The sequence below is a fragment of the Watersipora subatra genome, chromosome 11, assembly GCF_963576615.1.
Source record: "Watersipora subatra chromosome 11, tzWatSuba1.1, whole genome shotgun sequence".
In the NCBI taxonomy this organism is placed as follows: domain Eukaryota; kingdom Metazoa; phylum Bryozoa; class Gymnolaemata; order Cheilostomatida; family Watersiporidae; genus Watersipora; species Watersipora subatra.
Genome location: NC_088718.1, coordinates 7,081,270 through 7,225,448, shown reverse-complemented (window position 1 = coordinate 7,225,448; position 144,179 = coordinate 7,081,270). Strand labels below are relative to the sequence as shown.

General features: G+C 36.7%; 7 protein-coding genes and 1 long non-coding RNA gene across 10 annotated transcripts; 4 read left to right on the top strand and 4 right to left on the bottom strand.

Moving 5' to 3' along the window:
- Positions 1-15,848: 15,848 nt before the first annotated feature.
- Positions 15,849-26,405, bottom strand: LOC137408857 (uncharacterized). The gene is made up of 2 exons (XR_010980153.1): positions 26,303-26,405; positions 15,849-15,971 (listed from the first exon to the last, which is right to left on the bottom strand). It is a non-coding gene; the product is annotated as an uncharacterized lncRNA (long non-coding RNA).
- A 564-nt stretch (positions 26,406-26,969) lies between these two features.
- On the top strand, positions 26,970-28,217 carry LOC137408656 (general transcription factor II-I repeat domain-containing protein 2B-like). The gene is made up of 2 exons (XM_068095238.1): positions 26,970-27,080; positions 27,221-28,217. Exons 1-2 carry the CDS (start codon positions 26,983-26,985, stop codon positions 28,053-28,055), a joined length of 933 nt encoding a protein of 310 aa, XP_067951339.1. The 5' UTR covers positions 26,970-26,982; the 3' UTR covers positions 28,056-28,217.
- Positions 28,218-29,268: 1,051 nt separating this feature from the next.
- On the bottom strand, positions 29,269-36,674 carry LOC137408421 (uncharacterized). The gene is made up of 16 exons (XM_068094948.1): positions 36,480-36,674; positions 35,659-35,856; positions 35,226-35,371; positions 34,756-34,989; positions 34,448-34,630; positions 34,113-34,219; positions 33,848-33,943; positions 33,344-33,575; positions 32,876-32,994; positions 32,290-32,507; positions 31,873-32,083; positions 31,627-31,747; positions 31,270-31,332; positions 30,645-30,833; positions 30,124-30,333; positions 29,269-29,733 (listed from the first exon to the last, which is right to left on the bottom strand). The coding sequence occupies exons 1-15, from the start codon at positions 36,564-36,566 to the stop codon at positions 30,129-30,131; spliced, it is 2,409 nt and encodes an 802-aa protein (XP_067951049.1). The 5' UTR covers positions 36,567-36,674; the 3' UTR covers positions 29,269-29,733; positions 30,124-30,128.
- Positions 36,675-39,880: 3,206 nt separating this feature from the next.
- On the top strand, positions 39,881-41,372 carry LOC137407765 (uncharacterized). Its single transcript, XM_068094147.1, has 5 exons — positions 39,881-40,009; positions 40,334-40,466; positions 40,612-40,729; positions 41,014-41,189; positions 41,288-41,372. Exons 1-5 carry the CDS (start codon positions 39,982-39,984, stop codon positions 41,370-41,372), a joined length of 540 nt encoding a protein of 179 aa, XP_067950248.1. The 5' UTR covers positions 39,881-39,981.
- Positions 41,373-75,328: 33,956 nt separating this feature from the next.
- Positions 75,329-93,016, top strand: LOC137408387 (solute carrier family 22 member 18-like). Its single transcript, XM_068094900.1, has 12 exons — positions 75,329-75,367; positions 75,708-75,794; positions 76,529-76,668; positions 76,966-77,063; positions 77,353-77,498; positions 79,975-80,107; positions 81,316-81,416; positions 84,561-84,656; positions 85,810-85,922; positions 88,380-88,481; positions 89,116-89,236; positions 92,513-93,016. The coding sequence occupies exons 1-12, from the start codon at positions 75,346-75,348 to the stop codon at positions 92,668-92,670; spliced, it is 1,317 nt and encodes a 438-aa protein (XP_067951001.1). The 5' UTR covers positions 75,329-75,345; the 3' UTR covers positions 92,671-93,016.
- A 686-nt stretch (positions 93,017-93,702) lies between these two features.
- Positions 93,703-100,571, bottom strand: LOC137407734 (gamma-glutamyl hydrolase-like). The gene is made up of 4 exons (XM_068094115.1): positions 99,982-100,571; positions 99,372-99,509; positions 95,731-95,923; positions 93,703-94,705 (listed from the first exon to the last, which is right to left on the bottom strand). Exons 2-4 carry the CDS (start codon positions 99,484-99,486, stop codon positions 94,066-94,068), a joined length of 948 nt encoding a protein of 315 aa, XP_067950216.1. The 5' UTR covers positions 99,487-99,509; positions 99,982-100,571; the 3' UTR covers positions 93,703-94,065.
- Positions 100,393-106,590, top strand: LOC137407735 (ciliary microtubule associated protein 1A-like). 2 transcript variants are annotated; one of them, XM_068094117.1, is made up of 6 exons: positions 100,393-100,416; positions 101,038-101,214; positions 101,995-102,127; positions 103,549-103,694; positions 104,037-104,278; positions 105,872-106,590. In XM_068094117.1, the coding sequence occupies exons 2-6, from the start codon at positions 101,070-101,072 to the stop codon at positions 105,962-105,964; spliced, it is 759 nt and encodes a 252-aa protein (XP_067950218.1). In that variant the 5' UTR covers positions 100,393-100,416; positions 101,038-101,069; the 3' UTR covers positions 105,965-106,590. The 2 variants fall into 2 exon arrangements, with proteins under 2 accessions (XP_067950218.1, XP_067950217.1); XM_068094116.1 differs by lacking the exon at positions 100,393-100,416 and having other exon boundaries at positions 100,952-101,214.
- Positions 106,591-107,713: 1,123 nt separating this feature from the next.
- On the bottom strand, positions 107,714-143,954 carry LOC137408335 (U3 small nucleolar RNA-associated protein 14 homolog A-like). Of its 2 annotated transcripts, none has more exons than XM_068094828.1 (17): positions 143,612-143,954; positions 142,557-142,665; positions 141,154-141,287; positions 140,355-140,485; positions 138,869-139,009; positions 137,938-138,051; positions 136,358-136,481; positions 134,996-135,106; positions 133,675-133,831; positions 131,349-131,521; positions 129,759-129,807; positions 128,709-128,866; positions 125,685-125,829; positions 115,818-115,932; positions 112,826-112,970; positions 110,403-110,564; positions 107,714-108,352 (listed from the first exon to the last, which is right to left on the bottom strand). In XM_068094828.1, the coding sequence occupies exons 1-17, from the start codon at positions 143,858-143,860 to the stop codon at positions 108,212-108,214; spliced, it is 2,358 nt and encodes a 785-aa protein (XP_067950929.1). In that variant the 5' UTR covers positions 143,861-143,954; the 3' UTR covers positions 107,714-108,211. The 2 variants fall into 2 exon arrangements, with proteins under 2 accessions (XP_067950929.1, XP_067950930.1); XM_068094829.1 differs by having other exon boundaries at positions 136,358-136,451.
- Between the last annotated feature and the right edge of the window lie 225 nt (positions 143,955-144,179).

Here is a 144,179-nt window from a genome sequence, read left to right as displayed (position 1 = left end):
AAAATATTTTCAGCCTCTTTGCAACCAGGGGCAGCCAAAAGACTAAGTCAGACGTTTGCCTTGAAAGCAGCAGGGCCACTCTACTAATGGCTAGGTCATTATCTGGAGAAGTCTGAAAAGGTTTCGCTTGGGCAAAATGATCGGAAGTCGACATTAAAAGTGGTAGGACCAACCTCCAACCAAGCTAGGGGAGCCGGACAGCAGACATTCCAGGCACTAATGAAGCCAGGTGTTCCCTAGCTGAATAATTTGGCTTGATTACAACCTGAGGAGATGCTCAATCTTCTCGAGAACAGTGAGACAAACCCAGCCATAGTGCAGGCCAAAAGTCAACTTCATCCAAAATGTTACTTCCTTCCTGAAAGACTGGAAAGCTGGCCCATCCAGTTCATGTCATACACCATTTGCACAATGAACTTGATGAGCAAACAAGTATTCGACTAGTTGCCAGAGACTGCGACTGCGAGACTGGCTCAAGGCTGTAGGCAGATGAGACAATGTTATTCTTCAACAAGTTATACAGTTCAACCGGATCCAGTTACCCATCCGGCTATGAGGCACAAAGACAGAGAAAGTCTTAATGGTAAGGCAGATTCGTGAAAATGCCATTTTGAGAATGCTTCTCCCAGTCACCCACCAGTCCCCCTTGAAGTTTGAGTCGCCCATGGTCCAAGCCGATGGAAAGCCACTAACTTGTACAGAGAGACACGGCTGCCTGCTGCAACGCAAAGTCCAGAGGTGCAAGCACTAGCGATCTTGATCTGAATGAAGATGGCTATTCGCCGTCGAGTGACTATACGAAACTATTGCCTTTTGGGGTGATAGAGGGTTACCCGGTTACCCACTAACACACCATTTTTTTGTATCTAGATGACATTAGTTTAATTGTCCCAGATTTCAAGACACATCTTCACCATCTTGGAAAGGTCTTCTAGAGACTGCAGGAGACAGGGTTGAAGCCGTCCAAGTGTTAATCACTTCAACCAAAAGTTCGGTACCTGGGCTACATCGACAGCGAGGGTAGTATCAACTACCTTGGCCAAAGTGGAAGTGGTAAAGGAAGGGCAATAAGAAAACTACAAAAATCCTTGAGTAGCATTGGTTACTACCAACAGTAAATGCCCAAATTTTCCATGGTAGCTCAACCTTTACACCAACTGACAGCCAAAGAGCAGCCCTGAAGATGGTCTAAGGAAGAGCAGGTAGCCTTGGAAAATCTCAGAGGCAGCACTACTACTACGCCTGGAGTAGCCCAGTCTTGATGCACGGTGGACATAAGAAGTGTGGAGAGTAAGAACGGTGCTGCCTCAGATGCAATATGGGAAAGAGAGGGTGACGGCGTACTTAAGCGGATGCCTCTGAAGTAGAACTATCGCATTACATGGAGAGAACTGCTGGCAGTAACTAAAGTTGCAAAGCACTTCAGGTCATACTGATATGGCCAGAAGTTTCCCTTATGGATGGATCATGCCTCTCCTCAATGGTTATGCAGAAAAGAATCTTTCAACCATGCAATTCGATGGCAGGAGATGCTGGTCAAGTTTCGGTATACCCTGAAGCACCAAGCCTACTAAAAGCATGGAAACGCAGATGGTCTGAACAGGAGGAATGCCTGTAATGCGAGCTCATCATTTTAAAAGGCAGAGGGGGCCCACACAGGAGTCTGAGCCAGTCTATGAGGCAGAAGAAAACTAAGCAAGACTTATTAACACAGACGCGGCCACATGAGCAACGAGGAGCTGCCTGGTAGTGCCTTCCACCTTAAAAGCAGTGGGATGGACCCCAGGCACTACAGGAAGCCCCGTTTGGCCAACCAGATCTAACTAGAGACAGTTTTCAGTCGAGTGCTTACAAGTCTCTTTTTAACATAAAAGGAGCGGGATCAACCAAGGGCACCCTCAAAGAGACCACCAAGCCAGATCCGCAATGGTTTCTCTAAAACTTCAACAGACAGCCCAGGTGCCAGCCAAAACGGTGAGCTGGCAAAGTTACAGGCCACAAATCTGTGGCAACCATGTAAGGAGCCCTAGCCAACAGGAAAGAGATGCCCTCAAAATAACTGGAGCTGGGAACAAAAAGCCAGAGATTCTGTACAACATGTGAGGTTCTTTGAGGTTTCAGCCAGATGTAGTACTAGAAGCCTTGATGGCCCACCAAAGTCATCCGAGGTAGTGTACGATATGTCCTAGAGACATATAAAATCCATTACATAGTAGACACACGCTTACCTACTTTAAAGTAGAAAGTAGAGATGCCCCGATTCTAATTTCACTAGCCGATTCAAATATCGATTCGATATACAGATTCTTATTAAAAAATAACCCGATTCCATGTACCGATTTTTATTGAAAAATAATCTGATTCAGATCTTTTGTGTCGCATAAATAATTGTTAATTTTATTATGCAAATCTATATATATATTTCTCAAAGTCTGTCGTGTGTTGGAAATCCAGCTATAGATCTTAAAATCTTGAAAAAATATTCCATACCGAAGAGGATTTGATCTCGGACCAAGCCGTTCACAAGTCTTACGCCTAGCCCACTGGACTATGGAAGTCGAATTGCTAGCCTACCAACATAAGGCATTATATTAGAGCAATACCTAACTGCTTTACGTATGACGCGGGTCATAGCATAACGTCACGAGAAGCTGTTCGCTCACATTATTAAACTGCCTAATAGCAAAACTCTCACTACTTGTCAAAAAACATTTTTCATGATATGTAGTTTGAATGTTAGAATGGCAAATGTTGTAATATGTTAAATACAAATCAATTTTCTGTTCAAATACTCTTCTATTACACGGGCAACGCTGGGTGGCACAGCTAGTATAAATATAATGCAAATAAAATATAAATATTGATGTATATATTTGTTTGTATTTATGGAAAAAAGATATGCATGTATATATATTCACATATTGACATACCGTGCATCTAGTAACAAAACCGTCCATGTTTCTTGAAATCTGTTGTTAATACTGGTAATAACTGTTATTGGAACAGCTTTTTCTGTGATAATGAAGTCTCTCTTCTACTGCTGAACGAACTGCTGTGCCTGTACAAGTTTAGAGCAAATAAATGTTCCTTTTTAATTACCGTTAGTGCTTCAATTCTCTCAGAGAGATGTCTTTATCTTCTACCACTATCGATGTAGCCAGTCATACTGAAGAAAGACTCACTTACCACAGATGATGGAGGACAGGCTCAATATCATTAAACCACTGAGGTTATTTTATGCGATACAAACAGTACATCATATCGTCAGGATCAAGAGAGAGATAGATAACTTTAAGCATACACTGCTCAAATTACTTTCGTAATGCTAGTAAATAGGAACATTACATAGCATTTTTGTTTCTCATCATTGTTCTCTTGTTCGTGATTGGCTACAATAAATCATATCGCTGTAATGGGGAAATACCGCACTTTGTGATTACGTCCTGACTAAAGCCAAAAGATTCCTCAGCTGTGTGGATGTTTATTAGGCTATAGACATGATTGTGTGACAGGCCAGAAATTCATTAGGTAAAAGTAAGGAACTTGCAGCTGATGATTTTTATTAGTGTAGTAGGCTAAAATACGGTTTTCTGCTAAATAGTTGATCTGTAAAAAGTATCTGAAGTTTCCGATTTTTTAAGAAAAGAACGGCCGATACCGATTAAGATACTTAACACCCATATCGGCACCGATACCGATTCCGATATTAAAATTGGGGCAACTCTAGTAAAAAGGACTAACTCGGTATTGGACCGGCCTCACAGCAGCTTTCAGGAGGCTAGTCAAAAGTTGTAAAATATGAAGCGGAAAGCAAAGACTGTACTCTGGTTCATCTTGGCAACAAATATCTGCCGATTGTATGATCCACTTCGTCGGCCATAAGGTGGTGGACTTAGTCAGTCCCCAACCATGAAGGGCAACAAATGGGTGTTGGTGCTCATGGAATTCTCCATCAGGTAGAAAAATGCCCCTTGTCCTGCCAGATGCCGCAGAACCAGTGGTGGCCAATGTGCTTGATAAAAAGGTATTTTGCTACTTGGGACTGCCTGACAAACTGTGCACAGATCAAGGGGTACAGCTTGAAAACTGATGGCGGAACTTTGCCAGCTCTGACAAGTGGACAAATGCGCACTACTCCTTATCATATTTCAGCCAGCTAGATGATAGAACAAAACAACTGGAGGCTAAAATAGTCACTCAGGGCCCTGCTGCTGTCAAACAGCCAAGATGAGTGAGATCTGCTCCTCCACCAGTTGATGAGGGTTTCTACCAAAAACAGTGAACATGCCTGTGCTGAGCAGAGAGCTAAGGCTGTCGAACCAGTTAGAGTGCTACCAATCACCTACAGAGTTTTTTGACTCTCGAGTATGCCATATGGTTCCAAGAGTGTCTAAGGGCCATCCGCGATACACTATGACAACCACAGAAAAAGCAGCTGCTAAAAGAGCCACTTGTTATGCCCCTGACGACTGGGGATGACTTTCCAACAAACACCGAAAAAGAGAATACAACCTGAAGCTGCAGGCCAAGCTCATAGGTGCATATCAGGTCATAAAGACTTAGGCCAACCACACATTGGGTAGAATAGCAAAAGCAGTCCTTCAACCAGAGCAAAAGCTGGCTGAAACCCTACCATGCCTGCCCAGAGAAGTTAGGCCGGGCACCGGTCATCCTGGAGTCCAGAAGAAGATGCAACATAAAGGACAGCCATCCCAGCTTGAGAAGGCTAGAATAGCTGTTGCTCTAGTTTTTTTGGCAGCTGGAGAAGGCTGCAGAAAAAAAAACAGAAAAGACATAGCCCATCCCTAGTCAAAGACTTACACGAAGCTGGCTGAGGAAATCAAAGACTCAGGAAAAGAAACCAAGAGATCAACAGAGACAAAAATATGGCGGAGTAACACAATAAAGGCTAATGCGGAGGAAGAAATGTGTAACCAGTCTCTTTCGGCGGCTGCCATGAACTTCCTTTAAAAACCTGTGATTATGGCAGAATCAATTACTATTCACATTTTAAATTATGAAATTATGAATGACAACTTAGCTTCATCTTTGCAGGAGCTGTTCAGCCAGTTGGATATGCTCACCGACAAACATGAAGTCAGATCTACCCTAGCCAAGGAAAATAGCACCACTGAGACAGGAAGCCCCGAGCCGGTTGAAGCTGCTTGAACCAGTCTTAAACTGCTCAACCATACCTCAGATGCCCAACAATGTGCGTCACAGGAATGGCATTTTTAAAGAGAGGTAACAAATGAGCTCGACATTTCAGACGAGACAGCTACCCGTGAACGTCATGACTAACTCGACTGGTTTGAGAAAGCTATGGCAGAGACACCTGCCTTCTGTCTTAAAAATGGCAAGCAACTGTGCAACTGAATGAAGAGAAGCCTGCCAAGTATCTATAATAAAAACAGAACTGGTGAGAAAGAGAGTTGTGCCTCCTTCACACCCTCTGGCAACAACTAGTCGGGACTGACCAAAGAAAGAGATTGTGAGAACGATACACTATTCACCGGTGCGAATGTAGGAAAAGGTGGCAGTCGCGCTGGAAACTAGACAGAACCAGTGCGGCATTTGTCACTTCATTACAAGCAATCGAGGAAGCAAAAACCATGTTATGCAACACTTTGCCATGTTTGTATTCTCTTGTGGCTGGCAGCATGTCTCTCAAGACCATGTGCTGCAGGACCAGAAAAAAACACCATACCCAGAGTAGACCAGCCGGAGTAGAATAGGCTATAACTGTGCAGGATTGAGACCCCTAGATGAACATGAGTCTATGTCCACCAACCCTAATAACAAAGAACCAGCACTAGCAGAATCAAAAGAGCGGCAATAAACCGGCCCTCTCAAAACAAAAAAGCTACACGGCTCAAAAAACAGCCGGCTAAATAAAGTAACTGACTGAGTGGACCCGAGAACCGACCAGCTTGACGGAGGACACAAGAAACAGCCAAGAGTGACACCACCCTACCTGGGCAATCAAAGTCAACCGCAGAAACTGGTCGGCGTTTTGCTAGTCAGTCCTTGGAGAAGCAACCATGATTGAGAGCCAGAAAACTATTCCAAGACGCCAACGACTTGGAAGAGGTGGCCCAAGTTGTGCACAAGACAGCTACTTGAGGCTCTCTTGACATCACTCCGAAAAGAGGCTAATACAAAAAGAAGTCTGTCGCCTTGAGTATGGTGTCTCGGAGGACGACTTAGGAGCTTATGCGGCAAAACCTAAACACAGTGACCATATATAAGGAGGCCGAAATGGAAGACAAGACAGCACTTTTCCACCTTGTTTATAAGTGTGATTCTCATATATTATTATATTAACTATACTACCCAACATTTCCAAGGTAATAAAAAACTCTTTGAACAGAAAATTGATTTGTAATTAACATATAACAATATTTGTCATTCTAACTTTCAAACTACATAACATGAGAAAAACGTTTTGTGTAGTTGAAATAAATTAGGAGAAAAAATAAAAACAACTGTAAAGGTTTTCAGACTTTGTCAAACAAATGTAATTTTCAAAATTCATATCACAAGGAAAATATTTTGTGCAGGTCAAATAAATCAAAAAAAATAAAACAGCTATAAAACGGTTTAAATGTAAATGTGAAATAATTAGCAAGTAATAGCTATTACTTGCTATTGTTTTGCTGCAATTACAACTTGTTTTGCTATGATTACAATAAAAAGATGATTCGGTAATGATAAAATTAGTACGAATGAGAAAACAAAATAAAAATCCTGAATATGTTGAATTAATAAAAACGATTCTTGTATAGAAGTGTGTGTGTATAAAAAAGGTTACTGTTCTACCAGAAGCTATCCATCAAAACTTTGAATAAAACAATACAGGTACCTCTCGATATCGGTACAAATGTAAAAATGATATATTGTACTGTCTTTGTTTGACCGAAAGAAGAGAGGATGTTGAGGCTCTTCCTATGGAGATAATACAATTCTCCGTGTGAAAAAAATTGGCCTTGGCGATATAGCAATTGAACCTCACGAAAAACCAAAAATAGAAGTTCAAAAAAGTTACCATAATGGATAACGCTAAACTCGACATGGCGAGCAACATATATATTTTAATAACGTATATAATCAGTACACAAATCGCCATATTTTAAGTTTGAGATAAATTATTGTTGATATCGTGAGGCGGAACAAAGTAGCCCTAAGGAAAAAAGACGAAGAAGCATCGTGTTGCATATACTTAGGTTCAAAATAGTTACTAACAGGGTCATCGTAACGCGTGGGTCAGGGTTGGCTCGGTTTAAACCAGCCAAAAAAAAACGGTTTTTATGGCTTTTTTGTGAAGTGCATAATATTTTAAGCTCCTAGTGGTTCCTGTGTGGCAGAAATGCAATTATATGTAATTATCAGCTGAGGGAGTTCATTTAGGACACAGTAGTAAAGTGTATTGTTTATGTAGGTTTTATAGAAATCATAATACCATGCACACAGTTTGAAGTTGTTTATAGTTTATACACAGTTTATATGTCGATGACCTAATTATTATGTCAGATACTGAATGTGAGATGAGCAAGATTAAACAAACGTTAGCCTCAGAGTATCAGATGAAAGATCTCAGAAGTTTGCACTACTGCCTAAGAATTTCCATCCGCCATGATGAAACCGCCATCAGGCTATGTCAAAAACATTATATCGAGCAAGTTCTATGCAAATATGGAATGGAAAATGCTAACTCTGTTTCTACCCCGATGGCTACCGATGTGAAGTTTATAAAGGACGATGGTAGTAAGCTAGCAAATACATGTGTGTAGCAATCGATGGTAGGTAGTCTTTTGTATGCGGCATCTGCTACTCGTCCTGATATATCTCATGCGGTGGGAGTGTTATCTAGGTACAACTCATCACTAACCGAAACGCACATGACAGCTGTAAAGTGAGTACTCCGATATCTCAACGGCAGTATAGACATCTGTCTTCACATTGAAAAACATAATGGTGAACTGTTCGGGTCTACAGATGCTAGTTGGGCGGACAATTGTGATAACCGACACTCAACCTCCGGATTAGTATTCATGCACGGCCTTACACCTGTTAGCCAGTTCAGTAAATCGCAGAGTACTGTTGCCGTATCTACCACCAAAGCAGAATATGTAGCGCTGTATGATGCTGCAAGGAAGGCCACATGGTTTCGTCAGCAATATGACACAGTCACCAACTGCCCGATTCCAGCAATTAATGTCTATGTTGACAACCAGTCAACTATCACAATAGCAAACTCAGGTTCAAGCACGAAATGAACTAAGCACATTGACAGTAAGTATCACTACTGTAGAGAAGCTATCACAAACGGTGTCATAGTAACTTCTTATTGCCCGACTGAGAAAAACATAGCTGACATTTTCACAAAAAGGCTCGCTTGCCCCTGATTTGAAGAGCTCCATAAACTACTCGTTCATTGACAATAATAATTCACTCATTGGTTACGTGTATCAATTGTTTCCTCTGCTAATTGTAAAAACTATGTAGGAGTATTGTTTATGCAGTTTTTATGGAAACTGTAATAACATGCACACAGTTTGAAGTTGTTTTCTCATGTTGATCAAAGGAGGAGCAACTCCCTATAATACTCTTGTTTTTATCTGCGCAAACCTTTCTTTTACTTTACTGTTTCCTGTTCTTTCTGTATTTAACTGTTTGAACGAATACAAGACTATGAGAGCCTAATCTCTACAATTTTCTACAAAGTGATGGCAGAGCTCAAGCTGAAACTACTTGAAATCCTAGCACAACAATGAATTAGTGAATTTAATTTTCAAGTGCTTGTATCAAGTGATATGATGATCCCTTTACTGACAAAAAATAAAAACCATGTGACATATACTAATCCCATCATCGTCTCTAATAATAAATGAAAACTTTTTCAAGTTTGGCCAGTGAGAAAGGATTGCTTATAACTAGAGATTCAAACATTAAAATCTTTTTGGGCGAAAGCTTTAGGTTTGCAAACTACTATTTCATTTATTGGGCACAAGCCAAAGTAGTTGGATTGTTAGAATTCAGTTTATCAAGTTTTTTGTGTTCTAAAAAGTTAAAGTTGTGCCTAGAATTTCGAACATGCCTGGCAAACAAGATCCCGTTTGGCGGTTTTTCACTCGAACTGCAAAAGGCAGTGGTTTTAAGGCAAAATGAAATAGGTGTGCTGTCGTAACGCAAGTTCAGGCAGATAGGCTTGAAGCTCACGCAACAGAATTTCAAGATGACAAAACCAATTTAGACAGTAATGCTAGTATTCAGGTGATAGAAGTGGAGTCATCTGCCACTGCTCCAAACACTAGCAATGCATCTGCATTATGCTTTGCTCTACACTACCACACAACTAATTACAGGGATTAAAGTTCCTACTTATACACCGAGCTGCACATAAAATATTTGCTTTATGTGATAATATTTCTGCTTTGTATTTCTTCAATCATGTTTGAATAATGATTCATTCCGAAATTTCCATATTTTCTCTCTTTTTTCCCATAGCAACTCTCACAATACCATCTTTAACAGATGATTTCACATATGTATGTTCAATACTCAATCATGCAGCTATAATAAGTGATGCTAATTATACTTAAAATTATAAAAACCTTGGTCAAATTATAAAAAAAACGGTTTGAACCGTAAAAACCGGTTTAAACTAAAAAACCTGGTTTTTTCATAAAAACTGTGGTTTTTCTTTAACCCTGGCGTGGGCGCAATGCTACAATAATTAGCATCTGCATACGCTATATGGTATATGATAACATTTTAGATCAATACGCTTTATATGGCTCAGTGGTAGAGCGCCTAGATTTTAAACTTGCGGTTGCATTCTCCGCAAGTTCAAATCTAATAGAACACAAAATTTTAATTTTATGATTTTAACAGCTATAGCTGGACATACACAGGGATGAATACACAGATAAACTTTGAGAAATATATAAATGTACATATACATATATCCATCTTGAACACAACCTTGCGGTTGATCAAGGTGTAGTGCATAGTAAAAGAGTCTTTACAATGACATAAATCTAATAACTTGTTTATAGTTAGAGGGACAAAGTTCATGAATAAGATCTTTATTCCGCCATTGTGTAAACTTCACCAACGTATCCAGCTGTTCCGGTATCCCATAAACCTTAACAAATCATATTTTAGATTTTTTTTGCAAATCATCAAAAAAAGCTAAAATAAAGTGTATTTATGAAAAGAAACACAAGTCGACGCAAAAATTGATGTCTAGTTTTACTAGGCAGCTCTCAGGGTTGTCTAGATTAAAGTATAAAAAATTACTAATGAATGCCCGGCACTGCCCTGATAATAAATAAAATATATGCAGAAAATTTATTTTTATTTAACATGTACAACATTAACCATTCTAACTTTTTGAAACATCATATCATGATAAAGGTGTTTTTATGCAGTTCAAAAAAATTTCTTTGTCTGATACTTTGTCTGATACTTTGTCTGACCGAACGGAGAGAAAATGTAGAGCCAATTCTTACTCCATATAATACAATTTTCCATGTGAAAATCATTTAGCTTTTACAGATTTACTAAAAATAAGAGTGTAACGGCACATTTGAAATTGAAACGCCGCATTTGAAATTGAAACGCCGCATTTGAAATTGAAATGGCACATCTGAAATTGCAAAGTAAAAAAATGGTAACGGTAAAGAAACTGGCTTAGAAAAATTCCCCAAAATAAAAAACAAAAAAGTTAAGACTAAATAATAATACAAAGTGCACATTTGGTGTGTGAAATTGCTAAAAGGATATAAAGTATATATGCAGTGGAAAAGATAATGGGTTTGTCTTGTGGTTACGCACGCTTGTTTTTGGACTTGCGATTTGAAGGTCGAGAGTTCAAATTCAGTTGGAAGGTGATTTTTCAAAACTTCATTGCTATAACTGGACAGTCGAACGGCGAACAAACACTGAGACTTATATAAATGAGCAGTAACAAGTGGAGACAATTTCTCCATTTTATTTGAACTTCTAATCCCGGTTGAAAGGCACTTGTACCATTGTTTGGTTCATGATTTCTTTTGAGAAAGATGTCAGCAAAACTATACTGACAGTTTAGCAAGTTACATATACATATATATATAATTCTTACCTTAAAAATAAGTCTTTTTGATTCTAGCAGCAATTAATAAACTTAATTATTTCTATGTAAAGGCAACATAAGTTTCATTATCACCATCTCCAGGCCATTAACAAAAACTATTTCTTTACATTTTTACCTGAAGGTAATTTCTCCATTTACCAGAGACTTCAGCTTTCTCTTTGTATGACTTCGCCAACTGGTCGACATACTCTAGATCAGCCATGTTGGTATTTGTCTAGTTAAGTAGGACTTTTAGTTACTTCTTTTCCTGTGAAAAGAAACAAACATGTTTTTTTTAAAAACACATGCGTGTGTTTTAAAAAATTTGAAAACAAACCACCTGAAAAAAAAACAGCTGGAAGCACACAACCTGAACAAGTATGCAGAGGAAAGAGAGAGGTCCTTCGATCCGCCATACAAACATTAATTTAAATTGAAGTAAGCCCAATCTTAAATGTGTACAGTAAAGCATTATTTGCAGTCAGAAGAATAATTTCGCCTATTTTGTTACGCTAGGGTTTAACATTCTTTACCAATTATCAATGTAGGATATGTAGATGTTTTTAAACATTATAAGGAAGATTGCTACAAGAGGTATAGAACTAATGCACAATAATCGCATGTCTTGCACTGCTGCTAATTCCAAGTGTAATCAGGTGTTATCATGGAGATAGAGAGCAGGTCAATGATTATAATGCGTAATGATGTTTGAGGAAAGTTCTTTAGCATTCCTATTATAATAGTGCCTGCCTACTATGATATTTACATACCAAATAATATGAAGCAACACCCTCCCATCAGAATTTTGTATTTATATTTACTGCTTGAAAAAAAAACATATATTATATAAACATTTAGAATATTGTTTATATGCTTTGGTCCTTGTATTAGCTGATTAAACTATAAAAGAATTGTACCAGATAATTGTCTTTCATTATTTAATGTCTGAGACTCTTAACTAAAAAATAAACCAGAATACAGAAACCAAAACATCAGCTATGGTTTAGAACTTGTATTCCAAATTGTTTTGTTTATAATCTTTACTTGAACCAATAAAAGAAAGAGAACTAACTTATGAACCAATAAAAGAGAGAGAACCAACTGATGAACCAATAAAAGAGAGAGAACCAACTGATGAACCAATAAAAGAGAGAGAACCAACTGATGAACCAATTAAAGAGAGAGCATCAACTGATGAACCAATAAAGGAAAGAGAACTAACTGATGAACCAATAAAAGAAAGAGAACCAACTGATGAACCAATAAAAGAGAGAGAACCAACTGATGGACCAATTAAAGAGAGAGAACCAACTGATGAACCAATAAAAGAGAGAGAACCAACTGATGGACCAATTAAAGAGAGAGAACCAACTGATGGACCAATAAAAGAAAGAGAACTAACTGATGAACCAATAAAAGAGAAAAACCAACTGTGGACCAATTAAAGAGAGAGAACCAACTGATGGACCAATAAAAGAGAGAGAACCAACTGATGGACCAATTAAAGAGAGAGAACCAACTGATGAACCAATAAAAGAGAGAGAACCAACTGATGAACCAATAAAAGAGAGAGAACCAACTGATGGACCAATTAAAGAGAGAGAACCAACTGATGGACCAATAAAAGAAAGAGAACCAACTGATGAACCAATAAAAGAGAAAAAACCAACTGTGGACCAATTAAAGAGAGAGAACCAACTGATGGACCAATAAAAGAGAGAGAACCAACTGATAAACCAATAAAAGAGAGAGAACCAACTGACATAAATGAAAAGTAAACCAGAAGTATTTTATCTCTAATCATTTAAAGGCAATGCAAAGAGAAAGTGACATGAAAGGAGGAATCTGCACATAATTTAAATAAAATAGATGCAGAAATCAACAAAATACTGGGAGCTACCAGACAGAATGAAGCAACAAATTAGATCTCAATTTACCTGCTGCAGTTCCTACCACAGCTCTATACTGAATTCACTAATTTTGTTGGCCCTGTGAGTATAAGTAGTTTCCTTATGACGTTTTGCTGATTTTCGTGTTTGCAAACAGTTGTAGAAAGTAGATCTATATTTTGTTATGATTGAGTGCACTTCAACTTAAACTGACTGCAGCATGAACTAAGCTGCCAAAAGTAGAAAGAGGAAAACTCTGAATAAATAATTTTATCTCTGTTAACTGTTATGCTCTTTCACGAGTTAAACTAGTCAACTAATACTTAGCAGCATTGGACCAATACATATGCAAAGTCATGTTAAAATGAATACCAAATTTTGACATTGAGTGCTTTTACCAAAAGCTATGTCTGTAAAACATGCAGTCAGTCTGTTTTCTGCTTTTTCAAGCAAAATTCTGAAAAAAACCATCATACTCGCTTTTGTCATGCACAAAATAATATGCTCAAATGAGTGTAAATTTTTCTAAACATTAATAGCCACGATAAGCAATTGGCCGCTAACTGTTACAACACAATTCCTTGACAAGGCTGCATTACAATGGTTTTAGCTAGCTGAAACAGGATAATATGTATGAGATTCTGCTACGATTGATATGTGCAAAATAAGTATGCCTGACTAGCACATAAAAACAAAGAACTACAAATTATACATAGTAGGCTATTATAGCTAACGCAATTGCCCTTCCGAAACAAAAGCCATGATTCATGACTGGCATATCTTATGAACTAAGCATTACCATCTAATTATACATACAGTGCACCCTCGAGATACGATGTTAATCCATTCCAAGGCTGGCATCGTATGGCAAAAACATCGTATGTCTGGGTATAGAAACCATTGTAATTATACAATGAAAAAAAAGAAGGTAAAAATCGTCCAAAACCTTTTAAAAATGCTGTACATATTGAAAATTAGTAACAAAATAGTATGTTAACTTTAGTAACTATAGTTACCTACAGTAGCTGCACTGTATTAAGTGCACCTAGTGATTATAATCTGCAATACTGTAAAATTGTAATCTGTGTACCAAATGCAGATCTTCCTACAGAAGTTCTTACCTTCAAAAAGTATGTATAACACAAACGTTGAATTCACTTCAAATAAGTTTTGCTTGCCAAACTCACCCTTAACACCAAGCTTTAGTATGCATTTTGAACTATTTTAATGAATTTCAACTGTTATCATGAAATTTTATCTTTCATAAGTTTCTGTCTTCACTTTCATTATAAAATTTAGCGTGTCTAGTTGAAACCTTTTTCAACCCAAATTCAATAAGAAAGGCCGAGCGATGCAGTTATCGAAAGCGGCCTCTCACACACCTGACCATTTAATGGCTACCGAAAAGAAAAATGAAATTTTATTTACTATACAGGACGTACATACCTTTGGAGTAACGTGACTTTAGCTGGTATATTGTAGCGAATAAAGCAGAGAAGAGGCAAACACGTATCAATGCTAATTATGCTGCTGTACACTTGAAGATTAATTTAATAGATAATAAAATGGAATTTTTAGCAGGCTAAAGAAGGTTGTCTAGTCCTGTCCAATTTTTCTTCTGGTTTAAAAGAAAAAAACGCTGGTGCAATGCAGAAAACTGCTAGCTAGCTAGAGATTGTAGAAAGATCCAGAGAAGGTGCTACAGTAGTTTTTCTTGTATGAAATGTGCACAAGAATCAATGTAACCATACGTACAAAGTTTGTACATATTTATACCCTAGAGGAAAGGGCTTTAACAAGTTTCAGAAAGTAATGTAAATGCGTCAACTATCTTGAGTAGCTAGTTATATGAGTTACCTACATACGATGAATTGTATTCACGTAGAAGATAACAAGCCCACCTGCAAAGACATGGTTAAACAAGAAAATAAAACGTAATATCAAAAGGAAACAAATAAAATGAATAAAATATGAAAAACATGCCAAACAAGAGATAAATAATATATATTATACATGCATTGTTTTAATGTGCCAGTCCACATCAGTAAATTAAACATGTGAAATATTTCTGCCAATGTGGGGTTTTCTGTATCTTCTATTTCCTCGCCTTTACTAAATGGTTGCTCCTTTTGAATGCTGATCGCGTGCATGTCGGAAGCTCTTGCTTGTGCTTGTTTTAATGGAGTTCTTGTTTTATAATAATTGCAAATGCTGATTGATTGCGATCATATTCCTTGACAATGTTAATAATACGGGTGCCTTCTTATTTACGACATCCAACTTTGTTACCATAGAAATCATTTTTCCTTCATTTTGTAACATTTGTATCGGTCTCAGATTCCATAGCTAACGAATTAAATGTATATACTTGTGGTTATATACGTATGCTGACTTAAAAGTTTATAGTAAGATATATAATAACGCTACAAATGAATATTTGCTCTCGCTTGTGTATTTTACACGAAATTTTACACGCGGAATGCTGACATGAGAGAAGTCGATCATCGTGTCTCTTCTAAACGTTCTGAAAATGTTTTTGGCAAACTATATTTCGGTGTCTTTTTTATTGCAACGTGCGTTATGAGCACATCGACCGCCAAATTTTAACTCGGGCGAAACTTTTTTCAAAATCGTATAGTGAAATAAAATTGGTATAGCGAGGTGAAGATATCACAATGTTTGACTTCGTAAGGTGAAAAATTCGTATTACAGGGTAATCGTATCACGAGGGTGTACTGTACTTCAACGGAACCAAAGCTGATGTAAGAATGAATAATTTAACTTTGAAAAACACACAGCATTGCATCCCTTATGGCTCAAATAAGGGTAAAGACAGCCTACCAGTTTCTAGATACTGCCTCTGAGTGGTTGATTTTAGAATAAGAAATCTGCAGCTCCCAATCTCGGTGAGCTCCAGAGACTTGAAGTTGGACCACACTCAGAGGTAGACGTACCGACGAGCCCTGCAACAAGTCACAAGCCTAATTACTTTGGTGAGTTAATGTGCTCTCTAGTTGCCTATGATTTATAGCCTGTAAACACTTATCATAACTAATTAATGGGATAATTAGATAGAGCATTTTGGTTGAGGTGCTGGTAACATTCCTGTGCACCAGCAGCCAAGCTTGTGTAAAAACATTTTTGCGCATACAATATATTTGAGATCTCTGGTGGAATAGCCCCATCCAACCAAAAGATTAATTGCTCTTGTAGTCAGTTGCCTTGTTGATGTTGTCGCGTGTAGTACCGCTCAAATAGGGCAGGGAGCACGCTTGATAACACTTCTAGGCAAACAGAAATCCTAGGCCTGGGAAATCTTTTTTTAACAATTTAAAAGATTGTTGAATCAGACCGCAATTGAGTAATTCTGACCAGCTAATATACGCCTGACAGGGAACCGGCAACCTGACTGCGCTGTGTCATTAGCAATTATCTAATCAATAAATTTTTGATAGATAACTAAAGGGTAGATTAAAAATACATTTAATCCCCACACTAAGCTCTGAAAGGACTTGATAAATTGTCAAGAGAGCGAAGCGAATTTGTCTGTTTGAGCAATGACCATTGGCTTGAGTGCAGTTTATATTATTTAAACAATTTCCATTTATCTTAGTGAACCCGCATTTGCCAAGAGTGTATTTACATAGCAAGTGGGAGTTAATATATTCAACCAAAAGTAAAATAATCAATTAATTCAATTTTCACAGCTGACTGTCTTGCAATTTGCCCACAGAATATAACCATCAAATGTTTTCATCTGGCTGGTACAAAAACTTGGTAGGTGGTAGAACTCGTGGTGGAGCCACATATAAAGCTGTATCAACTGAATCAGTAACAGTGATGGCGTCAGAAGCCGCTAGTACCAATTCAACCCCTCTCATTACCATTGCCTCTACAGTCTCATACACTCTTAATCCTGTATCTACACCTCTTCACTCATCCACACCTTACCGAAGGCCAAGGGACTTGCTGAATGAAATACGTGAGAGCCAAGCCCAGCAAGCACCTTCAGCCAGACCCCCTTCTACAATCCAACATGTCTGTACATGACATGAAGCTTACCAATCTGACTACCTCCACTATCGCCCAGCCACCATCACTGCAACCAAATCAGCAAATACAAATGGCAGCATCTTTTGATACATCTCCCATACCGTCAATATATATGGCTTCTGGAGGTATGTGTAATGCAAGATTGTCTAATCAAAATTTCCAGCAGTCAGTGATAGATAGCCAACCAGTAAATGGAGCAACCCCACCGACTAGCTCAACACAAGCTAACACAAACATTTCCAGAGAACATCAAGCATTAGCAGTATAGAATTCTATACCTAATGACTTGAAGGCCTATATATTAACAATGAATAGAGTTCCTGTGCATAGCCCACCACTCGTCCCTCCAGCACCACCGCCTCGGCCGAACTTCACGGGTGCTTACCCTTGTCCGAACAACCTAGGCATGGCTATGGCCACCCAGGCACACCCTTTGGCGCACCAAGAATGCCTCCTCCACGCTTTTCTCGACCTCCATTCAAAAACCAGTAAAAATGGATGGCTCAAAGACCAAGAGCTCAATGCCAGCTTAAGGAAATAAACCGAGCGCCAAGCGACGAGTTGCCCCTAACCGCATCAGTCAATAACAACGACCAAAAGGCAGGCGGTACCATCATTCTACCCAATTTTGATGTGAAGGAGACATTCGCCGATGAACCAACAGAGAGCTGAGAAGGATTCATCGAGCGTTGGGAGATAGGAATGATGACCTTTGGCATGGATGAACTGCAGCTAGCGATGTGCTTACCAAAGTCATTAAAAGGGTCAGCGTATCAAACTTACATTGCTTTGGTAAAGGCCGGAAGCCCCCATTCGTGATTATGCAAAGCTCAAAAGTGAACTAAGCAGCGCCTTTTTGAGGCATAAGCCGATGAAAGGACGAAGTCTATTTATTCTATCACAAGGGAAAAAGAGCTTGGGCACATTCTATGATGAGGTGGTGACTGCAGGCAAATCAGCTTATGTTGATATGCCAGCTGACTACAAAAATCACATTATACGAGATGCATTCATCAATGGTCTCAAAGACAAGTATCAGGACAAGATTTTGGCCATTGGAGATGTGTCTCTTGAAAAGGCTTTGGACATAGCGAAAAGAGTGGAGTATACCGATACAATCGGTAAAGGTCAGAAGCTAGTGGCTGCATTCCAAGGACATGTGAATTGTGTTCAGGATAACCTTGACCAACTACAAGCCCTTACTCAGCAATTGAGTGCTTTAACTGAGTTGGTAAAAGCCCAAACTGCAAGGCCACCCAAAACCCATGAATCGTTCAAGCATAGTTTTCCTTCAAATAGTTTGAGGAAAGGCAGCAACTCGAAAAGGGTTCCGAAAGCTCAGAATCAGCCAAAATTTCAGTATAAGAATACAACATCAGCGAATAACCCTCGTGAAACTCGAAACTTTGCTAATAGCCAGCAAAAGTCTAGACCCTTTTGTACACATCGTCGTATACCTGGTCATGATATCGCTAAATGCTACAAGGAGGCGTGAACGCGGTGGACCTTGACACAAACCCTGAGTTTGCAGCTGAAATGAGTGATCATCAGTTTGCAGAGATGTTGTGCCAACCGGCAGAAAAAAAGGAACATGTAAATGTAGTGATGGACGAAAAACCAAAACGACGTCGTAATCGGAGAGAGAAAGGTAGTGGCATAACTCCGACCACTTATGCGTCGTTAGCATTGATGACACTGCTCTGTCAGTTTGTAGGCGGAGAAGCTGTACATCCTAGAGGCCCATTAATATGTGGATCAAGGAAAGAGGACAGTCCTCACATTTTTCGAGTTAACACAAACTATCACTGCGATAGTAGGGTGCAGAATGCCACACTGAAACCTGCCCCCTACGCATGATGGTCTACCAAAGAAATTTGGTGAAATGGAACAGCCTTGCCTATCAATGCAGCAAATTTTGACAAACTATTATCACAGAAGTTTCTTTCTTCACTGATATAAAAACTAAAACAACAAGCTCTGAACAAAAGAAGAATGTTTGACCATGGTCAGCAACCAAGAATGCAAAGACGGAACTCTCTATGGAGGACAAGGCTTTTACCTAACCAAGAACCCCATTGATGCAGAATACAAATACTGTTGCAAGAAACACGATTTCAGTGCTGATCAATGCAGCACAATCAAAACAACTGTTTATAAAAGGTATGGCGCTCAGTACTTTGAGTCACCTGCAGGAGATGTATCTCACTGCAAGTATGACCATGGTAGTTGCCTACTGGCTGATGGCACCATGCTCGTTTGGGAAAATAACGAAAATTTCACCTGTGAATTCGAGCCAGATTTTTTAGTCAATGGCACATACTTTGATGGACATTTTGTGAGTGATGATTTCGATCTCGCCTTTACTTTCACTAAACATGGACTGCATCATCTTGAGGACTGTCAAGGAAAAGTTGCATCCATGACGGACCAAGGACTCCTTGTGCAGTTCTTGACACCTTTACCAAATATCACCCTAGATGATCATGTTGTAAGTGAGTATACAGCATGAAAGATGATACGGCGTTACTCAACGCAATGGTACAGGACGTAGCAACTAATCTTGCAACATCACAACAGAAACAATTTTGGGACAACTACGCATACACTTGCCAGAATATTGTAGCTACTCTGAAAATAGTAAGCCTGCTAATGTCTCAACATCCCACAATTAGCGCCCGATACATGCTGAAAAATCCAAACATAACCGCCAAAGCCGGCCCAAATTTTGTGCAAGTCTATCCTTGCACCCAGCTGTCTGCAGGTATGTACAACTTTGTGGCAATGCCCAAGGATAACTGCACCGAGTACCTTCCAATGAATGTTACAATTGGTGACAAGACACATAGAGGATTCTTGGACCCAGTAATGAATGTCATTCATTCCAAAAGCATGAGAGTAAAATGCGAGTTACAAGAAGAGGCATTAGTACAGGTAAATGACACAATATATAAGTACAAACTAGATGGAACCCTGGAAGTAGCAAAAGTAACTCACAACCTTACTCTGCCAAATATCCATTTAGGTGCCCATCCAGTAGAGATTCATGAAATTATTTTCAGCCTTGCCCATCGACTCAATTGGCAAGAATTCAGTGACCATAGTGCTCTGAATGATATGCTGGCCACATTCAGCCGACAGCTTCAAGTTCTACACGCTATGGGAGTGGCCACCTCTCCCCACAGATTATTTGAGAAAAATGTAGTTGAGTCCAAGGAAGAGGTCCTAGGCAAGTCTTTCATGGCTTTCTTATTTGGAGGACATGTCACCTCAGGCTTTAAACTCTGGACCTTAGCAGTCAACATGATTGTTAGTGTTATTTCTAGAGCGCTCCTAGGATATGGCTGCCTCCTTAAATGTTGTATTCCATGGTTTGGACCCAGTAGAGAGTCAGTAAATGCTATTAGAGCGCAGAACAATGATGAGAAAGAACTAGAAGTAACTGTTGACCAGACTCCAGCTTTCCATGATGCAAAAGATCTAGTTCTGGTCCCAAATGAGCAGGAAACCATGTTACTCCCGTGTAGCGCCACAACCCCCTGAGAACTACGATCTGCTCCAACAGATTCAGAAGTGTATGCCCAGGAACCTTTGACTATGATACCGGAAGTAACACTTCCAACTTATTTTACAGAAGAATTTTGACTAGAGGCCGACCCATCCAACATCCCACAAGTTTTCGGAGTCAATAGCGGTAGATGATGCAAGAATGCATTGGTGAAAGTGAGCATAACCAATCGCAATTATATGGCTTTAGCAGACACCGGTGCCATTATTACCTTAATGCGATTGAACATTGCTCAAGAACTAGATCTACCACTGCATAAACATAAACTTTGTGCAACTGGAGTAACCAATGACGCATTAGCTATTGTTGGTCGTACCACAGCACTTTTGAAACTTGGAAGACATGAGTATCAGCAATGTTTCTATGTCGCTGATAAAATTTCCCACGAAATAATCTTGGGTACCGACTTCTTGGCCAAGTTGGGTGAGGTTGCCTATAACTTTGACAAATGCATGATACGAGTCAATGGAGAGACGCTACCTATGGGCAACAAAGCTGTCAAGGCTTGCACAGTGTCGAGGACAGATCATATGGTCTGTGCAATAAAAGCTGTACACTACACCGAACTGCCTCCATTTTCTGAGACACTAGTAGAAGTCCAGGTTAAATCATCAAACATTGGTGGACGTGACTGCATATTCGACAGAGATTCAAAAGCTGGATCTCGACATGTAATTATGGGAAAGTCAATGTGTAAAGTTGATAGAGAAAAAATCTGCATTACAGTGATGAACGCCGGACCATCATCCTATACACTGCAAGAAGGTAGGTTCGTAGGCAATGTAGAGCAACTTTAGAGCAAGACTTGCCTATACTCAATCTGAAATCAGTTCCTGCGAAAACCAAGGAGTCTACTAACCCAGGAGACACCCTGAAGCAAAAGAACACAGATCTGACAGATAGTGAAATGGGTCGACTAAGAACACTGATAAACAATTTCAGTGACATAATTGGAGAAAATGTCTCAGAGTTCGGAATAACTACCATTGTCGAGCATGTTATTGAAACTGTACCAGGACCAACACCTATACGGAGCAAACCCTACAACATACCAGTACATCTAAAAGCCGAAGTGAAATCGCAGATTGATAAAATGCTAGAGCATGGCCTGATAAGGATGAGCACAGGTAATTGGAGCTCTCCAATAGTATTAGTTAAGAAAAAGGAAGGTAGTTGGAAATTTTGTGTCGATTACCGCAAATTGAATGCTGTCACTGTCAAGCACTCTATGGCCTTGTCTAACATAGAAAATGCCATGGAAATGATGCATGAGAATAAGTATTTCAGCAGCATTGACTTAAGCTCCGGATTCTATCAGGTAGCCCTTCACAAGGATTCTCAAGAGAAGGGTAGCTTTATAACACCATGGCGATCCTACGCATGGACAGTCATGCCTGTAGGTGCCTCCGGAAGCCCTAGCACATTAACACGGTTAACGTTAGCCATAACTGCTGATCTGATTAGTGCTGGAAACTCTCGCGTTTATATAGATGATTGGCTACTCACTTCATAAGATTTTGATCACCACATCAAACTACTGACCACAGTATTCACATGTTTGCGATATGCAGGCATAAAATATCGCTTCAGCAAGAGTTACTTTTGCCAAAATGAGATAACGTATCTCGGTCATGTGATTTCACAAAGTGGTATCACTGTGTTACCACATAATACTGAAAATACGGAAATTTCCCACACCGAAAGATAAAACAGGAGTTCAGAGACTCTTAGGATTGTTCGGATTCTACCGTTCCTACATCCAGAACTTCAGCAAACTAGCGGCACCATTGATAGCCCTCACCAAGGAGTGCAGTCCCTTCATTTGGACGGAAGATTGTGAGCAAGCTGCCAATACGCTCAAGGACAGAATATGTTCAGCACCAGTTCTAGCATTCCCAAATTTTAAACAAGCATTTGTACTGACTACGGATGCATCAGCAACTGCGGTGGGAGCAGTGCTTTCACAGAAGGGAGAGGATGGGAAAATGCACCCAATCTCCTTCTACTCAAAAGGCCTCTCAGCTGCAGAACAAAAATGGGATGCTTGCGAACAAGAGCTCTACGCCATTTTATGTGCAACAAAGCACTACAAGGCATTTCTCATGAACGCTCATTTCAAGGTGCTAACAGACAATATAGCCTGCACATTCATCGTAAAGAAAGGCGACTTATTACCAAGACTAGCTAGGTGGGCAGTGCAGCTAGCTGACTACTCATTTGACATCAGCCACAAGCCTGGAAAAGAGAATGTGGTTGCAGATGCTCTATCCAGAGCAGAAGTTGCTTTAGTCGAATCGGATGACGAGATTACTGAAAATGATAGGGCAACATCAGCTGCCCAAGCAAATGATTACTATCTCTCACCAATCCTCTTGTATCTCCAGAAAAGAAAATTCCCAATAGATGCAGGAAAATGAGATATTAACGTCATTAAGGAGAAAAGCAAGCACTTCAAAGTAGTGAAAACAATGTTATACCGTGTTAAAGATGACAAGCTGTTACTGGCCATACTATCCTCTCAAAGGAAGGAGTTGCTACATGCGGCACACGAGTCCATGATGTCCATGCATCCTGGACTGACAAAAACAATATTAACCTTGGCTGATCGTTATTGGTTTCCGAAAATGCGAAAAGAAGTTAGCTGTCACATTGCCCAATGTGGATCATGCCAACAGAAGAAAAACCCAAAAGTATTAATGAGAGTACCACTGAAAAATCAGATGGCACAACACCCTTTTCATGTACTTTCAGTTGTTTTTCAAGGACCATATGTTGAAAGCGAGTCAGGTAACAAATACATTCTGGTATGGGTAGACTATTTCACTAAATGGTGTGAAATGGAAGCCACCAAGGACCAATCCGCCGCAACGGTAGCTCGATCGTACATAAACAGAAATTTCTGTCGATTTGGAGCTAGAAAGATTCTAATCAGCGATCGAGCAAAGAACTTTTTGAGTGATGTAATCTTAAATATCAACGAGTTGTTAAAAGTCGATCATCGATTGACAACCCCTTATCACCCACAAACAGATGGTCAAGTTGAAGTTTACAATCGGAGTATCGGAAACATGCTATCACATGTCGTAGCTGAGACTCACAAAAACTGGGATGAGTTCATTTCATTTTGTCAACTGGCTCACAAATCTTCACGACATACAATTATAAACGCCTCTCCAAGCCTACTCCTGATGCGTTGAGAAACGCGATTACCATACGACCTAACTAAACCTGAACTACTTGAGAGAATTGAACCAGGAGCATTTGCTGCTCAACTACATGAGAAAATGTCCCAGGTTTGGCCACGAGCTAAGGAAGCTATAGGGAAAGGAAAGCTCATGCAGAAGCATCAGTATGATAAGAAGGCGAAGCCTTCAAGCTTGCAAGTGGGTGATGCAGTTCTATATTACACACCCAGAGGATACAGAAATCGTCCCTTTAAGCTAATTAAGCGATGGACAGGAATATACATAATCAAGAGTATATCCGACACTAATGCCGACATCCAGCAATTTGATGACCCGGATGAGCCACTCTTCCGTGTACATTCAAACACGCTCAAGCTATATCTTGGACTACTAGTACGAGGAAGAAGTCATGAGATGAGTCTAGATCTTGGTTACTCACCTGATAGCGACACCGATGGAGATTCGGAAAGAAAAGTTAGCAGTGGCTCCGAGTCGGATGATGATACTAGCGCATCAACAATAGACATTTGCTGAAGTGATGAGCTAAGCGATAGCGCTACGGCAAGTAGCAAACCTACAATTAAAAAGAAAGAGTTAGTAGCTCAACAATCAAACAACAAACAACCTGCAAACACAAGAAGTCAACTGCAACATTCGAAAAAACTCTCAAACAAATTGGCGACAGATAAAGAGTATGTAGCAAAGTCTGAAACAGGCAGTAACCCTATCACCACTAACGAGCAAAGAGCAAACAGATATGGTCTGCGGAGGAAGCCAAAGCAAAAACGAGATAAAGGTTTTCTCTACTCTAGCCAATAGACTAACCTTGGCAACAGTCATTTTGTAATCGCATATAACCACATTATCTTTAGACAAAGACGTTATTAAAAACCAAATAGACTGGTTGTGTAAACGCGATTACTTTTATTGAAATTTTTATATATACAGTTGGGCATCAACTTGTGCTAATTCAATTTGGATGGTTGCACGCTGGCATCTTCTATGTAAGTATCAAATAAATATTGTACCCACAAGTAGGACCATGGCACCGACTGCCACTATCGGCCCAACCACTGACCAGTCTACAATGATAACAAGTACAATAGAGAATACCATATATATATATACATATATATATATATATATATATATATATATATCAAGCTACTCTTGTGTGTTGATGTAAATTGATCCGAAATTCTTTTACACATGACATGACTAGCAGAACTGAAAGAGGTAAATAAATAAATTTGTAAATCATAAATTGCTTAGCACAATTACCGATAGCTAAAGTCAATTCAGCAGTAGATGTAAACACACACGGAGCTGTAGTAAGACGCTTCAGTGTTGTGGCCCACTCTGTGACACCCTTCCATCTTTTACAAGTGTTTCTAATCTGATAAGTAGAAAGGAAATAATCACGTGCCACTCACTTCTATGTATTGCAATGGATAGTATATCTGTTCCCTGCTTTCTATGCATACAAACATACATTGTTATTAGGCTATTTTTATTCTAACTAGAAACGTAGCCACGCTTACGCTGCTTACATTGATAACAAATTTCTGGGAAAGTGGTGAGGCGATGCTATTACCTTCCTGGTAGTTAAGGACCATTTGTACACTCTTGCACTCATGGATGGCGAGTACACTATTCATCCAGTTATATGTAATGTAAAAGGCATTTATGTGAGCACAGGTATACCTTGAGTAATCTAAAGCTCATATAATCTGGTAAGTGTAATTTTTGAAGAAAATTCCGAGAAAAAAATTAATGTTCTCGGTCGCAAAGCCATATTTTTGGCCAGACGCAAAAAAGTACATTACGGCTTTTGAAAAGATGCAATGACGGCCTGGTCAAGAAATGTGATGTTTCTTCAAATTTATGTTTTTAGTTTAATACTTACAAAAGGTGTGGAGGTAGCAGTAGCATAATTGATTATGAATGTAACTAGAAGAAACTGGTTTTGTAGTGACATGGTGGTGTTTTGGATAGCAGTGCGTAGTGTACTTGAGATGCTGAGTACAAACATGCGTATGTTGTTTACGCATGCGTAAATAGCCTAAGTGAACCATTTAAATACGATTACTGTTTGTTTGAAATCTTCGCAGTTTCGGTTTCCACCTTCTGATTTGATGAGACATTATTTTATAATTCTATTACTTTATTATGATCATAGCCTTTTTGTTTTTCATATTAAGGACTAACATGTTTTAAACTGTGGGTCTATGATATGTGCAAAATTAGTATACCTGACTAGCACATAGAAACAAAAAACTACAAATTATACATAGTAGGCTATAGCTAACGCAATTGCCCTTCCGAAACAAAAGCCATGATTCATGACTGGCATATCCTATGAACTAAGCATTACCATCTAATTATACCTACTTCAACGGAACCAAAGCTGATGCAAGAATGAATGATTTAACCTTGAAAAACACACAGCATTGGATCCCTTATGGCTCAAATAAGGGTAAAGACAGCCTACCAGTTTCTAGATACTGCCTCTGAGTGGTTGATTTTAGAATAAGAAATCTGCAGCTCCCAATCTCAGTGAGCTCCAGAGACTTGAAGTTGGACAACACTTAGAGGTAGACGTACCGACGAGCCCTGCAACAAGTGGCAAGCCTAAGTACTTTGGTGAGTTAATGTGCTCTCTAGTTGCCTATGATTTATAGCCTGTAAACACTTATCATAACTAACTAACGAGATAATTAGATAGATCACGATAAAACACTACACTGTTAATTGCAATCACATGTTACCGGTTTGCTTTAGCAACTAAACAATAATTTGTCAAATAGATAGATACAGTTGTCGCACCATTCCATGACGCAATGCCTTGTCGAAACGATTTCAAAACTCGATAAGATACATGTGTGCATGAAACGCTGCTGAACAATGCGAACAAAAACACAATATTTCATGTTTAATCAAAGCTGTTTCGTTTGTATTTCCACAGTAAAGTTAACAAACCTAGTAAACTGGCCAACTTGATTGAATACTATTATAATTTATTACGAATATCGGAATTATGGGAGAAAATGCCTCACGAGCTGATGGCTGTAATGGATTGCAGGCAACTACCTGTACCCGGTCGCGAGAGGAAATTAGCACCCCAAAAACTCTCGTGAGAGAAGTCAAGAAAGCGCGATTGTGCCGCGATATATGACATTATCACAACCAGAGCCGTATACTATGCGGCTAAAATTTCTCCAGGAGTCTGATTCTCAGTATGATGATTTGTTAGTACACAACAACGTCAGGTTAGTACCATACTGCTATTTTTGAATTATATTTGACATACTTATTTTCATTACATTATGAAAAGGTAAAAAAGGACAGCAAAGTTGTGAATGTTGTGAATTATTTTTAATATACAATGTACTTTAATGTATATTTGCAGATGGCTGAGTAAGGGTATAGCTTTGCAAAGGGTATGGACTGTAAGACAGCATATTGAGCAGGTTTTTAGTGAGATTGGAGGAGATGCAGCAGAACGATTTTTAGAGATTCTCAGATCGGAGCATTCACTGAGAGACATGGCTTTTCTGACAGACATTTTGGCCTATCTGAATGACCTAAATTTGAAATTGCAGGGTGAAGGTCGTAATGTGGTAGAACTCTGGCAGGCAGTAACATCTTTTAAAGACAAACTCCACTGTTTTTACGAGGACATAAACAGTGATATGAACCACTTTCCAATCATCAGAGAATTTGAGAATGGTCGTGATGATGTCGTGGACCTTACAGCAGCATGCGCTTTTCTCATTGATGTTTCTTCAGAGATGGAGCGTCGCTTTGCTGCCTTTGATAGTATCAATGGCATTATTGAGCTGGTTGCGTGCCCATTTCAGGCACATCAGCTTTGGAAAACCCAAGTTGATAACTTTCCTCATGTTCCGAGAGGTGTGGCAGAATTAGAGCTGTGTGATTTAAAGGCAGATATACTGGCTAAAGCTCAATTTGCTGAGCAAACTATTGTAGGGTTCCGAACACAACCTGCTGTCCAGGAGAAGTATCCTATGCTATGCAAAATGGCAGTGCACTTACCTACTTTCTTTGGTACAACCTACTTGTGTGAATCAATGTTTTCAAAGCTGACATTTATAAAAAGTAGGTATCGGAGTGTACTGACAGAGGAACACACTCAAAAGCTCTTATCTGTAGCAGTAACCAAAGATAAACCAGATATTGCAGCAATAGCTGCAAAGCAAACTTGCTTCCATGTGTCTCATTAACATTACATATACTTCTTCTGCACAGTAGATTTTGTTGAGAATAAACCTACATATGTTATTATGTTACACCTTGTTACTTTCATGTTTATGTTCATGTATACTTACACATTACTTAAAATACACATACAATTCATGTATATGTTCATGTTTACTTACACATTACTTAAAATGCACATACATTTCATGTTTATGTTCATGTTTACTTACACATTACTTAAAATGCACATACATTTACATATATACAGCTGTATTCATGCCTGGCCCTCCTGATAAGGCCTGGTTACCTGTTTGGCCCTCCAGCAAAAGTATTTGGGCACCCCTGCCGTATAGCTTCTGAGTCCAGCATCAAGAACCGGAAACAAAAATGCTGTTTCCAAACAAACCCGATCGACATACTGATCTCTAATGGAATATTCTTACCTCGCTCTCAACATCTCACTTTTTTGCATAGATTTTATTTTTTTACAAAAAAGGTAGTTTCTTCTAGAAAATGTTGTCCTCTTTCAAATGGTGTATGATACAACAATCAACTTTAAAGCAACTGCCAATGAGAGTAATATGTGTTGGTTAATGTTGCGGCCTCTCCATTATAACTTTTATAAAAAATAGAGCTCCCATATATGCTTCCGCTGGCCATGGAACTCTGAAACTATACGGCTCTGATCAAAACGAGGAAGTAGCTTTGTTGATATTTGGTACGCTGTCTTCCAAACTTCAGTTCATGATTGAGCAGTTGTTTATAGAAAAATGCAATGTCGCTGCAGATTATGTAAATTTTGGGAACTGATCATCTTTTCCTCAACGCCGAGAACAAAAGTTAATTCAGTTTTTGTGTGTGTACCATTGAATGGAGTGAACTTATACTCTCAGTGAGAGTCTCTCACTTTGGGTGGTAAGCTATAAAAACGCCTTTGGCTTGGCTGATCTAATAAGGAATTATTTACAGTGATGAATAGCACTGCTGCTATACAACTGGTGCAGAATTTTTACATGCCACAACTCACTTACACATCCGCATTTCATCATGTGACTTTTGAAACAGATCAGTTGTAATAGTATGTAACAATATCAAACCAATAATTCTTGATCAAATCAAGTCAGCTGTGATCTACATGTACATAGACAATTCTTGGCACAAATGCAGGCATCAAATCATCAAGAGGCTCAGTTTGATCAAGCTGTCTCAATAAATATAAGTAGGACAATTGGCCAGGCTGTGTCTTTATATCTTTTTACAAATCCCAAAAGCGTTTTAATCCTCACTATTGCTACAGCATAAATTAGAGTTTGACTAACAATGTCTGGTGTTAGCCATTAAAAAGACTCATGTTTGAGCCTCATCCAGGAATCACGTCTGCTTTATGATGTGGTGGATTAGGGGATAAAATGTGAGATAAAGTTTGAAAACACTTACAATGTATATCCAGAATGTTCATTGTATTCTTTCAATAAGTTTTAATATATAAAAACCTTATTTGGAAATACTCAGTAAGATGCTATTCAGACTGTACGAGGATGAAGTCTTACGCCTAACACACCTAAAATAATAAAACAAAATAATGCAAAGGGGTGAGCTTCCATGTCATATATGGGAGATGCTGGAACATTTTCTGATGTAGTAATGGTATCTTCTTGAGCCACTGGCAACTGATCATCATTCAGTGTGTCATAAGATTTACTACAATAATAACAAAAGAAAGTGTTACTAACAGAAAGTATACAAAAGTGTTAACTAACAAATGAGACTTGAGATGTACTCACATGCATCTTATCAACAATAATGAAAAGTAATTCCTAAAACTGATCAATAAAATTGATTAAATGATAAAAGATTTAAGGAGATGGTTTTTTAGATTTATAATATTTTACACCTATGTTCCATTCAAACATGTGGATCGGACAGCTGCGAATAAAAATGCATGGCCTGCTGATATTCTCACAGAGCTTTGGACGTGTAAAGAAGAAACCATTATCATTCATAAGACATCATCATTTATAAATTCTGGTGAGTACAGTTAATTAAAAGCGCAAGTCACAGCCATAGACTATTCTATACCTATAAACATACCGGTATCATTTCTTGGAGTGAGTTTTGCCTAAAGAAATGGTTCTTTCCACACAGAATAATAAACTGTGTGGGGCAGGTTGGTTCTTCTTGGTTTCCTTCCCATAGGCATGTTCAGCAGCCTTCCTACGAGAACCTCCATGTTGGCTCGTTGTTGTGCCGAGTGGCCTTTTTCTTCTGGCCACTGCTGAAGGCTGCACTCCAATTTTAGTCCTGTAATTATTATGATATTTGTTCTTTTTCATGTGAAATATGTTTTTCGTTATGTCTTACATGGTACAAATCTGATGATACTGTGATTAATCACAAAACTTTATCCAGAATATCTGATGAGGAGTGTCTGACACCAGCCAAACTATTAGTCCCAAAACCGCTGGGGGGTGGGCCTAATAGTTAGGCATGTATCAAACGGCTATCAACATTTAATACCATGTGAGGCATGCTTGTACATTAATGTATAACTGACTGACTTGTTATCTAAACTATGGCAATACTACACCCTGCCAATTCACCCTAAAATTCACCTCTTTTGCGTAAAACTGTATCCTTCTCCTAAAGACAATGGTGTGTTCAGGAGAGTGATTTTCTGACTCGCTGTACGGGCCTTCCACCGTTCGATGAAGGTCTCAAAGGCCGGACCATACATAGCCGCCTCATAGTAGTTTTCGAGTTTATCCGACATGTCCTTGTGGAATGCATCAATAGCTGCTTGCCTTTAAAAAACTCAATAATATGTACATGATGTGCATATTATAAACAGTAATATCTCCCAGTGTTATGTAATCTTGTCTTTCAACTATTGAATCATCATTGTTCACACAGAGTATGTACTTCGGCATGAATCATAAAATGTACAATCATTTGAGAAGCAAAAATCATTACTGAATAAACTGAGCAGGAGAGTAAACACACCACTGGAGTAATGAAGCAAGAAGCAGAAGGTGGTAAGTTTGTTGAACAGAGAACATAGGACAAGGGGCTTCTGACATGATTTTATCAAATCAATCACCACAGTGGCAAATAATATACATCAGGTATGTTATGCGATGATGATTGCTGACATGTCATAACAGGCATGTGTGACAAAATAGCTTATAAATGAAAAACATGTATAAATATGATGATCATGTGCCTTGTCTCGTGGCCTACCATTTCTGGCGCTGTAGTTCAGAAACCTTTGGTATCACATCCACTTCTGAATAACTGTTCTCGCTAAAATGATAAAAACAAATGAATTGTTCACAAAATGTAACATATCCAGCTACCTAATGAATTTTAGTGTTTGAGTAATCATGCCCACATATGACCAAACTTTATATTGTATAACACAAGTAGGTTCTAGTTGAAAAAGATTATTTATACTTTCGTACTGCAAGTGGTTCGAATGAATTCTTCGTCTCAAAAAATTCCAATCTTTAGTAATAGTAAGCTTTATGGCTGACTTTTGTTAGTCATACATGACCACTCCATTTTACGAAGCGAAGATGGTTAATACTAGGCCAGTACCTTTTAACAATCTCTTCGTATTCAAGATGTTCTTCTACTTCTCTTTCTGTACTAATCGTTTTATTATTTATACAAGTATTGTGGTGGAGCGGCTCCAACCAGCCTTTCTGTGCTTTCTGACCTGTACAATAGTTTAGAATGTTTTATGAGAGTTCACTGTGAATAGTCAAACTTTACATCTAACAAGGCTAAGCAAACTAGTTGACTTATTATCATTTTAAACAGTAATTAGTCCTATGGTATTACCTGTTGAAAGCCAAAACAAAACCTCCCTTTGGTGCTGGAGTGGCTTATAGTGGTGTGCATTTGTTCCACATTCAAATGCACTCTCCATCACAGCCCACAGGTGCTTACACAGGTTTCCTGTGTTTCCATAAGTGCAGCTACACAAACCTAGATCAGCTTGGACGAGTCTCTTGGTCTTCCCTATGACCACCTCATACTGGTCACCAACCTTCTGCAAAGACCAAGTAAGTTATATATACATAAAAAACCGTAAGGTCATTATTGCAGCAGAACTTACTATACTTGAGGAACGCTTAATGGGAATATCAAGAAATCCGACACAAGACATCTCCCCTGTAACTCAACTTACCCTACTCTAAAATTACGTCCAATAACATAAATTGAACTAATCCACCTCATGTACCACATGCTACTCACATGCTTTATTGTTGCTGATGAAGTTGCAGGTCGTTTCCTTCTGTGTCTAAGCTCTGTCCTGCCATGGGCAATATCAAGAAGTCTGTTACAAATTGAATTCTCAAATTTTGTGATCAGATACTCCGTCAAATGGACACAGTTGAACGCCCTAGCTCGATGAAGAACTGTGTCCTTGAGGAGTCTGAACGCTGCCTCCACAAAATTGTTGGTGTTGTTACCTTAAAGATCGAACATAGATGTTAAGTATAAAATAAATAATTTGGTAGCACAGGCCCACATAAAATCATACAAGAGGCAATATATAATAAAGCTAAAAGGCCATACAATTGGTGCTTAAATGAGTATAAACTAGACAAATGAAAGGACAATAACATTCCATGCGATTTCTTCTCATACATAATATCAATTGCAGACTCATGCCAAGCATTGAACTTTGTGGTATACACTATATGTATGACATGCAATGCAACACCACATTCAATTGACCATAGCCCATGGATACACCTAAAAAGCTAAGAAGGTGAAGAGCAGAAGCAAGGAACAGTGAACAGTGGATTGCATGCAACAAGCTTCTTTTAATAGCCACCTCTTGTGAGACTGCTCTGGCGGAAGCACAAAGCCCAAAGACTTCGCCTGCCATGTAACACGCCAAGATAATTGGCATAATTTGGATATTTTGCCAGACACGAATGGTCACTCTCATAGCTATAAATCATTAAGGAAGTTGTTAATAGCTGCGTTTCAAATCATCAAATATACATTTAAAGTATGCCAGATAAATTACAAAGAATTACACCTAGCCTAACTATTAGTCATCAACCCTCCTGGGGTTTGGGGAATAATAGTTAGGCTAAAATTACACCAAATAAACACTAACATATACATAACAACACCAAGGATTGGTGCTGATATTCTGCTTTTATTATTTTCATTATCCATAACACAGGGTAATCATTGCTGCTCCATTTCTCGCTCCAAAATATCAGTAGGTATTTGAAAATTGCTTTCTGAATAATACAAATATCAAATACATAGCATTATAAATTATACTTACATTTCCATGTATTCAGATTCACTATCGCTGTAGAGAAGCCTACGAAACAGTTCCATGCATGTGTTACGATCTCTCAAGTGGATCCTGTTGTGGCTGTTCCACAGCCATCTCCACACCGCTTGCTGTATGTGGAATGTGCAAAGCAGCACTCGACTTTCTGGAAACACAGTGTTAATGGCCGCATGTTCTGCCTTTGAGTCATCAACCATAAACAACGTTGGTCCAACTAGGCCTAAAATTGTTGAACGATGGGTGTTGATCATACCAAACACGAAGAAGGGCAGAGATGGGTTCCTTGTCATCAAAACACTGATTGCCAAGAGAAGTTTTTATGTGATTTGTGAAATGCATTGTTCTGGGTACTACCAAGTTCACTCATTAACCACTAAACAGAGTGGGGATTTTTTTCACGTGTCTCTCAGCCTACATTGTTTTTTCGAGTACCAACATTCAATGAATTATAGTTTCAGATGAATTATCTTCAAAAAAATAATAATGAAAAACCTCTGTTATAGAAGCCAGAACTGTCAGCAAGCTGTTTGATCTGGTCTAATCCCATGGTGATGGCATCTTCACTTTCACTTGTGGTCAGAAATGCACCTGCAATAAAATCACAATATGTTTAGTTTGGGTTTTTCGATGTTCTAGCATTTCAAAACCTTCATGGCTTTTTGCAACTATAGCATGCATTGTCTTGAACAACAAAAACATCAAATCAGGTTGTTATTAGTGAATGAAGAATTACATTGTATTTAAATTTTATTCATACCTAAAGGGACACCTCCTCCATGGCAATGGGTTAGAAGTAGAAAGAGGCGGGTCTGGTGACCGTCCATTCCACCACTGGCATCTAAAAACACTATCTCTGCAGACTCTCTGCAACAGATTATGTGCCATGTATGTTATTTTCACTGCCAGTTTGAACATAAAGGCGCATTTAAATGATAAATAACAATAAATGACACTGAATGACAATTAATAGAGGAATATAATCAGTGGTTGGGGTCAGTGGTTGGGGTCACTAAATCCTATATCCTATCTAGTAAGTGCATGCTGTACATAGACTATACCTATGTAGAGTCACAGTAATGTTTAGAAGCTGACCTTAAATTGTGTGAGCGCTCCATCAGTGGAGTTATCAGAGAAACAACCATTTGGCCGCTCTCTGTTAGACCTGTCGAAAACTTGACATCCTCATTCTCCAATTTTATTTGTAGAGCCTCTCTCATCTCTGCGGTTGTCTTTTGAAATTCACCATATTTGATTTTTTTCAGTTTGTTATAAAGTCTAAAAAGCAAAATATGAGAATTGCTAGCAATTTGAATGGTTATCAAATAATTTGTAGGTCAGACAATGTACGCGGAGCGTATAAACAATGTTCAACTGGCCTTTCCTTCACACAAATTATATACCTTGAGCAGAACTTGGATGATGGGATGATTGACCTGTCCGCAAGTTTGACAACATCCTCTTCCACAGTCATTTTCAAATGACTTAAAGCTGAGATCGGAGAATGTCCATCAACAAAAAGCTGTTCTAGTGCTCTAGTGGTTTCTTCAGAGACACGATTCTTTCCATATGAAGCAGCAGAAGCTGTTTGGTGGTTGTGGGCCAAATTGAGCTTAACCACTGCTTCACTAGATCCCCTTGAAACAGAAAATATTTATTTCTATTAACTAATCTGATGAATTCAGTCCAACAGTCGCTTAACAAGTTACAAAATCCTTTTAGAGGCATAGAATCAGGGGTAACAATGTTTTATTTAATTGTTATGTTACCGATTGATTTTGATAACCGATTTTGGTTTGAAATACAGGCATTACCTCAAAATGTATAAATCCTAAAGCAATTGATAAGAGAGACTCGCTATATTCTAACTTACATGTTTCCCTTTGACTTTAAATTTATTGTGAGCGTGGCTGGACATCCAGTGTTTTTTATGTTGGAATATTTTCGCTTCCTCTTCTGCTTATTTTTGCAGCTATGCTTGTTTTGATACTGTGTTTGATGCTGACAAACAGCTCTAAGCTGAAAAAGGTACGTAATATATTAGATCCACAGAGTACAAACATGACAGTGTATACTATACTTGCACCAATCCAATGCCCTTGAGGTTCTTCTTTCACAACTGTATAGTGTGTCGGACTCGGGTCTTGTGCCCGACTTGTGTCTTTCGAGTGTGGTGAGGTTAGAAAACGATTGAATCTGTTTTTGAGTCACAACCAGCGATTCTGGTTATACATTGCAGGCTGGTGATAAACCTGGTTTAACAACACTAGAGTATTTTCATTCCTATTATACTTGTGATAACTTACACGAAACAGGAGTCTTTCTGTAGGCTTCCTGATTTCCTTTGTGCGCCATCTGTTGTTTGCCTGAAACGAGGCCTTCCAAGCCAAGATATCGGATTTTGATTTTAGTTCCTTCACAGAGAAGACAAAGGTCGTCTTGGAGGTTATTCGGACCATCTCGTGCTTTAGAAGGTGGTAGGCAAAACCTTCAGGTAGGATATTCTAAGAACAAAAAGTATCATCAAATACCTTCATTGGTGAACACATCACAATCATACTCAGACCATGATTGATAGCAAAGATAAACTGTATAGTTGCTTCGTCATTAGTAGTTTGACCAATGTAGTGAGTAGCTGGCGGCAAATGCCCACCAACCTCCCCCAAAATAATGTAATGGGGCAAATGAAATGCATGAATTTTGGGAGATTTTGACAACCAGGTGTCATATTAAAGCGAAGTACTTCTAAAAGATGAGCTCATTTATGAAGCGCCTCATATAATTTGAACAGAGTAGGCTTGACTTAAAAGACTGATTCATAATATATGCTTGGCAGGCATGATATTTATTCTGTGAAGCAATTGTATGAGAAAAGGTTTTCTTTGGCTTGTCTTTGGTATGAGCAAGCAAAATCGAGTTCAGTATTCAGTTAGATAACACAAAGTGCAAGTAGAGCAAGTAGTTCGTGATTGATTTTGTTACAATGTAGTTATATACAAAATTAAAAATCAAATTATTTTATCTCTGCTCTACTCTTCCCCTAACTTAACTGAAGATAAAAGAACTGACAGACAGACCACACAGGACAGTCTCTTGAGTCTTGTTTTCAGTTCATGTCATGCCTTACTTTACAAATGCTGTCCCATTCTGATACTTCCACTTCTTGGTGACTGGCTGCTGGTTTTTCACAATGATATGTGTGGTCAGTGCTCATGGTATGATAGGTGTCTGATTCAAGCTTGCTGAAAGAATCTTTTCTCCAAGATAGGGAAGATGCAAGTTTAGTGTACGAGTTTAGAACGTGTAGTTTAGAACGCGATAACGAGCGAGAGGAAATTAGCTACGAAATTAGAATAAGTACGCTCGGCGTACTTGGCGCTCGCGGGTAAACCCAACAACCCATTATTCCTACCTCCCGCGCGCGTTCTCATTTGGGGTGCTAATTTCCTCTCGCTACCCGGTCCGTTACTACCTGTTGTTATTGACTATGTTGTGTTGCGTAGTCCGGACAACAGACCTGTCATATCCGTATGGTACATATCCGTACTACAGTTTTTATGTCCTTAAAATACCGGGTCGTATCAAATCACCCCCGGATAATAATCCATTTTAATAAATATAACTGGTTCCGGGTAAAATACTTGTATTTTATCGTATCGTGTCTAAACACCAACTGCCCGCCAAAAAGTTGAGCCTCGTTTATATATAACGATTGAGTGTAAAACCTGGGTAAACTTGCCCGGACACGGAGAGAACTAACTAAAGGCCGTGTCGGCCATAGTCCGTATTCCGGGTTAACAATTATAACATCGCTAGTTCATTATAAAAATATATACAGTAATTCACCTAATTTTCTGAGTCCAATTATAATATAATTTACACAATATTATTAATACACAAACAAAACGTAAATGAAACAATAAGAATAAAAGTGTTATTGTGTTCTTTTAGCTGCAATATTTATTTGTAGATCGGCGGCTGTTGGGTTATACAGTTCATTACAAGGTGTTGTAAACGTAAAAATAAAGCGAGATATTCTAAAGAACAAACTCTATGAAAGGAGTGGTGGCCATGAAAAAGACTGTGGGGGGAATAACTCCGAAGAGTTGTCTTATTTGGATGCTATCGGTCCCATGGACGTCAGGCTCATCAAGGCGCTCCGGACACCCGTCGCAGAAAAACATGGTGAACTGATCAAAGGGAAACGGTGACGTAGCCAATATATATATATATATATATATATATATATATATATATATATATATATATATATATATATAGAGAAGAGACTTCTGGGATAGTGGTTGACCTAGAAAAGATAACAGACGCCATTTATTAAGGCTTTTACGCAGTGAACAATCTTCTATAATTTATTTCTTACCGTTCACTCATAGGAAGACATTTTTTATGTTCATGGTTACATGTCAAAATATTCTAAGTTTCTGTTATAATTAATTGTTAGAGGTTTAAGATTACTTAAACAATATTGTTTCCGTTTTTGTTCTACATTTTCTCGAGATAAGATTTTGTAATTAGCCCTTTTTGTTATCGAAATATGTCTTATTGTTTTTTACAATTACTGTTCGCTACCCAGTATATGTAGAATTTTCTGGGCTTTTTGTTAGTGTTTAGATTTTTACGGTACAATGGCTCATTGTCTAACAATAATTTTTTATTGTTCTGTATGTGAAAATTCTTAGAAACTCGGCAGTCAGCAAGACTATATGATTGGTCGGTTTGAACGATAACCGTCAATCTCTAGGCCAATCGCTTATGTAATATAAATACTGCCACCAATTTTTAGGCAGTTCAGCTTGGGTGTGACTCTTGAATTGGATGCATGATTAGTATTACTATAATAAAGTCGTTATTGTTAGAGAAATATCGTTTATAATCGTCACTAACAGCAAGCTCACACAAAATGACTACAAATAAATAGGATAATTAAATAATTATTCTTACAAGAGTTGTGTTCTCTCCTGTTGGTTTCAGCAGGTTACAGCGTTGGTTTCAGCGCACTCTGTTGGTTTCAGCAGACCGGAAGTGAGTTGGGTTCAGCTCCCTCCTGTTGGTTTCAGCAGGTTGTACAGTCAGCAGCGTTGGGTTCAGCGCACTCTGTTGGGTTCAGCAGAGCACAAGTGAGTTGGTTTCAGCTCCCTCCTGTTGGGTTCGGCAGGTTGTACAGTTGGCAGCGTTGGTTTCAGCGTACTCTGTTGGTTTCAGCAGAACGGAAGTGCGTTGGGTTCAGCTCCCTCCTGTTGGTTTCAGCAGGTTGTACAGTCAGCAGCGTTGGGTTCAGCGCACTCTGTTGGGTTCAGCAGAGCATAAATGAGTTGGTTTCAGCTCCCTCCTGTTGGGTTCAGCAGGTTGTAGCGTTGGTTAAAGCGCAGAGAACTAGAGCTAGGGGTTGTCCCCACCCCACTCTTGCGAGTTTTCTTCAAAGGGCAGGTGCTAAAAGATTTTAGCCATCATTCTTTTTCTTCAATGACTGAAAAATATATAATAGAAACTTGGATTTCCAGCAATATAGTAGCTATTGATTGACACACTCCTTTCTCATCTCCACGCTACGAGTACTCAGTTGAGAAAATAATAAAAAACGATTGTTTATTGAGAATTCATAGTGCATCATTTTCATTAATAGGTTAATTTTTTATCTGAGATGAGGCTACCTGTGCTAGAATATCATAAAACAAGTTCAACGATGCCCTTCCTGACAGATATAATAGAAGACATTGGCCTACAGATCGTGACATTGCCAATCACAAGCTCTTCCATGATGTTAGTATTGAATTTAAGTAGTATTCATTTCACAGCTAAGATTATCATTGGATGTTTGCATGGAGCCTTCTTGACAATGCCTAAAAGTCACATGATCGATATTTCCTTTCTGAATGTTCTCATGACCAAATTAATTTGTGCTGATAATAACTAGGCCTAATATATGTAGGTTGTATGTAGATTTTTACTAGTTACCATCGTCCTTGTAGGGGTAGCGGCAGTGACCAAAATAACTGTGCCACTTTGGTAGAAGGCTGGTTAAAGAGACATTGAAGATCAATTTCACTTCAGAGTTTGTAAGAGGCTCACAGCGCTGTCTGTTTGTGCACCACACCAGACCAACGTCATCTACTGAAGTGCTATGGTGATGAGCTATGTTGTTTGGATGCAACATATAAGACAACTGTAATAGTTTGCTATATATCTCTTCTTCGTTGTGGTGGAAACCAATGCTGGCTACTAGGTAATACGGTCATATAAGTCAGTCTTCTAACTAGTAAATATTAAAGTGGGTTGAACATGTGGGTAACTGATCGTATTAAAGTCTTCTTTCTTCTGGTGGTTCACATTGTCTGAAGCCAAATTTGCACTTTTACTGCAACATCTCAATGACGCCACTCCATTTTGTGATTAAAATGTACTTGTGCCAAAATTGATCTCTCACTACACGCACGCTAGTTGTACATCTTCAACAATGAAGAAAGTGTTCTAATTTTACACAGGTTGCTGCTACGTTTGTAACAATGGATGGGACTCGAAGAGATATTCAGGAAGCTTTGAGTATCATGAAGAAATGAAATCCAGTATGGTCGCCAAGATCCTGGATCATAGATTACGCTCAGGCAGTGATGTCTGCACTTAAACACCTCGTTCCAGGTATTAAGCTTTTTTTAATGCATCTCTAAACTATAATGACTCAACTAAAAGGAAAAGGTTTAGTGATATGTGTATGGTATGCAAATTGTCAAGATATGCATGTACTGTATATGTACTTTTAGAAGAATGTCTAGTAGCGCTGATATTTAGAAAAATGGTACGTCAGGCTGTCAGTGTTGTGGCATATACTATTGTAGGTCTGAAACTCACTAATGTGGCATCACACTTCATAAACCAGTATCAAAAAATGATCAAGTAAATAATAAAATGACCTAAATGAATACATTTCACGCTTTCAATATATGCTCTTGAACTTTTTTTTAGAAAGCAATGCTCTACTGTGTGCATTCCATCGTGAGCAGGCATGGGACAGACAGTTGAAAAGAAGCGAAAATCAAATCGGAGAAGAAGAATGGCAGATCATACTCGCATCACCAAGGAAAATTGCAGAGTCTAGGTTTGTCTCCTCATGTCCTACGTACACAATAAATCTATATCTAAGAAAATCATAGCAGTGTATTAAGTTCAGGCTCATGTACTTCTTGTGTAAAAGTATACAAGAGTTGATTCCAGTGCATCTAGTTGTTTTTTTCATATTTCAGAACGGAGTATGTGTCATCAAAGTTAGCATTAGAGGGGTCTGAATGGTGGGAAAATCCCAAATCCCTCAAGATACAAGAGTACTTCCTAAACCAGTGGATGATTGAGGATATGCCCAAGGTTGAATTATAGAAAAAATTAACAATTCACATCAGCTTTTTGTATCAGTAATTGACAGTATAATTAATGTTTCTGTATTTTAATTAACAGTATCATTTAAATGTTTCAAAAGGTTTTGAGCATGCACCGCTTTTTATTGAATTTTTTTGTCCACATACAATATAACATAATCCGTTGAGATTCTATGGGTCTAAGACAATGTTGAGGAATAGCTTCCATACAGAAAAGCTCAATGAATTATTTTGATCTGAAGTTTATATCAGTTCATTTATGTATTATTGTAGAAGTGGGTGGAGTGTTATAGGCGTAATAGATTCCTGTTTAGTGTGCGCACCAACAACAGCATCGAACGCATCAACAGACGTTTCAAGCAGAACTTTTCACACTACAGGACCAACAACGGTCTCACCAGGCTGCTCCACATAATCGTGACCCACTTCACACCCTTTCTCTTCAACAGGTACTATGCACAAATTGAATTTGATTGGTGTTACATTAAAATTTCTATCATTGGCTATTCTATCATTCTGTTAGCAAGCCAACTTATGTTCATTTTAGATATTCTGCACATGTCGAAGGCCTCATGACAACATCGATTTTGGCTTGCCTGCGGAGAGATGATATTGTGTGGCAGTTGCAATGAGTGGTTTCACCGTTGGTGCATAATTATGAAACGCACAGATTTTGACCGTTTCACTGGTGCTGTGGATCATGAATGGCGATGTAAAAGGTTTGATCCTGTAGGTTAAGTTTTTTATTCACATGCATGATTTACGTTATTGCATATGTATAAAGATGTATCAACTTGTTTTATATGCAGTAGTCATGATGAAGTTTTAAATCTGCTTGTGTCAACAGGTAATGTTTCTGTTTATATTTTGTAACATCCCATTTGTGTGATAAGGGAGGTGCTTTTTTTTCCATCATGACTGATAAGCACCAGAGGCCATCAGCGTGGTATGTTTAACACTTTTTATGTTTTCTAGTGTACATATGCTGAGAGATATACCAATACCTGTTTATAGATTTATTCATATTTTAATTTATTTCAAGCTTTTCTATGAATGAGGTAGTGAATGAGCCCTTCCTCTTCATATCTAAGACATTGTAAATATAACACAGATCATGTGTCAGTTATACTGGCCTAACATGCATATTCTATTTCAAAGTAATTGATTTCGCATATATGCAAACAAAAAACATTTGTAGATACTTTCCAGTAAGAAAATGTAGTTGATGATAACGATATCATAGGTCCCTGGTGCTCGCTCAACCTCTTGTTCAGCACATGAGCCACAATATCTCATCTGCAACACAGTTAAAAATAAATATTCCATATGACACAACGAAGCATGAATTTACTGAGTGAAGCAGATGCCAAGATTACGCGGAAAAAACAAAAAGTAGGATTTCATTTCCTATATTAACAAAATACATAATTTTAGCAAGAATAACAAACCAGTCAGATACATGTAGAAAACTAGCATTGCTATTGACATCTATTGTGAGTGCAATCTGTCATCCCTATATACATGGAGATACAGCAATGTCACTCACTTGAACTTTGTATGGCTATTTCTTCCCTATGTTGAGATCTTGGCCATGTTTGCATAACATTATCTTCAAACCAACAATCGTACGTAGGATCTTTCCAATGGAACGTCTTGACCTCTTTGCAAAACTCTGCACTACAAAGGTTGATTAAACAAAAAATTAGAGCACCGCAAACAAGCAAAGTTTGTTTATATATAAACCTTATATATATATATATATATATATATAAGGTTTGTAGAGGTGTATAGAGGTCAAGGCGTTCCTAGTGACACTTCTAACACACACACACATATATATATATATATACACTATAATTATATATATATACACTATAAATATATATACACTTTGCGTCATCTTTCAAGGGTCCAATGATTCATATGCGATTAGTATCTAAGCTGAAAAACTAGTGTAATATGACTAAATAAAAGCAGAAAGCTGATCAATCGCACTTGCTATACTTACAATAAAATATGTTACTCAAGACTCAATGCTAGCCTGCGTAGGCCTGATTGACCATTATATATAAATACATGTATGTGTATATACATTTCAACTTGTAAGTAACCGGTCTCAGAGCGTACCGGCGTGAGTAGGACAGTAAAGCTCCTGTCTGGCTGTTTCACCACATATTTCACCGTGTGTCTCAGCTCATATTCATTTACGTATTTTTGGAGAATGCTGAATGCACATACATCATACATCGCAATGGAGTAGCCGCCATATTTAAGCTGTAAATAAACAGCATGAGTACTGTAACAGAATTTTAGGAAGTAATACCGGTAATTGGTTCTGACTGCTACTAAGAAACATTTAGGCCTACTGCATAGCTACTGACCCATGCCATCTTGTTTTAAAGGGTGATGCTGACAAGAAGAATGGCACAAAGTACAGTTGCAGTTGTTTGTTTCCTTCCAATTCCTTACTTTTGGCTAGGCCTGTGATAATTATCGATTGGCCGAGGTTTAAGCTAACCTTCCATCTTAATAAATCTAAGCAGTCACAATCAACAGTTTTTCATCGCACTCAAACTCTCACACAACTAATTACAATATTAACCAAGAGATAAAAGGCTGGGGGTTTGTGATATTAACGCAAATATTTCATAATAAATAGTTCCTGTGGTAAATAGGCCTATAAACAAGAACACAGAAAAACCAGCCTATCACGGTAAGAGAACACAAAGTTTAATAACAATTGTTGCCAAACTATGCGTTCTTTTTCTGGGATGTACTAGGCTGTATACAAGCTAAACAGGGGTTTATATACAGGCTAGTGATGCACAGGATGTTGCGGTCATTTCATCAATTTACAACAAGACTCCACTGAGCAACTACTAACCTCAGCTTGAGCTAGTAGCAAAATAATTGATGATGCACTATTCCAAATAGATCATGGTTTTTTATTATTTTTTTTCAAACTACACACAAGATTGGAGTGAGAAATAATAGTGCGAGTTGTTGCTAGTAAACACTAGCAGCAACCCGTTTTATTATTTCTAAGCACTCACCACGTCTTCACTAGCTTGAAGCAGGAAGAAGAATGCTCTCCAATTCACCCTTGTATATACATGTATATACTTGAGGACCTCAATAAGCTAAAAAATTACAATAAGCTGTGAAAGCTGCATTAACTTGCAAGCCTGTATGAGACTTCCTTCTAAAGCCTAGCTGGCTTCCTCAACCTATAAGTTCCTCTAACATTGTCAGGTACGCAAGCGACGCCTGCAAATACAACAGCGAGATTTTTCTGATGGGAACAGATTTTTTTCTCTACCGTATATATCGCATGCCTAGGAAGAACGACTTTTCTGATAGGACCTAGCTTTCACCATATTTTGTAAGCGATTAGCTAACTTCGAACTACATGGATTTGCTAAAATGTGACAAAAAGACTTAGTCATTTTACTTTATCCATAGAGGTAAACGAAGTCCTAGCTGAGAGGGCTAAGCCTCTTTTTAGTTGGAGAAACATATTTTACTGTGAAGTTGACAAGGAAAATTGAAGTTAGCATGTTCGTTAGAGTAAAATTGTTTTTTGCGCAAAAACGGAAAGTCAGTCACTGCATTGTCAGTGGCTATCACAGCAGACAAATCTTGAATTCTAGACCTTTGTGTATCAAATCGTTAGCATCTGTATTTTTCTATGTTACTTTGGTGAGCATAACTTTCTGTTTATGTAAACTTAAAAATCAAGCGAGATATTCTAAAGAACAAACTCTATGAAAGTTTAAGTTTAATCAACTTCTCATCAACTTAACACACAAACTCATTATTTATGAGGTACAACTAGGAGGAGAGCCTGTTATCATTGAATGTGGTATTTCTATTAGCCAGAATACTCAATAAGCAATGAAAATTATTACTAAAGGTATACAAGGTGCGTAAGAATAAATACTAGCATCACAGCAAGCAAACCAAAAAGGTATAAACACAGTATCTCTATAGTAGTAGTTCTGAGAACAAAGTGAGTTTAAACACACATTCTGGCTAAAGCAGGAGTTTGAACCCATCCTCATTTCACTTTCAGTTTAAAAGTTTGAACTTAGTTAATGTTTGGAAATTAAACTCAATGAATAATAGTTTAATAATGGATTGTTTTTTCAGTAATTCATAAATATACTGGTATTAACCTAATTAATTAATATATTAACATACCAATAAAAATGCTATCAATACAAAAATTAAATAGGCAATAAAACAACGAGAGACAAATTTATATTAGTTCAGTATAATACACATGCATTCAGGGTTTGGAAAGTTGGCATACCTTCATGGTTTATGCAAGTAGTCAATCATTCAGGAGTGAATAATCAATGATAATGAAGGGATGACATGATAAGCTGGTCTGTTCAAATTTCATTTAGGTGTGTCAGTTGTACGGTGAGGTTTTAATTAGCCCGTGATTCTACACATGTATTTAAGGTGTTGAATTGTACTGGTACCTTTATTGTGTGTTGTTATATGTGTCTTGAACTATATATATTGCGAAAGCTGCTAGAATCGTGCTCGCTAATAACTTGTTTAGTCAGTTAAAAGCATTTCGCCAACGATTCCGGTGTGCATGCACAGCTCAGATAATTTTGTGAAATTTGGCAAAATAATTCTGTGTTTTCCATTCACTTCGGGATTTCGGTCAGAAACAACGAAAAAAATCGTTTTTGAGCTTTCAAGAGCTTGTAATCACATTTCCACATATTTTGCACCTACATCACAGCAGAGTAAGACATGGTGAATCTTTTGATACCAAATAGCTGTCATGTGAATTTTGTTGCAAGTCAACCTTTAACTTCTTTGTCTATACTGTCCCACAAATCTTCTGGCCATTCCCGTTTACCTCCTACTCTGTTCATCCTTGTCTCTCCACTTAACTGTTCACTCCTTAATCATCACCTCTGTATCTATTCTTGTTCCACAACTCCTTTGTCGACCCCTTTACATTTACTTACATATAATATATGGTCTTTTTTATGTTTTTATTTTTAGCTTAATACATGTAACTGTAATTTTTAGCTTAACAACAAAATGCAAGAATTTTATGGCCTAATCAATTATTGTCTGACTCTTTTTTTATAGAGATAAGCAAGTGATCTTATTTGTTACTAGAATGATGCAATGGCAATAGAGAAAGGAATCAAGCATATGGATTTAGAGGTGCTCAGCCGTAATTTTTACTATAATAACAGCAGTGTTCTAGGCATCTTTCCAAAGCCATGCTAAAAGTTTTAAGAAAAAGAATTGTTCAGGATGGAAATCAAACCCGGGGCATCAGATTCAAAACGTAAGCCTCGCTTCTCAACTGTTTCTGCTTCTCAAAATCAGCTCCTCATGCATTAAGGGCTTATTCTTTGCATTCCAGTGCACAGAGTGGTTCTATGCATGCTCATTTGCTTTTAAGCCATCCCCTTACTAGATGTATATAATATTTTAGTATATTCATGCTGTGATCATCTTGTGGCCTGTGTGAATTTTTCTCCGAATGATGGTTTCGCCAGGATACCAGTTACTACCGCATATATTTGGTCATGATCATTTGCAAAAAATTCATCCTGTGACTCACATAAATTGGTTAGGTAAGCTCTTGACAGTGTATCAGCAATATATAGTTATGTTCCTGGTTTGTGAATTAAATTGAAGTCATATAACTGCATCTTTAACATCATGTGCAGTAGTTTAGGGGTAAGCTCTCCCAACTTCCTTTTTGACTATCACTAACAGTGGCAAGTGGTCTGTCTCAACAGTCACTGATCAACTATAGATATACTGGTGGAATCTAGCGAGCCCAAATTGTACAGCAAGAAAATCTTTCTTAATTTTCTTAAATTGGGCATATGCCTCCTGTCAGAGTGCAACTAGAATACTCTATGGGTTGGCCATCTTGCATAATAACTGCACCCATGCTATTCTCACTATTATCCACACTTATTGTCACATGGAAGGCGCCGATTTTTAAACATATGTGCGTTTTAGTGTGGCTAGCGCGTTGGGTTACAGCTCTTCTCAGACCCAAGAGTTGACTTTCTTTGTAAAATCTCGTAATGATGTGGCTACCTCTGATAGGTTTGAACAAAATTTAGCAAGATATGTTGCCATGCCTAGCAATTGTCTTACATCGTCAGCACACTGCAGTTTAGGCATTACATTTATAGTCTTTATTTTGGCTGGGTCTGGTTTGATTTGCCTGTTACCAATAATATGCCCTGGGTACTCGATCTGTTGTTGCTCAAGCTTGCATTTGTTGAAATTAAACGTTAGACCGGCCTTTTTGCATCGCTCCAAAACTTCCCGAAGCATTTTGTCGTGAGTTTGCTTATCTGGTGCATGACCTACAAGGTCATCAACATAAGTCTTGACATGCGTCATATTGCTAAATAGTTATGCAATGGTTCTATAAATTACTTCAGCAGCACTGCTTATCCCATATGGAAGTCTCAAAAACCTGTAGTGGTCAAATGGAGTAGCATATGTGGTCAGGTAACTACGTTTTTTTGTCTAACTCAAGCTGAAGAAACCCTGCCTGGCATCTAACGTAAAAAACACCTTTGCACCGGAAATGTATGCAAATATTTTTGTGGCGGTTAGAAGCACATAATGCTCCCTTTTTATGTCCCTGTTCAATTCTTTTGAATCTAGACAAACCCTCAAAGACCCATCTGACTTTAGCACATTAACAATAGCATGAACCCAATCGGTTGGGGTCGTCACCTCAGCTATGGTACCTGAAGTTTCTATTTCTTTTAAAGTAGCTCGTAGCTTATTTCTGAGTCTAAATGGCACATGTCTAGGGGTTTGTATCACTGGACTAGCATTATCTTTTAGCTTGAGAACATGCTTAGTGATTAGCTTGCCTAGACTTTTGAAAACATCGGAATATTGTGAAGCAACAGTAGCAAGTAGCAGATCCTACTGAGTTGGCCTATAGACACACAACTAGGAAGCCCAAGAAAAACAGTGTCAGAATCAGTGGCAACAAAATCATGTACACAAAACTTAATATTTTTTTCAGGTAAAAGAGATGCATTGCCCAACACATTCATATTATATCTACTATACGACATCAATTTTAAAGCATACTTCCTTAGAGTTGGTTTATCAGTAAAATTCTCATTGACAAAGGAAGGCATCATGGATAAAGGAAGCACCGGTATCTACTTTTATAATGAGCAGCTTATTGTTGTGCTTTGCTTTGATAAACCATTTTTCTCAAGAGCCAGTGTTTTCAACAGTGTAGCATACCACTTCATCAGTGTCATCATCAGAAATGATTACAGCGTCAGCAGTCTCATCAGTGAGCTCGTGAGTTAGGATAAAACCTAATTGTATCAGCCCACTTTTATTCTTACAGACTTTGCTGAAATGGTTCTTACCCCGCAAGCTTTGCATATGCTTTCATATGCAGGGCATTGTCGTCTTGCATGATCACCTCCACAGTATTTACAGCTCGAGATTTTATCATTGAAGAACTTATCCTTGAGGGTTGCTTTCGATTTTGTGATCAGCTCTATTGTAAGATAATTCATTTGACCTTGGTGGGCTGATCTGACATCTTTGCTATGTATGATTTGGTAGCTTCCGCATATCAGCATATTTAGGTCGCTCAAGCCAGGGTATGTAGACCATCCTCATTTAAAAACTCTTCTCTTACTGAATCGACATTGATGAGCATTGCAATGCGGTTTTGCAGAGCCTTGTCTTTCTTTTCAGCATGGAAGTTGCATCTGCCAATCAGTACCTAGATAGCATTGAAGAAACTGTCAAAAGATTGATCTTGCTTCTGAATGTTTCTTTCACTCTCGGTGAAAAGTAGCCAGCGAAAGCTTTCTTGGCCTTTATTATATCTTTTCGATCATCATCAGATAGACTGAAAGTTCTGAAAACCTCTCGTCCCTGAACATCTAGTATAGTGAGCGGTGTAGCCACTTGAATATCCTGAGCCTTATTGCTCTTTTTTGTTGCTAGCATGTAAAAATGATAGTGCAGCAACCAGGCTGTCCAATTTCTAGAGGTTTCGCTTGGGTCTGTACTACCCTCTGACAGGAAAAAGTTCCCTGGTTGCTTTAATCCACCGTCAGCCATCACCTTAATTAGGCCTCAGTCAGCTTCAAATGTTGCTAAAGTTCAGTCTTGTTCAGTAAGTACAATAACTACATTTGGCGTGGAGTACGAAATCCTGACATCATGTTATAAAGTCATAGGTTTGTGTCTTTGACATTTTGAATCTCTTTATTCAACTGAACACTATAGGTGCTAAAGATAAACTGCCCTCGTTGTATTCAGCAACTGTGATCAACTAGTATTATGCAAGGCACAAAGAAGGCAAGTGGCAAGCAAAAACAGCAGGGCCTTGAGGGCAACTAAGCAACATTATAGCATCTCAACAGGGCATTGAGTGCAACGGAGATACACCATGACACTCATCACTACAAACTTTACTTATCTATCTCCTTAAGGGTTGACTTGCAACAAAATTCACATTACAGTTATTTGTTATCAAAAGATTCACCATGTCTTACTCTGCTGTGTTGAAGATGCAAAATATGTGGAAATGTGATTATAAGCTCTTAAAAGCTCAAAAATGAACAGTTAATCACCGCCATCGCAAAACCGCCATAGATTGAAATTAGTTTATTTCTCTGGAGTATGCAATCCATTTGGTTATTGTTTTGACACGTGATGTTCTCATATGAATTGAAAGGCCACTAAAAGGCTCAATATAAAACTTCTCTTAGCACTAGTTTATGACAAACAGTTCGGGTTTCACCGAGGAGCCTGTATCAAATATAGATGTTCGCTACTTTACAGTTTTGTTTTGGCTTGGTCTAATCGTCTAGTCGTAATCTGATCATGTGACCCATACTTCCTGCCAAACAGCGCGAATAATTTCTCCATCATTTTTCGACTATCATCGGTAACCAACATACTCTTTATGTTTATCAGAAAGTGATATGTACTCCCTCGAGCTAAGCTTAAAGAATTAATGGAATTTTTACGGTAGGTTTTAAGATATCAGTGCTCAAAGTGACAACATTACAATGATGATGAAATAGATGCATAAGAACAATAGACATCGTTTTATTGAATGCGTGAAGTATATTTGTGAAAATATTTTGATGAATGAGGTTGCATGAAAGTGTAAACAGAAGCCATCTCGTTTAACTACATCCCACTTGTGACGTTTTGGAAAGAGATTTTAATCTAAGGCAGTTTCGTGATGGCGGCGATTAACTGTTCGTTTTTGAGCTTTTAAGAGCTGGTAATCACATTTCTACATATTTTGAACCTACAACACAGCAGAGTAAGACATGGTGAGTCTTTTGATACCAAATAACTGTAATGTGAATTTTGTCGCAAGCCAACCTTTAAGGGGATCTTCATTAACAAGAGTAACATTTTATACAATTTATAGACTTTTATAATGATACCCAATTGAACGATTTTTTTCTACCAACAAAATGGTTCTACAAGCAATCGACGGCAAATGACGATGAACGAAAGGGAGCAACGGCAAGCTCTCCATCGCTCATCATTGCTTCTGGCTCGCCATCGCTAGAAAACGATGGAAAATGAGATAGCGATGGCAAGAGAGCGACAGTGAGTGAAAGAGCGATGGCAAACGAGAGAGCCATGGCGACCAAGTGTGAGAGTGTGCTGACCTCACATTTATGTGTTCAGCATGAAACACTACGTTCAATCTAAGCATTAAGCAAGATAATGTATTTGAGTCAGATACACTGTGCACATGGCAATCACATGTAAAGAACTGCTGATATATAGCTAAAAATTGTTATTTTTACAAAAACTGTGACAGCATGATTGACGTCAAAGGATAAACTTTGCCAAACACAACTTGGTATATGTGACGCACAACATTAGCCAAAATATACATTTTATGTTTTAGACACCGATGGCACGACTAAAATTCACAGGAAATATATCATTAAGTTAGATTGAATGTATCAAGAATAAACTTCGAAGGCAGAGACAGAATGAGACTGTTGGCCTCAGACATTGTTCATAGTAATTAATGTCAGCAATGACTGTCGATATAAATGAAACAGTAGACATTGCATAGCTTGTGTAAATGAGTGTCTTTCTTGGAATGTTACAGCGATGTTATTATAACGAGATAATGGCAGTCATATAAGGCTGACATGTTTAGGTCAACTCTGGAGGGCGTCTTTTTCTTTGAGATATTATAATATCTTACACAAGAGATCAAGAGCAACGGCGAGCAAAAGTGCAAGAAAGTGATGGCGAGTGAGAGAGCGATGGGGAGTAAGATAGCGAGCGGGCAAAAGAGAAAAAGAGAGAGAGAGGGTAAGAGAAAGGAAAAAGAGAGGGAATGTGAGAATGATGGACAGACCGAAAGTACAAATCAAAGATATAGCAAGCTAAAATAATGTAAAAAAGTAATGCGCAAACATCATCAAAAAATTATTAAAAACATAGTTACATACCACAAGATACAGCTTGCTGCAGATGACAATACCTATAAAATTCAGACCGAAGCCAAACATGGTGAACCTTCTGTTTGACAGATACCATCTTCTGACTTCTTTAACAAAACCATAGTAACATCTGGTTTGATTTTAGCAATGCTGTGACCACTAAGATGGAGCCAGATAACACAGAGAATTTTCATAAATCTGCTGATGAGAATGCTGAGGATACTTGGTGTTTTGCAATGGTTATTAATTTAATTTTAACAAAGATTTGCGGTTGTATAATTATATTTTTTGCAGCATGATTTTTGTTGGCATACGAGCTTTTACAAAATAATTAGAGGTATTAAAATGTGAGTTATTTTTCTCATAATTTTGTTTTGAAAGAGGAATTAGTTGCTGCTTCATTTGGAAAATGTTATAAAACTATCTTGCTGAGTTTATTTACTATTTTTAGTTTTCCTATCCGTTATGTGGAACTCCCTGGGCTGTTAAGTTTTAGTACCTTATTTTATATGGTAAGTTATGATTGCTAATAATTTCTGTAGAGGTCAAAGTCATTTTGTCAAAACTTATCCCAAGATGTTGCATTTTATATTAAGGTTGTGGAACATTTCGCAAGCAAATATGAGTTTATTCATAATCATATTTCCATAAGCATGAAACTTGCAAGTTAGGATATAGTAAGCTAGCAGATCAAATGAAACCATATATAAATCATATATATATATAAGCAGTATAAAATACTAAAATGGAAGGTGGGGAGTAAAAAGTAAGCCAGCAAAAAGTCAACTCGCTCTGCTTAATGGTTGCTGCTAGTCATATAGCAAGAGCCAGGTTGATGCTAGGGACGAGTCATATCCAAGCCCGAGGTATTAAAGTAAAATGCTAGGACACCTGGCTACATGAATAATCATTCTTAACTAACAAGTAGGTAACTTGTGGGTAGTACTAACTAACCTACAGGAGTCTTCGAGATTATCTTCAGTGTGTGAGCTCTATGTCAGCTATTACCAGACATGTCTGTTGTAGTTGTTTTTATTAATTCATTTGCAATCTCTCTCTCCCTTTCTCTGCCTCTGTGTTACCATTAACATGACTATGAACTGAATTCCTGTCATTCATCTTGAGCTTTATGTCTGATGCCTTATACTCACACTCTGTCCCTTAGCCGTGATCATCCAATGAGAAACATATTGAGCTAGGTGCAATTTAGCCGCTAGCAATACCAGTATGGATGGTAGCCTCTCTATACACTGTCTATAACATGTTTAATCCTCTGGTGTAATAATCTAATGCTTGTTTGTACGCACCCAAGGAGTAGTAGGTTATAGCAATGTTTTTGTAGCAGGTAGCAATCCAAAAATTTTTGATGACATCACCATGCACAGCCTTGACTATGTTTAATGTTTTCCTATGACACTCTAATGCTTGTCTGTAGTCACCCAAAGAGTCGTATACTGAACCAATGTTTCCGTAGGAGGTAGCAATAGCAGTATGATTGGTAGCCTCTCCATACACAGCCTTTAGCATGGCTAGTGCTTTGGTGTAGTATTCTAATGCTTGTCTGTATTCCCCTAAAGAGTCGTATACTGAACCAATGTTATTGTAGCAGGTAGCAATATCAGTATGGTTGGTATCCTCTCCATGCACAGCCATTATCATGGCTAATGCTTTGGTGTGGTATTCTAATGCTTGCCTGAATTCCCCTAAAAAGCTGTATACTGAACCAATGTTATTGTAGGAGGTAGCAATACCAGTATGGTTGGTCTCCTTGCCATACTCAGCCTTTCGCAAGGCTAATGCTTTTGTGTAGTATTCTAATGCTTGTCTGTAGTCACCCAAAGAGTCGTATACTGAACCAATATTACTGTAGGAGGTAGCAATATCAGTATGGTTGGTATCCTCTCCATGCACAGCCTTTCTCATGGCTAATGCTTTCATATGATATTCTAATGCTTGTCTGTAGTCACCCAAGGATTTGTATACTGAACCAATGTTATTGTAAGACGTAGCAATATCAGTATGATTGGTCTCCTCTCCATACACAGCCATTAGCATGGCTAATGCTTTCATATGATATTCTAGTGCTTGTCTGTAGTCACCCAAGGATTTGTTTACTGAACCAATGTTATTGTAAGACTTAGCAATATCAGTATGATTGGTCGCCTCTCCATACACAGCCATTAGCATGGCTAATGCTTTGGTCTGGTATTCTAATGCTTGTCTGTATTCCCCTAAAAAGCTGTATACTGAACCAATGTTATTGTAGCAGGTAGCAATATCAGTATGATTGGTCGCCTCTCCATACACAGCCATTAGCATGGCTAATGCTTTGGTCTGGTATTCTAATGCTTGTCTGTATTCCCCTAAAAAGCTGTATACTGAACCAATGTTATTGTAGGAGGCAGCAATATCAGTATGGTTGGTCTCCTTTCTATACACAGCCCTTCGCATGGCTAATGCTTTTGTGTAGTATTCTAATGCGTGTCTGTATTCCCCTAAAGAGCTGTATACTGAACCAATGTTACTGTAAGACGTAGCAATAGCAGTATGGTTGGTCTCCTTTCCATACACAGCCTTTAGTATGGCTAATGCTTTGGTGTAGTAATGTAATGCTTGTCTGTATTCCCCTAAAAAGCTGTATACCAAACCAATGTTATTGTAGGAGGTAGCAAAATCAGTATTGTTGGTATCCTTTCCATACACAGCCTTTCGCATGGCTAATGCTTTGGTGTAGTATTCTAATGCTTGTCTGTATTCCCCTACAAAGCTGTATACTGAACCAATTTTATTGTAGGAGGTAGCAAAATCAGTATTGTTGGTATCCTTTCCATACACAGCCTTTCGCATGGCTAATGCTTTGGTGTAGTATTCTAATGCTTGTCTGTATTCCCCTACAAAGCTGTATACTGAACCAATTTTATTGTAGGAGGTAGCAATAGCAGTATGGTTGGTATCCTCTCCATACACAGCCTTTTGCATGGCTAATGCTTTGGTGTGGTATTCTAATGCTTGTCTGTATTCCCCTAAAAAGCTGTATACTGAACCAATGTTACTGTAGGAGGTAGCAATATCAGTATGGTTGGTATCCTTTCCATACACAGCCTTTTGCATGGCTAATGCTTTGGTGTGGTATTCTAATGCTTGTCTGTATTCCCCTAAAGAGATGTATAATAAACCAATGTTATTGTAGGAGGTAGCAATATCAGTATGGTTGGTACCTTTTCCATATATTGCTTCGAACATGTCTAATGACTTATAGTAATTGTTTAATCCTAGCTCATGGTTACCCAGCTGATGATTAGCCAATCCAGTGGCCAGAATATCTCTTGCTATGTCGCTATGCTTGGTATCAGGATATAAAGCCTCGTCAGTGTTCAGAGCTTTCGTAAAGTATTCCAATGCTTTACCAAACTCACTCAAATCCTGATACACCAAACCGATGTTTGTGTAAGTACGAGATGTGTCTCTGTGGTTCTCCTCTGCACCTTCAGTATTTACATCAGACATCTTCAGAGATTGCTCTCCCTGTAGAAGTGAATAATTAGTAAGTATTAGTTGTTCACTGAAGTCATGACAACAGAATTAGGTGAACCCAATCATAGTTGAGTCATCTAATTGGCCCCGGATTAGTAATAATGTAATAGTGTAATAGTAATAGTGTAGATAACTTTTTACTTATGGACCACGCTCTTTCTTTCACTACAGTTACAGCACCTAATGTAGCCTACCCACCTATCTAATATCACCCAATTATACAGCCTGTGATATGCTATATCTGACTCACCTCTTTAAGCAGTCGTTGGGCAGCTCTGTAGTCACCAATCTCTTTGCTGCAGTGTGCTGCCAGCAGCTTCCAAAGGCTTTCTTGAGGTTGTTTCTCAGAAAAATATTGGAAGCATTCTAAAGCTAGCTTGTAGTTTTGTGAATAATACAAAAGGTATCCGCACAACTGTAGACGCTTGTTGAGTGAAGCGTCATCAGCAGACAAGTGACTAATCTCTTGTAGCTTAGCAATGCTTGATGAGGTAATGGGTTGTCTAAGTGCTTTGCTGACCTCCCTTGTAGCCTCATGGTATTTGCCAGTAAAGTAGAGTACTTCTGATTTCAGCCAGAAATCTTCTTGAGGAACTTGAAGACCTTGAAGCAATGACGACACATCAATGCTTGACAGTTTATTAGTCTTGGCAGAAGACTTGAGTTCCATCATCCTGGATTTGATGAATCGTTTGATTGGGGTGAGAAGACAACCCATAATAACAAATAGATGTGCAGGAGCAGCATAGGACAATATCTGACCACCTTGGTAGTATTTGTCAACTTGTACAAACTCTGCCTGAAATTTTACCTTCAGATAAGAAGAAGTTCGAATGTATATGCAGAGAGCGACGAGTATGTTCAGATAATGGAGGTTTTCTAAGGACAGCAGACCTTGCTTTTTCATCTCTCCGTAAATTTCCCAAGACTGGCTGAAAGCGAGTCCGAGACACATTTTCAAATTGTTAGCAAGGAGAGTTGGATATCTGAATATCTTCTCTTTCACCGTGACATTCCAGTTCTGAGGAGGTCGGAATGATATGAATTCTGGTAAAAAAGTATATATACTTTTTTACCAGAATTCATTATATTCATTATATTTATCAATGTCACTTGCGAATAAATCAAAACGCTTTTTTTTAACCTTGGCCTCTACAGAAGATTCTTCATAGGAATTTCTTTCAGCAGCAAACTGTGCATGCAACTGGCTCATATCAGGTGAGTCCTCATTTGAGAATATGACGACGGTAGAGGACAGCATGTCAGATTTATCTGCAAGTTTACTAAGTGGTTTTTCTGCCTCATTTCTGTAGACTTCCAATAACTGCTCTACCGTTAGTGTCAGACTGAGACCACCCACCTTACCATTACCTGTTGGAATGTTACCAGAGTTTGTAGTGATTCCATCTATTCTGTAGCCAGTGACAGCCATCTTAGCTAGCTTATTTAATTTATTCTTTGTCTTCAACTCATCAATATCAAAAGACTTCAGAGGACTCTCACCTAGATTTCCTATTCTGAAGTAGCTGTCTACCGCTAGTTTTTCAAAGTAATCTGATTCTTTCTCCACGATGATAGCATATTCTAGATCAGAGTAAGGAGTTGCATCCCCCTTTGCTATGGAACCTAATCCAATGATAGTAAACTTACATGGAGCTTCTTCATCCTTCTTCTTCAGTACACCAACACTTGATTGCAGAACTATTTTTGAGACGTTAATAAGCCCTTCACTGCATGTCTTGCTGGCTGCAAACACTTGTTCACAGAATGATTTCGCATTTTCAAGATTTTCCTCACTGAATATGTCATCATTGTTCAAGGCCATCATAGGGGCATAAAGAGTGCCAAACTTTTTTCTGGTATCTTCTCTGTACTTCTCTAGAAGTGCCTTATGGTTACTGATCATCTGCTGATGTTCATCATAGCTGAGAGGATGGTTTCCTTTGTACCAACTTTCTTCTATGTCATAGACTAGCCTACGCCTTTCAGCAGTAGGTGCTAAACTCACACAGAAGTTGGCTATCCCATGTGCCTGTAATATAAAATAACTAGGTGAATGACCGGCTTTGCTCCGGTAAAAAAAATTTTCGCACTGAAAATTCATTTTTATTTACGGTAACATACAACAACAGTTAACACTCTAGCTTTTAAATTTCATATCATGAGAAAAATATTTTGTGCAGTTTAAAGAGAAGAAATAAAACAACTGTTAAGTTTTTCAAACTTTGTCAAACAACTATTACTTTTAAACTTCATATGATGAGTAAAATATTTTGTGCAAATCAAATAAATTAAGGAATAAAATAAAACTATAAAAATCTTTAAGTGTAAAATAATTAGCGAGTAATAGCCACATTAAGTCTGTTTTGCTACGAATACAATAAAATATGATTTGGTAATGATACAATTAATACGAACTGAAAAAACAAAATAAAAATCCTGAATATGTAGAATTAATAATAACAATTCTTGCATAGGAGTGTGTGTGTATAAAAAGGTTAATGTGCCACCACAAGCTATTCATGAAAACTTGGAATACGACGATCCGGTACCTCTCGATACTGGAACAAATGTAAAAATGAGTAAAGGGACTGTCTTTGTCTGGCACTTTGTCTGACCGTACAGAGAGAATGTAGAATCTATTCCTACTCGACATAATACAATTGCAATTGAACCTTACGAAAAACCGGAAATAGAAATTTGCGAAAAAAATGAAGGAGAAAAATATAAAAAGTTATATATATTATATATGTTATAGAAAAAGTATATAAAGTTATATAAAAAGTTACTGTTCCACCAGAAAGTATGCATCAAAACTTTGAATAAGACAATCCAAGACCTCTCGATACTGGTACAAGTGTAAAAATGAGATATTAGACTGTCTTTGTCTGACCAAACGAAAAGATAAGGTAGAGGCTATTCCAACCCAAGATAATACAAGTGTTTGTGTGAAAAGTATTAGACTACCGATTTAGCATTGAACCTTGCGAACAACCGGAAATAGAATTTCATGAAACAAACGAAAAAAATCACGTTTTATAGAGTTAATAAAACTCATAGAATTAATAGAGTTTCAATTAATACGTCATTTAGCGTGTGTATACAGTATATGATAAGAGCGATGGAATGCTAAGGACTGTATAGCTCAGTAGTTGAACAGGATCTAGATGACATCAGTGTAATTGTCCAAGATTTCAAGACACACCTTCATCCTCTTGAAAAAGTCTTCTAGAGACTTCAAGAGACAAGGCTGAAGCCATCCAAGTTTTAGTCACTCCAACCAAAAGTCCGGTACCTGCGCTACATCGTCAGCGGAGACAGAGTATTAACTACTCAGGCCAAAGTGGAAGCGGTAAAAGAGGGGCCATCAGAAAACTACAAAAATCCTTGGGTAGGATCGGTTACTACCAAGAGTAAATGCCCAAATTTGCCATGGTAGCTCAACCCTTACACCAACTGACAGCCAAAGAGGAGCCCTAAAGATGGTTCAAAGAAAAGCGGGTAGCCTTTAAAATCTCAGAGGCAGCATCACTACTATGCCTAGAGTAGCCCAGCCCTGAAGCACGGTGGACATAAGGAGCATGAAGAGTAAAGACAGCGCTGCCTCAGATGCAATATGGAAAAGAGAGGGTGACCGCATACTTAAGCAGATGCCTCTGGAGTAGAACTATTGCATTACATGGAAGGAACTGCTGACCGTTTCTAAAAATGCAATGAACTTCAGGTCATACTGATATGGCCAGAAGTTACCCTTATGGGTGGGTCATGCCTTTCTTCCATGGTTATCCAGAAGAGAATCTTTCAACCATGCAATTCGATGGCAGGAGATGCTGGTCAAGTTTCGGTATACCCTGAAGCGCCGAACCTACTAAAAGCACGGGAATGCAGATGGTCTGAACAGACAGACCTGCGAGGAATGCCACCAATGCAAGCTCGTCATTTTATAAGGCAGAGGGGGGCCCACATAGGAGTCTGAGCCAGTCTATGAGGCAGAAGAAAACCAAGCAAGACTTATTAACACAGACGCGGCCACAGGAGCGACGAGGCGATGCCTGGAACTGCCTTCCACCTTAAAAGTGGCGGGATGGACCCCAGGAAGCCCCGTTTGGCCAATTGGATCCAACCAGAGACAGTTTTCAGTCGAGTGCTTACAAGTTTCAAGGGCACCCTCAAAGAGGCCGCCAGGTCAGATTGGCAATGGTTTTTCTAAAAGTTCAACAGACAGCCCAGGGGTGTCAGCAAAAACGGTGAGCTGGCAAGATTACAGACTACGGATCTGTAGCAACCGTGTAAGGAGCCATAGCCAACAGGAAGGAGATGTCCTCAGAATAACTGGAGCTGGGAACAAAAAGCCAGAGAATCTACACAACATGTGGGGTTCTTTTGAGGATCCAGCCAGATATAATACTAGAAGCCCTGATGGCCCACCAAAGTCATTCGAGGTAGTGTATGGTATGTCCTAGAGACATATAAAATCCATTACATAGTAGACACACTCTTACCTGCTTTGGGATAGAAAGGACTAACTCGGTACTAGACCGGCCTCACAGCAACTTTCAGGAGGCTAGTCAAAAGTTGTAAGATGTGAAGCGGAAAGCAAAGACTGTACTCTGATCCGTCTTGACAAAATTATCTGCCGATTGTTTGGTCCACTTAATCGGCCATAACGTTGTGGACTTAGTCAGTCCCCAACCATGAGGGACAACAAATGGGTGTTGGTGCTCATGGAATCCATCACCAGGTGGCAAAATGCACTTGTCCTGCCAAATGCCGCAGAACCAGTGGTGGCCAAAGTGCTTGATAAAAAAACATTTTGCTACTTGGGCTGCCTGACAAACTGTATACAGATTAAGGGGTGCAGCTTGAAAACTGATGGCGGAAGTTTGCCAGCTCTGGCAAGTAGACAAATGCGCACCACCCCTTATCCTATTTCAGCCAGCTAGATGATAGAACAAAACGATTAAAGGCTAAGATAATCACTCAGGGCCCTGCTGCTGTCAAACAGCTAAGATGAGTGAGATCTGCTCCTCCCCCAGTTGATGAGGGTGTACCGTCGAGAAACAGTGAACATGCCTGTACTGAGCAGAGAGCTCAGGCTGTCGGACCAGTTGGAGTGCTACCATTCACCCACAAAGTTTTTTGACTCTTGAGTATGCGATTTGGTTCCAAGAGTGTCTAAGGGCCATCCGCGATACACCATGACAACCTCAAAAAAACACAACTGCTAAAAGAGCCACCTTTTACACCACTGACGGCTGGGGATGGCTTTCCAACAAACGCTGAAAAAGAGAATACCATCTGAAACTGCAGGCCAAGCTCATAGGTCCATATCAGGTCATAAAGACTTAGGTCAACCACACCTTTGGTGGAATGGCAAAAGCAGTCTTTCAACCAGAGCCGAAGCTGGCTGAAACCCTACCATGCCTGCCCAGAGAAGTTAGGCGGACACCGGTCATCCTGGAGCCCAGAAGAAAATGCAACATGAAGAGGGACAGCTATCTCAGCTGGAGAAGGCTGGAGTAGCTAGTGCTCTAGTTTTTTCGGCAGCTGAAGAAGGGTGCAGATAAAAAAACAGAAAAGACATGGCACATTCCCAGTCAAAGACTTACACAAAGCCGGCTGAAGAAATCAAAGACCCAGGGAAAGAAACCAAGAAATAAACAGAGGCAAGATTATGGTGGAGGAATACACTAAAGGCTAATGCGGAGAAAGAAATGTGTAACCAGTTTCTTTCGGCGGCTGCCATGAACTTCCTTTAAAAACCTGTGATTACGACACACGCAATTACAACTATTCACACTTCACATTATGAAATTATGAATGACAACTTAGCTTCATTTTTGCAGGAGCTGTTCAGCCAGTTGGATACGCTCACCAACAAACATGAAGTCAGATCTACCCTAGCTAAGGAAGAAAGCATCACTGAGACAGGAAGCCCCAAGTCGGTTTAAGCTACCTGAACCAGTCTTAAACCACTCAACCATACCTCAGCCATCCAACAATGCGCGTCACAGGGAATGGCAATTTTAAAGAAAGGTAACAAAATGAGTTTGATGTTTCAGATGAGACTGTTATCCATGAACGTCATGACTAACTCGACTGGTTTGAGAAAACTATGGCAGAGACACCTGCCTTCTGTCTTAAAAGTGGAAGGCAACTCTGCAACTGAACGAAAAGAAGCCTTCCGAGTATCTATAATAAAAACAGAACTGGTGAGAAAGAGAGTTGTGCCTCCATTTACACCCTCTGGCGACAACTGGTCAGGACCAACCAAAGAAAGAGATTGTGAGAACGATTTGCTATTTATCCGTGCAAATGTAGGAAAAGATGGCAGTCGTGCTGGAAATTAGACAGAACCAGTGCGGCATTTGTCACTTCACTACAAGCAACCGGGCAAGCAGAAATCATGTTATGCAACACTTTGCCATGTTTGTATTCTCTTGTGGCTGGCAGCATATCTCTCAAGACCATGTGCTGCAGGACCAGAGAAAAACACCATACCCAAAGTAAACCAGCCGGAGTAGAATAGGCTATAACTGTGCAGGGTTGAGACCCCTAGGTGAAGATGAGTCTATGTCCACCAACCCTAATAACAAAGAACCAGCTCTAGCAGAGTCAGAAGAGCGGCAATAAACTGGCACTCTCATAACAAAACAACTACACGGCTCAGAAAACAGCCGGCTAGATAAAGTAACTGACTGAGTGGACCCGAGAACTGACCAGCTTGACTGAGGACACAAGAAACAGCCAAGAGTGACACCACCTTACCTGGGCAATCAGAATCAGTCGCAGAAACTGGTCGGCGTTTTGCTAGTCAGTCCTTGGAGACGCAACCATGATTGAGAGCCAGAAAACTATTCCAAGACGCCAAGTACTTGGAAGAGGTGGCCCAAGTTGTGCACAAGACAGCTACTTGGGGCTCTCTTGACATCACTCCGAGAAGAAGCTAATACAAAAAGAAGTCTGCCGCCTTGAGTATGGTGTCTCGGAGGACGACTTGGGAGCTTATGAGGCAAAACCTAAACACGGTGACCATATATAAGGAGGCCGAAATGGAAGACAAGACAGCACTTTTCCGCCTTGTTTATAAGTGTGACTCTCATATATTATTATATTAACTATACTACTTGACATTGCCATGGTAATAAAAAACTTTTTGAACAGAAAATTGATTTGTAATTAACATATAACAATATTTGTCATTCTAACTTTCAAACTACATATCATGAGGAAAACGTTTTGTGTAGTTGAAATAAATTGGACATAAAACGATTCTTGCATAGAAGTGTGTGTGTATGAAAAGGTTACTGTTCTACCAGAAGCTATCCAACAAAACTTGGAATAAAACAATACTGGTACCTTTCGATATCGGTACAAATGTAAAAATGATATATTGTACTGTCTTTGTCTGACCGAAAGAAGAGAGGATGTTGAGGCTTTTCCTATGGAAATAATAAAATTCTCCACGTGAAAATAATTGGCCTTTACCGCGATATAGCAATTGATCCTCACGAAAACCCGAAAGTAGAAGTTCAAAAAAGTTACCATAACGAATAACGCTAAACTCGACATGGCGAGCAACGTATATCTTTTAATAACGTATATAATCAGTACACAAATCGCCAAATTTTAAATTTGAGATAAGTTATTGTTGATATCGTGAGGTGGAACAAAGTAGCCCTAAAGAAAAAAGACGAAGAAGCATCATGTTGCATATACTTAGGTCCAAAATAGTTATTAACAGGGTCATCGTAACGCGTAGGTCAGGGTTGGCTCGATTTAAACTAATGGTTTATAGTTTTTATGTGAAGTGCATAATATTTTAAGCTCCTAGTGGTTCTTGTAGGGTAGAAATGCAATTCTATGTAATTATCAGCTGAGGAAGTTCATTTAGGACGCAGTATATGGAAATCGTAATACCATGCACACAGTTTGAAGTTGTCTCCTCATATTAATCAAAGAAGGGCAACTCCCTATTATAGAGAGTAAACAAGAGTATTATAATGATACCCTTGTTTTTATCTGCGCAAACCTTTTTTTACTTTACTGTTTCCTGTTCTTTGTATTTAACTGTTTGAACGAATACAAGACTATGAAAGCCTAATCTTAATTAACTAGTAACTTTCTACAAAGTGATGGCAGAGCTCAAGTTGAAACTACTTGAAATCCTAGCACAACAATGAATTAGTGAATTTAATTTTCAAGTGGTTGTATCAAGTGATATGATGATCCCTTTACTGACGAAATATAAAAACCATGTGACATATACTAATCCCATCATCGTCTCTAATAATAAATGAAAACTTTTTCAAGTTTGGCCAGTGAGAAAGGATTGCTTATAATTAGAAATTCAAACATTAACATCTTTTTGGGCGAAAGCTTTAGGTTTGCAAACTACTATTTCATTTATTGGGCACAAGCCAAAGTAGTTGGATTGTTAGAATTCAGTTTATCAAGTTTTTTGTGTTCTAAAAAGTTAAAGTTGTGCCTAGAATTTCGAACATGCCTCGCAAACAAGATCCCGTTTGGCAGTTTTTCACTCGAACTGCAAAAGGCAGTGGTTTTAAGGCAAAATGAAATAGGTGTGCTGTCGTAACGCAAGTTCTGGCAGATAGGCTTGAAGCTCATGCAACAAAATTTCAAGCTGACAAAACCAATTTAGACAGTAATGCTAGTATTCAGGTGATAGAAGTGGAGTCATCTGCCACTGCTCCAAACACTAGCAATGCATCTGCATTATACTCTGCTCTACACTACCACATGACTAATCACTTGGATTAAAACTCCTACTTATACATAGAGCTGTATGTAAAATATTCACTTTATGTGATAAGATTTCTGCTCTGTATTTCTTCAATCATGTTTGAATAAAGATTCATTCCGAAATTTCTATGTTTTTTCCCTTTTTTCCCATAGCAACTACCACAATACCATCTTTAACAGATGATTCCACATATGTATGTTCAATACTCAATGATGCAGCTATAATAAGTGATGTTAAGTAGACTTAAAATTGCACAAACCTTGGTCAAATTATAGAAAAATGATTTGAACCATAAAAACCGGTTCAAACTAAAAAACCTGTTTTTTTTCATAAAAACTGTGGTTTTTCTCGAACCCTGGCATGCATGGGCGCAATGCTACGATAATTTGTGTGTGCATACGTTATATGGTATATGATAACATTTTAGATCAATACGCTTTATATGGCTCAGTGGTAGAGCGCCTAGATTTTAAACTTGCGGTTGCATTCTCGGGAAGTTCAAATCTAGAGAACACAAAATTTTAATTCCATGATTTTAACAGCTATAGCTGGACATACACAGAGACGAATACACAGACAAACTTTGAGAAATATATAGATGTACATATACATATATCCATCTTGAACACAACCTTGCGGTTGATCAAGGTGTAGTGCATAGTAAAAGAGTCTTTACAATGGCATAAATCTAATAACTTGTTTTTAGTTAGAAGACAAAGTTCATGAATAAGATTTTTATTCCGCCATTGTGTAAACTTCACCAATGTATCTAGCTATTCAGGTATCACATAAACCTTAACAAATCATATTTTAGATTTTTTTTGCAAATCACCAAAAAATTGTTTTTCAAGTTTTAACATGAAATTAGTTAAAACTTGCTCAAAAAAGCTAAAATAAAGTGTATTTATGAAAAGAAACACAAGTCGACGCAAAAATTGATGTCTAGTTTCACTAGTCAGCTCTCAGGGTTGTCTAGATTAAAGTATAAAAAATTACTACTGAATGCCCGGCACTGCCCTGATAATAAATAAAATATGTGCAGAAAATTTATTTTTATGTACAACATGTACAACATTTACCATTCTAACTTTTTGAAACTTCATATCATGATAAAGGTGTTTTTATGCAGTTCAAAAAAATTTCTTTGTCTGATACTTTGTCTGACCGAACGGAGAGAAAATGTAGAGCCAATTCCTACAACAGATAATACAATTGTCTATGTGAAAATCATTTAGCTTTTACAGATTTACTAAAAATAAGAGTGTAACGGCACATTTGAAATTGAAACGCCGCATTTGAAATTGAAACGCCGCATTTGAAATTGAAACGCCGCATTTGAAATTGAAACGCCGCATTTGAAATTGAAATGGCGCGTCTGAAATTGCAAAGTAAAAAAATGGTAATGGTAAAGAAATTGGCTTAGAAAAATTCCCCAAAATAAAAAACAAAAAAGTTAAAACTAAATAATAATACAAAGTGCACATTTGGCATATGTAATTGCGAAATGTATATGGTAAGTGAAGTGGAAATGATAATGGATTTGCCTTGTGGTTACGCACGCTTGTTTTTGGACCTGTGATTTGAATGTCACGAGTTCAAATCCAGTTAGAAGGTGATTTTTCAAAACTTCATCGCTATAACTGGACAGTCGAACGGCGAACAAACACTGAAATTTAGATAAATGGGCAGTAACAAGTGGAGACCATTTCTCCATTTTATTTGAACTTCTAATCCCGGTTGAAAAGCACTTGTACCATTGTTTGGTTCATGAGTTCTTTTGAGAAAGATGTCAGCATAACTATACTGACAGTTTAGCAAGTTACATATACATATATATATATATATAATTCTTACCTTAAAAATAAGTCTTTTTGATTTTAGCAGCAATTAATAAACTTAATTATTTCTATGTAAAGGCAACATAAGTTTCATTATCACCATCTCCAGGCCATTAACAAAAACTATTTCTTTACATTTTTACCTGAAGGTAATTTCTCCATTTACCAGAGACTTCAGCTTTCTCCTTGTATGACTTCGCCAACTGGTCGACATACTCTAGATCAGCCATGTTGGTATTTGTCTAGTTAAGAAGGACTTTTAGTTACTTCTTTTCCTGTAAAAAGAAACAAACATGTTTTTTTAAAAACACATGCGTGTGTTTTAAAAAATTTGAAAACAAACCACCTGAAAAAAAACAGCTGGAAGCACACAACCTGAACAAGTATGCAGAGGAAAGAGAGAGGTCCTTCGATCTGCCATACAAACATTAGTTTAAATTGAAGTAAGCCCAATCTTAAATGTGTACAGTAAAGCATTATTTGCAGCCAGAAGAATAATTTCGCCTATTTTGTTACGCTAGGGTTTAACATTCTTTACCAATTTTCAACGTAGGATTTGTAGCTGTTTTTTAAATATTGTAAGGAAGATTGCTATAAGGGGAATAGAACTAATGCATAATAATTACATGTCTTGCACTGCCTGCTAATTCCAAATGTATTCAGGTGTTATCATGAAGGTGGAGAGCAGGTCAATGATTATAATGCGTAATGATGTTTGAGGAAAGTTCGTTAGCATTCCTATAGAGCCTACTCTGATATTTACAGACAAAATAATGTGAAGCAATACACTCCCATCAGAATTTTGTATTTATATTTACTGCTTGAAAAAAACATATATTATATAAACATTTAGAATACTGTTTATATGCTTTGGTCATTGTATTAGCTCATTAAACTATAAAAGAATTGTACCAGATAATTGTCTTTCATTATTTTAATGTCTGAGACTCTTAACTGAAAAATAAACCAGACTACAGAAACGAAAACATCAGCTATGGTTTAGAACTTGTATTCCAAGTTGTGTTGTTTACAATCTTTACTTGAACCAATAAAAGAAAGAGAACCAACTGATGGACTGATAAAAGAAAGAAAACTAACTGATGAACCAATAAAAGAGAAAAAACCAACTGATGAACCAATAAAAGAGAGAGAACCAACTGATGAACCAATGAAAGAGAGAGAATCAACTGATGAACCAATAAAAGAGAGAAAACCAACTAATGAACCAATAAAAGAGAGAACTAACTGATGAACAAATAAAAGAGAGGGAACCAACAGATGAACCGATAAAAGAGAGAGAACCAACTGATGAACCAATAAAAGAGAGAGAACCAACTGATGAACCAATAAAAAAGAGAGAACTAACTGATGAACTAATAAAAGAGAGAGAACCAACTGATGAACCAATAAAAGAGAGAGAACCAACTGACACAAATGAAAAGTAAACCACAAGTATTTTACTTATAATCATTTAAAGGAATTGCAAAGAGAAAGTGACATGGAAGGAGGAATCTGCACATAATTTAAATAAAGTAGATGCAAAAATCAACAAAACACTGGGAGCTACTAAACAGAATGAGGCAACAAATTAGATCTCAATTTACCTGCTGCAGTTCCTACCACAGCTCTATAGTAAAGTCACTAGTTTTGTTGGCCCTGGGAATATAAGTAGTTTCCTTATGCTGTTTTGCTGATTTTCGTGTTTGCAAAGAGTTGTAGAGAGTAAATCTATATTTTGTTATGATTGAGTGCACTTCAACTTAAACTGACTGCAGCATGAACTAAGCTGCCAGAAGTAGAAAGAGGAAAACTCCCAATAAGTAATTTTATCTCATATAACTGTTATGCTCTTTCACGAGTTAAACTAGTCTACCAATACATAGCAGCATTAGACCAATACGTATGCAAAATCATGTTAAAATGAACACCAAATTTTGACATTGAGTGCTTTTACCAGAAGCTATGTCTGTAAAACATGCAGTCTGTTTCCTGCTTTTTCAATTTTTCAAGCAAAATTCTGAAAAATGCCATCATACTCGCTTTTGTCATGCACGAAATAATATGCTCAAATGAGTGTAAATTCTTCTAAACATTAATAGCCACGATAAGCAATTGGCCGCTAACTGTTAAAATACATTCCTTGACAAGGCTGCATTGCAATGGTTTTAGCTAGCTGAAACAAGATAATATGTATGAGATTCTGAAGTGCTACAAAACACTACACTTTTTAATGCAATCACATGTTACCTGTTTGCTTTAATAACTAAACAACATTTTTGTCAAATAGATAGATACAGTTGTAGCGTCATTCCATGATGTAATGCCTTGTCGAAAACGATTGCAAAAGTCAACAGGATATACGTGTGCATGAAACGCTGCTGAATAATGCAAACAAAAAAACACAATATTTTACGTTTAATCACATTTGCTTTGTTTGTATTTCCACAGTAAAGTTAACAAACCTAGTAAACTGGCCAACTTGATTGAATACGATGATTTACTACGAATTTTGGAATTATGGGAGAAATTGCCTCACGAGCTGATGGGCAGCTGCTAAAAGATTTTAGCCACCATTATTTTTCATCAATGACTGCATAATATATAATAGCAACTTGTACCTTCAGCAATATAGTAGCTATCGATTAATGACTGCATGTTACTAATACTAACTGACACCAGTGTAATCGGATATGGGCGTAAACCCAATTAAGCAGGAAGCGTTAGCTATCACGGCGGAAAAGGCGTGATAGAAGTAAACATTACGCGTTTTCGCACAAATAATTACAATTTTCCATAAGTTTAATTTTATTATGTGATCTATATTGATAAAATAATGTTTTTAATAAATTCAGTAATGTAAACGTTAAAAATGCTACACGGATTATATATATAAAAAAAATTAATGCAGAAATAAAAACTTCAACGCAGAGCTTTGCAAAAACAAATGGTCAGGTATAAGCACGCCCCTCGCGGGCAGCGAGAGGAAATTAGCACCCAATATGAGAACGCGCGCGGGAGGTAGGAATAATGGGTTGTTGGGTTTACCCGGCACGTGCGCTCGTTGTCGCGCTCTAAACTACGCGTTTTAAACTCGTACATTAAACTTGCATCTTCCCCATCTTGGAGAAAAGATTCTTTCAGCAAGCTTGAATCAGAACACAGAAGGAAACGACCTGCAACTTTATCAGCAATAATAAAGCATGTGAGTAGCAAGTGGTACATGAGGTGGAGTAGTTCAATTTCTGTTATTGGACGTAATTTTAGAGTAGGGCAAGTTGAGTTACATGGGAGATGTCTTGTGTCGGATTTCTTGAAGGCATGCAGTCTATTGCTTAGATAGAGATCATTCAAGAAATTCTCTTGGTTGAAGTTTTTTGTGGAGCAGAAAGTTACTGAACTTCATGAGGCTAACAATGCAGGGATAAGTTTATCTCTATAAAAACTGTCGTGATCGCTGGTGCTCATACCTGCCAACTCTCACGCATTGGGCGTGAGACTCACGCAATCACCCCAAAGAAAAAATGAAAATGCGTGAGATTTTTGCCCCAATTTCCACAATTTTATATATACTATCATTGATACATCAATCGCCCCAAAACCAAATCTCACGCATTGCCCCACTCTTGGGTAGGCAGGTCTGCTGGTGCTGTTTGGGATAACATCTGCCTTCAGTGGGGACAGGTTCTTACGTGTGATGATGGTGTCAAGAGAGTTTTGCCAGGGAGGTTTATCCTCGTGGGATTTGTGATATTTTGTCTTAAATTTAGTCGTTCTAAAAGTTCCAACATATTCTTTCTCTTGCTTTGGTCTGAGGCAGTGGGCTGTAGATCACAATTGAAGTCTCCCAGAATAACTGGAGTGCAATTTTTAAGTTCAGATATTTCCATTAAGCGTTCCTCAAGTATAGTAAGTTGTGCAATAATGGCCTTACGTTTTTTTATGTATATATAACTTACCTGGTCTTTGCAGAAGGTGGGTGACCAGTATGAGGTTGTCATAGGGAAGACCAAGAGACTCGTCCAGGCTGACCTAGGTTTGTGTAGCTGCACTTATGGCAACACAGGAAACGTCTGTAAGCACCTGTGGGCTGTGATGGTGAGTGCATTTGAACGCGGAACAAATGAACACCACTACAAGCCACTCCAGCACCAAAGGGAGGATTTGTTTTGGCTTTCAACAGGTAATACCATGGGACTAATTACTGTTTAAAATGATAAGAAGTCAACTAGTTTGCTTAGCCTTGTTAGATGTAAAGTTTGACTATTCACAGTGAACTCTCATAAAACATCCTAAACTATTTTACAGGTCAGAGAGCACAGAATGGCTGGTTGGAGCCGCTCCACCACAATACTTTTATAGATAATAAAACGATTAATACAGAAGGAGAAGTAGAAGAACATCTTGAATATGAAGAGATTGTTAAAAGGTACTGGCCTAGTATTAACCATCAATGCTTCGTAAAATGGAGTGGTCATGTATGACTAACAAAAGCCAGCCATAAAGCTTACTATTACTAAAGATTGGAATTTTTTGAGACCAAGAATTCATTCGAACCACATGCAGTACGAATGTATAAATAATCTTTTTCAACTAGAACGTACTTGTGTTATACAATATAAAGTTTGGTCATATGTGGGTATGATTACTAAAACGCTAAAATTTATTAGGTTGCTTGATATGTTACATTTTGTGAACAATTGTTTTGTTTTTATCGTTCTAGCGAGAACAGTTATTCAGAAGTGGATGTGATACCAAAGGTTTCTGAACTACAGCGCCAGAATTGGTAGGTCCCGAGACAAGGCACATGATCATCATATTTATACATGTTTTTCATTTATAAGCTATTTTGTCACACATGCCTGTTATGACATGTCAGCAATCATCATGGCATAACATACCTGATGGTTATTATTTGCCACTGTTGTGATTGATTTGATAAAATCGCGTCAGAAGCCCCGTGTCCTATGTTCTCTGTTCAACAAACTTACCACCTTCTGCTTCTTGCTTCATTACTCCAGTGGTGTGTTTACTCTCCTGCTCAGTTTATTCAGTAATGATTTTTGCTTCTCAAATGATTGTACATTTTATGATTCATGCCGAAGTAAATACTCAAGATTCAATAGTTAAAAGACAAGATTACATAACACTGGGAGATATTATTGTTTATAATATGCACATAATGTATTATTGAGTTTTTTTTAAGGTAAGCAGCTATTGATGCATTCCACAAGGACATGTCGGATAACCTCGAAAACTACTATGAGGCGGCTATGTATGGTCCGGCCTTTGAGACCTTCCCTGAATGGTGGAAGGCCCACACAGCGAGTCAGAAAATCACTCTCCTGAACACACCATTGTCTTTAGAAGGATAGTTTTACGCAAAAGAGGTGAATTTTAGGGTGAATTGGCAGGGTGTAGTATTACCATAGTTTAGGTAGCAAGTCAGTCAGTTATACATTAATGTACAAGCATGCCTCACATGGTATTCAATATTGATAGCTGTTTGATACATGCCTAACTATTAGGCCCACCCCCAGCGGTTTTGGGACTAATAGTTTGGCTGGTGTCAGACACTCATCAGATATTCTGGATAAATTTTTGTGATTAATCGAGGTATCATCAGATTTATACCAAGTAAGACATAACGCAAAACATATTTCACATGAAAAAGAACAAATATCATAATAATTACAGGACTAAAATTGGAGTGCAGCCTTCAGCAGTGGCCAGAAGAAAAAGGCCACTCGGCACAACAACGAGCCAATGTGGAGGTTTCCATAGGAAGGCTGCTGAACATGCCTATGGGAAAAAAACCAAGAAGAACCATCCTGCCCCACATAGTTTATCATTCTGTATGGAAAGAACCATTTTTAGGCAAAACTCACTCCAAGAAATGATACCGGTATGTTAATAGGTATAGAATAGTCTATGGCTGTGACTTGCGCTTTTAATTAACTGTACACACCAAAATTTATAAATGATGATGTCTTATGAATGATAATGGTTTCTTGTTAAAACGTCCAAAGCTCTGTGAGAATGTCAGCAGGCCATGCATTTTTATTCACAGCCGTCCGATCCACATGTTTGAATGGAACATAGGTGTAAAATATTATAAATCTAAAAAACCATCTCCTTGAATCTTTCATCATTCAATCAATTTTATTGATCAGTTTTTGGAATTTTCATTATTGTTGATAAGATGCATGTGAGTACATCTCAAGTCTCATTTGTTAGTTAACACTTTTGGATACTTTCTGTTAGTAACACTTTCTTTTGTTATTATTGTAGTAAATCTTATGACACACTGAATGATGATCAGTTGCCAGTGGCTCAAGAAGATACCATTACTACATCAGAAAATGTTCCAGCATCTCCCATATATGACATGGAAGCTCACCCCTTTGCATTATTTTGTTTTATTATTTTAGGTGTGTTAGGTGTGAGACTTCATCCTCGTACAGTCTGAATAGCATCTTACTGAGTATTTCCAAATAAGGTTTTTATATATTAAAACTTATTGAAAGAATACAATGAACATTCTGGATATACATTGTAAGTGTTTTCAAACTTAATCTCACATTTTATCACCTAATCCGCCACATCATAAAGTGGACAGGATTCCTGGATGAGGCACAAACATGAGTCTTTTTAATGGTTAACACCAGACATTGTTAATCAAACTCTACTAATTTATGCTGTAGCAATAGTGAGAATTACGACGCTTTTGGGATTTGTAAAAAAATATAAAGGCACAGCCTGGCCAATTGTCCTACTTATATTTATTGATACAGCTTGATGATAAAACTGAGCCTCTTGATGGGTTGATGCCTGCATTTGCGCCAAGAATTGTCTATATAGGTCACAGCTGACTTGATTTGATCAAGAACTATTGGTTTGATATTGTTACTTACTATTACAACTGATCTGTTCCAAGTCACATGGTGAAATGTCGATGTGTAAGTGAGTTGTGGCATGTAAAAATTCTGCACCAGTTGTATAGCAGCAGTGCTATTCATTCATCACTGTAAATAAATCCTTATTAGATCAGTCAAGCCAAAGGGGTTTTTATGGTTGTGAACACACAAAAACTGAGTTAACTTTTGTTTTTGGCGCTGAGAAAAAAGATGATCAGTTCCCAAAATTTACATAATCTGCAGCGAGATTGCATTTTTCTATAAACAATTGCTCAATCAAGAACTGAAGCTTAGAAGACAGAGTACCAAATATCAACAAAGCTACTTCCTTGTTTTGATCAGAGCCGTATAGTTTCAGAGAGTTTCGTGGCCAGCGGAAGCGTTTATGGGAGCTCTATTTTTATATGAGTTATAATGGAGAGTCCGCAACATTAACCAACAAATACTACTCTCATTGGCAGTTGCTTTAAAATTGATTGTTGTATCATACACCATTTGAAAGAAGACAAAATTTTCTACAATAAACTACAACTATTTTTGTAAAGAAATAAAATAAATGCAAAAAAGTGAGATGTTGAGAGCGAGGTAAGAATATTCCATTAGTGATCAGTATGTCGATCGGGTTTGTTCGGAAACAGCATTGTTGTTTCCGGTTCTTGATGTAGGACTCTGAAGCTATACGACTGGCTGTGATAGTCATATATCGCGGTACAATCGCGCTTTCTTGACTTCTCTCACGAGAGTTTTTGGGGTGCCAACTTCCTCTCGCACACGAGCACCAAGAAAATCTCGCTCATCGTATTTTATTATTCCTCGAACGGCGTTTTACTGGCCGCTCGCATGTTTTATTTTTACGTAAGCTGCTTCTCGTCCACTTTTTCATTTTTTCTCTCTTGCGTACTGGCGACTATTAAAATGTACAGTACATACATGTATATGTAATATACATAATAGTACCTCGCCTATTATGTTTTTAATAACTTGGATTTTCAAAACGGAACTTTAGTCTTGGCTACAAAATTACTTCTCTTTCACTAGTCAACTTGCATGTCTTAATAAAGCGGATACTATTTTTTCTTACCATGTCGAAAAGACTTAGGCCAGTTTTTTATATTATAATAATTCAATACTATTTAACAAAATTTTTGCAGTCGTCGCGTAGGCTTGTGTGTGCTCTTTGCAATATTTTGTAATCTTTTGGTAAAAATTTAGTATTGTAGTGAATTCTGCGCTTGCCTCTCGGTAATATAGCGACATACGGCACTTGCAATCACTACTAAGTGGGTTTTGGTTACAAGTTGTCTTATGCTGAATAAGTATTAGCTCTCATGCACAACTATAATTGTTGCAAGCAAGATGACTGGTGAATGATGAGTATGGCTCTTTATTACGCAAGCTAAAGCTGCACAGAGATGAGTTAATGTTCAAATAATCTACAAATGTCCATATACAGTTTCGTCACTTGTAGACAGTACCTGGTACCCTTTGTTCATCTGTCTCACTAGCGTATCTTTCTTTGTCACTTATGCTTACTCATTCTGTTCCACGCTGCTTTACATATCCTTATATATGGCGTTCCACTGGCTTTCCATGAAAGCTGGCTTGCATATTACTACGCTAATCCTAGGATAGCTTGAGGCATGTTCCTATTAGAAATAGCTGAGTTTAGCAAATCCATAACAGTATGTTGCTCAAAGTTTTACATATGTTCGTATTGTTTCAAATGTTGATATTGTCAGTTTTTAACACTCTTGCATGCATTTTATGTATTATATAAACTGTAACAATGTTTTTGTCAAGATCATGTTTTATTACCAGGGTACTACTCACTTTATGTGCATGTTCGGAATAGCGATTTATGTTTTATAACGGAAAATATTTTTTTGTAAAGGATTTTGCCAGCCTTTACTTGGCACGATCTAGACTATTTCATACAGAAATAAATTGTGTGTGGTTTCGTTCAATGTTTTATTAGAGAAGAAAATCCACTAGCTGAGGAGCATACGGCCATTTGCTCTGCTCAACTAAGTGAGCGCGCTCCTTTATATATAATAGCATCACCCGTTTCGCCTAACGGCAAACGGTAAGAATACCGGCTAACAAGGTGAATAAACAAGATCGCTAGTGCGTTGGTATGACAACAAATGACGATAAGTGATAGCTTTACGAGTAAAACAATGATATAATAAAAAAGGACATACAATAAAATAAGACAACAACATGAGTTATGACAAGTGACAGCGCAACGAGTAAAACAACGATAAAATAAAAAGGACAACACATACAATAGAATAAGAAATGTAACGTCATGGCCCGGCGTCCACCACACTTTCATTTATGCTAAAACATAAAAAACAAGTCAGTGATAGTTGCCATAAACAAACCTAACATATTTTTGCAGGGTTAGATAAGTTTAAATTGTACTATCATCAAAATTTCATCTGTAAACATTTTATGTAAATATTTTATCCAACTCCTAATAAGAAATATGTTTAGTAATAGCTAAAGATATACAATATATAAAAAAGCCTGTCTAACACACCCTAACAGTGAATTGATTGTATTTAGACAATAAGATTGCAAGTTCTGTTGCTGTCCTGGAGGTTGTACATTGTTGGATTATGCACCTTTTTACAGTCACAAGAAGTTCATATAGCTAAATTTTTCTCATAAAACAACTTAATATGTCCAAGCGTCATATTAACATCATATATTATACAGCAACCTGCTAAAGTGAAGTCTGAATACAGTAATCGCTGTATCCGACTATTGAGCAAACATAGATTTACCTTTATCATTAATATTGTCCACCAAAACACTGACATAGAGATTTAATGTTTGCTTATCAGATAACAAGCAGCAACACCCGTAACTATGTCAAGTTGGGGCTTTTATCAATCATATAGCTTATTAGAAGTTGCCTATGGCAATGCTAAATACAACCCAACATGAAGGAGTTACCTCAGAATATTTTCTGTGAAACCCAGCTGTTGAAGAGAAAACTTATATTTTTAATCTGATGTTCACACCTTTTATGCTTTTAGATCACTGATAGAACCAAGTACATGATGACTGAGGCTGATACAGGTGTGACCACATATGTGCAGTTTGATTAGGTTTTTCTCACTAATAATTAGGCATGCATCATTAAAACCATGTATTTGCCATACTCTGCTTGCTCAGGTTTGTCATAGTAAATTTGTTTTGCTAGCAAGTATCAGAGGACTTGTTTTTTTATTCAACTTATACAGGTGAAGACAATAACCAAAGTATATGTTTGCTTGTGCTAAAGATGGTCTGCTTTACCGCTAAACATAATTTTCTCTAAATATTTTTAGAGTTACTAAAATGCTTGTTTTATCCAAGACTGCCTGGACATGTAATCATTAACTAAATAGCAAGTAATCCACTTTTACCCTTTCTTCAGGTGGCGCTCTGCGGCAGCGAACCCATATGTCAGATGCTCCAGAAGGTGAAACATCACCTCCAACAGCTCCAGGAGAAGATAGTAGAAGTACGTGGAAACGAAAAAACTTGAGTCCTTGTGTATCTATAAGAATAGCTTGAGTTCTATCAACTCTTAGCAGCATAAACACCAAACCTACCAAAAAAGATCTTAAAACTAATCAATCATCACTTGTCACCTGAATAGTTTATTTTTATTATATTTCCAGCTACTGGCAGTTTCATGCATTTGCACCCCTCAAAATGTGCTATTATAATAAATGCTAGTGAGTATAGGTTATGAACTAGAACAATTAAAAATGTGTTTTTCCACTGTAATATCCTGTTATTAAGTGGTTTTTCTACTGCAGTATCCTGTTATTAAGTGGTTTTTCCACTGTAGTATCCTGTTATTAAGTGGTTTTTCCACTGTAATATCCTGTTGTTAGGTGGTATTTTGGAGGGTAGGTATGGATGAATTCGTATTTAGTTGTTTTATATAGGAAGATTTGACCTACATACTAGAGACATGCTAGTACAACCTGAGGAATGTAAATGTGTGAAACTGCTAGTTGCTGGAAACAAGGATAACTAGACATTTAAACTTTAATATGCTCTATATATAAATAATACATATAATAATTACAAATAATATAATTTAGTTTGAAGAATAGTGTGCATTTAGCTTTCAGCAACTTTCAGTTTCAAGGATGCGGAATATTGTAGGGTTGTTAAATAGACTGTTTATCAGTCTTTAATTATAAGGTTAAACCTTTGGTGAGCATTTCATTTTGCTTTATACAGGGGGTGCAGAAGCTCCGGCTGACACACAGGCAGACTATTCAGTCAAAGAGGATTTCTCCAGCGTATGTGTCATACGCGTTGTTCAACTCAATGTTATTCTCTATTCCACATGTTTCTGGATACAACAGTCATGCTTTCCTGTAAGTTCAAGGATGCTTTTCTTGGCAAGCTCTACATGGCCTGCTTTCATAAATGGCACTTAGCCCTATGTTCTTGAGTATTGAGTTTAAACTTGCTTAGTTGGAGATAGCATTGTGGGACTACCCTGACATAAGGGTAGAAGTTGTCTACTCATGAACCTTGATCATTATTAGCCTTGCGTGATTAGGTTTCTTCATAGGCATGGAATGAGCTTATATGAAACTTTTTTGAATTTCAAATAACTAGTGACTTGAATACGTTCCCTGCATGCTAGAGATGAAGAGTTACCTTTGCAGTATTTGAGTAAGAAGCTAGGAGTGGACAACATCACCTATGGATATCTTCAGACAGCATTTGCCGTCTTTCAGCTTGTTGGAGGCCCTCTCTTTGGCAGGTAATTCACTTTTGTAGTCATCCTTATACAACTTCAGGTGCTCAAATGTGTTCGTTCGTGTGTCAGGAGTGTGTGCACAGACTTCCTGTGGTCTAGACTGCAACTTCTCTAACATTTGTATGAATAACTAACTAACATAACTAAACCAGAGGGAATATCTAGGCCATGCATCTTGCACTTTTGAAGGAATATTTATGATGCTGGGCATAGATCAACCAATCAGCTTTTTATTGCTAGTTCTCTTTAAGAATATTTGTTAGCTTGGGCTCAAATGAAGTATTTGTTGCAGATTTGGGGATCTGATGGGAGCCCGGGCTGCTCTTACTCTAGCTTATGCTAGTGGAATCCTTACCTATGGCGTTCTTGCTTTTGCCTCTAGCATCCCTATGCTTTTCCTCTCTCGGGCTATGTCTCTTTTTCTCGCTTGCATGCAAGGTATTTTATCTATTTCAAAAATATACAAAATGTTTACGAGTTTACAACTTTTCACTATACAGTGAAACATGGATAACTCGCCCTCGGATATAGCGAACACATGGTTAACTCGAATGGATTTGCTTGGTCCGTTCCCACGCAATGATAAATGGCTCTATATAACTCGAACTCAGCACTGTTAATTCGAACTGTTTTTTGCCCTACGGCTACCGAAACGGTTGCTATCGCTTTAGAAAATCACTTTATTCCAAGCCATAGAGGTAAACCTCAACTTTTCGTAATTCATAGGCGTCGTTATTACCTCCATCGGCAAAATATTTTTGTCAACGACTTTTCTAAAGGTTTGGTGAAATTTGATTTATACTGCTATACGATGAATAGCACGGGCTAGCCGGGTCACGCGCGCAAGGATTTTCGCCACGCACATACAAAACAAAAACAGCTGTTGTTTTTGTTTTGTATTTGCGTGGCGAAAATCCTTGAGTGCGTGACCCGGCTAGCCCGTGATGGCTTTTCCGACGTTGATTCCGTGTTGAATCAACGTCGGATGGTTGAATGTTTAAAACGTCTTAAAAATTGTTGTAATTAAACGTATACGTTGTCTTAGCTAAAAACACTATTCATCATTTGACCTAAACACAGAATACGTGTGTACATTCAATAAGTATCCATTCAAAAAGCGTGAGTGATATACAATGTACCGTAAAACCTCGTAAAACTTTTAATTGAACTGCCTCGGAGTGTTGCTCTTAACGAATCCCAGGTAAAGTAAGGTAATCTTTGCATAAACTTCAAGAAAAATCGGCAAAATTGATCGTGGGTAAAATGCTCAAAAGAAAAAGATGTCTTTTCTTTTGAGCATTTCAGCAACGATCAAGTTTTGCCAATGTCAATCTAAAAAATGTCCTGGCAATAACATCACCTCAAACAACAAACCAATCTCAAGTGATAGAAAAATCTCTATACTTTTTGATAAAACGTTTTAAACTTTACATTAGAAGCATTTAATTTGAAACAAGCCATTTGTGCTTTTGATTTATATTGTAGTTTATATATGTACATGTATCTACTAATAAATAAGTAAATACATGGACTTGTGACAGTGCTCTGATAACTTGAACGCTCTGATAATTCGAACACTTTTGCTCGGTCCCTTGAAGTTTGAGTTATCCGAGTTTCACTGTATTTAGTTTTACTTTATTACATAGTAGTTGACTTTCACTATTTTTACCATAAAGACAGTATTGCTACTATGATGGCTTTTAAAAACAAACTTCGAGTTATTTATACCTCGTGAACTATATCTGCAACAAGATGCAAATCAATCAGTCAATTTTGACTTGTATCATGACAGCTTGAAACAGTGATAAATGAGGATACAACTCCAAAACTTTCAGTTCTGAAGACTAATCAGTTAGTATGACACTGCATCACAACTTCCATATTTTAGATTCTTTTTGAAATAATGTTTCTGTATTTTTTACTTTACCGTTAATGTGTAGTATTGTTAGCAAGGTTTTCATGCTATATGCTTAGAGAACATTTGTGACATGGGTCTTTCTTCATACACATATTGTAATATAAATTACTGTATTTTGTTTAGCCAAATTAACAAGAAAGCTACAATAAACAAAAAATTGTATGTTTGAAATGAAATTGATGACTATTTGCATTACAGGTTTCACAATTCATTAGATTCTAGAGAAAAGGCAATGAAGCCATGGTTTTTACATATGTCTAGTCAGTCGAGGGTGTTTGACATGTCGGAGCTGATTACTTTCTTTACAGGGAGCGAAAGTTTATTGAAAAAATTGTATCATTTCTGCAAAAGTGAATATAGAGTATGGTTTAGATTTCTTTAACATTTGTTACTCATTGGTATGGAAAGTATTCTTAGTCTTTCTATTTGCATAGTTCTGTTTGGTACCTTTTTAGCCCTTTTGTATATCATTTTCACATAGCCGCGTATAATGAGACTGCAGTCGGGAACACAGCAGTCAAACCACAAGCATTATCGTTAGCTTATACCGTGGTAGACTACAGGTTACTTCTGTTTTTTCCAGAGCAGATATAGAGGATTAACATTACTAGTCTAAAATGCTTCATAATAATTTGAAAATGTTTCAATCCCCTGCATGAGATGAAGTTAGTTAGGTTTGAGTTTGTCATAACTTTATATAGACGAGTACGCTGACAGTGCAGTGTACCGTGAGAGGTTGTCAGGTGTCATAACTATGTGCATAGTTATGGGAAGGTGGTCGAGTGGTGCAGTTGGTAGCGCCCTGAATTCAAATATTGAGGTTCAATTCCCGTGCGATGCAATATTTTTTCCTAACACCCTTACCGTGACTTCAGACAGACACGGCTCTTATTATAGTAAAAATTTGTTTGATTGGTCGAGGCAGGTGTTGGAGACCTTTGTAGCTACAGAAGTAGGCCAATTTCATAGTTTAAATGTCAGTGGTTTATATCGCAGGTAGTCAGATGGTCATAACAGATATAGTAGCGCCAGAGAAACGTGCCGATGCGCTTGGAAAACTCGGGCTATTCTATGGTGTGGGAATGGTGATTGGGCCTACCCTAGGTGGACAGATTACACAGAGATATGGGTGAGTGCAGCAAACATAATGCTCGCTTATGATCATCTGTGTAAGCACAACAACAAAAAGCTGTTACGTAGCATTAAGTTGCAATGATGGCACCTTCCCTTCGCCACCAGCCTTCATTGCCCCGATGTTACACCCCCGTAGCACAATGACTACAACCAACCTTATGGCAGTCCCTACTTCCAACACCTGTGCACAAGCCAATAACCGCTCAGCACTACACGCTGCTACACAATGGTCTTGTCTGCTCAGACCACACACCGGCTTAGCAAGGCTGGGCAACTCAGTAGTACATGTTTTCCTATCTTTTACCAGGTTCTGTCTCAACAGTGATTCGCTGTCCTACATATAGCGAGTCCTTCTAGCCAGGCACCCTGACTGTCCATGCATGCCAGCTTCTATATTATTGGCTAATCACAGGAAAGCCTCGCATATTCACATATCATACTGTCTCTGTCTGTTTTACTGTATCTAGTGAAGCTCTTCTCTTGTTTCTACACTCGAGTCAGCTAGGTTTCAGATGGCTGTAATACCTGAGAGCATGTTGGTCCAGCTGTTGTTCAATTGATTCTTTACAATCTTTATTACTTGGCTATGTTCAAACATCCACAGGTCTCTATTCCCAAAACAACCAATAGAAGCGTTGTGAGTTTTATAGCAGTTTGTTAAAAGTTGCAGTGAAGTTGTCTGCTCTTAACAATTTGCAGGAGTCAACTAACTGCACTGGTTGGCTTAATATTACAAGTGATAGGTGCAACTACTATCATGCTTGATTCAAAATTGTAGAACTACTAGACTTTGCTTAGTTCTATTTATTTGGCATCTACTTCTATAGTCAGCAGTTTGGGAATCATTTTTGCCTCGCTGATAAACTCGCGTTTTAAACTGAATCAAACTTGAGAAAGAAGAATTGTATTCCTCTGCTATAGTTAAAACGAAAAATGTCATTTCCTTGTTATAGTTGAGAATAAAGAATTGTATTCCTCTGCTATTGTTGAAAACGAAAAATTGCATTCCCTTGTTATAGTTGAAAATAAAAATTATATTCCCCTGCTATAGTTAAAATTAAAGAATTGTATTCTCCTGCTATAGTTAAAAATGAGGAATTGTATTCTCCTGCTATAATTAAAAATGAAGAATTGTAATCTCCTGCTATAATTAAAGATGAGGAATTGTATTCTCCTGCTATAGTTAGTCTCATGTGGTTGTAGAGAAGAAGCAGCTGCTATGACTGCAACAGTTGGCTCTCTGATTAGCATGCTGACTGTAATATATTACATTCCTAAACATGTAAAGCATGTCAGAACAGAGGGTAATGTATGCTATGGTTACATACTGATGTATAGAATAGTAATAATACATACTGATGTATAGAATAGTAATAATACATACTGATATATAGAATAGTAATAATACATTTTGATGTATACAATAATCATACATACTGATGTATAGAATAGTAATAATAATACATACTGATGTATAGAATAATAATAATACATACTGATGTATAGAATAATAATAATACATACTGATGTATAGAATAATAATAATACATACTGATGTATAGAATAATAATAATAATCAACTGTGTTGGGCTGTTATATACGTTACAATTAACCTTCATATGTTGTTATGTACATCAGCGGCATCCAACCTTTCCTTATACCTCCTGGCCGCTTTCAACATTTAGATGAACCAAGCAGGCCAAAACACACGCAAAATCTGGAGGCAAATATTTACATTATAAGGCTGAGCTGTAGCCTGGCTCACAATGTCACACAAATAACCGGAAAAGCTTTTAGTGTCCTCTTAAATTTTGGCTCATTTTACCTGGAGACGTGCTTCAGAGATGCCTTAGTGAAAGACAGCACAACGGGTGGACATACGAGAGTCCATAAGCATAAGAGAGAAGAAGATTAACAAAATATTTGTCTGGCTTCTGGAAAATATCAAGGAGATCGAGACTGGGAAGACGTTATTACACCTTGTCTATTTTTTAAAAGTTATTTTAATATTATCAATATAGTTTGCCATTTCAATGAACTTTAAAAGATCGGCAGCTTCATGAGGCAGCTTCACAGGCCGGATGTAAGCTGTAGGTTGGGTAATGCTGATGTACAGGATAACTCACATTAAACCATAACTGTCATGTACAACTTTTATCGTATTTTCTAGGTAAATCAGACACGCTGATTCCGATTTTGTGCTCAAAATAAAGATTGGTTCACTAACCTTCAAAGTCATTAAGGTTTTTTAAAGTGTTTCAATATCAGTCTCGAAAACAACACAATCGGCATAACAAGCTCCGTCCATAAATATGTGATGAAACCTAGCTTTTTCAGGAACGGAAGTTAGGAAAGTTTAGTCCGATTTGGAATAATGGAGATGGGTGTCTTAAATCCCATTATTATCTGATTCCAGCCAGTAAAGTAATCTCAGTCTTTTATGAAAGGTATATAAACTACAGTCAAACATGGATAACTCGTCCACGGATAGCTCGAACACATGGTTAATTCTAACGGTTTCTTTGGTCCGTTCCCACGTAATGATAAATTGCTATAGATAACTCGAACTCAACACTGTTAATTCGAACTGTTTTTTTGCCCAACGGCTACCGAAACGGTTGTTATCGCTTTAGAAAATCACTTTATTCAAAGCCATAGAGGTAAACCTCATCTTTTCGTGATTCATAAGCGTTGTTATTACCACCATCGGCAAAATATTTTTGTCAACGACTTTTCTAAAGGTTTGGTCAAATTTGATTTATACTACTATACGATGAATAGCACGGGCTTGCCGGATCACGCGCGCAAGGATTTTCGCCACGCACATACAAAACAAAAACAGCATGTTGTTTTGTATGTGCGTGGCGAAAATCCTTGAGTGCGTGACCCGGCTAGCCCGTGACGAATAGTTTTCCGACGTTGATTCCGTGTTGAATCAACGTCGGAATGTTGAATGTTTAAAACGTCTTAAAAATTGTTGTAATTAAACGTATACATTGTCTTAGCTAAAAAAAAACTATTCATCGTTTGACCTAAACACAGAAGACGTGTGTACATTCAATAAGTATCCATTCTAAAAGCGTGAGTGATATACAATGTACCGTAAAACCTCGTAAAACTTTTAATTGAACTGCCTCGGAGTGTTGCTCTTAACGAATCCAAGGTAGAGTGAGGTAATCTTTGCATAAACTTCAAGAAAAATCGGCAAAATTGATCGTGGGTAAAACGCTCAAAAGAAAAAGATGTCTTTTCTTTTGAGCATTTCAACAACGATCAAGTTTTGCCAATGTCAATCTAAAAAACGTCCTGGCAATAACATCACCTCAAACAACAAACCAATCTCAAGTGATAGAAAAATCTCTATACTTTTTGATAAAAACGTTTTAAACTTTACATTAGAAGCATTTAATTTGAAACAAGCCATTTGTGCTTTTGATTTATATTATAGTTTGCATATGTACATGTATCTACTAATAAATAAGTAAATACATGGGCTTGTGACAGTGCTCTGATAACTTGAACGCTCTGATAATTCGAACACTTTTGCTCGGTCCTGTGAAGTTCGAGTTATCCATGTTTGACTGTATTTAAAATTGCTCGCAGCTTGTTACATGATGTTTAAATGGGCTGAACGCCGAAAAAAATGAGCTCAAAAAGCGTGGTTTTATCACAAGCTAGCGTTGTTATCGCGCTTTTTTCAGCTCAGTTTTAAATATGCTTATTATTCTTATTATTATCAAATATTATTATTTAAATAAAATTATGTTAAATAGCTTCTTTATCTTTCGGAAAAGACTGAGATTATTTTACAGGCTGGGTTTAGATAATAATGGGTTTTAAGACACCCATCTCTATTATTCTAAATCGGTCTAAACATCTCTAGCTTCCGTTTCTAAAAAGCTAGGCTACATCACGTATTTATGGGCGGAGCTTGTTATGCCGATTGTTTTGTTTTCGAGACGGATATTGAAATGCTTTAAAAAAGCCTTCATGGCTTTGAAAGTTAGTGGACCAAATCAGAATCAGCGTGTCTGATTCACCTAGAAAATACGATAAAAGTTGTACGCGACAGTTATGGTTTAAAAGTGGTTGAACTGTTTATAGTTGGTCAGGCTATACATATATAGGCATATGTTATAGGCATAGGTATATATGTTTATAAAAAGATCTTATATTCAAATAGTATGTTGGAATATTCTCACAAAGTTTTCACACATTATTATAGTTTTCACACATAGTATTGTAATATGTACAGATTAGCTTCCTAATGGTCACATTTAAGAAAGTTTTTATGGTAGGCTCAAATAATTTGATCTAATAATTTTGGGAACAGTTGTCTTTGTGTTATAGTTAATGCAACTTGTTGGTGCTGTTAACAAATTTTTACCCGCTCTGATAAGTTGAAAAAACAGCTGTGTTAGACTGATTGATGTTTTGTTGTTTCACAGAGCAGAGTGTAGCCAATGTATTCAGCTTTGGTGAAATTGCTCGGCTCATGGCCAATAGAGAGGCAGCATTTCTACTCATCATCAAAACTGTTGTCGGTGAGTTGTAACTATTATAGAGTATGATATGTTTTTATATAAAACGAAGTTACTTTGTAGCAAATACTGGACAAAGTATAAAGTGGATTTACATACTAACTTGTTTGTTAATTTACAACTTTAAATTGTGTTCTGCCTTCACATTTTGGTGAAATTGTTTCGCTCATGGCCAATAGAGAGGTAGCATTTCTACTCATCATCAAAACTGTTGTCGGTGAGTTGTAACTATTATAGAGTATGATATGTTTTTATATAATACAAAGTTACCTTGTAGCAAGTACAGGGCAAACTATAAAGTGGGTTTACATACTAAATCGTATGTTAATCGTACTAAATACATACTAAAACTTAGTTTTATGTGGGATTTTAGTATATATACATAATATACTATTATACATATGTATGCATAATATATATATATGTACATAACATATATAATGTATATATAGTATTAGCAGTACTAAATTGCTAACTAAAGAAAATTCTACACTGAAAAAGGAATTTTTATGAAGTAAAATCATATAGGTAAATGAGAAAATAAGTTGGCTAAATGTCACCATAAACTTGTTTGACGCAAAAGGATTCTTCAGGTGACGGAAGACCAATGATTAGTTTAATATCTTTGGTTGGTATAAACATCAGACAGTGATTCAACAAAAGATATAAATATATTAGACATCTAAATTAAAATTGATGGCTATTAACACTACAAGTTGTTTAGCCCTTGTAGCAAGCAGACTTACGTGCTTCTGTTTTAATGCAAGTTATATTAAGGAATCATAATAAACAGCAAAATCATGTCTACCGCTTTGCTTCATCACTACAAACCTGCACTAACCACATTTTCCAACAAAATGTGATCATTTAATTAAAACATTAATATGTAAAACACGGCTTTTGCATAAAAACTGCATATCAGTGTTTGTAAGCTGTGTTTCAAGTGATATTTTTAACAGATGGTTTTTATGTTAAATGGTTAGACAAGAAATTAATCCTTCTATCCTTTCAACAAATTGTTTTCACTCGTGTTTTTTGTATATATCATAACATATGGAAAATTGTCTCTATATATTTCTTTTCTAGTGGCACCTGCTGAAGTGTGTCCATTGATATTAAATATTAAAGTTAGTGTAGTTCTATTGTTTTCTTGCAGGAATTCCTATTGGAATACTTCAAAGTGTCTTCTCTCGTGTGGCCATGACTATATTCAACTTACCTGCTGATTACAATGGCATGGTCATGTCGTATGTTGGTATTGTAACCATGGTGAGTATTTCTATGGTCATATTCAAGCATATAGATGAGGAATGTCTTAGAAAATTGGATTTTTTAGGGACAGCATTGACAAAGCTGTGATGTCACAAGAAAACTCTAAATCTTTGGATCTGATGGATAATGAAACTTCAGTCACTGAAACAGGAACTTATTTGGCGCCATTGCCATTCACGTTGAGACCTAAGTTCTCCAACAGCTATGTCAGGCCAAGCAGAGACAGCATAGGCTGTGCCGAAGTTTTATGAAATACCTCAATATCAAGGAATAGTACATCATCTTTGTATGTGACCTCATCGATCTAGAAATCGCTGAGGAAGTCGAAGCTTCAAAGCCTACGCAACCAGGAAAAGTTTAGTACATTCCACATTTTGCAGTTGCCCATCTGCAAAAAAAAGCTTGACATGACATTTGACTGCAAGGCTTCGCTCAATATCAAGGCACATCATCAAATGACACTCTTTTCCAAGGATCTGACAACAAGAACAGTCTGTTGGAAATCGTTGGCGACTTTTGCAAAAAATCGAATGCGGTGAGCTGTGACATACAGAAAATGTTCTACAGTTTCTTAGTAGAACTCAAGGACTGAAACTAGATTCATTTTTTCTGGAACAGCAAAAAAGAACAGTAAAAAACAGTTCTGTATTCTTTATTCTGTACAGTTAAAAGTGTACAGAATAAAGTTACTTTTGTTTGTATCATGTCTTTCCCAGCAGTGACTGGCTACCTATGGTCTTAGACGAATAGCTCAAGACCACGACGCAATATCTCCAGAGGCTGAAAACTTAATTCGCAATTACTTTTATTTTGGTGACAGTCTAATCAGCCCTAACACTGAAGAAAAAGCTATGCAGTTGATCACTGGAAATTCGTGACAGAGAGAACCTTGGATTTAACAGCTTGGCATTACTTGAGAGTAAACATTTTGTTCATAACACAAATCTTTTTTTAGGTAATTGCCCTGAACAACATGCTTTTGGTCTGCAATGATTTTCCAATGATGACTGCTTAAAATTCATCAACAACAGCTAACAGGGAGTTCAGATACTAGATGTGGAATTCTTTTGGTTATTGGTCAACTCTATGATCCTTCAGGACTTAGCACCATTTAATGTCTTAGGCAAGAACATATTCCAAAAAATCAATAATTTGTATCCATGCTGGGATTATCCTATGACTGAAGACATTGCGCAACAATGGAAAAAATGGCTGGAACAGCTTGTACCAAATTGAAGTTGTTTGCATCTCAAGATGTCATAAGCCAAGAAGCTTCGAATCTGTTTAAGAACAGAACTACATCTCCATTGTGATGGAAGTGACCTTGGTATTGGAGCATGCTCATACTTGCATTAAATCAATGACCAAAGACAAGCCCATATCGGTTTAGTGCTGGGCAAATATCAAGTGACTCAACCAAAGGAACTCTTCACCACACCTCTGCTGAAACTGATGTCAACGTTAATGCCAACACAGCTGAGGATACCTCTTTCTAAAGAGCTCAACCTAATTAATGATTAGGAATTCTATTGGATAAATTCGCTGGTAGCCACCAGACGAACCAACAATGATATAACTCGGTTCAGTGCATTTGTGTACAATAGACTTGGACTCATCCATACCTGCCTGGGCAAGATACAGTGGTTTCCTGTGTCTGGTGACCAGAATCCAGCTGATGTTGCTTCTTCATCTGGGTGAGCTCAGCAGCAAAATATGGCTCTCTGAACCAGAATTCCTGAATAAAAAAGAGAGATACCACTGTAAGCAAATTCCAATGTCTTGTTGGACTCTACAGAGCCAGACTTAAGACAGGCAACAAACCTCGTAAGTCAATTAAAAGCGTTTCATTAACAGAGTTGCTAGGTACTCCGCATGGAACAAATTGAAACACATTGTTGCCATTATTCAGAACATCTGTAAGATCAAGGACAACAACAACTGGGCTATTGCACTGCATACCCCAGCTAATCTTAAAAGAGCTATGAATACCTATCATTGCTAAGGTTCACCAGAAAACTTGGTGAGAGAGTAAAAAACTTGTTCAGTCTAAGTTAAGATGAAAACATCCTGTCATCTTACCAATGAAGTATTATGTGTTAACACTTATTACATGAAGCTGATCTCACGAAACATCAGGAGAAGAGCATGATGCAAACAAAGATAAGAACTTCTGACTTCTGGATGGCTGGAGCTGGAAGATTAGGAAAATCTGTCATCCGCAATTGTGTACCATGCAAGAGATTCAGGGGATACCAGATGAACAGTTAAAGGCAGATTTACCAAGCGATTGGCTTGAATCTACTCCACCTTTAGTGCGTGTTGGAATGGACTGCTATGGTTCTTTTACTTGGGATGGACAGCACGAATTTTTCTGTAACCAACACAACTAGGAGCATGGTGAGACAATTCTTACATTGTAATGATAGTTTAATTCTTGACCTTTTTGTTTTGTAGCTAGTACAAGGAGTAGGTGTTGGAATACTTACTAAGAGGTACAAGGACCTCTCACTGATGAAGTTCAGCACAATAATAGCTACATTCGCCTATATACTTGTGGTAAGTTACAACCTCCATTTTGATTAGTTGCTCTGTTTGTTACTTCTCCGGTTTAGATTATTTGTTTAGTGTTTTATGGTGAAAATAAGTCGAATATTTGGTTCTAACTAGTGGTTAGTTACATTATGCATTTGGTTGTAATAGATAGGCTGTATCCTTGAAACTAACAGCAGCTGAAAGCTATGTACAGGCTATTTCTTAAATGGTATTTCCATATATGGGCAAAGAGTTTACTGGTAGATTGTCTGGCACTTGGCTCTGACAGGCATTGATCATGAGATGAATTGCTTTTGTTTAGTTCTCCAAGTAGTGTTTACCACTATGTTCACTCTAAAGTGGACTACAGTATATTATAAGTAGGAGAACCAGGCACCATTTACCTAACTTGTCACTCCTTGTGCAACACTGACTGATGCTAGCTAAGTAGTTGGCACCTTATGAAGTACTATATCAATCTTCTGGTCCCATAACTTTCTCATTAGAGAAAAGTCCATCTTTACTAGAAAGCATACTGATATAAACAACAGACTATGAACTTAACATATGTGTTTGCTGAAGATAAGAGTAGAATCACAATTACAAAGGTCAGGAAATCTTCACGTTTAGCATTGTCATATCAACTCGCATCTTGCAGGCCCAAGTTACTAGTATTGAGCAGTTCTGTGTGACTATGCTGCCACTTATTGTGGGGATGACAACTCTTCAAGTGGTAATAAGTGCAGCTATAACTAAAGTCGTAGATCCCAAGGACACAGGTAGGTCAATATTACTAAAGCATGTATGAGTGGCATCTATTACATTCATAGATCATGCAGCTAGCAGTGCAAGAGTTCTTGTAACATTTTAGTATGATTACTTGTAGCATTCATCTGAAAATACACATGGTGTTTTTAGCTTTATGGAGTAAACATTGTGTGATGAAAACTCCCATCTTGGAAATCGTATTAATATTTAGTTTTCCTATCAGATATGTCTTCAAGCCAAGTTATCAGTGTATATAAATACTGTAGAGGCTCCTACAATGTAAATTATCTGTTCTGAGTATGTTTATGTACCTGCAGGGTTTTATGATATACGAAGCGTAAAATACATGTAAATAACCTAATCAGTACCAAAATCCTCCCAAACTCACCCGCTTCCTGCAAAAAGAAAAACCCAAATTAACTTTTTAATGTAATGACTGTGGTGTTATGTGGTGTTATTGGTTTGTATCTGCAACTTTTTTCTTATCACTTTCACTGGGACTCTAACACACTCTAACACCGCCAATGCAGTTACTTATTACCTGCGCGTTATCAGCACATCTGATGATTTTGCACAGTAGACTGTCAGAGTACTAGTTTATATAATAGAGATACCCTTATACAGTAGACGCTCCTAAAACGTAAATAATCCATTCCAAGAACGTTTATGTTATAGGAATTTTACGTTATACAAACAGTAAAATACATTTAAATTGCCTAATCCGTTCCAAGATCTTTCCGAACTCACCCCTTTGGCGATACAAAAAAAAAAACTAGACTTGATGTTTTAATTTGTTGGCTGTATTATAACTGTAAGATTATCAGTTTGCATCAACAACTTTTCTCCTTTTTCTGATCAATTTCACTAGTTTTATAGCCTATGATTGCAGTAATTTTACAATAAGTTGATGGGGAGCGCACATCTTCGACGTTCTTTTACAATGATTTGCTTTTTTTTTTTTCAAACAGTAAAGACTATTCTGCAAAGTAAAACTAATAACAAACATTTTATACGTTTAAATCGCAAAAAATAACAAAAATATGTTTTAATACAAGTAAGCGATGTCTACCTGTTCGGCGTCTATCTGTATTTGTGGGTAAAGGTTAAGATAAAAGATAATTTTCGACAATCGTCCCTACTCATGACATTCAGATTGGTAGACCGACTCTGTAACACCCGCAACAATCGATTGTTGCCTTCAAGTATTTATTAACAATTGCGCAGCTACCTGTTTTCTGTTTTGTCGACACATCTAGCGATCTATCACGACAAACTAGAATGTCATAGAAGTTGTCTATGTAATAGATATAACGCTATGCGTACGTCGTTTTTTCTTACTAGTGCGGCGAGATATGTTACCATTCAAATCGAATTTGAGAAGTTGCCCCTACTTGACGCTTTGCGTTATATGGATTTTTTACATAAAACTTTGCATAATTTTTTATGTTATCTTGAATTCACGTTATAAGAAGTATACGTTATCAGAGCGTATGCTGTATGTCGTTTTCTCTCCCAAGTGCTGTCGGATAGAAAACGCTACTTTTTACTATGGGACTCTCGTAATTCAAATCAAATTTGAGAGCTTGCACTAACTTGATGCTCTACGTTATGTGGAATTTCTCATGTTATACGGTGCAAAAACATTACATAAATTCTTTATATTCGGTGCAGTTACTTTAAAGGAAGAAGTTTCTGCTGTATTGATTATAGGAGTGTCTACTGTATTGATTATATGAGTGTCTACTGAATTGATTATAGGAGTGTCTACTGTATTGATTATAGGAGTGTCTACTGTATTGATTCTAGGAGTGTCTACTGTATTGGTTATAGAAGTGTCTACTGTATTGATTATAGAAGTGTCTACTGTGTTGATAATAGGAGTGTCTACTGTATTGATTATAGGAGTGTCTACTGTATTGATTATAGGAGTGTCTACTGTATTGATTATAGGAGTGTATACTGTATTGATTATAGGAGTGTCTACTGTATTTGTTATAGGAGTGTCTACTGTATTGATTATATGGGTGTCTACTGTATTGATTATAGAAGTGTCTACTGTATTGATTATAGGAGTGTCTACTGTATTGATTATAGGAGTGTCTACTGAATTGATTATAGGAGTGTCTACTGTATTGATTATAGGAGTGTCTACTGTATTGATTCTAGGAGTGTCTACTGTATTGATTATAGAAGTGTCTACTGTATTGATTATAGAAGTGTCTACTGTATTGATTATAGGAGTGTCTACTGTATTGATTATAGGAGTGTCTACTGAATTGATTATAGGAGTGTCTACTGTATTGATTATAGGAGTGTCTACTGTATTGATTATGGGAGTGTCTACTGTATTGATTATAGGAGTGTCTACTGTATTGATTATAGGAGTGTCTACTGTATTGATTATAGGAGTGTCTACTGTATTGATTATAGGAGTGTCTACTGTATTGATTATAGGAGTGTCTACTGTTCGATTATAGGAGTGTCTACTGTATCGATTATAGGAGTGTCTACTGTATTGATTATAGGAGTGTCTACTGTATTGATTATAGGAGTGTCTACTGTATTGATTATAGGAGTGTCTACTGTATTTGTTATAGAAGTGTCTACTGTGTTGATTATAGGAGTGTCTACAGTATTGATTATAGGAGTGTGTACTGTATTGATTATAGGAGTGTCTACTGTATTGATTATAGGAGTGTCTACTGTGTTGATTATAGGAGTGTTTACTGTATTGATTATAGGAGTGTCTACTGTATCGATTAAATGAGTGTCTACTGTATTGATTATAGGAGTGTCTACTGTATTGATTATAGGACTGTATACTGTATTTATTATAGGATTGTCTACTGTATTGATTATAATAGTGTCTACTGTATTTATTATAAGAGTGTCTACTGTATCGTCAGATTGTTCGCATCAGTATCTGGCTGAGTCTGTTCTTTAGTCACAAACTCACTCTCTCTCAATTAAACACCATCAAGCATTGAACTTTGTGAAGGATTCTCACCCTATTATTAGCTCTGCTGTTTACTTCTCCGATGAGAATGTCATCAATCTAATTTCATTGTGGATGTTGTTTATTTTGTTCAACATCGAAAAAGCCATTTACTTTGAGAAATGCCTTTGATAAGTTTTCAGGTTTCCATCTCAAATATATCATAGTGAGAGTCATATAAGTGTGAAATATGGTCAACTAGCTTACAGAAACTAAGAAATGGCAAGCTATTTGCGTTCAACTATTAGCTTTTTATCTACCTTCTTATGCTGGCTGACGTGATCTGTTTTAGGGGCTATGATCGGCCTTGGCATGGCCACCAATTCACTCATACGCACTGTTGGACCAACACTAGGAGCATATATGTTGGAGATCTATGGCTATAGTTCTATTGGATATTTTGGAATGATTGTGTGCGCGGTTGTAAGTGCCTCACTGTTTAGGTACTAAGGCTATGCGGCCTCTAGGTAATCGTATCAAAAATGACGGTTCATCTTGTAGCCTGTGCTCAAGTCATCTTCTATATCATAAAAACATCATAGACCGCAGTAGACTGGTGGTATTGTATCACTAACGATCTCTCTATGAGTGACAATGTTCCTGTTTATATAACTGAACAGAAATACTTGTTTACCTGGTCAATTATTTACATGTAGGTATTTTCCCTGGTTTCTGTATCTGTTGAATACTGTGCTAGTGCTATGACTTTGTTTTGACATTTCAAAAGTTGCTGGTTAAACATTTTCATGAACCACAGGCTTAGTAAAGAGAATGCAATGTTGAAGAGACCACTGTCTTTTCATTTTTCCCCTTTTACTGCAACAATAATTGAAACTCCTGGCACAATTCTTTTTGGATCACTTTACTTTGACCACAAGCTTAGCCTTTGGTCCTTGGGTGCTAAAATTTATAATTTGTTGATCTTATAGAATAGGTAATTTATTCATTTGTTTATATAGGGTCATTTCTTCTGCCTTGCTATGCAGCTCTGATACCAGTTATCAGTACTTTTACGTTCTGGAACAGTACAAATTTGCTCTTTTTCTACTTCCTACCTGATTTTATTGAGTTCTTTCATTGAAATTAATTTCATTCCAAATAAATGCCAAAATCTTATTGATAACCAAACTACATTCACCATCGTATTTTTCAGTTTATGAACTTTCTGTTACTACAACCTTCAATTCACTGTCCTGACTCTTCCACAATACTATTAGATTACCTACTGTTAAAGGACATTTGTTTAACTCAACAATTCTTGATTTCTGTCTTTCCACTTGTCTTTTCTTTTGCCATGTAATGAAAACAGTTACACATACAAGCTTAATGATGTTATTAAATTATTTCATTTATTTAGTTAAAAAGATTTTAAGATTTCTAACATCATGACAGCCTGACTCCGCCCACTAAGTGAAAGGAGCTAAAATACAGAAAGTAGTAGTACTGTAGTACTACAGGAAGGTTGCAGTAACTGCAGCATAGTATGGGTACATAAATTTATTACTAGTAGCTATCAGTATAGAAAAGAGAGATTGTTCATGCCGTCATAAGATTAGTGATTGTCTTCTCTTTTGCGCCGATTTGTGTTACTAATTAATGGCCCATTATAGATGCCATTAATCACTTCTGTTGAAATATAACATAAAAATACAAAATAAATATAAAGCTATAAAAATGTCTTTTGTGCAATCTGTTGAAGAAGAGACAGATTACGAGCAGCAAATTAAAAAGACTCATTCAAAACTTTACATGCACTTTTCATCTAGTCGGTTACAAAAAGTTTCCCTTTCAACTATAAATCACACCAAAACATTGCATATATTATTGCATATCTGAAGGTATAGTCTATAATTGGTCAAAAGGTGGTATATCCTCATCTGTGAAACAATATGTTTCTATAAATGCCCTTGAGTTAAATCTTGATTGGAAATTATTGATTAAAAATCGACCTTCTTCTGATAAAGATCGGAATGCATTTGAGTTCCTCTTTGCCTCGGCCACTAAAAAGTCGCTCATATATTGAGAGACGAGTATAGCACCAGGTGAATGGTTGTAGCGATTTCCAACCACATTGAAAAAGTTGGCTTTCTCTGGGTGAAATTGGACACCATAAAATGGGTATTTCTTGCTCTCCATAGATGAGACATATTCGAGGCCTGCACTGTCAACATTAGTAGTAAGAACGGTGAAGAATTGGTTCATCTGTTTGGTAGCATTGTAGGTGTGTGAAGACAAGCAAAGATCATGGTTGTTTGCTGTCAAGTTGTCTTCTCTCATCATAGTAACAAGGCTCAAAGGCATTGAGCCATATAGCTTGCTGTTCATAGCTGCCGGAGTAAAGTTGACGGGAAGGGATACGCTGTCTGTACCGATACATTTGCTGAGTTGATTGCGCCCAGAAGGCCATGTTGTCATGTCCTCAAAGCCTTGACATGTTGCCCATATCGGATAATGTATTCCAGCATCATTCATAGTCATGGCCATTCTATAACCATAGAGGAGAGGGAAACTTTCTTTTGTTGTTTATTTGTTTATTGCTTATTTAATATTGTTTCTAATCTGTTTTATGAGCCAGCAGAGCCTCAGATAACTTTTGTTTAACACTTTGAAGCTTGGGCTAGAGACAATTTGGGGAATTGTTTCTCCACCTGATCCTACGCCTGAGAAAACTTCCTAGTTTTGTTGTTTTTTCTTACTTAGGTTTTAGCCAGGATCATGAAATTCTAGTTGCTTTGTGCTTCCTAAGTTTTTTGTGAAATTCTCAAGTTTTAAATTGATTGGATTGCTAGTTCAGGAGATATCACCAAAACACCGACAGTATTTCAAACTGACCGAGAAATTAAAAATGGTTGATGACTTGAAGTAAATTTCTAATGACACACTGATTAAAATTTTGGTAAAGCTCAGAAATATACAAAGCTAAAAAGCTCCTCCCAGCAAGTTTTCCACAACACTAGTTGTTTTTTTATTCATAACAAATATACACCGACCAGACTCTGTGCACTGGAATCATTAAGTTTTTACAGTTACCATTTCCAGTTACCAGTTCTAGTTAGAGTATACCCGTATACCCAACCAATCACATTATATATCCATCCTACAAACTAATACGACCAAGCACACCAGACAAACAATTTGCCTGTCCAATATCTAAAATATCCTTGTATCATAAAATCTTTTTTAAAGTATTGTTGAATCCCCATGTTGTTACTTAGTCATTTTACACATCCCTCATCATCATTTGACAATAAAATTAAGTTATTATTAATCCAACTCATTTCAACTTGATATGAACAAACTGCAAAAAACAAATACATAACAATTATTTTGAAAATATCATTGCTAGCTCCTTTAACAATCTTCCACCTAATATATGTTCTCTTAACAGAGAGGAAATTTTAAACACTATATGTGAAATATAGTTGAGATCAAATCAACAAGATATTTTTAAAAATTTTCAGCAATACATCTTTAAATTATTCAGATCATGGAAGGAGTGATATTTCTTACTTTTGTATTTTCACGGCAGCTTTACCAAAAGGTGAGCGCGTGACATGTTTTATATCACCTCCAGGTAATAGTACTCCATTTAGTCTCGGTATAAGCTGCTCGTAATAAGAATCTGATTGGTTGACAAACACAGGCACAACTCCGCCTCCTCCTTGCTCGATAAATGATTTGTAGGCTGAGAAGACATACTGACCTGCGATAAAAAACATTAAAAAGGTTTTACCTCCTAAACAGGTCTGTACAGCTAGCCTAATTATAAGCTTTAGCGTAAATCTACAAAAAAATTTGAATTTACTCCGGATGAGGGTTAATACAATATTTAGTACAGGTATGACTTCCAAGAAGTTTATTTAAATTTGTTGTTGTAATAAAGCTTTCTTAATAAATATCTGTTTGAAATTAAAATTTGTCGTTATGAATTTATAAAGTTTAAAGAATACATCTGAATATATTGATAAAGATTTTCAAATTTGTGCAATCCACAATCACATGGAAGTCTCTAATTTTATTAAAGCTATCTTTTCTTGAAAAATTACAAAAAAAACATTCTATCAAAATAAAAGCAATGTTTGGTAGATTTGTGTTTTACATTCATTTTGTTTTTTTAGATATAAAAATTTCTTATTACCCACCTTATGAAAATATTTATTACATTACCACGGTAACCAATAAACAGCTATCTTAAAGCAACTTCCTGTAGCATTTGGCCTCTCAAATCTGGTGTATTTTAAGAACTCCCTCCTTTGCAAAACCTAAACCTCTACTTTCTTTAAAGAAATTAACAATAAGAACCCTAATAGTTACCGATCAGTAAATAATTAAATTAATTCTTGCGTTACAGCTTTGGCTGTTACAATCATTCTTTCAAAGTTTTATATAATTAATTTTTCTTAATGTATGCAATTATCTGAAATACAATTAAATAAAATAGAATGTATTATTGTATAAAAGCTAGTGAAATAAAAGACCATTTGCTCCAACACCCTGGTTTAGACATGCGAAGCAAATCTTAGAGAGGATTAAATTTGTATGCCAGCTTTTGACTATGCAAACAAAATTGTTTCTAATTCCGAGTTTGCGTCACATCAAACAGCTTCTCACACGATGCTTAACCATTTTTGAAAGTTTCCAGCAATTTTATTGACAACTGGACAGGTTAGCCAGAGAATTAGATAGCTGAAGCCAAGCTATTTAAACCGGATTCTTGTTGGGAGAGTTTGTTTGGTTACTTTGTAAGCATGTATAATTCCTTGTTGACAAGCATTTTAATGCATTCTGTTGACCAACACTGTGAGTAACCTAATTATGTATGATACCTTGTTTGTGCCTGCCCCTAATAGTGCGATAGTTTGTGAATAGTGCAATTCATAAACTCATCCGTGTTTACATCGGTGAATAGTCCGCCACATGGCGTTCCCATTACAGAATATGGTCGTGAAATGATGAAATATTAATCCCGCAGTAATCTAATCTTATGTTCTATCTACATGTATATAGAAATAGATAAATCTATATTCTATTTATTAAGATTATTAATTTCATTTAATCTATATTTTCCTTCATTATCATGAAGGAAAATATATAGATTAGGCAACCCGCAGCAGCCATCACCATTGCTAGAGTGATGTACATTGCACAGACTGTCACGAATCACGAAAGTGTGACAGCTGCAATGTTTCTTGACATACGCGCGCAACCTTATTGCCACTGCCAAGGTTGCGCGGATATGTCACGAAACATTGCAGCTACCACACTTTTCTGATTCGCCACCGCCACTGCCACAATCATTGCCACTGCCGATTTACTGTGAACAGATCAACGAATGATCACCGAGAGCACAACTCCGCCATTGTGAACTAGCCTTTAGATTCCAATGATTATCACACTGGGTGCTGACGTTCTTTATGTTTGCCTTACGCCTTTGTATCTGTGCAAACATGATAGGCGTTATTACAATGAAGACATCGTTTAGTTGTGTGCACTTATACTTTATTCTTGTAAGGAACTTAACTTACTGCAGGTGTTTAGAGAACAAACCTATCAGCTGCCTCGTAACAAAACGGAGCTGTTTATATAGTAAGCGTTTCAAGAGCTTCCATAAATAGTGAGCTAGTTTCTATAAAGCTGATCTCCAAGCTCTTTTATAAATGTCATGTAGCTTGTTAAGCAGTGTGTTGTGTAATTGACATACATATACAAGTTGAAACAGGTCCTTTTGTATGCCACCTACATTTCTATGTATTTTTATTTGACATCCTACAGAGGGTTTACAACTCCAGAGGGTTCGCAACTCCATCGCTTAAACATATTGTAAGATTGGTAACGGACATAAATGTCAAGTATAACAACAAACTTCAACAAGACTTCTGCTCATCGCTATTTGGGTGCCAGTTTCAGTAGCCTTGAATCCTTGATTTAAACGCCAGTTTCAGTAGCCTTAAATCCTTGATTTAAACCCCAGTTTCAGTAGCCTAAATCCTTGGTTTAAACGCCAGTTTCAGTAGCCTAAATCCTTGACTTAAATACCAGTTTCAGTAGCCTAAATCCTTGATTTAAACGCCAGTTATAGTAGCCTAAATCCTTGATTTAAACATAAACCAAGTCAAGAGAAGATACCAAATACGTATGCAACAACATCACTTTAACACAGGGTTGGCCGATTAAAACCAAATGATTTAAATCATTCTAAAAAATCATGTTGAATGATTTTTCCATGTCAAAGACTGTGATTTAAATCATCTTAAAATATCATGTTTGATTCGGGACCTATGAGACTTATAAAAATAGGACTTATAGAGGGTCTACTGTGAATATGAACTGCACAACTTGGTCAAAATTAAAATAAAAACAACTTTTAATAAATTAAAGTAATGCAAAGTTGTTTTGTTATGTACCTAATGTTTTAATGTGGCACAGTTCAACAAAATAAAATCATATTATGTTAGCGATTATGAAAAAATGCTGATAATTGATGTTTTCAAAAAAATCCGATTTAAATCAAAAAATCTGATTTAAATCAAAAAGATCCGAGAAAAGAAATTATGATTTTCTCTAACCCTGCTTTAACGACATGACTTGAAATATTAATCAAGTTCGTTAGTTATTGCGTTATCTGGTAATCTGTTTTTTTCATTGGTTTTTGTAACGCTTTTCATGTAGGCCTACCTTTCTTGTAATGAAACTACATGTCTGTTAACATTTTGCTCTAATCTGTAAATAAGTTTTATATCAAAGCTAGAAACTAAATGTGTTTAATATTGTTTAAAAAATTATAGTTGAGTTGCTGGAAATCTCTGATATCTGATAATCTTTAGTGGCACTTTGTATACAAATTTTACTACTAAAAAATATTACATGTACCGGTTTCAAGGGAAACTGATCACTGTTAGTGATAAAATAACAAACTAAACAACCAAACTCATTGGTTGTAGGAGTCTTCTCTGATTGGTTGTCGTAATAAAGTAGAAGTCTACTAATTGAACAAGAGCACAAGGATGTTTGACCAATTACTCAATAAGTTTCTGATTGGACGATATGCAAAGGTTTTTGAAGAGTCTGTGGATCTGGTTTTTAGCGAAATGTTCACAATTGCAAACAGCCTCAGGAATGCTGTACTCTATTGTATTGTGAAGACAACTCACCTTTGCAAGAGCCATGAAGATCTTCCTGTATCATCAGCCCTATGATTGGCTGTGGGCTTGGGTAAGTGAAAGCTGCACCAAATAGGAAACAAACTAACAACAATATGGCCGTCATTATTCTTTGGATTCTCAGCCCTTCTGAAATAAGACAATTTAAATATATACACCGTGTTCCTGGTGTATATTTTAGTAGTAGGGCTGGAGTACTTTAAGATTACTTTTTAAAATAATATGAACATCCATATTGAGCTTCTCAACAATGCCCAGTCATTTTGAGAAAGCTTATGGTAATTTCACTGAAAGCTGTACAGTTTAGTATAGCTGTATGATTTAGTAGGAATCCCACAGCACAGGTAACCATAGCATTGCCTTTTAATCATGCACTATTGTTTTTCACTAAGTAGAGTACAATATTACACTAAGTAATATAGTACCTTCTAAATACTTTCTTTTAACCCACAAGCTTCTTGTTAAAACACAAGCTATAATGACAAGCTAGTGTCAAAAAGCACGCCTAGCCAGTTGCCTACTACACCCACACTGCGTGTTTCATAGTAAGATATGGCTAAAATATTACTAGTGACTCTTTCAAACTAATGACTCTACTTACAAATGGTGGTGGTTGATAAAACTGGGAAGTAAACACTCGTCTGCCAACGCTACCTGTCCTGCTGCTACTCAGGCGTGACTGTCCAAAGTCCTGCAACTTAACGTAACCTTTATTCAAGTGAAGCGAAACGTGGAATTTCCCAATACATGTAGTTCATGTTCATACACCGGACGTAAGTATGGACCTTTTGAATCGCAGGCTAAGTCTATTGATAAATAGCAATAAAAGGACTAGCCATTGTCGTATGGTGTCCCTATACGACACTGGGGCTAGCAACTAGTGTAATCCATACGTATTTGGTGTTGTCGCTAAGGCTGATATCTCTCTTAGCCGTGATTGGTTCCTGAACGCATGTGTTGTTCTCCCTAGCAACAGGTAAGAAAGCATTCAATACGTTCAGGTCAGTTATTGTCAGTGACAACACGTATACCAGCAGTAAGTGAATCCTCTAGTCTGTGTTTAAAACTTCACTGTTTTGTTGTTTCTATATAATAAACTAGTAGATGCATTTTAGCTATTGGTTAAAATCTACATTTTACAGCACTGATAACTTGATATGAATGATTACATGAAATTAGTAGATTGACTTACCTCTTTAAGTCGCAGCTATTTCCTTTCAATCTTCTTCTTGAGACATGCTGCCTACAGGCTTCATGTAATGTATGTGTTTCCTCTGAGGTGCCCTCTATTGGCTTCATATAATCTATGTGTTTATCTCTGAAGTGCTGTCTAAAAGCTCATGTCATCCATGTGTTTACCTACAAGGTTCTCTCTTTAGGCTTCATATAACTTATCTCTTTTGGGTACGTATTTGTACAACATATCTTAGCATCCATTTTAGTTATATATTTCCTAAGCTGCTAGTAAAATTATTAATAATGCCTATGGCTTATCTGTTTATTATCCCCGAGTGAGATCTAGAGACAGAGGAAGCTGTCAAGGCTAATGAGATGAGCAGTGCATGTGTTCATTGTGTTCTCACAGATCATTAGTTTGACTAACTATATGAAATCAATAAAAATATTGACCTATTCTAAATATGCCAATATATTTTAGGTCATTCTCTCCGTCAGTAGACAGACTACAATATGGTGTACGAGTATACAAAGCCAAGGGGCCCAGTGGCGGCCATGTACAGTAGCCCTGGACCAGCGTACAAACTACCTGGTCTAGTAGGGCAACCGCAGCATGATCCCAGATCAGTGCATGAACGAAGGCCAGCCTATCCATTTGGTGAGTAGAAGACATTAAGAGCACTTGCAAGTACTTGGCATGTCTATATTGAATTTGTAAAACAATACAGAGAGAGCAGACTGCTATCCATGCGCCAGACTGTTGAATGCCAGTGTAAGCTGACACTATAATAATAAATGAATAGAGGTATTTAGTAATCGCGGCCAATTGAATACTTCATTTTATTCTTATAATGTTTTGATACCTTAGATCAAACATGGCCGATAAGATCAGCTCACTTAGAAACCAATTCATAGACTATAAGGCCGGGTTTCTGAATGAGCGATCTTAGTTTGTAGAAATTAAAAACCGCATTCAAACAGCGCGTATGATACATTTGTAGCTACAAAAACGTCGTTTTATTTAAATTTTACTCAAGCGGATTTATTTTTGGTTAATAAACAGACATAATCTTCAATTTATTTTTATTAGTGACCATTGGACATCCTTTATAAAAGTCTAAAAACATAGGTGTGTGCATATTGCACAATCTATGGTTTTGTTATTGACTATGTAGGATTGAAGTTGTTTTCTCATAAGATGGGCGAGGCATGAATGATTGACTACGAAGAAATCAACTTGTGATACAAACATAAGTCTATGGTATCATCATCTGAGTAGCATTTTTTCCTAGCTAAAAAGTTTATTTAAATTAAAAATATATTGCATATATTACACTAAATTATTATTACATTCTACCATCCTTTTTAATAACTGAGAAAATTTGAAAATAAATAACACATTTTTTACTAGCAAATATTACATGTTTTCTTTGCTCAGGAGTGAAACATGGAAAGTTCGCCGACGAGTGTGGACCAGGTCCAGCTTATCTACCAGATCCTAAAATGTTTAGGGATGGCAAGGATGGCACCCCTCACTACTCTCTTTACTCTAGGAATGCACCATTGTCTACGTAAGTCACGCAGTGCATTTTTAAAGGACTGCGGCATCTGCAAGGCATCTCAAAATAAACTATTCTAGATTATACAAGCTCCATGTGAACCTTGTCAGCAAGATTTTACAAATTTTGCTGACAATTTTGCAAAATTGTACAGAAAAATATTAACCCTTGTTTCAAACTAGATGCTACTGTTAAGCATCTTTGCATTATTGCATGAACAACAATTGTACATAAAAAACAACAGTAAAATTAGAATTAGTTTTTGCGAATTTATATTATTAAGCTAGAGCTTGTCAGTTCAATTCCTAAAGTTTGGAGTTGTTTTACCAACCAGTTCACTTGCCTATTGACAACTTCCGAAGAGGCCTACAATTTTTCGTAACCCCAAATAATATCATTTCATTATGTTACGTATGTTTGAAAGAAGTTGATTGAACATTTCAAAATGTTTTGGTTTTTATCGAACACTTTTTAAAAATTGGCATAAAATATGCAATTAATTATTCCTTTAGTTGAGAGAAGTTTAATGACTGCAAGTTTAATGATGTTAATAACTTGTTTAGAAGCTTCACTTGTGGTTTGTTTCCATATAATAGAAAACAGATAAGACAGTTGGAAGGTTGTGGAAGGATTAGAGTTAGGAACAGCTATAAAATATAGTACAAACTCTAAAAAATAGATGTATGCTGTCAATTTTTGCGTTTCCATGCTTCAAATGGGAGTTTTCCGCTGCCGACGAACTCGCACCTTACCGTTTCAACGATTCGTAATTCCACGATATTGATCTATCCAAGATTCGTGATGTATCCCTTAAAACAAAATTTGTTAAAGTGGACTCGCTTTTGGCTCACGTTCACTTTTTAATTCATGCGTAGTCAAATAGTTTACTAGCTAAACCAGAATGCCTGATGGCAATTTAATTTTTGTGTTCCTTATTGCTGTGCTCTATATTGCAAGATATCAATAAAATTTACTACTTACATGTAGTATACAGGTCTTACTTAAGAGGTTGCAATAAATCAAGCAGAAACAGGAGTGAGTAGCAGTAGATATCGTAACAGAGGCCCCGCTTTGTTTCGATTGTGTGCTGAAATCAATTAGCCTCCGCTAGGGAGAGATTGGCGGAATATTATCAATTCGGATCTATCAGCAGTATTTCTATGGCATCGAAGCACTCCGATAACGGATGCCTTAGGAAAAAATTAGCGAAGTGAAATGGCCTCGAATGCATTTGAATTTCACCGTTTCTATGATTCAGGGAGGAAGCAACTTTGTATTCATTCGAAACACGAAAATACTCTCTTATCATTATCATATGTAGCAATAGTTGCAGTATTAAGTCAGATATGAATAAAAGTTGAATAAAAGTTTACCAGCATCATGGTAGCACAGTCTAAGCAGGTAAATTCAAAATGTAACCTTCAATCTTACAGTTTCAATGTGCCTGGAGCAGGAGCCTACCAGCCTGAGGCTACAGGTCAAATGGGCTACTTTAGACATCCTGCCTATAGCATGGGAACCCGTCACAGAAGTAGAAAGTCTGACAATACACCGGCCCCTAACGGTTACACTTTGCCAGGTATGATCGACAGTTTACGCATGGTTTTTCATGGCAGTGCAGAGTTGGCCCATGTTTTGGGCACATGGCGCACATCTTCGTCACCTCAAATATTTAATAGTTTAGGAAACTGGGAAATTTATCTTGTAGAAGCTAAAACTAAACTAGCCGATCGTAGTATTTTATGGTGTTTAAAACATCTAACTGAAGCAATAATGAAAATGTAATGCTATTGCCCAAAACACAGGATATGATGTCACAAATAACTGTTTTTTAAGAATGTGACAGGAAGAATAATGAACATGTTATGTCAGTGCCCAAAACACAGGATATGATGTCACAAATGACTTTTTTTCTGCGTAGGAATGACTGGAGCGACAAAGCAGAGTGGAAAGAGGCAAGCCCCGTGCTACAGCTTAACAGGAAGGAGTAAGATAGGAGGATTCTCAGAAGACCTCAAAAAGACACCTGGACCTGGAGCCTACAACACTACTGAACCAAGCACTTACAAAGACAAGCGACCTGTCTATAGCATGACTAGTCGTAACACAATGCCCGGTGATGCTACACAGAAACCAGGGCCAGGTGCCCACTCTCCAGAAAGGGTAAGATTACAGGCTATAGACCTAACTAGCTGTTTTCACTCGATAATAGCTGCATTAAGCTCTTCATTGATCTTCAATAGGAATTTTTTGCCTAAAACTAACTTGAAGGGTGCTAAGACATCGAAGCAGTAACACGCTGCCAAGGTGGAAACATTGACAACCTACATATCTCCACAGCCTTTTGGATTTTAGTTCCAGCAACAAACTTTTGGGAAAACTTTTTTATCACATTATTAACCAGCATATGCGAGGTTTTCTCAGACCACCGCATAACATGCATCCATTTCACAATTTCTAATCCAGCACATACAGACAACCAATATTTAATTGTATAATAAAGAGTGGCAAATCTTTTAGCAGTGTAAAACCTTGCTCACATCAGACATTTGTAAACCACCATAATGGTTTACGTTGTTCAAACAACACAAACCAGTAATTTTTCGTTTGTATCATTCGTCTTCTATGCTAATATTCACACGCAAGTTTTGTCAGTTATCCGTCAGGTTTGTACGATGGATAGTCGCCGATGTTAGCCTGGTTTGTGAGATTTTCATTACTTTGGTTTATATTGTTATGACTTCTCTCTGGCTAAGGCAGTAATCAATTACTAAGAGTCCATACAGTGATAGTGTAGCGACACATCCCCGTCATAGCGTAGTGATACACCCCCATATGGCGCTGCAATACCATCATAGAAACAGTCGTGTCGCTCTCATTCTGTCGCGATTCAGCAGCGTGTGATGGAGTTACAACCTTGAGCATTGCCTTTCGAAAATAAGATGCGATAACAATGCAACCATGAATATACCGTATTTTTTCAGACTTAGCCGCTACTTTTTCTCATGTTTTGAGCCATGCAGCTTACATAAGGATGCGGCTCATCTGCGGCTTTTTCTTTCACCGCTAGGGCGCATCAATCGGAATCTCCAGTTAGTGCGCCATTAGCGGTGAAAGAACAAACCAAACAGTGCCCAACGGTACTGTTCCGTCAGGCACTGGGTTAAAAAGCGACGGTTTATACAGAACAGTGCCTGACGGCAGTTCCGTTTTAACTAGCAAAGTTGCTGCCATGTTAAAAATCACCGTCCCGAGTTCTGCGACCTATACAAAGGTGCAGCCTATGTATTCTTTTATTATTGGTTTTTTTAAAATAAAGCTGATGCGGCTTATATAAGGGTGCGGTTGATAGTCCGAAAAGAACGGTAATTATTTGTAGTAGTTCATTGTATTAAAAACGATGCAAAATCTTTGGGCAAAAGAAAATAGGACAATTATAAAATGCATAGCTCATAGCAGTATGTCCTCGTAGTGAGCCGAGTTGATAATAAGCTATAGAAATAATTTGCATTAGTTCTTGACCTTCTCTATTGCTCACTGAATGAATAAACGATTAGAAATAGTAAGTAAGAATTACTACTAACCACAAATAACTTTATGTATCCTCCAACGATTTCCACAAAATATTTAGGCTTTGCCGCTGTTACACCTTATTTATAATTTTATAAGTTGAAATCATCACAGACATGTGTAGATCTGTAGATATCTCAAGGATATGCAGTCAGCATTAACTACTACTATGTTGGCTCTTTACAGGTTTATATGACCAGAAACTCTGCACCGGTCTACAGTTTCGGTATCCGACACACCCAGTACGAGGCACCACTAATAGTCGAAGTGGAAGATTAAAGAACAGACAACTTCTTATCTTCCAGTCATATGTTCGTCATCGTCTCTAAAACTTTTTCGCTCTCATATTTTGTAAAGAAGTTTTGTTTCTGATCTCGATACAGCTTAGCTTCAATTCTTAGCAATAACTTAGCCTATTTCTCACTTCCTGAGCAACAAGAATACAGCATTCATGTTTAGCAAGTATACATTTCTATTCTTTATACAGAATTAATAAGCATATTATAATGTACAACGATCTGTTAGAGATCTTCACACCAGAGCCATACAAAAGCAAAGTTAATCAGAATCTTCGACTAACTATTTTTGTCTACCAAAGATTTACGACAACGAAAAGCTTTGTTTTTGTTAAGCTCTCATGTTTGCACTGTTTGTTGGAGTTTTCTTATCTCTGATTGGTTTAGCGTTCGAGATAAGCAGCCGTGAACCAATGAATTTCTGAAATTATACCCTGGCTTCCAATTGTCTAGTGATAGATTGCTGTGCATCTTTTATTTTTGTCAAGTTTTCAACATTTCGATATTGTGCAAATTTGTGAATGAGATTTGAACGTTTGCTCAAATTATGTGATTATTATTATTACTATTTTGTTGTTGTACTTTGTCTGAAAGTCTTAAAAAATATATGGTGGGAGTCTAAACGTGATGACTTGTTCAGTAATAAAATGGATGGTTTGCATGGAGAATGCAACCTACCGTAAAACCTCTATTAGAATGCGATGGCGCTCTATTTTTTTAGTGGCTTTGTATTAGAGGTGACTTCAAATAGAGGTGGTGCTTTATTTTTCGACTGGCTAATCAGAATTTTGAGAAGACTAATTTAACCCCTTCAAAGGCCACGCGATGCACTGTCCTTAATGAGGAGCGACATTAATGCCGTCGATTTCAGCATTTTTGCTATACTTTTCATATACGTCAAAGTATCAGATTGAGTTAAACAAGAAACTACTTTGAGAAAATTATTAAATGGATACAATTACTAATTATTTTGATGATGCTATTTAAAAATTCGTAAAGCTTTGGAATTAGAAAACAGACTTCGACACTCCATAATAATGGACGCTATTATGTCGTACAGCGTTCCTGAAAAGTATTCCCATCGTTCATCAAAACACCAACTCTTCGTATCAAGTTGTAAACCACTTTATGAATGAATCTGAAGACAATGGACTGGATTTAGACCTTAATGACTTTGAATCAGAGTGTAGTTCTGATGATTGTGACGATCGATTTTCTCGGGTACTCGTCACAAAAACCATGGTAACCACTACAGCAACAACCAAAGAATTGATTATTAATGATGTAAAGGAGTCATTATTAGCACCATTTTGTGGACACTTTTCTACTGATCACTTTCTATTACGGGTTCGTACTTCGTAAAAATCAAAGAATGTTAAAGTAGCGGTCAATTATGGGTGGTGTTCAATTAAAGAGTGGCGCTGAATTGTTCAACCCTTTTCCTGCATCCATTCGCAGACCCATTTAACCATACAATAACAATCTTACAAGCAACAGCATCTTGATGACTTTTTCTACCCAAAATAAAATATTTGGCTCTTATGCTTATATTGAAAAAAATGTTAGTCATAAGTGAAACAACTCTACAAAGTTGCAAAGTTTATTCCTACTTTCACTTGTCTTACTTTTACTTTGGTATCAAATGTCCTGTTTGCATGAATGAAGCTAAAACAAATGACACATGGACTAAAATTTCAATATTTTAGTAACAAAACTGTCTGGAGACCATTGCTTTTATTGCTTTATGTTCATATCATATGAAATTCATAAATTCAAGGTAGCATAAGAACACAAAATCAGAGAAATATACCTAATTTATATTAGCTTAGCCTTCAGCAACGACCTTCCGTAAATAATTGTCAATAGCTTACAATTTCTTAACAGCCTGCCTATTAACCCTCCTTAATAACAGTAAAGCTTAATGCCCCAATCATAAGCATTTAACTTTCTAGCTACCTCAACATGATAAGTGTGGATAACTCCCAACTGGATAAATAAGGACAAAGAGAGAGCATCACCAGAAGGAAATTAATTAAACCTCGTGACAACAGCTATTAGAAAGCACTTCTTTACAGACAGATCAAAATTTGCAAACACAGCGAAGCTGCATTTTAAAAAGAAATAATATATGTTGGTTTTCCCAGCATCGGTCCAGTGATTAGCCTCTCCTACAACTAACCTTAACGAGCATAACTAGTGAACTCAGTCTATTTGTGCAACCTGTTGACAGTCATGACTTCACTCGGTTTTTCAGTTGTTTGCTGGGCTTCATTCTAGAGCGAGGCATTGGCACGAACACATATGGCTGGGCAATCTTCTTTCCATCACTAACAGTGTCTGACGGAAACTTAGAATTGGTCTTCTCTTGCACCTGAATTTGACAAATCAAAAATAATTTAGATTTATGATCAAGTTATTATTTAATTTTTTAATTTACAAAGATATAGCTAAGCATAACATGAAGTTGAGGGCACTAAACCGAAACAGATGGCAAGAGAAGGCAAAAAACAGAGCTGCATGGAAGTCAGTGATGAAGCCTTAACCACAACACAGTTATTGTTAAATCGATCAACAGCATGAGAGAGATTTATTTAATTTAACGGTAATGGTGTATCTTCGGTCAGTAAAACGCGCATACAACGCATGCGCAACGCGCATACAAGGCACTAGCAACGCACATACAAGGCACTAGCAACGCACAAACATTGCGGATACAACACGCATACACTAGCATTACAACGAGAAAAAACCACTAGAAAGCTCCGGGTTGCCATAAACAAAGGAGCTGTAATGTTTTAGACCTGTTTTATTAACAGATAATAAATAGAATACTTTGAGTAATGTTTTAGACCTGTTTTATTAACAGACTATAAATATTTTGTTGTTAATGTGTTGTAATTACTTGTGTCGGCGTTGTATCCACAATGTATGCATATTGCGCATGTGCCGTATGCGCGTTTTACCGACCTAAGATGCACCATTACCAATTTAATATCTAATTAACCAATGATAAGGCTAATTTAAATCCAAACATAAATAATAACTGATAACCTTTCAAAATTAAAAGTATCTGTATCAATACAAAAATACAATCATCCTTTCTTTTTGAACAATTTTCATTGAAATGAGGAACTTCGTTTTTTTAAATTCAAGAATCTATCTTCCAATAATAACACAAAGACCTTTTCCTATAAATATAAAACTTCTGAGCTACAGAATGAGCCTTTATGCCAATGTGTGAACAATTACCATGCAGTGGGCCCTTTTATGTATTAGCACCTGTTAACATCTACGCTCTGCACACATGGTACAACGTTGAAGAGTGCTGCCTAATTAACACCTGAATCATATTTTATGTCCATCACCGATATTTAAATTGTGGCTACAAAATTATACCAACCCCCATAACGCATAACATCTTCTGGAATGCGCTATCAGTAAATTTCTCCACACAAACTTGAAAATTGTTTAAAACCAGGTATTATTGAAGACTATCTTTAAAAGCTATAAGCGCACACCCTGCTTCCTATGATCCTATCCTATAATTGTTAGATGTCTGATTTCAATTCGGAGTGTTTTCATATATTTATTTTGCAATAAGCCGTTTCCATCCGATATTTTAAAAATGTTGTGATTCTCTGTGTACATGTTGCAGCTCTATAATGGTAGCAAAACCTAATAACTAGTCTTACGGAAATAACTTTAATAAAAAAGGTGAGAAATGAGGTGGAAAGGCCTTATGTATTAAACAACTGGAAATAAAGTACAGCCGACTATGGCCATATCAAACTATATTAGGCTGTCTGTAGGGTTTTACAGTCATTTATGAGCACATAACATGCATATCTGTTTAATGGAAGGGAATGGTGAATGGTGAATGTCGTATATGTTGATTAAAAACAAATTTTCTGTACAAAGACTTTTTTATTACCCGGGCAACGCCGGACATTCATCTAGTATCTGTATAATGGAAGGATTACGAGAGCTGCCAAAACATATGATGGAGCGTAGGAACATATGCATTAGAAATTACCATGTGGACAACGGCTATGTAATGATCCAATGGCAAAAAATAAAGACAAAATAATAGTGAAAAATACCAATGATAAAATTATTTTTCTAGTTTCTTAAATGTCTCATACATCGGCCGTAATGACAGATTGGCAGCCAATAACTGCAGCAGATCGAGCGATAAAAATAGAAAAGAGACAGCTAGGACTAAACTGATAACTCAGACTTAAATGATGATTTTATTCATGCGCTTTCTTAGAAATTTGTTAAAAAATACAGCCCAGCTTCACAAATTGTGACAAGCGATTTTGAAGCAACAAAAGATCAACTGTTTGGTTGTTTCGAACGCCATAAATACTCCAAACCAGCCATGGTGCCACAGACATAAAATTTCAGAAATTGATGCATACCATGTCTTTGTCCATTGGCGATATGATGCTGCCAACTCCAGTTACTATTTTCGGCTTGCAGAGCTCATTGTGTGCAACAGCAGGTACGAAATCTTTTCCAACAGGATGTGACATCAGCGCCTGGAATGTTGGAGTTTTAAGACTTGTCTTCATTCTTGATACCTGAAAGATATCACAAATCACATGAGATCTCCTTTCTAATAGAAATGACAAAATATGTGACTTTGTTACGTTAATCACGTTATGACAACATGTGTGAGTTGCTTACCCTTGCCTATGTTCCTATACATTTTTCTTATTCATTCAAATGATTGGCTAGTCAAACATTCGCTGCTATCACATGACCTGCTTAGAAATGCCCACTGCTGTAGTTTATCATATAATTTTGTCAATTGTAGATGAAAAACAGCCTTTTATAACGAGGAACAAAAGCTAAGGCATATATATATATACCGATCCACCACCGCTATGTTATGCACACAGCTTGCTTTAAATTTATTAGTGGCCCACGATTTAAAGATTTTCACTTGTGGGCGTGGCCCTAGCATGCCTTATAACAACTTATAACAAAGACAAATCAAATAAACCTTAGAATCGCATACCCTAGGACACTTATGTATTCGCCTCATCTAACTTTCGCGTTGTCGCGGAGTCATCCTCTCGTGAAAATTTCATGAGCAAAACTAAACTATCATAAAGAACGAGCAAAAAGGCGGAATTAATTAGCTTTGTTCATTGATAGTCCAAGAAACAAATGGCAGCAAGCGATCAAATTGCATTATCGATCTCGGCCACACAATTCTACCTGCGGTTTACAATTACAAACTAGTCCAAAATTTAATTTTTTTTTCTTACCGGTGAACCGAACTTGAAAAATCTAATTATGTTTGTTCCACCGCATTTATTTTCACATCACTATATTTTCGCACTTATCAGAGCTGCGAAATTAAGTTGCATCAAAATTTTACTCTGGATGCTACTCACAAAACTAAATACTAGCGAAATATAAGTGTCCTAGGGTAAAAATACTTACTAATCTCTTTATATCGAGAGTCATATTTCAAGTGTTTAGTCAAATAAAACTATGCTTTTCATAATAAGTTGTTTTGATTGAATTTACAGAGTTGGTTCTCATCATGAAAAACTTTTCTAGCACTCAAAAAGAAATTTTTTTAACACAAGTAGTCCATTTGTAATGACTGGGTCGCTCAAGGACGAACAATTCGGAGATACAACATGTTAAAAGTTGTCAAACATAAGCTTTTACTGTTAGTGAGTCAAGACGGCGACAAAGCAGCTCAGTTTTAAGTGTGTGCGTATGTCCGTAGCAACTCCTATCTCACCCTTCACATACTGCCATGACATCGTTTTTATGTAAGTATGGTATCGGGTGTGTCTGCCATAGTTGAGGTATTATAAAAAAGATCATATTGATGGCATATGCAAATGCTAAATGAAAAGAGAAATGCCAAGACAGTAAACGTAAAGAATATGTAAACCTCCCTAACATCTGCAGAAATACACTTTTTAACTTTTCAATGATTATTATAAGCTCAAGTTCTAGTGTTAATTAAGTTACTGATACTTAGTTATAACAAATTATATTTTGTTATAACTTGAAAATAGGACTTTCTATGCATATAAGCTAACTGTCACTTCTTATCACTAATATGTGAAGTTATCCAAGGTGTGACACTAAGTTTTTAAAAATCTTTGTCACTGCATACAAAGAAACTTTGAACACATCGAGTAATTTTTGTGATTTAACATAGTAATTTTTAATTCAACATGCAACTTAAATTAATGCACACACAGCAGCTAAATAAAAATGTTGAAATTTAATGTGTCTGTTAAAAGTTTGCACTTATTATTAAAAAAGCCAATAAAGAATAGAGAGGAGAAAAGATGATGAAGTACAATGTATATAGCCTATACGAATGCAACAGAGGCTCAAACGGATTGTCGCTAAACCACAGAGTCTTCAGAACAGAAGCGTTAAGCGAGGACAACTTTATGTAACAGACCTCAATACATAGACAGTTAACCTCACTGAACCGCTCAAGCCTTTTGTCACAGATGTAAAATTTTACAGCAACAATCTAAACAGAGAGGACCTAGGTCGATAACTTTTGGAAGCACCTGTTAATGCTATCAAAAACCAAAAGGTAAAATGCTTATGGACAAGTTGAGCAATCATAATATTACCAAAAAGCTTTTACTATTTGACTCTATTGACTTTCAGAATTGATAGAAAATCAAGTTCATTCCAAATGAGAATTAATTGTAAGTCAGTCAAGTTATTCAAATTATGAAGTTCTAATGCCGTTAAACATTGTTCAAGTTACAATATGTCACGCTGGAGACTACAGTAGCAACAAGGAAGTTTGGAGTGACTCGACAGAGCTGATGTCATCTAAGCATACCTGGAACTTTGCAATCGGCTGTGAACGGATCGCCTCCTCATTTACTATCACACCTCGAGGATATCTTGACCTTTGCACATCCCTCTCAGCTTTTTCTGCAGCTTTCCGTAAATTTTCTTTGCGTAGACGTTCCTTTTGAAAGCGTCTAGAAATAGTAAAAGAACTCCCAGAATCAAGATATAAAACCAATAATAAGAATATGCATATAATAATGCAAACACGTTTCATAGCTTCAAATCATTAGAATTCATAAATAAACACGAGTGTAGAATAAGAAGCTGTTATTATGCAGAATGATAGCAGTTGATATCATTCAGTTTGTTCATGATTAAAATTAAAACTGAAAGAATTAGCCCAAGTATTTTTCCTTAGTACCATTGGTCAGTTCAATTAATAGCTACCACTCTTTATCTGGTAATAAGCAATAAATCATGTATATTCAATTAAAATTTCCAATGCATTTCCTTATATCTGAAATCTTCTTTATTTGAGATTTTTATAAGACTCGTCATTAATAAAATATGACTTTTGAATCAACATAAACTGGTTCTGTTCATAGACCTTCGTAATTGATTAATCATAATCAATTATAATCATTCTAAAATCAATGTTAAATAATGAGTGTAGAATGGACATCAAGTTGTTTTAAATGTATCAACTGTCTCGCAATGACAATATTCTGCACCTGGAATTATTGAGATGACTAAAACAATGGCTGAGCCGGGGCTCGAAATAATGGTCCTCAGCGTATTAGACCAAGACACTAATCAACTGAGCTAATCAGTCACATTCAGACGCCTTCCAAATCCTCACAATATTTGTTCTCTGCACGACAGAAAAAGGGAACAGATGAATGTACAACAGCCAATAATATTAGTGATTTAAATATATTTTCAATAAAAAACAAGCTATAATTGTACTAGCATGCTATTGATCCACTTGTAAGTCTTTTCTAACATCAGCTATCAAGTATCAAAGAGGAGAGTGCAAACAGAATCGAGAGTACACTTCCTGCAGTAAAGAACCTCTAGCCATAATCCACTGTACACAGAAAGCAATCATACTGGCTGAATCAGAACATGAAATGCTAACATCAACCACTCGTTTTGAATGAATTCAAATAAGATGCTTTGAACTTATCATCATTCGCCAACTGTATATCTGTAACGTATACTGTAACGTATACTGTAACGTATACTGTAACGTATACTGTAACGTATACTGTAACGTATACTGTAACGTGTACTGTAACGTATACTGTAACGTATACTGTAACGTATACTGTAATGTATATCTGTAATGTGTACTGTAATGTATATCTCCGTCTTCACTATTTTGGTAGCCGGTCTGTAACTTGACGCGATGGGCTAAAGAGCTAGAATTATTTTACCTATTACAAAACACCAGCCTTCATGCTGACTACTTGTGTGCTCCTAATTTCCTTCAATTAATTCTTTAATTACATTGCTTTGATATGTGTGTAGGTCACACATTTTGACTCCCACAAATTGGACTGTCTCAATTATTCCAATGGAAAAATTATCCAATGGATTAAATTCAAATTAAATCCAATGGAAATTTATTCATGAAGACGAGAAAAATAGAGAGGAAAGGTTTTAAGTTTTTCAATATAAAAAATGACAACTGAGTGGTAGAGACTCACAAAAAGTTCTCACAGTACATTTTTCGGGCACATTTTTTCATCCCACTACCTAAATATACGACCTTGGCAATGCTTTAGTTAGCTGGGTACCTGAAGGTAACAATGTTTATTCTTACCCTTGATTGCATTATCTTAAAAACATAATTTTTTCAAAAAACTCAGTTTAGAGCTACATATATAATCAAATATTACAAAAACTGGCTGGGATTTTCCATTTACTCTGTATATTTAGTGGCAGTTCATACTTAATAGTTAGACCTTTATGGATAGGAAACTTACAAGTAAAAATGAAAAGAACAGTGGTAACAAAGGATTATACAACATATAAATTATACATATGTATAATACATATATATATATATATATATTATACACCATATAAAACATACATATATACCTATATATATTATACACCATATAAATTATACATATACATAATACCTATGTAGATTATACACCATGATATAGTATACATATATATATTAAACACCATGATATACTATACATATATATAATACCTATATATATTATACACCACGATATAGTATACATATATAATATATATACTATATAATATAAATATTATATAATATAATATATATGTATTATATACCATGGAGACTATATCATGGTGTATATTATATAATATACACCATGATATAGTCTCCATTAAACACAGCGTTTTTATGGGGAGCAGTTGTTGTTGAGTGGTTAGTGCACTGGCATATAATCAGTAGGTCAGTGGTTCAAATCACGGAAGAACCATTGGTAGTGTTAGGAAGGACATCCAGTCACAATTGCTCCTGCGCCAAATCCCATGCGGAGATGGTCACAGTATATTTAGTTCGAGGATAAATTTGGCTCGGAATAAAGTGCCATACACACAGCAGAGAGGGAATAAATCTTAATAATGAAATTAAATAAAACATCAAAATGATTAATTTTATACGCATGTTTAAGTTAGACTAGAATAAACTAAGAAGCTGCGTATTAAGATCAGTAAAGACTTGGAGCAAAATAAAAATAATAGCAAATAATAGTAATGATATAATAAGAAAATAAGGAACAGCCGCTAGGAGGTCAACTTACTCTAGGTAAAAGGGCCAAATACTAAGAAAGTTTGAACACCTGAAATCAGTGCTGGGAGGGTTTAGAAACCTGGAATCAGGTGTTTTGAGGGTTCAGACACCTGGAAACAGGTGCTAGTAGGTCAGGTGATAAAAGGGTCCACACCTGGAGTCGGAGACCAGGTGCTAAAAGGGTTCATACATCAGAGGTCAAAAGCGGCATGTAGATAGAGATAACAAATGAAAGCCAATGATAACTTACGACATTTTGCGTTGGGGTTGATTTTCGATGCCTGCACCAGACCACCTGCCCCACCCTGGCAACTTTGCAAGTGCTGCCTCTGCATCAGCAGCCTCATCTTCCTGATCAAACTTGCCTAAAAAATGAAAACCTTTACATAAAATGCAATTTCCTATATCACTGTGGTCAAGTTCTTGCACAAACGCTTGGCACAACATGATTTAGATTTATGTCCAAGTTATCTGGAGGTGTCGTGTGAGTTGCTGACACACCAGTTACTCCCCTAAAGACATATCTACAGTGATGCAACAGTATTACTACAGTATTGTACAGTAATACAACATCAATAAGTACATCAAACAACACATACACATCAGGATGGTTTACACTCTAAAAACTCTTCCTTTTTGTCAACTTAAGACTCGCAAACAGTCGTTGCAATATTTGTGGAAATATTTAAAAGCAATAAAAGAAAATCAATTTATAATCACAGAAAATAGACTGCAGCCTATTTGCTCTGCATTCAGTTGAAAATGAAGATTGTCGAAGGACTGGTGAAAGAAGGCAGTGCCATGAACAAACTCATTACATAGTAGAATCGCTAGCTAGTAGGTATTACTAGACAAAAATGAATGAACCTTAAGTGTGTCCCTCTAAGAAATATTGATCTACTCTAAATATGACAATATATTTCAGGTCATTTCAGCGGAATAAAATATGGTGTACAAATATACAAAGAATGGGTTACAGTTGTGAGGCATATTTTTTCACTTGCGAAATGGCACTGAGAGCCTAATGTGGAATGAAATTGTGCAGTCTGTACTATTGTTATATCAGTGAAATGCATTTAAACTAACTTGTGCTCACCAACATGTTGAGTGCAGGGAGAATAATAATTTATTTTACTATTTTACCACTTCACGATATGTAATTTTTACTATTTTGATAGCTGACTAATTATTAGGGTAAAATAAACGCACAAAATGATTACAAAATTATATGAAATCCACATCAAGTTTCTCCAAAGATAGTTGTTTGTCATCTTTGTAATACATGTGAACAGATATTGACTTGAGTGATCTCTTCACTCCGAATGCACAACCAAACACATTTACAACTAAGAACGCCTGTAATTAGCCATAACTCTCCCATATGAAGGATGATGTGCAACATTAGCTCTGACCTAGTGAATTTTCACGTATTAAACAATATAAGACGAGTTATAAACTTCGGTAATGCCTTTAACAACTTCAGCTAATCTTCGGTAAAGTTAAAGGTAGAATTAGTAAAGGATTAAATTTAACTTTGGCACAGTTCACTGAAAAAAACACATAAAATCACGGAGCAAGTTTATAGTACATCAAATGATGATTGATAGGACTCTTTTATATTGTTAAAATTACAAAAATATCTGTCACACCTGCGCCCATAAGACCGGCATAGGTTATTTTTGTGCTGCTCTGCTTCACTATGGCGAATTCAGTTGGGATAAAGAAGACATTGAACAAACAATATTACCTATATTTTTTATTTCTTTTTCATTAATATTGCGTTTATTGAGGTTTCATAAATAATTGTATATATTATTATCCTCACTGAATCTATTTGCGCTGTACTTGACATGTTACAAAAAATAAAATTTTATAAAAACTCTCATCTCATTAAGAAAACACTTATATATGAACTTATTTCATTGTTTAATTATGTTTTGACTTTAATTTTCAAGACACAAGTTTACACTAGTTTGACCAATCAGAACATTAAAAACAATTTCTTCAACGTGTTGGCTTCCTCTCGGTGACACAGAGTGCTCACTCTAACTATCTGATTGTTGGTTGTATTTGTGAGTTTTATTTGTGAGCTTTGTTGTGGGCACACAATGTCTTTTAGCCAACCAGTGAGTCATATTTTCTCATTCTCAGTGTTTAAATAATTTACCTAATCTTCATATCAATCTACAATACTGTTTGTCTCCATAAGTTTCTTGCATTAAAGTGACCAAAGTTTATTGTTATTGTATACAGCAATGTATAAACACTGTTATATATATTGTACATTGTATTTGTACGTTGTACAACATTCCACAACTTCAGCATAAGAAAATAACCATTGAAAAGGTTACACTCTGTCAACACCTATTTAGTCGGATACATACAGTAACTTGCTAGGAATAGAAATTATATAACAATAATCAGTGAAGTGATAAATGAGGAATAACCAACTTTGTTCAATATTTAAGTAATCCTGAAGTAATCGCCTGATCTTATACTAGCAATGGTAATATGCCAAAATATTGAGTGAGAAACTGGTCTCTAATGGCATTCTACTAGCCATATAGTAAAAGAAAGGCCTATCAAGAGATTGGCACCAGTGCATTGGGAATCTGTACAGTCGGTAGGTTCAGTTATTCAATAAGTTATAAAATGCATAAACAAGTAATTATCTCATCATTGTCGTTTGAGCTACCTATCTTTGGCAATAGTACCCTAGGACACTTATGTATTCGCCTCATCTAACTTTCGCGTTTTCGCGGAGTCACCCTCTCGCCAAAATTTCATGAGCGAAACTAAACTATCATAACGAATGAGCGAAAACGCGGAATTAAATAGCTTTCTTCATTGATAGTCCAAGAAACAAATGGCAGCAAGCGATCAAATTGCATTATCAATCTTGGCTACACGATTCTACCCATGGTTCACAATTACAAACTAGTCCCAAATTGTAAAAAATTTTCTTCCCGATGAACCGAACCTGAGGAATCTAATTACGTTTGTTCCACTGCATTTATTTTCACATCACTATATTTTCGCACTCATCAGAGCTGCGAAATTAAGTTGCATCGAAATTTTACTCTGTATGCTACTCACGAAACTTAATACTAGCGAAATATAAGTGTACTAGGGTAGTTATAATATACCTGGTAGTGTGATGAAACGCGATAGATTTTTCATCTCTACTGGAGAGAGCTTAACTGGGTATTATCGATTCTAATCCATCCGCAGTGAGCATTTCTGTAACGTCGAATAGTAGGCTATCCGTAAATGCTTTCGGACAACTTTAGCAAAGATAAATGGCCGTCGAATCTGTTAGGATTTTACCGTTTCTATGATTCGGCGTAGAAGAAACCGTGAATCCATTTGAAGCATGGAAACCCAGTAAATTTTAATTATGTAGCTTCAAATTATTTTAAACTATTTATGTAGATTTATTGATGAGCTAATCAAATGCAGCTTTGCCATTCGTTGAACAGCCAGCGAGTCTGTTGAATGGTTGAAAAATTCTGAGTACATCTTTGATTAAAAATGACATTTATCTTTTGGAAGATTATACCTGAAGCAAGTATGTAAGAGTAGCGACGTTATGAGAGTATATGGAGTGACCAGCAGTAGCTAGCAGATACCGAGCGTTCCGATCTTTTTATGACAATGGTGGAATGCTACATACTTACAAACATTTAGGAGTGATTATGTCTTTTGAACTCTTTTATTGGAAAATATATTTGAATAAGGATTTAATTCTATATTATGACCACTGTTCCTCTGTCAATTAACTTTTTTCTGTTATAAAGTGCAAAAAATAGATTATTCTGAGGTTTGGGAGGGTGATATGGCGCGGGCGTTTGGCTCAGCCGATTTATGATTATAGAATGATCAAACAGTCTACAATATCTTTAGCTTGAAGATTGAACAGACGCCATCAGTCGGAGACACAAGTCTGAACAGCAAGTTTTCCAAAGTAACATCCACAACTTACATATATTACTTACATGTATACTATATAACTGTACAGCTACGTTACTAAAACTAGTGATACTTTAGGATGAATCTGCATAACTGTACAGACACATTACTAAAACACCAGCAAGTCGATTAGGATTAGCTCTTTAGCTAATAGCTCGAGTAGCTTCATAATTATAAATTTACTGAAATTGAAATGCAGTCCCTTTCATACACTTTTGGAGTTACGACACGTCGAGTGTTACTCTGCATGATTGAGTGCTGTGAAAGAAAGTTGTTTTATCAAAGTTTTAGCCACTAAAACTGCTTTAGCAGACACTCCTATAACATAAACCTCTTATTACGTAAAATCTAGATAACATAAATAATTTATGTGAAGTTTTTGCTTCATGCAACGTAAAAATTCCATATAACGTAAATTGTCAACTCGGGTGAGTTCTCAAATTCGATTTGAATGTTAATCTATCTCGCCGCACTGGCCAAAGAAAAAACAACATGCGTATAGCATTACATCTATTATACATATACATGTATATATACAACTTTTGCAACATTCTAGTTAGTCGTGATAAATTATCACACGTGTCGACAAAACAAAGTATAGGGTAGCTTCTCAATTATTCATTAATACAAAGGCGATCGATCGATTGGTGCAGGGGTTACAGTGTCGGTCTACCAATCTGAATATCATGAGCTGGAGTATCGGCAAAAGTTCTCTTTAATCCTAACTATGACCCCCTGAATAGGGATAGCCAAAGAATAGGTAGTGTATGTACCACTTTTTGTAGTAAAAATATTTTGCTATTTTGCTTTAATGTAAACAAATAAAATATTTATTATTAGTTTTACTTAGCAGAATATACTTTAATGTTTAGAAAGAAAGTAGCAAATAGGTGTATATAAATGTCCAAGATATGCGCTACCCATCAACTTATTGTAAAAGTTATTGCAAACATGCTCTATAAAACCAGTGAAATTGATTAGGAAAGGAGAAAAGTTGTTGATGCAAACCAATTATACTGCATTCAAGAAAGAGTTAAGTCAAGTGTTTCCTTTTTATACGGCCAAATGGCTGAGTTTAAAAAGATCTAGAAACGAAATAGACAATTTACATGTATGTTACTGTTCTTAAGACATCAATTCCCTATAACGTAAAGTCGTAAACGCTCCTGGAATGGATTATTTATGTTGTAGGAGCACCTACTGGACTTGTTATAAAACTACTAAAAAATCCCAAAGAATCCCAGTAGACATTTATTACCAACGTAAACAGACAACCAATAGCAAGCATAGACTGAAGGCCATTTACATGCCGCAGAAAGCATAGCTACACGGGTCACTGTAGCGCACAAGGTTGCGATAGACAAAGTCATCGCTGTCTTTGGAGCAGCGCATAACCAAGATATTGTTTGTTACTCTTTTGCATTCACCGGCGCCATATGACTGGTATGCCTTCACCACTTTTGATCGCCCGACTTCCGTTGGCATTGGCTCATCTGTCCAGATGCTCACCAAAGTACCACAACTGTACGGCTTTGGGCAAGTGTCCAGCATTTTTGTACCGGCAGCACCCGTGAACCTAAACCAGTGGTCTTCCATATCAAGGTGCATGTCACAGGCATATCCGTTAGACGAATGTATGCCACCGGGTTTGATATGCTTCCCCTGATTATCCTTCCTCCAATAGTCTGTGAGATGTATTGCCTTAAAGCACTGACTCGGGTCAATCACCTCTCTTTTTTCCAGCTCCAAAGAATCTGCCGAGGAATTACTACCATGTTGCAGCGACGCCGCTCGTGAAACGAGCAGAAGAACGCAGAAGAAATAGAAGACAGCCATGATAAGTGAAGATCGCTCTCAGGTGAAATAACATCAGGTGAATAAATGTGAAAGACCAGCTGTTTGTACATGCAAAGGTGCTTATCAACTTCCTGCTTGCAGCAGATGATAGAAGACATCATGGAAGATGATAGGAGACATCATGGAAGATGATAGGAGACATCATGGAAGATAAATTCGTGGAAAGCAAAATATCAAGTAAGCAAGTAGCATTGGCTTCTGAACAGCTGGGAGCTGACATGAGTGATAGCGCTGTGCAAACACATGTCAATAGATGTCTGGGTGACAATAACTGATAAAAGGTGAAACCTATCCAACTTATCAGATGTTTTATTCTTTGCTACGTACTTATCCTGTCAGCTAAGCAAGTGCATTACCCCAATTACAACTCAGCCAAACCTTTAAATACAGTACGAACTTATTTGAAATCTAGCATTCAAACAAAAGCATTATATAAAAACAACATAAAAAATTAAAATAATAAGGTAATAATCAATAAAACACATGTAAAAAAACAGATTTTCAATTCAGAGCATTCCATTCTCTATATTAAATAAGCATTTTTTTTACCAACCCCTGTTACATCGTGCTATACTGTTCCCCACACTGGCTATAGAGCTTTACCAGATTACGAACAGTGGGCACAGATGGCCATGAAAACACTTTTTGTACAAACAGATGACTATCTGGGAATCAACTATCTGGGAATCGAGTCAACCAACTTCAGCCAGGGCAAAGAAAATGGAAGACAACGACTATAAAGCCAACGTAGCAAGGATACTGTCGTATATGATGTAGCAGCCTCAAAGAGTAACCCCAACATGCCACAACAGCAGCAAAGGAACCCCAACATATGCAACTACAGCTTTAAAAAAACCGTAACATGTACCACAACAGTAGCAAGGAAACTAGTACATGCGCTGTAACAGTACCAAGGCAACCGCAACATGTGCAACAGAAGTAGCGAGGAAACCACAGCAAACCACCACAACAAACAGAAGACATGTGCAGGCAGCTCAATATAAAAGCTAATTAGCAACCATTTGGCCAATCCACATTGTAGCATTGTTTTATCTATTGAGGCCAAAGACCTATTAACTATACTGTATACTGTATAGTTTACAGTATACAGTTTATAGTACACTGTATAGTTAATAGGTCTATAATCGAGGCATTGATTTCTGAAAGTTGATTCTTATCTGACAGTGTCGAGTTGTCGAGAAGACAACTGACAAGACAAAGAACAATGCAGCGATAAGCTACTCACTACAAGAGACTAGAGCAGTCTTGTAGTGCAAATTTGAATACAGTAAATTACATATCTTATTACCGTAAAACCTCTGTTTGAACGCCATGGCACTCTATTTTTCAACCCTTCCTTATAGAAGCATTTAATTAGAGGTGGCATTCAAATAAAGAGTGACGCAGTATTTTTCGACTAGCTCGTCTGAATTTTGGGAAGATACATTTAACCCTTTCATGGGTGAAGGGATGGTAAAATCACTTGTATTTTGCAATCTCCTTCGGGCGGATTGACGTTAATGCCGTCGGCCTTAGCATTTTCGCTAAACCGTTTTTCATATATGTCAAAGTATCGAACTGAGTTAAACAAGGCACTACTTTGAATAAAAAATATTAGCATTGTACGGTTATTAATTATTTCTTTGGTGTCGTTTTCAAAATTGAAAAAAACCCATAAAGCTTTGAAGTTAGAAAATGGACATAATGTTTTTAATGTTTTAAAGATAAAATATGTCATAACAATGGCTGCTATTAATTTGTACGGTGTTCCTGAAGGACGTTCTCTTTGTTCATCAAAACGATTTAAAGTTATCAGGTAAGATTGTAAACCACATTATGGACGCAGCTGAAAATAATGAATAGGATTTAGACCTTAGCGATTTGAAATCAGAGCGTAGTTCTGATCATTGTGACAATTGATCTTCTCAAGTACACCGTCACTAAAACCATGGCAACCACTACAACTGACAACAACGATAGAAATAATTGTCACTGATATAACTGAATTATTATTAGTACCATTTTGTGGACACTTTTTTACTGATCACTTTCTATTATGGGTTCGTCAAGATCAAAGAATGTCAAAATGGCGGTAAAATAGAAGTGGTGTTCACTCATAGAGTGGCGCTGTATATTTTAACTCTTTTTCTATAGTGACGTTCAAATAGAGGTTTTACAGTAATTATTATAAACAATGATGCTTTCTGTCACATTTTACAGCTGGATATTTTTATTGTCTGTATAACCGTGTTGTTTTAAGATTTAGCGAGAAACCGTGTCATCAATCACTGCCTGCTACAGTGGTGTGCGAAATAAGATGGACTCTTGTTGGAAAACTAAAATTGTCATTTACAACATAGATACACATTGTGAATTTAATCAATTATTATACATATTAATATATATAAGAAAAATTATATATTAAATTAATCTTCCGTTTACCGTAAAATAAACAGCTGTAAAACATTTTGAATGATTATATAAGCTAAATTTTGAACAGTTCAATTTTTAATGGTTGAAAATAACAATCTTTACAGAAATCAATAACAATCTTTACAGAAATCAATAACAATCTTTACAAAAATCAATAACAATCTTTACAGATATGATCACACCAGAAATTTGTATTTGCTTGTTTCAAGTCATATACAGTAGACACTTCTATAACGTAGTGCTGCAGGATAGAACGATATTGCATGATAGGTGTCGATTTTGTATGGGACGATATCATTATGGGGCGTTTTGTAGGTCGATTCTGTAATCGGGTATATCAACGTTTTTGATATTATGTCAAGACGATAAATATCTGTGTTTAATTGGCAGAACCAACATCGGTTATCGCCCACTTTCGTGACTCAATATCGGCACAGCACTAGTTCCTGAAAACTTATTTGCGAGCCCGCGGATTTCCTTTATCTTTGAGAATCCTCTAGAAACGGACCGGCAAGGTAGAAAAAAAGTTTCATAAAAGTTTCTTAAATGAAGTTAGAGAGAAAAGACAATTCCTAACTTTTTTGTATTTGGACACGATTATTGCTGTTGTATTTCTGTTTTTGGTGAAAGGTCACAATAATCTATATCGAGAGAGCATAACTCGAAAGTTTCAATAGATAGCTCACAGGGCCAATATATCGTTTTGGCATGTGGTGTCATATCGCACGGCACTACTATAACGTATACCTCTTACAAAGTAAATTTATGATAACGTACCAAATTTATGTCAAGTTTTTGTTTCCTACTATGCAAAAATTCCAGATAACGTAAAGTGCTTTCAAATTCCATTTGAACGTTGACCTATCTTGCTGCACTAACAAAATAAAAAAAGGGTGGGCATATAACGTTAACATATTATATACATATACAACGCAACAATCCAGTTCATCGTGATAGATCGTCAGATGTTTCGACAAAAAATAGAATAGGATAGCTGCGCATTGCTCATAAATACAAAGACAGGTGTTACAGGTGATTGGTGCAGGTGTTACGGTGTCAGTCCACCAATCGGAATGTCACGAGTTGGAGTATTGTCGAAAGTTCCCTTTTATCCTAACTTTGACCCCTGGTTACAGATAGACGACAAACAGGTAGAACTGATTTTTGGTAAAAGATTTTGTTATTTTTCTTTCTTGCGATGTATAAAATATTTGTTATTAGTTTTACTTGGAAGAGTACAGTGCTGTTTAGATTAAACAAGCAATTCATTGCAGATGAACGTCAAAGATATGCACTCCCGTCAACTTATTGTAGAATTACCACAATCATGGTCTATAAAAACCATCGAAATTGATCGAAAAAAGGAGAGAATTTGTCTGTGAGAACTAATATAGTCTTGGAACGGATTAAGCAGTTGACATGTATTTTACTGTTCTTATAACGTAAAATCCCTACAACGTAAACGGTCCTAGAACGAATTATTTACATTGTGCATACTGTACATGCTATATGACTTGGCATATGCAAATAAAAATGTATGCGTTGTGATCATATCTATACAGATTGTTATATTTAGCCATTTGAAAAAGAAACGTTCAGTGTTTAGCCTATGTAATCATTCAAAGCAGCTTTACAGCTGTTCGGTTTGCATATTTAAAATCAGGAAAAAATGACGATTGATTTAATATTGCCATTTATGGCTATTAGCTAGATTCACAATAAATAACAATTTTGAAAGTGATAATTTTAGTTTTCCAACATAGGAGTCCAGTTTATTTCATATACCACTGTTATGACTCAATGTAGCCTGACTATCCAGCCATAACATGACCGTACTGCAAGGACACAGACTACATACGTTTACGGTTAGCAGCAAACTCTTCAGCAATATTATCATCAGCAAAAGCCTGAGCCAAACTCTGCCCGTGTTCCTCATCATCATCACTGTCACCGGGGGCTGTCCGCGTGTGCCCCGTAAGGTCAGTACTTGGAATGGAGATCACCTGTCAAAGGAAGCTAAGCAATTCAATCCTCATAAATATGTGATTGTTATACTTTGGATGGTTTTGAAAATACAGTGGTACATCGGCACTCAGCCTCATTTTTATTCGAACAATTCGAAACCAAACCTCTGCCAAAAGAGTTGAGTGAAAAATGCATCTGAATTCAAACAGATTGTCAGATCTCAAACTATCCAAATAGAGCTGGAGAGCGCTGCGTGCAGCCAAACACACTTCTTGACTTTTCCCGATCATTTGGTAAGTGTCTTAGCACTGTCTATTATACTCACACTGGTAGAAGAGTAACTCGGGGGCGCACTGTATGATGTACACAGGTCAGTCGAGTATTTTTGCCAGTTTTCTACTTTTTAATTGTTTTCTCTCTTCAGACTGAGTCCAAAGAAAGACAGTGGTAAAGGGAAGGCCGAGAAGAAATTGAGAGAGTGAGGACAACTATTAAACTGAAAAAGAGCATTATTGCAAAATACCACAATTTTAGATATGTTATGGGTAGAAACAAATTAAAATATTTACCATTGTTTATTATGAGAAAATGGGCTTTGGTTTTCAAACCAACCGGTGATCGACGAATAAATCTGAACAAATTATAGTCGAGCACCGAGATACCGCTGTACATTCAACACCGTTGCTAAGAAAACTAACTAAACTATGTATGACCATCAAAATAATATCTATTTTACTATAAACAGGTAGTGAACATTATTGTAAGGAGCAGAAAGCAAAGGTTTATTAACTACGAATAATAAAGAGAGAGTAAAGTAAAGAATAAAACTCAAATATACTGCATATAAACAGCCTGGCATATTTATAGCACACAGGACAGGAGTGCTAAGTCTATAAAGCTCTTAGTTTAGTAAAAAAAACTATTTGCGATGTTAATGAAAATGTTTACATATTTCAGCCAGAGGATGTGCTATTATGATTATTCGGCTTGATGTAGCTTTATGTATAGCTTTGATCTTATATACTGAATGCTTACTTTATGAACAATCAGTCTGTTTCTTGTAACTATGTAGTGAAGACACTCATTAAACCGTCTATTCATTAAAACTTCATCTATCAATCAACTATTATTACTAAGTGTTCCCTCTATTATTATAGAGGGAACACTTCTATGGTTTCAGGATATGACGATGCCACTAATGGCAATTTTTCAGCTGGTACATAGCAAAATGTTGGGTCTTGCTTTTTGAAAGACTTGACTAGTGCGCATACATGTACAGTGTTTATGGATATATAAGTATATCGAATGCGGATGTTTACTATAATATCTTTACTATAATAAGGGCTATGTCCTTCCATCCATCTCCATGGGGAGATGTTGGGAAAGTAATTGCTTTGCCCGGGATTTGAACTCTAACATTCTAAGGCATGCTACCATCCACACCAATCGACTACTTTGCCATATTTTGGAATAACTATGCAGTTAATTATTACACCTGACAATATTTAAAAGTGCACCAGACTGTCCGGGCACTACTCGTTAACTATTGAAACAATAACTTTTGCTCAATTAGTGGTTGACTATACATGTATTTGTATATATAGATGGGAAAACTCCAAACACGCAAAGAGTAGGCAGACAACTGTTGATCACTAGGGCACCTACCAAAAGGTTTTTAATTGTGACATGACACTCTATGTATTAACCGTTCCTTTCTAGTGGAGACAGGGTTTAAATAGAGGCTGGCGTTGTAATGTTCAAATGGCTCGTCAGAACATTGGGAAAATAAATTTATCCCTTTAACAGGCGAAGTGAATGTCGCCTATATTTTGCCTTTCCTTTCCATTATTAACCCTTCTAGATGCAATAAATCTACTAACTTACCTCCAAATTTTCAAAGATCTTTTCATAAATATGCATTGAAAAGCCAAGAAATATCTCTACCAGTTATTATCTATTGCTTGAAATTAACCTGTGATGATATTATAGCGCGTGTCCTGCATTGCTGTTTGGAGCTTTCAATTTTTATTTCATTCTAAATTTTAAGACATTTCATTTTATATTTATATTTAAGAATGTTGCATAAAAAAGCTCATTGCACTCATTGATGTTTGCTACAGTTTGCAGCTAAACCTAGTTTTTTTACATGCAATAGGAAAGATTGTAATGGTAAAGATTGTAATTGCAAAATTGTAAGATCAGACTACCACAAAGAATGCTATCAAACAATATGCTATAAATATGCAAATTTATAAATTTACAAATTTATAAATTATGATGCAAATTAATATTTAACTAATTAAATAAATTATCTAGCAAATGCTACATTATATATTCATGACATAAACAAATCATACTTATAATACATGCAGAAACAAAAATTAACATTTTCAAACAAAAAGATTTGCATCGTTTGCTTGGCTAGTTGCGTTCTGATTGTTGCTTTCGATGGAACGAGCAACTTAGCAAAGTTTTTTAAGCGTTTGATTTCGCATAAATACATGTAATAATAAGCTTTTAGCCAAATGCATTTTAAGCAAATTTTTTAGCCTAAAACTGAGCGTTCATATATAATCGTAAATGTAAACCGCTTTTTATAAACTTTCAAGTATCAAGACTGCGATAAACGAAGAACTACTATTAGCACGAGGCAGTTACTAAGTATTTCTATGGCAATGCTTTCAAAGTTTCAACGAATAAAACAAAAAGCTTTGAAATTGGACAACGAAATAATTAACTGTTATTGATGTCAACGATTCGTTATCAATACGATTTTGTGGACAATTTTCTACTGATCACTTGTTGTTATGGGTTCATAAAGATCAAAAAAACGTCACAGTGGCGGTCAAATGGAGATGGTGTTCAAATAAGGGTGGCGTTCAATTAGAGGTTTTCCGGTACCTCATAGTACACTTACCTTATTCACATCTATGTCATTAGGCTCCTGACCTTCCTCATCACTACTAGGGGACGATCGCTCAACCCCCTCACCTGCCCCTTCAAACTCGGCATCAAATTTGTCCACATCTGATCGTGTTTTCAACCTCCTTGCTGTTTGGCCTTCCAGCAAATCATCTGTAGCAATCAAGACAACTTTGCAAATATGTTTTTGCGTTAGCACATACAAGATAAGCAGCAAAATGCATAATATGTTCAGGAGGGAAACACAGCTTACAGCAGCAAAGTTTGCTGATAGATAGATAGTTTGTCTGAAAGTGAGACAAGTCAGCAATTAATTCATGATCTTTGACTCCTGCAAACTGCAAAGTAGCGAGCATCTTTATTTAATAGGGCTTTTCGGTAGAACCCGAAGTGTTTGTCACAAACTAATGCTACGAAACGTTTTATATTGAGCCTTTTATTTCACGTGATAACATCACGTGTCAAAACAATAACCACAATGTTTGGGTACGTCGTCGAAATAAAGCGATTCCAAACTATGGCAATTTCATGGTGTCTGCGATTAACTGTTTGTTTCCATATATTTTATTCTTTTTATGTTTTTATATTTTTATCCATTATCCTCCAACACAGCAGAGTAAAACATGGTGAATCTTTTGATACCAAATAACCGTAATGTGAATTTTGTTGCAAGTCAACCTTTAAGAAAATTACTCTTGAGTTAAAGTAGAGTAACAAATTCTGCATACTGAGTAATCTTTGCCACTCTTACGCCTGTTGTATTACACAGATGGAGAGGATGGCTTGGATTATTATGAGAGATATAAGATCGTTTTTTCACTTAATTTTGTATTGAACCAAAATCGCATGTTAATCATAAGACATGAATGTAATGCGATCGTTAATGCAAGAGTTGGCTATTTTTAATAAAACCACAAACATGAGAGGACAACTCTTAGTTGTATCAATATTACAACAACATGTAGCAGGTGCTAGCCTAAATTGTGGCTAAAACACAGGGCACCAAGCCCAGCTTGTCAAGTTTGATGTCAATACAGCGACATACCTGCATCCTGGCTCAGCTCGTTTGCAGCATCCATAGCCTCCTCTATACCCTATAGCATAGTTGTACACATTGAACTACAGGTCTGCATTTGCTACACAAACAACTTGGTAGTTTATAATCTATTATCACGATATGGTTGTCCTTCTAAACATGCGAAAGTACTTCCCAACAAGCAAGTAAAATAATTCAATATGCACAGCAGACACACCCTACAACGTAAATAATACATTCTGAGAACATTTATATCTACATTTGCAGGGATTTTATGTTACATACATGTAAATAGACGAATCCATTCCAAGATCTTTTCAAACTCAAAAGGAAAAAAATAAACATAACTTTTCAAGTTAATGACCATACAGTAATTGTGGTAGTATTTTGGATCGACAGTGGTTCGCTTTTTTCTTATCACTTACACTCCATGTAAGGTCCATGATTATCGTAATTTTACCTAAGTTAAACAGGAGTGAACACCTTGGATGTCAATTTAAATTGATTTTTCTCACTTTTTTTTACAGCAAGGTCTACGCCGCAGAAAAAGAAAAAATACTGTCTAAAACGAGGTAAAAAAATGTATGTTAGATATCCCTGATACCCTTATATGTCACTTTCCCTACCAAGCGTGTCAAGAGAAAAAAGATTTTTTCCAAGGCAGAATATGGGACTCCCGTGATTTAAATCGAATTTGAGAACAAGCGCTGATTTGACGCATAACGTTTCTTACGTAATACGGTGCAAAAACTTTACATAAGTTCTCAATGTTCAGTGAATTTATGTTAAAAGGAGGTTTAAATTATAGAAGTGTTTACTATAATATGTTTACTATAATGATCTCTGCTACAGTGTTGTCCACTAGTGAAAAGCCATAATAATGGGTTGACATAACAAAATTAATTTTAGCCAATATCAGAATAAAGTAATAAAAAGCAATTGAGCCACATGGAGTCTAGAATGACTTTCCAAATATTCAGTCCAGTTTATGAAACTTGACACTGTAGCACTCTATCAATATTAGTTTATATTTATCAGAGCCCAATCAATAATAATTTCTGAATTAAATGAATTCTCAAAAACTTGAATGGTATTCAAGCCATAAATTAAATACTAGCAGTGCCATTGCTCAACAATAAACATTAAAATGATGGAACCTAAACCCCAAAATAATGTTACTAACAAATGATAGAACTAAGGCTACGGCATAATTACTGTATATTTCGAACTATTAACGGCACCCCTATATACACCCCATCTGCTCTATTTAAAAAAACCGATAATAAAACAATACATAGGCGGCACCTTCTGTAGAGGCCGCAGAACTCATGACGGTGCTTTTTAACACTACAACTTTGCTGGTTAAAACGAACAGTCCCGTTAGGCACTGTTTCGTTTTTTATTTCACGGCTAGAGGCACGCTAACCAAAGATGGTTGGTGCGATTAGTTGGGCAGGTTAGTGCGCCCCTAGCGATGGAAGGAAAAACCACAAAATAGTCGCAGCCTTTAAATAAGCCACATGGCTCAAAACATCTGAAAAAATTAGCAGCTAATAGTCCGAAAAATATGGTAACTAAGTTATCGAGCTTAACTAATACCCGATTATCAGAAGACATGTCTGGTTCAATGACAACAACTTCGTCACTCTGAGTGAAGTCAACAGGTACGTCAGCGTCTTTATTTTCATCATCCTCTTCTTCTTCGCTAGAGTCGCCATCAAACGCTGCCGTGTTAAGAAGAGGCGGAGCTTTTGCTGTCTCTTTTCTCAGTTCTGGTTAGAAAATAGAAGTACTTCAAACTACCAAATATCCAATAGAAGTACTTCAAACTACCAAATATCCAATGAAGTACTTCAAACTACCAAATATCCAATAGAAGTATTTCAAACTACCAAATATCCAATAGAAGTACTTCAAACTACCAAATATCCAATAGAAGTACCTCAAACTACCAAATATTCAATAGAAGTACTTCAAACTATCAAATATCTGATAGAAGTACTTCAAACTATCAAATATCTAATAGAAGTACTTCAAACTACCAAATATCTTATAGAAACACTTCAAACTACCAAATATCTAATAGAAGTACTTCAAACTACCAAATATCTAATAGAAGTACTTCAAAGTACTAAGTATCCAAAGGAAGTGCTTCAAATTATTAATTACCCAATTAAATGCAACGAAAACAGCAATTGGTTTTCCAAGTTACTTTACAGAGATGACTTGTCCTAAAGATTGAGTTCAGAAAAACCCTGAAGGTTCAAGTCATTAATTACAGAGACGTTCCATTTCACTCGACGAAAGTCCACTAATGTAGGTGTTATATAAATTTTGTGAATTGCAGATATAACAAAAAAATTACAGGCTACCTGTTTTAAATATGATTAAATTTTTGTGTGTAATAAAATGTTTCACTCTTATCATAATTAAATATTAACTTAAATTTTTAAACAAAAATCTTGTCATTGCCTAGACTCCGGTGCCCTTACCATAACTTAGCAGATTGGCAGAATCTTACAAAATAAATCAAGCCGAAGACATATACTTAGAAAATAACTTCTAAGAGTATAAATTTAGGGCGCATTTGAGTTGTTTTATAAAAGTATTGGATTAAAATGTGTTTGTTTCCAGTGTCTGGAACTGAGTGAAGCCATTTGCAATGCTACACCGAAAGTTTAATTTTAATTTTACAACACTAACTTATTTCATTTACAAATAATGTAAATACTTATAATAACTAAAATTATAATTATTTGCAAATAATGTAAATAATTATAATAACTATTATTATGATTATTTACAAATAATGTAATTTTAATCCGCTTCCAGATGAGAACGCGACGAGAACACAATCTTTTGAAGCACTTCTTACGGTATGATGCATATTAAGATAGCAGAAAATATATAAATTTTACTAAATAATTGATATACTAATGGAACCGGCAAGACAAAAGAATATATTGCGGTACAGTGCACCCCAGAGTTATGATCTCCCGGTTATATGATTTTGTCGCCTTATGACGTGAAACATGTTTTTTCGTAAATGTTTCGTAAATACTTGATATTGTGTGAGTGAAACGAGAATTAGTGGAAAGAAAGTGAAAGTTTATTGTACATTTTAGCATTTAATATAATATTTACTATGAATTTTAATTTAGTATGTCACTACATATATATCTTTAATTCGCTAGCCATGGGTCGTAAATTTGATAATGACGTTAAAAGAAGGAGTAAAAAAATGATTACCATTGCGACAAAGTTAGAGTTACTAGGTTAACTATATCTATAACCATATCAGATATCATATCAGATATATAACCATATCAGTTAACTATCATTACTAAGGTTAACATACTATTTTGTTACTAATTTTTAATATGTACAGCACTTATATAAAATTTTGAAGCTTTTTATCAAGGGGTGTTTGCATTAGGTAATTACTATCGGTTTCTGTACCCCTCTATATGATATTTCTAAGACATCAAGCTTTAATTTAATGTAATTTTTGTCTTTGTAGACCATGAATATAATTATATATATATATATATCATGATATATATATATATATCATGATATATATATCCAGTTCATGAATATAATTATGTTGGACATCCTTGCTTGGAATGCTCGGACTGAAGCGAAAGTGTGGTTATGATGTCAACAGCAGCTCTTAAGCAAAGGGACTGACAGAATAGAGACTCATAATGCTGCAACTTGACCAGAATAGCTGATACAAACTATAGCAACTAATGATGTCATTTTGTCACATATGTTTCTTCTAAACGTTTTAACCGTGATCAAGTTCTGTCAATTTTATTCTTGAGACATCCTGGGAGTCAGATCATATACGATGCCATATACCCATGATTAGCAGTCAGGTTTATGACACCAGTTTTTCCCTACCTACTAAAACTAGACTCACTTTGACTAGCCCAAGGGTTATTACTGGAAAGTTGAGGTACTGGTTCCAACTCATCTTCTGATTCGGAGTCATTCATATCTACGTCTGCCCGCTCTTCCTCACTCTCCTCTCCACTGCTAGAGTCACTCTCTACTTGCTTCTTCATCAACTCCACTCCCTGTTACAGACTCATTAGATACCTCCTGTTGGTAAATTTTAACTTCCCACAAGCATTTCCCTGCTATACAACTAAAGCTCATTTCATAAACTCATCTCATAAGGGAGTTGTCTAACCATATACAAAAGTTACCCTAAATACATAGAAGCCATGACTAGTAAATCAACGATCGCTTCTTCTGTACCCCTAAGAACTTCTGCTATAGTGCCACAATTTTTCTAACAACAATTAATCTAACGAAGATCGGTCAGGATCCGATTGGTCTAATAGACAAAAGACATTTAGTCGAAAACCATATTGTGCAATATATTCTGACCAATATACCACTCGGTCTAACGAGAATTAGTCTAAATTTGATGTAAATACAAGAATAGAGATACGAAAACTGAAATCAGAGACTTGCATTCAGTACACAGGTTAAAATAGGGGAAACTTTATTAGATTAAATGTGAATTTTTGCATACAAAAAAAAACTTTAAAAACACAAAAAAGGAAATAGAAGTTCAACCTCTCTTTTCAGGTTTTATCCATCTCCTTTTAGCTAAATTTTTGTAAAAAAACAACTTCTCCTTACCACTTTTGAACAGCAGTTTCACACACAGGAGACTCCATCTAGGTACAAACTATTCCTAACGGTAATTAGACCAATCATACCATTAGACGAGTTGATTTTAGATGTATTATTTTTGGACCAGGTAGAATTGGAGCAATTGTTATGAGACCAACTGTCCAACAAGATTCTCTCACATTGCCATGACCTTGTCATAACCAAGTAAATGCAAAACTACCTGTCACCATGCATTTACAATCATCTAGCGATGTCCTGAACATTTCATAACATTGCAATACCATTCAGTATATGACTTGAAATAACAAATGAAAATGTATGCGGTGTGATCATATCTGTACAGATTATTATCTTCACCAATTTAAAAATGAAATGTTCAGAATTTAGCTTACGTAATCATTTAAAAGCATAATTTTACATCTGTTTGGCTTAAATATTTGAAATCAGAACAAAATGAGGAATAATTTATTATACAATTTATTGCTATTGACCAAATTCACAATGACTAATAGTGTTGTAAATGAGACTTTTAGTTTTTCAACAAAGAAGTTCAGTTTACTTCGCGCACCACTGTATGTACTTGGATAGAATCTCACCTTTGACCTCATCTCATCGAGTGAATCTTTGATCTTCTCGTTGAACTTGCCATATCTCTTGGCTACCTTGGCAAACTTGCTTTTCCCTTTATGACGAAGAGTTGCCCTCTCCTGTATAAACAATTAGCTGTTTCAACTCACAACCTAAACCTGCAGCTGAGCCCAGCCTAAAAGTTCTGCAAATACATGTACTGCCTATATAGCCCTAGGGTGCAGCAAATACTACCTATATAGCCCTAGGGTGCAGCATATACTACCTATATAGCTCTAGGGTGCAGCATATACTAACTATATAGCCCTAGGGTGCAGCAAATACTACCTATATAGCCCTAGGGTGCAGCAAATACTACCTATATAGCCCTAAGGTGCAGCATATACTACCTATATAGCCCTAGGGTGCAGCATATACTACCTATATAGCCCTAGGGTGCAGCAAATACTACCTATATAGCCCTAGGGTGCAGCATATACTACCTATATAGCCCTAGGGTGCAGCAAATACTACCTATATAGCCCTAGGGTGCAGCAAATACTGCCTATATAGCCCTAGGGTGCAGCATATACTACCTATATAGCCCTAGGGTGCAGCAAATACTACCTATATAGCCCTAGGGTGCAGCATATACTACCTATATAGCCCTAGGGTGCAGCAAATACTACCTATATAGCCCTAGGGTGCAGCAAATACTACCTATATAGCCCTAGGGTGCAGCATATACTACCTATATAGCCCTAGGGTGCAGCAAATACTACCTATATAGCCCTAGGGTGCAGCATATACTACCTATATAGCCCTAGGGTGCAGCAAATACTACCTATATAGCCCTAGGGTGCAGCATATACTACCTATATAGCTCTAGGGTGCAGCATATACTAACTATATAGCCCTAGGGTGCAGCAAATACTACCTATATAGCCCTAGGGTGCAGCAAATACTACCTATATAGCCCTAAGGTGCAGCATATACTACCTATATAGCCCTAGGGTGCAGCAAATACTACCTATATAGCCCTAGGGTGCAGCATATACTACCTATATAGCCCTAGGGTGCAGCAAATACTACCTATATAGCCCTAGGGTGCAGCAAATACTGCCTATATAGCCCTAGGGTGCAGCATATACTACCTATATAGCCCTAGGGTGCAGCAAATACTACCTATATAGCCCTAGGGTGCAGCATATACTAACTATATAGCCCTAGGGTGCAGCAAATACTACCTATATAGCCCTAGGGTGCAGCAAATATTGCAATTGATGTCAACAATCATAAAGTACCTTGAACGATATCTATAGATTTAAGGCAGTTCAAATACAGTTTCTAGCCTTAGGGTTCTTCAAAATATGTCTATAACCTTAAAGTACCTCAATTCTAGCCCTCTCCACTTCTTCTGCTTTCTCCTTCCATAACTGAGGATCTTCAGATTTGAGCTTTTCCAGTGCTTTAAATGCATTTTTTCTACGCTCCACCTTAAGATGTCTATGGTAGCTAAAATAGATTAAACAATTTGACCGATAAATTGTTCGATAAATTTGCTCTTGGATTTATATGGCAGTAAAATTTGTAAAAACAGGTGCGCATGATGGTAAAATCAATACAGTAGACGCTCCTGTAAAGTAAACCTCCATTTATGTAAATTCCACTTAACGTAAAGAATTTAAGTAAAGTTTTTGCATCGTGTTACTTATGAGATTCCATATAATGTCAAGTGTCGAGTCAGTGCAAGTTCTCAAATTAAATTTGACTAACTAGTGTCACATAGTTTGCCTTAAATGTACTGTTTTCTCTCATGTAGGACTGTTTTCTCATCTACCGCATGTAGGACAGACGGGCACTATGCTTATCATAGCAAAGATATATTTTTCTTCAACTTTAAGATGTAGGCAATATTTTGTCTTTTTTTTGCGGCAAAGACCTAGACGCTGCCGGAGAAGGAAAATATGACAGAGACTCCATTTAAATTGACAGTGAAGGCATGTGCTTCCTTTAGCTTAATGTAAAATTGCCGTAATCATGTACCGTAAACCAAGGGTGAGTGATAAAAAAAGAGAAAATTTTTCGATACGAACAAATAATACTGCACAGTCATCAATTGAGAAGGTAAGTTTAATTTTTGTTTCATTTTGAAGAGCCTAAGTAATGAATTTCGGAAAATCTTGGAATGGATCAGGCAACTTTCATAGATTTTACGATTCGTATAACGTAAAGTCGTATAAATCTTATAACATAAACATTTATATGTTTATGTTATAGGGATTTATAACTTCGTATAAATCCCTATAACGTAAACATTCTTGGAATGGATTATTTACGTTGCAAGTGTCTAATGAACTAAAAACAGGTGTGTGTCAGTGATGTTTGCTAATACAGGTTGTTATTATATGATCAATCCAGTTTTATCATTATCTAAAGTCAACGGTAAAACTGGATTGGCTGTCTCGACAAGGCGAAGACTGCGAGGAGTGAGAAGACAACGATCAGAGGAGTTGGATGTTGTATCGTTGTCATGGTTTTGAGTAGCTCAGAATAAATGCTTCAAGAACGTCAGTAAAAAACTATTTACATGCCCTGAACTGAAAAAACTGTCATCATATAAAAACGCTTAAATTGCTAGAATCTAAAGTTGTCCTATTATTTATGTGGTATATGATAACTCCAGTTTACAACAAATCAAAACTAAACACTTGCCGAGTACTGACTTTTGTTAGCAAATGAAACCAAGTCAGAGGCCATTTACCCACAGGGAGTAAATGGCCTAAAGCACAAAACGAACTAATGAAAAAAATATGAAATAGAAAATGGGCCAAAATACGAAATACCTTTACTATCTAGAAAATCTTTCATAAGTTGAAGCAAATTTTCTACCAAGGCATTTCGTAACATGAAAATTTCGTATGTAGTCTTTCGTATCTAGAGGTTCCACTCGAATAGACATTACACTCACTTCCTACTCTTGATTTTCCCCTGTCGACGATTTTTAGCAGCAAGATCGGCGACCATCTTCCTGTGCCTGCGTCTTAAAGCCAGCTCCTCCCTTGCCTTTGCTAAGTTCATCGACCTGAAGAAGGAAGTAAAATGGTATTTACAACCATTTTAAAATAACATAAATCGCATCCGGTGGCAATCCAACTACATGGGCATGCAGCGCTATATAAATAAAACTTAGCTTAATTGAAAGATACGACTTAAAATGAAAATTAGTTCTATAATTTGTCTTCTTTAAAAATCTATCTTTTAAAGATTACACACTAAAAAATGTTACTCAATGCAGCTTAAGACATATCCGTAATTGTAATTAATATCTAAAAGTTGCCTTTTTATATGGGTGAAACGAGTTGAAATGTTTGAACGCGGCTAATTCCTTGAATTAGGCCTAATTACAGCCTTTCATCCAAATTGGGTTGCAACTTTCTTTGGGATGGGTGAAATGAGATGAAATACTCCATCACACATCATCATTTTAACTATTTTCAAAATTTCAGTGGCATATGCTGCAAATCAAAGAGATGTATGTATATCTTTCTTGTGCTCAGGGCCCTGAAATCTTGGCAATTCAGTTGATGAAGAATGATGGATGTCAGTCTTGAAATGAAAGTAGAGTCAGCAATGGTATTTCTTAAGATTAAGTTGAAAGTTACTTGATTAAGTCTCTTAGATTTTTTCATCTATGGAATGTGTCTCACAAGATAGAAAGTATATGCTGAAAGTTTGAGACAACTTTAAAATTATTGATAGGGCTGAAATCTGAAATCTACATTCCATTCAGGGAGCAACAACCCGTAACCTTGTATTGAGTTATTTCCCCCTAAGAGTAGATCAGTTATCGTCCCCAAGAAAGTAGTTCAATGAACGTAGAGATTAGAGTGTAAAATGACCTTTCAGCACGCTGCTCAGCCCAGGTTAGGATCGGCTTGACTTCCTTTTTTTCCTCAGGTACATACTCCTCTCCTCGTAGCAGCGCCTGTATTTCCAACTCCATTTCAGTGCGGGGACGGTGTATGGCAGCCTCCTTCTTCCTGAAATATAGTTATAAGAATTACACCAACGTAAGCCCCCTCATAACTAGTTATGAATAAGTTCGGCGATGCACGAGATTTCTTCATTGTCAATTAGATAGCTCGCAGGTTGGTGTTTGAGAGGTTGACTCTCAGGAACCAGATAGAGTTTTAAAACCAAATATTTTAGCAACCTGGTGGATGGCACAAAACATATGCGGATAAAATCGGCCAAAATATGTGGAAACGCACAACTTACAAATACTAACGGACACACAGACAATGAGAAAGTGGGATTTATAAATATAGGGCACAAAAGTTGTTCATTATATAGCCGCTACAGAGGAGCATATAAATCTGGAGTAAATTTCTTTTTAGAATCACTCTGTGACTCCAAAAAGAAACATCAAGCGGGAAAATGATAGGTACAGTTAACCTATTCCAATCCAACATTTCAGTTATTTATATATACCGTGAAGCCTCTACATACGAAGGTAATTCATTCCGGGAGCCGTTTGGTAAGCAGAAATCAGTTTTACCATATAAATGCCTTAATCCGTTCCAAGCATACACAAAACTCACATATAACATTTGCATAAATTATAAATACATGTAATGGTTCCCAAACTGCCATGCATACATAATAGAATTATATTACTGCATAACAAATAGAAAAAGTAGTCAAAAAAGGAAAAACAGCTAACTAAAAAGCACCGATTAATATGTTTGTCTTTTTTTGGCCGTTTAAGAGAAGGCAACATAAAACAGGAGGATGAAGAGGTTGGTATTGTTTCTTGTTGTCTGCATTGTTGTCTTGGTTTTGTTCAGAATTAAATTTTATTAAAAACGTAAGTAAAAAACTTTGTTTACATCAGCACAAACTGAAAATACTGCTATCATACAGAAAGCACAAAACTGGAATCGCTAGAAACAAAAGTTGTCCTACTATGTATGTGATACAGGATAACTCTAAGTTATACAAGGAATGAAAAACAGTCTTTACTGATTTTCACTAGCTAAAAAAGATGAGTGAAGCGCATTCTAAGTCGTACCAAAAGGAAACCAACAGGGCAAGACATGAAACTAACTAACAGGCCAATGTACAAAGGCCTTTTGTATCTAGAAATGTATTTCGTAAGTCAAAGCAAGATTTCTACCAAAAGATGTTTGGTAACTTGAAAAATGCTAATGTAATCTTCCGTAAGTAGAGGTTCCGCTGTATATGCATTACCATCTATGGTTTGTATTTATTAGTTTTTTTAATTTTTCAACGAATATTTTTTACACCACGATGTACTAAAACCATAAAAGGTGAACCACGAAATTTTGAGGGACTACTGTGTATCCATCACTTTAACAAACTTACGCTGAAGGAATGGATATATGAGATCTTTCTAGAGGAAACTGTTGTTGCGGGACGACCCTATTCTCCTCAACTATGTTTTCCCATTTCTGTAGCTGGTTCTTAGTCTCTGCATACTTCACCGCTCTTTCTGCCTGAAGTGTTCATTTTATTGTCACAGTGCATAAGTTGTTATAGCTAAAAAGCTAATATAGCCTAGAAATATATTATAGCATAGAAACGACACTTATTATTTCATTTTTATATAAACTTTTAGCTATACAACATACATGTGGAAGCTACTATAGCTAAAATTTACTACAGCCTAAAAGCTACTTAAGCCTAAAAATCTATTATAGCATAAAAGTGACTATAGCATAAAAGTTACTATAGCGTATGTGCTACTATAGCGTTGAGATTATTGGCATAATTTTACATCTACATATATTTATTAATTATTAAATTATTATTTATATAATTAAATTTATATTTATCTATTGACATTTAATTTTATACATTTGTTTGTAATAAATAACTACCATTTATTTTTTGAGCTATAAACCAAGTTAGACTAAACACAATGCATTCTTGTAAGAATATTTGCTCCACCAAACAACAGTTTTGACGTAAATCTTATGAATGGACTAACTTCACATGTTGAGGTTTGACTGTATAAAATCATGAACTTGATTCTTCACATATTTTCCATCATAGCAATTGTCTTCTCCTTGAGAGTACTTTATTAATCATGTAGATCCTGATCAAGCTGTATTTTCAAGTTTTTTCTCTTACCAAAATATCACTAAAACATGAGAAAACAAACCTTTTTAACATGAATCTTTTCAAGCGGCTGAGGAAGCTTTCTGGAGCCATCTTGTCGGCTGAGATGATTTTTAAGCTTGGTATCAGCTGTATCGAGTGACTTCAGTAACTCCCCAAACTGAACTCGCTTGCTACCTACAAATATCAGGACAATTTAAAAAATAAACCTGATTACAAAATCACATTACCTAGTAGTCAGAGCAAGAAAAATATCAAATATGACAGATATGAGTTCGGGATTAAAAAGGATTACGTGAAACAAGACTAAAGAGAAAAAAATGATTGAGAGAAATACCTGATGGAGTATATTATTATCAGATAAACAGATCAAACAAATCCACTGTTATCAACTCATTGCGTACCACGAGTCGTGTAAATTTAGTAGAAACTGTTTGTGGTTAGTGAGTTATTAAATAATTAGCCTATCATGTCTGTACTAAGGCGAACCACAGCGTTACACCAATAGAAAAGACGTTTACAGCCCCACCCTCGGCGTAGTTTCTCTTGCAAGCTGTTTTTATCACAATTTCTTCTTTGCAATGACCAGCCGTTTCATTACAGGATGGGAGGTTTCATAAATTATAGATAAAATGTACTTATGATGATTATCTATTAAACAATAGCACTACGAGTGAGTATCTTGTTTTTAACACTAAGAATAATACCAGAGCCTATAAAAACTCACAGTAGTAGCGGAAAAATCCGAAAAATGTTCAAGCTCATTCTACAACACATTTGTAGCTTTTTTATGACGTCTGCAGATGACAAATTTTACGATGATTAATTTGGTATCAAAATACTTTTTATAGACCATGTAGTTCAAAGGTTATGACGATGTATACATGGCTTTGTCAAATATTCGGTTTCACTGAATATGTAATTGCAAAAAGATTGATAATGGTAATAAAATTAATTTAGTAGCAAAAGAGTTGAGAAACTCGGATGAAGTAAGGATGACAACCAAACTTGAATGTGTTTGGTTTAAAGTGAACAATTAATGGCCTATATAAAAATAAAACAAATCTCTGGGGTTAATTTTAAATCAGCCTCAACTCATAAATTCATAGGTCTTTTAAATATAGCATTCGTAAAGTTTGGCATAAAACTATGCAAACACAAAAAGGAAAAATAAATATTTTGCGAAACCATGTTGAAATGTCACAACACACCAAGCAGGAATATCGAAAGATTTTGACATCACCAAGGCCCCAAATATCAGAGTAACGGACAATTGCTACATTTGGAATTAAAACAAAAAATACTGTTGAAGAACCAACAGCCAAGCATCCTAGAGTATTCCATTGCACTGAAGTATTAGTAATATCTAGGCATTTTCGCAAACATCAATATTGGCACCTACTGAATTACAACGAAAGTATAATCAAACACCAGTTCGTATCAAACCTTTGCTATGGTACTCAGACTGTGGTGCTGTCTCACTTCGCTGACTTATGGGAACTTTCTTGCCATCAAGGCTCTGAATAGACTTCAGCAATGATGAATGCTGTGCAGACTACAAAAAACCGAAATGTAGTAGAAGTTAAAATCAACCTGAAGTAGCGAACAAAAAGCAAAACTGACTGTAATCTTGTGCAATAGATGACAGTCAGTTCCCATAGCTTCTATGATATATTCTAACAAATAAGCAGAGGCTGTCGGTTCAAGTGCTAAACATTAAGTAAGAAGACTTGTGTTCAAGTACTGAACACAAGTAAGAACTGAGTTTCATTTGCTCATTAGATAAATTCAAACAATTTTTACTATAATAAGAGCCGTGTTCGTCCATTTGAAGCTACAGTTAATGGTTGAGGAAAAAAGATTGCATCATGCGGCATTCGAACTCGCGACTCTCAGCTGGTGGACCGATACTATAAGAACTGCGCCAGTCGACTGCTCACTTTTTACAGTTGTATGCATAGCTATTACAGTTGACGATATCTCGCAGTACACGAGACTGCCATGATACTAATGATACTAATAATGTTTAAGACTTCAAGTTTAATTAATGTTAGCAAACAAACAAATGCTAACGCAAATGGTCATGATCGAAATCTTTAGCCAATTAGCTATGACAAACTGTTTCCATCAGCCTGATGGCTGATGCTTATCACCCATGTAGTTGATGTGACTCATGATTATTGATGACAGACTAGATTTATGTAGCTACATGACCTATCATAAATGCTTCTCTGGTCATGAAAGTTGACATTTCTTAATAAACACGCTATCACTCAAGCGAACCATGCTATTAGAAATATAGGAATCATCAAAGAATGGTACAGTAGATGCTCCTACAATTTAAATAATCCGTTCTAAGAACATTTACATTCTAGGGATTTCGCATTATATAAACAATAAAATATATACATAATAGATTTACATCATAGGAGAGCCTACTCTCTATTGAAGCAAAGAATGGGAATACAAGTGAATTTTAGCTAACAAAAAGATTTACGTACGGTTCCATCTGTCTCATCAGTATCATCTTCCTTCTTTGCAGACTTAACAGGTTTTTTTTTAGCTTCTTTGGTTTTCAGGATCCCTTTTGCTTTGTTTTTGGAATTTGCTTTATCATCCTTTTGTTTTTTCGGAATCTTTCCTTTAGAACTGTGTTGTTTTACTTTCTGTGCAGAACTGCTGAGCTTTTTGCGCACGGTAGGAGATTTTTTAGTTTTCACTGAAGAACTAGATTTTTTTTGTAGTTTCATTGTTAGTAGAAGTTGTTGTCACTCTAACATAGAGCAGTGCTAAACTCCACCAATTGTTACACTAGAAGGCTCGATGTAATCCCAAGAACGCCTAAAAATCTGTAACACCATAAACAAATAACAGACAAACATTAGACGCAGGTAAAAAGAGCCAGCAACAGGTAGAGGATAGATGATTAAACATAAAGCAGTTTGATTATCTCGGATATTTCCAATATACTGAATGTTATGCAGAATATACAGTCTTGTGTGAAACAAACTGGACCCTTTTGTTGGAAAACTAAAATTCCCATGTAGAACATTGTCACTCATTGTGAAT

Excerpts from the sequence above, each read along its gene's own strand:
- LOC137408656 (XM_068095238.1), top strand. The coding sequence starts at position 26,983 with ATGACATTATCACAACCAGAGCCGTATACTATGCGGCTAAAATTTCTC. Across the intron at positions 27,081-27,220 it reads TTAGTACACAACAACGTCAG|ATGGCTGAGTAAGGGTATAG; the intron begins GTTAGTACCATA and ends GTATATTTGCAG.
- LOC137408421 (XM_068094948.1), bottom strand. The coding sequence starts at position 36,566 with ATGAGCACTGACCACACATATCATTGTGAAAAACCAGCAGCCAGTCAC. Across the intron at positions 33,576-33,847 it reads TTCTGGCTTCTATAACAGAG|GCCTAGTTGGACCAACGTTG; the intron begins GTTTTTCATTAT and ends CAACAATTTTAG. Across the intron at positions 32,995-33,343 it reads GAATCTGAATACATGGAAAT|CTATGAGAGTGACCATTCGT; the intron begins GTAAGTATAATT and ends AATGATTTATAG.
- LOC137407765 (XM_068094147.1), top strand. The coding sequence starts at position 39,982 with ATGTCTGCACTTAAACACCTCGTTCCAG. Across the intron at positions 40,730-41,013 it reads TGATTGAGGATATGCCCAAG|AAGTGGGTGGAGTGTTATAG; the intron begins GTTGAATTATAG and ends GTATTATTGTAG. Across the intron at positions 41,190-41,287 it reads ACACCCTTTCTCTTCAACAG|ATATTCTGCACATGTCGAAG; the intron begins GTACTATGCACA and ends TGTTCATTTTAG.
- LOC137408387 (XM_068094900.1), top strand. The coding sequence starts at position 75,346 with ATGATGACTGAGGCTGATACAG. Across the intron at positions 80,108-81,315 it reads CAGATTACACAGAGATATGG|AGAAGAAGCAGCTGCTATGA; the intron begins GTGAGTGCAGCA and ends ATGTGGTTGTAG. Across the intron at positions 84,657-85,809 it reads CATCATCAAAACTGTTGTCG|GAATTCCTATTGGAATACTT; the intron begins GTGAGTTGTAAC and ends GTTTTCTTGCAG.
- LOC137407734 (XM_068094115.1), bottom strand. The coding sequence starts at position 99,486 with ATGACGGCCATATTGTTGTTAGTTTGTTTCCTATTTGGTGCAGCTTTC. Across the intron at positions 95,924-99,371 it reads TCTTCATGGCTCTTGCAAAG|GTCAGTATGTCTTCTCAGCC; the intron begins GTGAGTTGTCTT and ends TTTTTATCGCAG. Across the intron at positions 94,706-95,730 it reads GCTGCCGTGAAAATACAAAA|AATGGCCATGACTATGAATG; the intron begins GTAAGAAATATC and ends CTATGGTTATAG.
- LOC137407735 (XM_068094117.1), top strand. The coding sequence starts at position 101,070 with ATGGTGTACGAGTATACAAAGCCAAGGGGCCCAGTGGCGGCCATGTAC. Across the intron at positions 101,215-101,994 it reads AAGGCCAGCCTATCCATTTG|GAGTGAAACATGGAAAGTTC; the intron begins GTGAGTAGAAGA and ends TTCTTTGCTCAG. Across the intron at positions 104,279-105,871 it reads GTGCCCACTCTCCAGAAAGG|GTTTATATGACCAGAAACTC; the intron begins GTAAGATTACAG and ends GGCTCTTTACAG.
- LOC137408335 (XM_068094828.1), bottom strand. The coding sequence starts at position 143,860 with ATGAAACTACAAAAAAAATCTAGTTCTTCAGTGAAAACTAAAAAATCT. Across the intron at positions 138,052-138,868 it reads GCTGAGCAGCGTGCTGAAAG|GTCGATGAACTTAGCAAAGG; the intron begins GTCATTTTACAC and ends TTCCTTCTTCAG. Across the intron at positions 108,353-110,402 it reads CGCCAATGGACAAAGACATG|GTGCAAGAGAAGACCAATTC; the intron begins GTATGCATCAAT and ends TGTCAAATTCAG.